The 141321-nt window shown below is 40.9% G+C and overlaps 3 protein-coding genes across 15 annotated transcripts; 1 reads left to right on the top strand and 2 right to left on the bottom strand.

The window, feature by feature from the left end:
* Positions 1–18420: 18420 nt before the first annotated feature.
* CMC4 (C-X9-C motif containing 4) lies at positions 18421–30503 on the bottom strand. Of its 4 annotated transcripts, XM_027962990.2 has the most exons (4): positions 23383–23435; positions 23242–23282; positions 21866–21933; positions 18421–18785 (listed from the first exon to the last, which is right to left on the bottom strand). In XM_027962990.2, the coding sequence occupies exons 2-4, from the start codon at positions 23259–23261 to the stop codon at positions 18637–18639; spliced, it is 237 nt and encodes a 78-aa protein (XP_027818791.1). In that variant the 5' UTR covers positions 23262–23282; positions 23383–23435; the 3' UTR covers positions 18421–18636. The 4 variants fall into 4 exon arrangements, with proteins under 4 accessions (XP_027818791.1, XP_027818792.1, XP_011962426.1 ...); XM_027962991.3 differs by lacking the exons at positions 23242–23282; positions 23383–23435 and adding an exon at positions 29970–30503; XM_012107036.4 differs by lacking the exons at positions 23242–23282; positions 23383–23435 and adding an exon at positions 22915–23179.
* On the bottom strand, positions 21934–30503 carry MTCP1 (mature T cell proliferation 1). Of its 3 annotated transcripts, none has more exons than XM_012107035.5 (5): positions 29970–30503; positions 23806–23957; positions 23526–23696; positions 23383–23434; positions 21934–23282 (listed from the first exon to the last, which is right to left on the bottom strand). In XM_012107035.5, exons 2-4 carry the CDS (start codon positions 23908–23910, stop codon positions 23387–23389), a joined length of 324 nt encoding a protein of 107 aa, XP_011962425.1. In that variant the 5' UTR covers positions 23911–23957; positions 29970–30503; the 3' UTR covers positions 21934–23282; positions 23383–23386. The 3 variants fall into 3 exon arrangements, with proteins under 3 accessions (XP_011962425.1, XP_060264375.1, XP_060264374.1); XM_060408392.1 differs by having other exon boundaries at positions 23806–25011; XM_060408391.1 differs by lacking the exon at positions 29970–30503 and having other exon boundaries at positions 23806–29849.
* Positions 30504–30798: 295 nt separating this feature from the next.
* BRCC3 (BRCA1/BRCA2-containing complex subunit 3) lies at positions 30799–105642 on the top strand. Of its 8 annotated transcripts, XM_060408385.1 has the most exons (13): positions 30799–30949; positions 31756–31772; positions 32491–32545; positions 38635–38754; positions 40061–40148; positions 46020–46133; positions 49151–49239; positions 50784–50839; positions 73886–73960; positions 100650–100781; positions 101268–101311; positions 102478–102647; positions 103777–105642. In XM_060408385.1, the coding sequence occupies exons 1-12, from the start codon at positions 30827–30829 to the stop codon at positions 102627–102629; spliced, it is 1065 nt and encodes a 354-aa protein (XP_060264368.1). In that variant the 5' UTR covers positions 30799–30826; the 3' UTR covers positions 102630–102647; positions 103777–105642. The 8 variants fall into 8 exon arrangements, with proteins under 8 accessions (XP_060264368.1, XP_060264371.1, XP_060264370.1 ...); XM_060408388.1 differs by lacking the exon at positions 100650–100781; XM_060408387.1 differs by lacking the exon at positions 73886–73960.
* The last annotated feature ends 35679 nt before the right edge of the window (positions 105643–141321 follow it).

A 141321-nucleotide genomic window follows, 5' to 3' on the forward strand; every position in this document is an offset into this window, starting at 1 on the left:
TGAGTCATATTTTTGGGTCCATACCCATCTCTGAAGTGTCCAGAATACGTAGCCCAGGGGTTGGTAAGCTTTGTTGTAAAGAGTCAGATGATACGTATTGTCAGCTCTGTATGCTGGGTGGTCTCTGTCACAACTATTGAATTCCAGGGTGTAGGTGAAAATAGCCAGAGACAATGGGTAGGCAGGTGGGTGTGGCTGTGTTGCACCGAAATTATATTAATAAAATTTGGCCCTTGGGCTGTAGTTTGCTAATCCCTGATCTGGTGTACAAAATCAGGTCAGATTATATTGGCTGGTACTGGAGGGACAGGAGAAGACTATCTCTTTTGAAAGATGTATTATATTTTGTTAGGTCTTTATGATCTTTAGAAAATTCTCAAATACTGCAAATAAGTAAAGGCACTTAACTGGAGGAAGTAGACCAGGATCAAGATGTTAAGAAGGTGCCTGATTAATTCTGCAAGGACCCAAGAGACCAGGAATACATCAGCAGATGTTTGCAAGTTGGAAAGCAGTTAGATGAGGCATAGATGACTTAGCAGAATATGAAAATACTGAACAGACAGCTCTGTGTGGTGGTAAGTGCTTGGCCAAAGCTGTCCATTGCTGCCATGCTACTCAGATATAAAAGATAATGACATTTGGCCATTTGCAGCTACACGGATGGACCTGGAGATGATCATACTGAGGGAAGTAAGTCAGAAAGAGAAAAATCCCCTATGATAGCACTTATCAGTGGAATCTGAGATATGACACAAAGGAATATCTCTATGAATAGAGAACAGGCTGGTGGGGGAGGGAAGGGGAGTGTGGGATTAGCAGCTACAGATTATTAAAAACTGTATGGGTTTCTTTGGATGGGTACCAGTCCGGGCCTATTGTATAGTACAGGGAACTGCATCCAGTCTTCTGGGATAAACCGTAATGGAAAAGAATATTTTAAAAAAGAATATATGTGCACAACTGAGTAACTTTGCTGTGTCTAACTTTGCCCAACATTGTAGAAAACCTATACTTTGGTAAAATGAAAAACCAAAACAACGAAGCTATCCATTGCCCAGAGTGGCAGGTGGCCTTTGTAAGGGGCTCACATACTTAGATAGTCCTTCCCCCTTCCATCCCCCTCAAAGTCAAGGTTACAAAAGTTGCACTTTTTTCACCTCTAAATTATTTTTTATTCGGACATGTACAAAAATAATGCATGGTTATCAAAAGCTTCTTTAATGATACAGGAATGTAAACAATAAAAAATAATATTGTTCATGTTTGATTAGAACCTCCTGGTGACTTAACAGTGAACACTTGTAAACTAACGAGAAGGTTTGGAATCGATTCATTCATTCTCTGAGTTTTTGCTCTCCTCTTCTGAGGGAGGGTGGCTGTTCTTGCAGCAAGTCTATTGTCATATTTGGGGTCAGTGTGTAGCAACCAGGAGGCCATCAGGGATTTCAGCGTGAACAGTTGCAGTCAGATGGTGGGATTCAGAGCCAAGGTGTAACAAGTTGAGGCTCATTAGTAAAAAGCATGAATGCAAGCAGGTGTTTCAGAAAATGGTATGATTGTTTTCATCCCCGCCCCCCAGGGCAGATGGCAAGAGACAGTGCCTCTAATAAGGAGGCCAGGGAGGGGGTACTTAGGTTCAGGAAATAAGTAAGCTAGGCTGCAGGGTGTGTTCCCAGTGAACACTTTTCTAAGGTGGTGTTTGCGTGTGGGAGAAGAGGGTGTCCGTCTGCCCTGCTCAGCCAAGTGCAGTTTCGGATGGAGGTTGATTGTGGGCATGTGCGGGAGCAGTAGGGCTCCGAGTCTCAAACAGGCGGGACCTTTCACTGGAGGCAGGAAGCTGTGGGAATCAGAGAAAAAAATCTGATTTCAGAGGAGGGTGTCTGGCTAGACCCGGCAGATCGTGGGTGGGAGGAATGCATGGACGGGTTGGGAGGAGAGATCTCTGCCAGCAGCTTAGCCTAAGACCCGTCAGCTCACCTTCAGATCCCCATCCTCCCCAGTAACAGCGTCCTCAGCTGAGTAATCCACTGTGCTGTCTTCTGTTCCTAGGTGGTGTCGTTTGTGAAGAAGAACGTTCTAGTGACTGGTGGCTTTTTCGGAGGCTTTCTGCTGGGCATGGCATCCTAGAGGGGATGACTTCACCACCAAGAGTCCTACGTTTGCCAACCAGCAGCCTCTCCCCTCCACCCTAGGACAGAAAACTCTTCTTCCTCCTCCCTGTCATGGCGTATCTGAGTGGCTTTGTAGGCATCTGGTGGTTCAAGTTGTGAACGGCCCCACTGCGAGCTTGACGGCAATTGAAGAGACCATAGATGTTAGCGCTTATCTAGCACACTCCCCTGGGACTAATCTGTAGGTCAGCAAGTATATTCCTTTCTCGCGTAAGATACTTACCAGAACATAGGACAAGATGACACACCGAGTGGATCTTCAAAGGTTGCCCCACACTTGATTTGGAAAAGACATTGCAAGCATATAAGATACCTCGTTAAGTTTTGCATGGAAAGGAACTGAATACACTGGCCTTTAAGCTTGAAAGATTTGCAATTGTGGTGTCTACTTTCTCTTTTAGTAGATTTGAGATTACAGAAAGAGAACTACTCTTGGTGTGTGACAGTTGAAAAATCCAAATATGGAATGAACTTGTCCTAAAGTGACATACGATGAGCTGAAGCTGTGTTTGGTGGGAAGGCCTTTGGGAAAACCAAGCAGTCGATAACATTTAGGATGGTCAGACTTAGTGAATCATTTAAAGGCATTCAGATATTATCTAGGGATGTTTTCCACCACACAGGGTAATGCATCTCATGGCTGTTTCCAAAGGGTTTATTGATGGTAAAATAAGTGACTTTAGGTGTAAGAGGGAAGAAGCTCTTGGGCTTTTATTTAATAGAAAGGGTTTGAAGCTTTGAAATGTGAACTTTTCTTTACTTCCAGTCAAAACGTCAGGGGTAACCCATAGCTCCTCTGTGTCAATTCTGTTTCTTTATTCAGAGTTTTAAAATGGTGGCATTGCCAAGCATTAAAAATTTAGAACAGTAGCATCAGAGGTATCTACTGTCTCATGATGACCCCAACTCTTCGAATTTATCTTTAGAATTCAAGTTTATACACACACCCATCCTTAGAAACAAGACATTTTTCTGTAACAACCTTTTACCGTCTGGAATATGCAGTGCAGAAAGGCAAGGCTGTGTCTTCACTTGTATACATGGAGTCAAGCACTTAGTAGATACTCAGTCTGTTGAATATATGAGTAATGAGGTCATAGAAAAGTAGGTGGAAAATGGGGTGATCAGCAGGATTTTTGAGACTTGATGAGTTCTGAGAATGCTGAAAACTCGGAATTACTTCTTAAACTTGCAGGTGATCCCTTGCAAAATGTATGTTTTCAATGCCTTCCTTTTAAAATATTTGCCTTGTAACTTGAATTTGGAAATTGTAGCTACTAGCGGATGTGTGGAATTTTTTAGAATTCATCCGTTTGCATTTTTCTCCTTATTGTAATATTTTAAGGCAACATTAAGTAGTTTTGCTTGTAACATATGTGGATTATATACAAATCATAATGGTATGAGCCACAGTGTCCTATATTTTTGTATAAGAACTCAAAAATTTTTCACTTTTTCTTATGCTCAGACATATGTAAACATAAATGTTCAAATATATATGAAGGTACAGTGACCCCCATGGACCCACCTATAATGATCATCAAAATACAGTTTTATCAGTGGCTTTGCAACAAATAGCAGATGTGTCCCTTTATTATATTTTGGTATGTGTCTTAAACGGTAAGAACTCTTCTTAAAAATCATAAATACATGGATCCACTATTAGATTTATGTGACCCCACCCACACCAATGGAATACTGGGGCTGCAAAAACTGAAGTGCCCTGTGCCCCTTTGGGTTGCAGGTGGGGGTGGGTGGCCTGTCTCTGGTTTCCCTGTCATCCCTGGTATGGTTGAGGTCAGTATTACAAGTTGCTCTCATCATAGTACAGTGAGAATGGCCTGGCCTGCCTACTGTGTGGGGCTACCACTGGTAGCTGTGCCAAGTGGGTGCTGACGTTGGAGAGTGGTAGGGCTCTGGTGCACAGCACTGGTGGCACTTTGTGGAATCCCCGCAGGCCTTTAGGGGTGCCTCTAAATGGATGCTTTTGAACTGTGGTGTTGGAGAAGACTCTTGAGAGTCCCTTGGACTGTAAGGAGATCCAACCAGTCCATCCTAAAGGACATCAGTCCTGAATGTTCATTGGAAGGACTGAGGCTGAAGGTGAAACTCCAATACTTTGGCCACCTGATGGGAAGAGCTGACTAATTGGCAAAGACCTTGATGCTGAGAAAGATGGAAGGTGGGAGGAGAAGGGGACGACAGAGGATGAGATGGTGGGATGGCATCACCAACTCGATGGACATGAGCTTGAGCAAGCTCTGGGAGTTGGTGATGGACAGGGAGGCCTGGTGTGCTGTGGTCCATGGGGTCGCAAAGAGTCGGACACGACTGAGTGACTGAACTGAGCTGAACTAAATGGAGGCCTTGTTGCCAGCAGCTTGGTTTCAGATGGTGAAGTGAGGGTGGTTTTCCCCCAGAGCAGCTTGCCGCCCCTTCCTGCAAAACATGCCAGGACTAGGCAGCTGCACCCATTGATGCTGTGTTTGCCTGTGACTGGCAAGGCGTGTTTAACAAGGCATGTGTTTTCCTCCAGGGCCCAGAATCCAGTATTGTGCTGGGCTTCCTTTTTAGTGATGGGAGCTGAAGAGACGGCAACTTCTCTTGAAGCCTTTCCAGTTGTCCCTTTGACCAAGTTTGGGCATCTGCTCCCCATTGCTCAGACCTTCCTTCCCTCTGTCCTGGCCTGGCCACCTCTGACAGCTGCCGGCTTTTCTCCCTTTTCACTCCTCACCCCTGAGCCCCCTTGTGTGCCTGCTGTTCCTGCCACTCTTGGGATACCCTGGGACCAGCTCGGATGAGGAGCTGTTCACAGAGGAGGGGAAGAGGGGTCCAGGGTTCACTTTCTGGCTACTGCCTGCTCAGGGCTGACAGATAAGACTCCTGTGTCTTCATTCTTGCTAAGGCTCTGTATCCTCATGGCCGGCACAGCTGAAATTGGAGCAACCTGACTGTGATGCACATCGCTGTGATTATTATAACATGCAGATAAAGATCCCTCCCACCTCCCGTCTGGGTCACGTGTCTGCTCCCACATCCCGACACTTGGCCTCAGGGACGTTGATCAGTAGGACGGGGTGGGAGATTCACTGTCACGTGTGGCCTGTCACCTGGGTAAGAGCCCCGCCTAATGGACCTGCCAGGACCCAGAACATGATGAATGACTTCCATAATTCTAGCTTACATGGTTTTGAAAACACTTAACTATTGTCAAAGTGTCCCCTCCATCATCCTTCTGGTTTTAAGACTGGGCTCTTACTTTGAACATCTACTTTTTTGTAGTTCGGGAAATGCCATCCATTGGATTTTAAAAATTGTCTTAGGGATAGATTGGCAAGATCTGAGTATCATTGGTATTCCATGATGATCTCAGTTTCTTCTCTGAGGGAAACTTTCTTAAGGCCAGTTTTGGACCCTGCAGACAAAATTTGAGTCCTCCCCTTTCTGGGGAGGTCTCCACCAAGTTACCAGCTTCATTTCTTTGTCATGGTTCCAAGTCTGGGGCTTGCTTGATCACGTATGCAATAGTGGTGTGATCTCTTGGAGAGATGGGCAGAAAACCAAATCATACAGTGTGGCGTATGTCTGTGATGTTTGATACTTCTTAAGCATCTTACTGTGAAAGTGCTGTACTCAATATGCCAGCAAATTTGGAAAGCTCAGCAGTGGCCACAGGACTGGAAAAGGTCAGTTCTCATTCCAATCCCAAAGAAAGGCAATGCCAAAGAATGCTCGAACTACTGCACAATTGCACTCATCTCACATGCTAGTAAAGTATTGCTCAAAATTCTCCAAGCCAGGCTTCAGCAATACATGAACTATGAACTTCCAGTTATTCAAACTGGGTTTAGAAAAGGCAAAGGAACCAGAGACCAAATTGCCAACATCTGCTGGATCATTGAAAAAGCAAGAGAGTTCCAGAAAAACATCTATTTCTGCTTTATTGACTATGCCAAAGCCTTTGACTGGATCACAATAAACTGGAAAATTCTGAAAGAGATGGGAATACCAGACCACCTGACCTGTCTCTTGAGAAACATATATGCAGGTCAGGAAGCAACAGACCTGAAGAACTGGACATGAAACAGATTGGTTCCAAATAGGGAAAGGAGTACATCAAGGCTGTATATTGTCACCCTGCTTATATGCAGAGTATATCATGAGAAACACTGGGCTGGAGGAAGCACAAGCTAGAATCAAGATTTCTGGGAGAAATATCAATAACCTCAGATATGCAAATGACAACACCCTTATGGCAGAAAGTGAAGAAGAACTAAAGAGCCTCTTGATGAAAATGAAAGAGGAGAGTGAAAATGTTAGCTTAAAGCTTAACATTCAGAAAACCAAGATCATGGCATCCAGTCCCATCTCTTCGTGGCAAATAGAGGGGGAAACAGTGGCTGACTTTATTTTTCTGGGCTCCAAAATCACTGCAGATGGTGATTGCAGCCATGAAATTAAAAGATGCTTACTCCTTGGAAGGAAAGTTATGACCAACCTAGATAGCATATTAAAAAGCAGAGACATTACTTTGCCAACAAAGGTCCGTCTTGTCAAGGCTATGGGTTTTCCAGTGGTCATGTGTGGATGTGAGAATTGGACTGTAAAGAAAGCTGAGCACCAAAGAATTGATGCTTTTGAACCGTGGTGTTGCAGGAGACTCCTGAGAGTCCCTTGGACTGCAAGGAGATCCAACCAGTCCACACTAAAGGAGATCAATCCTGGATGTTCATTGGTAGGACTGATTCTGAAGCTGAAACTCTAATACTTTGGCCACCTGATGCGAAGAGCTGACTCATTTGAGAAGACACTGATGCTGGGAAAGATTGAGGGCAGGAGGAGAAGGGGATGACCGAGGATGAAATGGCTGGATGGCATCACCAACTCAGTGGACATGAGTTTGGGTAAACTTTGGGAGTTGGTGATGGACAGGGAGACCTGGTATGCTGCGATTCATGGGGTCACAAAGAGTCGGACACGACTGAGCGACTGAACTGAACTGCAATGTAGTAAAATGTTTCATTAAATTGTTTTATTATTAACACAAGACATTGAAATGATTTTATGAGAATGTAGCCCTATTTTCCGGGTCTCTTAAGGCATCATTTCTCCAAAGGAGAATGTTCGCCTCCTTAAGAGATAATATCTGCAAAATGGGGTTTGCTGGTAGAGTTGGCAAGTATTACATATAATTGTCCTTTCCAGGGAATCATACTTCACATGAGCATATGAGAAGCTTTAGCCTTGCAGGAGAGAATCCTGTTGATTTTTGTGGAACTTGGTATTCCCCAAATTTAGCTTACCAGGCAAGCATTTTTTATCCATTACAGCAATTCTTAGAAATGCTGATTTAAAGAACACTTGGTCTCAAACAATAGTGGTATTTCAATATCAGGGACTATCTGTTCACAGCAGTGTAGACTCTAGCATACTAAAAAAGGAGAGGAAGGATCCTCCCTGTTTTGGCTTGAAATCCTAATCCCTTAATACCCAAGGTGATGGCATTTGGAGGTGGGGCCTTTGGAGGTGATTAAGTCATGAGCAGAAGGTCCTCATGAGTGGAATTAGTGCTCTTATAAAACAGACTCCAGAGAGCTAGCTCCCTTGTCCCTTCACGTGAGGATATGGTGAGAAGGCTGCCATCTATGAATCAGGCAGAGGGCCATCACCAGACACTGAATCTCAGCACCTTTATCTTGTATTTTCTGCCTCCAGAACTTTGAGAAATAAATGTAAATAAATGTTGTTTAAGCCACCCAGTTTATGGTCTTTTGTTACAGCAGCCTGAATGGACTAATCTTTTGCTTAAAAAGTCATTGTTTTCCTTTTGGGGGTGGTGGTAGAGGGATGATGTTTCTAGCACCTGAGGAAAGCAAATGGCCTGTTCAATACTGCTCCCCCTTCAACCACTGCATGAAGTCAGACAATTGTCAACAGGCTTCCTTCAATAGCCTTATGTTAACACCATCAGTATCCACTGGAATATGTTTTGATTATAAGGCCATAGAGTGTAGGTAAACCACTTAAGACTTCTAGTTTGGTCTGCCCGGTTTCCAATGCACTGTTCCCTCCAGTTCTCTCAGAAGACTCACTGAACAAATTTGAAGTGGCTTCTTCTGACTAGGCACTTAAAATGGGGGAACGCAGAAGTGGAAAGAGGTGTTCTGACTGGCATCTGGAAGGACACATGGCTCAATTATTGGCCATGGAGTCACACAGGTGATGGGCTCAATCCCACAAAACTGCACCCACTTGTTCAGATGCCTATTCCAAACCCCGGTTGTCACCCTCTGCTTCTGATCAACTAGCTGCACATCTGAGGTTCCCAACAATGCCTCCTTGGGTTCAACAGATTTATAGAGCAGCTCACAGAGCTTGGAGGATATGTCACTTCAGTGTTTACCAGTTTATTATAAAGGATATAGATGGACAAGCAGCCAGGTGAAGAGGTACCAGGGTGAGGTCCAGCCGGCTCTGACACACAAGAGCTTCTGTCCCCACAGAACTGCAGTGTGTTCCCTCCCAGCATGTGGATGCATTCTGGTTCAACAAGGAAGCTCTCAACCCCATCCTTTTGAGTTTTTAAGGAGGCTTCATTACACAGCGTTAAAAAACACATGGACTTCCCTGGTGGTCCAGGGGATAGGAATCTACCTGCCAATGCGGAGGGCACAGGTTTGATCCCTGGTCCAAGAAGGTTTGACATGCTGCTGAGCAACAAAGCCTATGGGCCTTAACTACTGAGCCTGCACTCTGGAGCCCAAGAGCTGCAACTATGGAGCCTGCATACTACAACTGCTGAAACCCATGCGACTAGAGCCGGTGCTCTGCAGTAAGAGAAGCCATAGCAATGAGAATCCCATGTACCACAATGAAAAGCAGCCCCTGCTCACAGCAACTAGAAAAAGCCTATGTGCAGTAATGAAGACTCAGCACAATTAAAAATAAATACATAAATTATTTACAAACTTATATATACCCAATATCAGTCAGTTTAGTCGCTCAGTTGTGTCTGACTCTTTGTGACCCCATGGACTGCAGCACGCCAGGCTTCCCTGTCCATCACCAGCTCCCAGAGCTTGCTCAACCTCATGTCCATGGAGTTGGTGATCCATCCAACCATCTTATCCTTTGTCGTCCCCTTCTCTTCCTGCCTTCAATCTTTTCCAGCATCAGGGTCTTTTCTAATGAGTCAGTTCTTTGCATCAGGTGGTCAAAGTATTGAAACTTCAGTTTCAGCATCAGTCTTTCCAATGAATATTCAGGACTGATTTCCTTTAGGAAAAGAAAAGCTATGGCCAACCTAAATAGCATATTAAAAAGCAGATACATTGCAAACAAAGGTCAGTCTAGTCACAGTGACTAAACTGACTGATATTGGGTATATATAGGAGTTTTAAAATAATTTATGTATTTATTTTTAGTTGTGCTGAGTCTTCATTATTGCACATGGGCTTTCTCTAATTGCTGTGAGCAGGGGCTACTCTTCATTGTGGTGCATGGACTTCTCATTGCTATGATAGTAGGAGACTTTAACACCTCACTCACATCAATGGGCATATCTTTGAGACAGAAAATCAATAAGGCAACAGAGATTCCTAAATGATAACAACAGAACAGTCACAGTCAATTTATATTTTCAGGACATTACATCCAAAAAAACCCCAGAATACACATTCTTTTCAAGTGCACATGGAACATTCTCTAGGACTGACAAAAAACTAGGGCACAAACAAGCCTCAATAAATTTAAGAGTATAGAAATTATCTTTTCTAACCACAATGACATGAAACCAGAAATCAACCACAGAAAAGGAAATGAGTAAAAAATGATTACATGGAGGCTAAACAACATGATAACTAAAAAACCAATGGGTCAACAATGAAATAAAAAAAGAAATTAAAAATTCCTTGAGGCAAAGAACCATGAAAACATAGCCATACAAAATCTATGGGATATAGCCAAAGCATTCCTACAGGGAAGTTCATAGCAGTACAGGCCTTCTTTAAAAACAAGTAAAATCTCAAACAACCAAACTCACCACCTAAAAGATTTAGAAAAAGAAAAAACAAAACCTAAAAGCATAAGGAAGGAGATAATAAAGATCAGAGAGGAAATAAAGATTTCAAAATTTAAAAAGTCAATAAAACCAAGAATTGGTTCTTTGAAAGGGTAAAGGAAATTGACAAACCTCTGACCAAGCTCATCAAGAAGAAAAGAGAGAAAATAAATAGACAAAATAAGAAATGAAAGAGGAAAAACTATATAACTCATACTGCAGAAATACAAAAAATCCATAGAAGACTATGAGCAATTATATGCCAATGAATTCGACAACCTAGATGAAATGGACAATTTTTTAGAAACATACAGCCCACCAAAACTGAATCAAGAAGAAATAGAAAAAGAAAAAGACAACTTGAAAAGACCAAGCATCAGAAATGAAATAGAATCTATAATAAAAACAAATCCAAAACACTCCCTACAAACAAAAGTCCAGGACCAGATGGCTTCATAGGTGAGTTCTACCAAATATCCAAAGAAGCTCTTATACTGATCCTTCTCAAAGTTTTCCAAAAGACAAGAGGATGACTAATAGATGGAGAAATATACCATGTTCATGGATTGGAAGAATCAATATAGTGAAAATGAGTATACTACCCAAAGCAATTTACAAATTCAATGCAATCCCTATCAAGCTACCAGGCACATTTTTCACAGAACTAGAACAAATAATTTCAAGATTTGTATGGAAATACAAAAAACCTCGAATAGCCAAAGCAATCTTGAGAAAGAATGGAACTGGAGGAATCAACTTGCCTGACTTCAGGCTCTACTACAAAGCCACAGTCATCAAGACAGTATGGTACTGGCACAAAGACAGACATATAGATCAATGGAACAAAATAGAAAGCCCAGAGATAAATCCACACACATATGGACACCTTATCTTTGACAAAGGAGGCAAGAATATACAATGGAGTAAAGACAATCTCTTTAACAAGTGGTGCTGGGAAAACTGGTCAACCACTTGTAAAAGAATGAAACTAGATCACTTTCTAACACCGCACACAAAAATAAACTCAAAATGGACTAAAGATCTAAATGTAAGATCAGAAACTATAAAACTCCTAGAGGAGAACATAGGCAAAACACTCTCAGACATAAATCACAGCAGGATCCTCTATGATCCACCTCCCAGAATGCTGGAAATAAAAGCAAAAATAAACAAATGGGATCTAATTAAAATTAAAAGCTTCTGCACAACAAAGGAAAATATAAGCAAGGTGAAAAGACAGCCTTCTGAATGGGAGAAAATAATAGCAAATGAAGCAACTGACAAACAACTAATCTCAAAAATATACAAGCAACTTATGCAGCTCAACTCCAGAAAAATAAACGACCCAATCAAAAAATGGGCCAAAGAACTAAATAGACATTTCTCCAAAGAAGACATACGGATGGCTAACAAACACATGAAAAGATGCTCAACATCACTCATTATTAGAGAAATGCAAATCAAAACCACAATGAGGTACCACTTCACACCAGTCAGAATGGCTGCGATCCAAAAGTCTGCAAGCAATAAATGCTGGAGAGGGTGTGGAGAAAAGGGAACCCTCCTACACTGTTGGTGGGAATGCAAACTAGTACAGCCAGTATGGAGAACAGTGTGGAGATTCCTTAAAAAATTGCAAATAGAACTACCATATGACCCAGCAATCCCACTTCTGGGCATACACACCGAGGAAACCAGAATTGAAAGAGACACATGTACCCCAATGTTCACCGCAGCACTGTTTATAATAGCCAGGACATGGAAACAACCTAGATGTCCATCAGCAGATGAATGGATAAGAAAGCTGTGGTACATATACACAATGGAGTATTACTCAGCTGTTAAAAAGAATTCATTTGAATCAGTTCTGATGAGATGGATGAAACTGGAGCCGATTATACAGAGTGAAGTAAGCCAGAAAGAAAAACACCAATACAGTATACTAACACATATATATGGAATTTAGGAAGATGGCAATGACGACCCTTGTCTTGATGGCGAGACAGGGAAAGAGACACAGATCTGTATAACGGACTTTTGGACTCAGAGGGAGAGGGAGAGGGTGGGATGATTTGGGAGAATGACATTCTAACATGTATACTATCATGTGAATTGAATCGCCAGTCTGTCTGACGCAGGATGCAGCATGCTTGGGGCTGGTGCATGGGGATGACCCAGAAAGATGTTATGGGGAGGGAGGTGGGAGGGGGGTTCATGTTTGGGAATGCATGTAAGAATTAAAGATTTTAAAATTTAAAAAATAAAAAACTAAAAAAAAACAAAAAACAAGAGGATGGAACACTTCCAAAATCATTTTATGAAGCCACCATCACCTGATGCTGAAACTAGGCAAAGACACTACCAAAAAAGAAACAGTCCAATATCTTTGCTGAATGTATATGCAAAAATTCTCAACGAAGTATTAGCTAACTGAATCCAGCAACACAAAAAGAAAAATCATACACCATGACCAAGTTGGATTCATCCCAGGGTCACAAAGATGTTTCAGTATGCACAAATCAATCAATGTGACACACCGCATCAACAAAGAGCAAAAACCATATGATCATCTCAATAGATGCAGAAGAAAATGAAATAAAATTCAGCATCCATTTATGATTAAAACTCTTACCAATGTGGGTATAGAGGGAACATACCTCAACATAATAAAAGCTATTTGTGACAAACCCATAGCTAATCTAATACTCAATGGTAGAAAGCTGAAAGCCTTCCCACTAAAATTTGAAACAAGACAAGAAAACCCTCTTCTCTTAACATTATATTTGAATTCCTAGCCATAGCAATCAGATAAGAGGAAAAAAAAGTATTCAGATTGGTAGGGAAATGGGTAAAACTGCCACTGTATACAGGTGACATGATATATACACGCAGAAAACCCTAAAGACTCCACACAAAAACTACTAGAACTGATCAACAAATTCAGTAAGGTAGCAGGATATGGAGAAGGAAATGGCAACCCACTCCAGTGTTCTTGCCTGGAGAATCCCAGGGATGGTGGAGCCTGGTGGGCTGCTGTCTATGGGGTTGCACAGAGTCAGACACGACTGAAGCGACTTAGCAGCAGCAGCAGGATTTAAGATTAACATACAGAAATCAGTTGCAGGGAGTGGAGGAGGGAGCGGGGCGGGGTGGGGGGGGGGGGGAGAAATTGTTTGTATTTCTTTACACTAACAATGAAATATCAGAAAAGGAAGGTAAACAATCTGTTTTAAAATTACATTAAAAAATACTTAGGAATAAACCTGATCAAGGAGGTGAAAGACATATGCTGAGAACTAAAAGAACATTCTTTTAGTTCCACTTCCCTGGTGGCTCAGTGATAAAGAATTCCCCTGCAATGCAGGAGCCATAGGAGACGTGGGTTCAATCCCTGGGTCCAGAAGGTCCCCTGGAGGAGGGTGTGGCAACCAACTCGAGTACTCTTGCCTGGAGAATCCCATGACAGAAGAGTCTGGTGGGCTACAGTTCATAGGGTCACAAAGAATTGGACATGACTGAAGTAACTTAGCACAAAAAAATTTTAATAGAGGAAACTGAAGATGATTCAAGGAAATGGAAAGATATCCCATGCTCTTGGATTGAAAGAATTAATATTGTTAAAATGGCCATACTACCCAAAGGAATGTGATCACTGTCAAACAAATTACCCATTATATTCTTCACAGAACTAGAACAAATAATCTTAAAATTCATTTGGAACCATAAAAGACCCAGAATTGCCAAAGCAATCCTAAAGAAAAAAAAAAAAAAAAAAGTAGGAGGCATAGCCCTCCCAAACTTGAGAAGTATTACAAAGCTACAGTAGTCAAAACAGCATGATATTGACATAAAAACAGACATATAGATCAATGGAACAGAATAGAGAGCCCATAAATAAACCCACACACCTATGGTCAATTGTGTAAAATGTGTACTCAGTCACTCAGTCGTGTCTGACTCTTTGGGACCCCATGGACTACACAGCCTGCCAGGCTCCTCTGTCCGTGGGATTCTCCAGGCAAGCATACTGGAGTAGGTTGCCATTTCCTCCTCCAAGGGATCTTCCCAACCCAGGGGTCGAACCCAGGTCTCCTGTGTTTCTTGCATTGGCAGGTGGATTCTTTACCACTCAGCCACCTGAGAAGCCCTAATGGTCAGTTCATCTTCAACAAAGGAGGTAAGGATACACAATGTGGAAAAGACAGTTTCTTCAGGAAGTGGTGCTGGGAAAGCTGAACAGCCACATGTAAATCAATGAAGTTGGAACACACCCTCTCACCATATATAAAAATAAACTCTATGGCTTAAGGACTTAAACATAAAACGTGACACCACAGAACTCCTCGAAGAGATCATAGGCAAAGCATTCTCTGACATTAATTATTTCAATGTTTTCTTAGGTCAGTCTCCCAAGGCAATAGAAATAAAAGCAAAAATAAACAATGGGACCTAATGAAACTTATAAGGTTTTGCACAGCAAAGGAAACCACAAACAAAATGAAAACACAAGCTACAGACTGGGAGAAAATATGTGAAAATGGTGCAACCAACAAGGGCTTAATTTCCAGAATAAACAAACAGTTCATACAACTCAATAAGAAAAAACAAATGTCCCAGTTGAAAAATGGGGAGATCTAAATAGACATTTCTCCAAAGAAGACATACAGATGAGCAATAGGCACATGAAAACATGATAAAAAAGATGATCAACATTGCTAATTATTAGAGAAATGCCAATCAAAACTACCATAAGGTACCACCTCACATCAGTCAGAGTGGCCATCATTAAAAAGCTTACAAATAACAGGGAATCCCCTGGCATCCCAGTGGTTAGGACTCCACACTTAAGGGAATGGGTTCAACCCCTGGTTGGGGAACTAAGATCCTGTAAGTCATACAGTGTGGCCAAAAAAAAAAAAAAAAAGTCACAAATAACAAATGCTGGAGAGCGTGTGTAGAAAAGGGAGCGAGAGCCCTCCTATACTGTTGGTGGAATGAAAGTTGGTACAGCTGCTATGGAAAAAAGTATGGAAGTTCCTCAAAAAACTAACAATAGAGCTACTATATGATCCAGCAACACTCTTGGGCATATATCAAAAAAATATGACAACTCTAATTTGAAAATATACATGTACCCCTATGTTCATAGCAGTGCTATTCATAATAGCCAAGACGTGGAAACAATCTAAACATCCACTGAATCAATAAAGATGTGATACTTACGCAGTGGACTACTACTCAGCAATAAAAAGAAATGGAATTTTGCCATTTGTAGCAACATGGATGAACCTAGAGATTATCCTACTAAGTGAAGAAAGTCAGGAAAAGACAACCACCATATGATATCACTTATATGTAGAATCTAAAATATGGCACAGAGGAACCTATCTGCAAAGCAAGAGACTCATGGACACACAGAACAGACCTGAGGTTGCCAAGGGTGGGGGATGAGACTGGGAGTTTGGGATTCGGTAGATGCAAAACTATTATATTTATGATGGATAAACAACAAGGTCCTAATGTATAGCACAGGGAACTATATTCAGTATCCTGTGATAAACCATAAAGGAAAAGAATATGAAAAAGAATGTATATATATGTATATCTGAATCAGTTTGCTGTACCACAGAAATTAACACATTGTAAATCAACCATACTTCAATAAAAATTAAAGAAATAAGGAAAAACTGAGACTAGCCTTGAAAACTCCTTGAGCAGATAAAACCTGTTTAGTCACACAAGCAAGGCTTAATTTAACTTTGGGAGACTAACCTGACCTAGGTCATTTCTTGATTATGCTTCTGAAAATCGTAAGACAAAGTTGAACTGTTTTTCAAGGCTGATATGAGGTAACCACTGACCAATTCCCTACCGTTTAGGAAAATTCTAATAACATAAGCAATCACTGTGAAGCAAAAACAGTCACTGCTCTCATGCTATGTAAACTACTTTATAACAGTACACCCCTGGGCCTCATTCCATGTTTTGGTTTAAGTGCTCTGTGTTTACAAACTGTCTTTTTGGTGTGTGTGCAATAAACATTCCTTAATTACTATAGTGATAGTGAAGTCGCTCAGTCATGTCCGACTCTTTGCAACCCCATGGACTGTAGCCTGCCAGGCTCCTCTGTCCATAGGATTTTCCAGGCAATAGTCCTGGAGTGGATTGCCATTTCCTTCTCCAGGGGATCTTCCCAACCCAGGGATTGAACCCGGGTCTCCCGCATTATAGACAGACGCTTTATCCTCTGAGCCACCAGGGGTCATTAATTACTGCTTTGATGATTAATTGACTTTATTTTTCTGTGATTTTTGGGTAAATTATTTATTCATTTATTTAAGTTGTGCTGGGTCTTCACTGTTGCGTGGGCTTTTCTCTAGCTGCGGCAAGCAGGGGCTACTCTCTAGCTGCAGTGCATGAGTTTCTCATTGTGTTGGCTTCTCTCATGGAACACAGACTCTAGGGCACTCAAGCTTCAGCAGCTGTGGTACATGGACTTAGTTGCTCCTCAGCAAGTGGGATCTTCCTGAATCAGGGCTTGAATCTGCGTCTCTTGCATTGGCAGGTGGATTCTTATCCACTTCGCCACCAGGGAAGTCTTTCTGTGATCTTTTAATAAGTCACAAAGATCACCATTGATTGTGACATGTCACAATTGATTAAATCATTGGTCATTGGTGATTGAACTTAGTCTTATTCAGCCTCTCACCCATCTTCCCTCCTCAGAGGTCAGGGTGGGGGTGGAAACTGAAAGTTCCAACCCTCTAACATTGCAGTTTGGTTCCCCTGGCAACCAGCCCCTATCTGAAAGTTATCTAGGGGATTTCAAAGTATCCTCATTAACATAACCAAAGACACTTTGATTGCACTTGTTCTGTCGCTAAGTCCTGTCTGATTCTCTGTGACCCCATGAACTGCAGCACACCAAGATTCCCTGGTGTGTGTCTTCCAGAGTTTGCTGAAACTCATGTTCATTGAGTCGGTGATGGCATCCAACTATCTCATCCTCTGTTGCCCTCATCTCCTCCTGCCCTCAGTCTTTCCAATGAGTCAGCTTTTTGCATCAGATGGCCACAGTATTGGAGCTTCAGCATCAGTCCTTCCAATGCACATTCAGGGTTGATTTCCTTTAGGATGGACTGATTTGATCTCTTTGCAGTCCAAGGGACTCTCAGGAGTCTTCTCCAGCACCACAGTATGAAAGCATCAATTCTTCAGTGCTCAGCCTTCTCTATGGTCTAACTCTCACATCTGTACATGATTACTGGAAAAACCATAGCTTTGACTATACGCAGCTTTGTCAGCAAAGTGACGTCCCTGCTTTTTGATACACTGTCTAGGTTTGTCATAGCTTTTCTTGCAAAGAGCAAGTGTCCTTTAATTTCATGGCCGCAGTACTGTCCTCAGTGACTTTGGAGCCCAAGAAAAGAAAATCTGTAACTGTTTCCACTTTTTCCCCATCTCTTTGCCATGAAATGTTGGGTCTGGATACCATGATTTTAGTTTTTTGAATGTTGAGTTTTAAGCCAGCCTTTTCATTCTCCTCTTTCACTCTCATCAAGAGGCTCCTTAGTTCCTCTTTGCTTTCCCTGATTGCACTTATCACTTAGGAAATTCTAAGAGTTTTAGGAGCACAGTGCCAGGAATGGAGATAAAGACCAAATATATATTTTGTTATAAAGAAAGAAGCTCTTTTGCCCTTTCCTATTTGCCCATTTCTGGTTCCCTTGTAACTTTAAAAGAACCTGATCATAGGAATGAGATCACCAGGCAATTTAAGCAAACTCCTGACTTACGTTCTCCTGAATGGACACCATGCCTCACCTAACTTGTTGATTCTTTTCCTAGACAGAAGTAGGTAGGCCTCCGCCCCCAGTAGCCCCCATAAGTAATCCTGCCAGCAAGATAACATCTGAAGAGTCAGCTAGTCTGCACACAAATGAGAAGGATGCAGAAGCCAACCTCCTGCTTCAGTGATTCCCTGAGATACTTCCCCCTTTTCCCTTTAAAAACTGTCATGGCTGATCATAATCTTCAGAATTGGAGTGAGGACAAGAGTCCACCTCCTCACCAGCTTGCCTGCTTTTCTACTGACACTTGACCCTCCATTATCACCTTTCAAACAAGCAGTCAAGTCTGCCTTTAGTAACAAGAAAGCAAAATATCACATATATCAAACCAAAAATGTTCACTGAAAAGATTTATTTTAGCAGCTCAATTTTATCCCATTCTACACATTTGTTCAATATATTTATATTTGTTCTGCATAGATGGCATATTAACTTTTATAGTTGACTTTTTCATTGGATATTTGCTGCTACCTGGCCTGAAGAAAGAGTCAGGCGGATAAATAAAACCCGCATGGTGGAAACGTAGAGCAGTGTTTCGGTTCTCGGTAGAACTTTACTGTGGTGTGCACTTCAGTGTCTGCTTTTCTTCCTCTTCTTTCTCAAATCCTGAGCAGATGAGAGATCTTCCCTTGGGATATCGAGCACAACACTTACGCAGCTCTTCGATGACAGCCTGACACTTAGATTCCATGTAGTTGTTGGCTGAAAAACAGACAGGCAGACCCTAGTCATGATCTCATAGGACTCAGGCACAGGGACATTGAGACCTGAACTTCCCAGTCCTTTTCACCTTAATGTACCTACAGACATGGAAGAAAGAGGATGTAATCATATCCACTGAATTCTTTCTGATTTAGAGACCCATTGACAGCTTAATAAGGAAGAAAAGTATGCTTTACAAAGAGCTCAGAAGATATTTTCACATCTAATTTCCTTTTCTTTAAGGCTGATTACTTATGTGTCTTTTTCTAGGGCAGCGGTTTCTAACCTCCTCTTTTTTTTTAGGGTGGAGTCACTAATCCCTTGCACATTAGTTTGCACTCAGTTTAAGGTGGCTGCTGGATGTTCCCAAACAACCTTTGCATTAGGGGTTGAGAAACTGCAGACTCAGCCTTTTTAACAGCTGAGCTAAGAATAAGTTTATTTGGGGGCTTCCCAGGTGGCACTAGTGGTAAAGAACCCACCAGCCAATGCGGGAGACATAAGAGATGCAGGTTCGATCCCTGGGTTGGGAAGATCCCCTGGGGAAGGGCATGGCAACCCACTCCAGTATTCTTGCCTGGAGAACCCCATGGACAGAGGATCCTGGTGGGCTATAGTCCATTGGGTCGCACAGAGTCAGACATGACTGAAGCAACTTCCCATGCATGAGCTAAGAATGGTTTTTATAGAAGGCTGTAAACACACACCTATGCTCACCCACACCCACAGCCACATACACCCACCCAAAGACCTCCTGACCTCCAAAGCCTAAAATGTTTCCTGTTAGGTCCTTTATATAAAATATTTGCATATCCCTGCCAAAGATAGACCCTAAGTCTAGGAGGACTTGATCTAAAGGTTCTAGGTAAGCTGTAGTTGATTTGAGTCCCCTAGTACTAAAATGGGGTGCATGGGAGTTAGTCTGGGATAGGAAAGACAATTCTGATTAGCAAGAGTATGGTTGGGTGGCTAAGTCCAGGTTTGGACCCAGACCAAAGGAGTTCCAATCATCACTGTGCCCCTTTTAGTTCTGTGACCCTGGACAAGTTACAAAGCTTATATCCATCTCGGGTGAAAGGATTAAGTCAATGTTATTTAAAGCCCTTTCAATTGCAATTGTCATACACTATTTAATGGTCTCTATTTCAGTCCTTCCAGCTCTCACTGTAGCAAGCGGGTGTTGCTGCTGCTGCTAAGTTGCTTCAGTCATGTCCGACTCTGTGCGACCCCATAGATGGCAGCCCACCAAGCTCCCCCGTCCCTGGGATTCTCCAGGCAAGAACACTGGAGTGGGTTGCCATTCCCTTCTCCAATGCATGAAAGTGAAAAGTGAAAGTGAAGTCACTCAGTCGTGTCCGACTCCTAGAAACCCCATGGACTGCAGCCCACCAGGCTCCTCCATCCATGGGATTTTCCAGGCAAGAGTACTGGAGTGGGTGTAAGCAGCTCTAATTTGATGTGTGTTCTCCTTTAGCCATATGATGCTAATTCAAATCAGGAAAGAATCAGAATCACCTAAGAATTTATCTGGGAGAAGAAATTGTGAAGAGCATTCTTCGCGGGCAGGCGGTGGATGACCTGGGCCCATGGTAGTGAAAGCATGGAGTTCTAACCACTGGACTGCCAGGGAATGCCCCTTCCTTTTACGTCAATTTGGAGAAAGGAAAGGATGAATAATATGGCATTCTTATTTTCCGTTAACATTTCAGATTAAAAGATTTAAAAAATATTGCTTGCATCATAAATGGAAAAGTCCAAGAATCAAAGTTAAAGGTCAATGGAAATACACAAACAAGGGTTTTCTTTGGTGGTGAGTCTTTGGGTGAATTCTGAACATTTTCTGTTCTTTCATTTTTATGTTTTCATGGGCATCCATGTCTATTACTTTAATAATGGGAAAAAATGATCAAAAAAATCAGTTTTCAAATTCAGATAGCCTTGTAGCTTTCTGCTAGTAATCATTGGCTGATTTAAAAAACTAAAATCCTCTAGCATTTGGTCCAACAAAATGGACAAATCGTATCAAATATGCTTTAGCTGGTGGCTCAGAGGTTAAAGCGTCTGCCTCCAATGCGGGAGACCGGGGTTCGATCCCTGGGTCGGGAAGATCCCCTGGAGAAGTAAATGGCAATCCACTCCAGTATTCTTGCCTGGAGAATCCCATGGACGGAGAAGCCTAGTAGGTTACAGTCCACAGGGTCGCAAAGAGTCAGACACGACTGAGCGACTTCACCTCACCTTACCTCATGCTTTAGCTGAAATCAACTTTTGCCTTTAAAAGTTAGTTGCTGAATCCCAATTGTATTTTCACCCCACACCTTCTAACCTGATTGCTCTTAAAAAGTGAGTTGTCGGCCACCAAAGTGAGTTGGTAAAGATGACCAACCCATTTAGAACTGCTGCTGCTGCAAAGTCGCTTCAGTCATGTCCGACTCTGTGTGACCCCATAGACGGCAGCCCATCAGGCTCCCCCATCCCTGGGATTCTCCAGGCAAGAACACTGGAGTGGGTTGCCATTTCCTTCTCCAATGCATGAAAGTGAAAACGAAAGTGAAGTCGCTCAGTCGTGTCCGACTCTGTGCGACCCCATGGACTGCAGCCTACCAGGCTCCTCCACCCATGGGATTTTCCAGGCAAGAGTACTGGAGTGGGTTGCCATTGCCTTCTCCACATTTAAAACTAGTCTTTTTTAAAAAGGACTTTGCTCATCTTAGTGATTCTCAACTCTGGCTGTGTATTAAAATCACCTGGTTAACTATTTCGATTGAGTCCTACCCAGACCCCAGTTGCAGAGAGTGTGATTTAATTGTTCTAGGCAAGTTTTTGAAGTTCTCCAGGTGATTCTAAATGTACAACCAGGATTTGTTAACCCTAAGCTTAGGTCACATTGCTTTATTTTCTGCCATCTTTGCTTTATTTTCTGCCATCTTTGGTGATATAATGAGGAAAATCTTGAGGATAAATTACAGAAATATTATATTCTGAGTGGAGTTAGTATTGTCTGATGATAAAAAGAACACTTGGTTTCTTGTTAGTTCACAGATAAAGTGGAAACATAGAAAAAGCATTTAACGTACTACCTTGTAAACATTTCTGTATTTCACAGGCTTGTTTCTGGCACGGATCCTTCTGCGGCATATCCAGAAAACTAAAATAAGAAAAATGATTTTTATTTTGTTTTTATACATAAAGACTTTAAAGCCCCTCTAGATGGAATTTTCTTCTGAGACAAGCAGTATGCTTTTACAATTGCTGGAAAACAATTACACTAAAACGTTCTCGTTCAGAGGATGAATATGCTGTATTTGTATAATATTCCATTTGGTTTGGAAGATTATAAATAGCTTGGGAAAAAACCCCTGAATACAACTCATTTTGACCACTGTAAACCAACATTGGGCTAGAGAAGCCAGAGCTGCAACCTGACGGCTCTATGACTTACAGAACCACCTTCATAAACGATTTAACTCCTTGAGCCTTTTCCCTTATTATTGATGTGTAAAATAGGGATCATACCTACCTGAAAGCACTGATGGAAGGATTAAATGTCATAAAGGCAATAAACTGCATAGAAGGCAGTAAGGACTGAACACATGATAGCTATTATTCCTGAGATTTTTTAACAAGTAAAACCTTACTTTTAATGTACATAAAGTGCTATGAGTATTTTAACTCAGGAAATGTCTTTATCAGGTAGTGAATCAGCAATATTCGGTGCTATTACTTCCTGAGAAAGGTGCTAGGTAAGCAGTTAAAAATTTTCATGGAGTTCTTACAGAAACCAACTTCAAATATTTGAAACCAGAGAATAAACTTAAGTGCCCCTGATTCTGATCAGCAATTTCTAATAATGTGAAGACACCATTTCAGAAAGGAAAAAGGCCCAGGAGCCTTGGTAGCTATTTCATGAATGCAAATAATCTCCTTTTTCTCTTTTTTTTCCCCTCAGAGCCCCCTAAGTTCTCAGTAGATCTGAGTTAGGTCAGTACTGGGATGGGAAACACTGGCGCAAAATCTAGGATATTTACAGGATGGGAGAAGGAAAGGCAGGTGAATTGCTGCAGGGCAAATTAGCGACAAAGAGATGCTGATGCTGCTAGCAGTTGCTCTCTTCTCTCTAAATCAGTACCAAGTCCTTGGTGATCGGGGCATCTGTTCTGTAGCAGGTGCTGACTTTTGTGGGATTCATCAGATCCCAGGTCCAGCAGATGATGTCCATTAACAGGTCTATGGCAATTTCCAAAGGAGTCAATGGCAAGTTACGTATCCTAACTACATGCTTGTGTTGGCTTGCTTTCTACCTGCATAACCCTTCCTCTGCAGTTCCACTTTCCGTGTTCTTCATGGCCCTTTCTAAACTTCTGTGTTCTTGAGCAGTTTTTCACCCCACACCCCCCCCCACCCCAGGCCCACAGGTGGGTGCACTGCAGTGGTGAATGTCGTGATTGTCATTTACTGAACAGAACAGTGGAGCATCTCTTCCTAGAATCCCAGCACCTGGCAGGGGGGTGGAAAAGAAAAGATCATTAACATCACCACAATCAGAGCGAAAAAGAAGCAGCAGGGTAGGGACGGGGGAGAGAGAGAAAATACGTACCCGGTTAATCATCAGGCAAAAGCTTAAGCAACAGTTCCTGTACGCCCCTGACCTGCCAGAAAAAGAAAAGTTTATAGAGTACTCTGTAATAAGAGGCCCAGGACAATGAAAAAAAAAAAAACGTGATTAAGCAACAGGCCTACCATTAAATGATGCTGGATTTGCCACAAGCGAGAGTTGTTGTCCATGTAGCGCTCCTCGGGGTAGAGTTGCCACATGAGAGGTAGCTGGGAGGTGAGAAGGTGGCTTGGCCTGGCTGCGTCACCTAAAGGAACCTGAACTTGCTGAACTCGGGCCCTTAGGAAGCTCGTCTCCTGGTGGAGAGAAGCGATCACACAGAAAACCAGAGACTTCAGGATGGTGCGACGGATGTACTTGAAAGCAAAAAATCGATCAAGAAATCCGCAAAGGAGAAACAATTACCTCTTCCAGGACGGCCACCCATGTGCGCTGGTACTCGTCGCGGTAGACACCCTCTTGGTGAACCCAGAGGCGATCGGGTGGGGCCCCCACATCCTGTCCTGCCATCCTGGGCTTTGGGGTCCAATGCTAGCCCTGCTTTTCTCCACCTAAGCCTGCAGCACCCGTGCACAGGACACAGGTGTGACTTTGGGCCTTGGATTGAACACACCCATGAGCCAGGGGACCTGGTACTAGCAACCACCAACTAGAAGCCAACCTCTTTGACGCCTACTTGCGCCATCTACACTGAACCCGGGGCATCTGAAGCTCGTGGCTGGTTTGGAACTCGGGGCGGAAACTTGGGTGAGGCTGCTGATGGCGAAGCACTCAAGAACTCGGGGAGGGAAGGGGTTCTGGGGGCATGTAGGAACAGTGCTACAGGAAGCCAGGGGTGGGGGGGTTGGTCTCGCAGTCTTTGCATTCCACAAACAGCATCGGGCAAAATGTAGTGAGCCATGGAGTATGCACAGCAGTGCACAGAAGGACACATTTATTGGGGCAGGAAAGCAGTAGAACAGACGCATGCATGCCATCCGTTCCCAAGTAAAAGCCCTTTCCAAGCAGTTTCCATCTTAAAAGGTAAGACTGTGCAGGTCAAATCATGTAATCATGTGTGTGGCTTTCTAAATGGCAATCAGAATTTTGTTTTAGAAGGCAAATGACCTATTAAGCAGTTTTCTTAGAAAGCTTACTTATAGGGGCTAGGCATTTCCAAAAGGCAGTTTTCTTTTTAGGGAAAATACATAAGGTCATATCATGGAATGTTTCAGTTCCAAGAGACTCTGGGATCATGATGGTTAAGAGTTGAGAGCAAACGAGAGTTACCCATCTCGTTTCATTTTAATGCTTCGGGGTGTCACAGGAGCCCATTTTCCCACAGACGGGTGGCTTTACATTCTGTTTTCCCAAGTTAGAAAAGCAGAAAAGCTCACCTGCTCTTTGAGAGGTGTAAGCAAAGCACACCTTTGGGGCCAAATCTTCCATAACACAAACTCAGCTCTACTGTAAGGATCCTCTGCCCACTTCTGGATCGGATTTCAGGGTCTCACAATAACTCGACCTGCACTTTGCAGGAATGAACCTTTGGGGGCCAGATTACAGCATCATATGGTGGCTTCCCTGGATGTCTACATTGGGCAGGGTGCAGATATGCCATTGGGGGATCCACTACAAAAAAAAAACAGAGGCCTTCTATTCCCTCTGGGTGACCATTATGTAGGAGAGGGACTGCAATATGGCTTGGGAGGTTGCTAAACCCTCAAAATGAGACTGTCAAGAGCAAACAAGAAGCCAGAACACAGGGTGAAGTCTGAGAGGAGAACTAACTGAGCTGAACCCAGCCTTTGCCAGAACAAGCTGAGTCTGATTTGTTGTTTTTCCTTAACATTGTTGGTTTACATTCACTGAAAGGTAGGTGGAAATATGTTTGAGAGAGGGAGGAAATGGTTTGAGTGGCGTGAATGATTTAAGAGCATCACAGTTGCTTTGCCCATTGTACCCTGAGTGGGCCTGACTCTGAGCCTATCATATCTTTTGTCTTATAAGTAAGTGTTAGTTGCTCAGTCGTGCCTGACTCTTTGCGACCCCACGGATTGCAGCCCATCAGGCTCCTCTGTCCATGAGATTTTCCAGAGAATCTTCTCAACCCAGGGATCGAACCCAGGTCTCCTGCATTGCAGGCAGATGCTTTACCGACTGAGCTACAAGGAAAGCCCTTTGTCTTATATGGCTCTCTTATTTCAAACTCATCAAAGGCAGAATGCCTTCTCCTTAACCAAATCCCGATTTCTCTCGGTGGCAACACAGCCTCTCCGGATCCTGCAGACTCAAAACTTACGACTTATCCTGGACTTCCTCCTCTTCTTCAGTGGGTACATCCCACCTGTCACCAATGCCAACCAGCGCCACTACCACTATTATTTGAGACCAACTTCACCCCAATACCAGACTCATTGTGTCTAGTGCTGTATCCATGTTCTCCCTGTCCAGTTCAGTTCAGTGGCTCAGTCGTGTCTGACTCTTTGTGACCCCATGGACGGCAGCACACCAGGCCTGCCTGTCCATCACCAACTCCCGGAGTTTACCCAAACTCATGTCCATTGAGTTGGTGATGCCATCCAACCATCTCATCCTCTGTTGTCCCCTTCTCCTCCTGCCCTCAATCTTTCCCAGCATCAGGGTCTTTTCCAATGAGTCAGCTCTTCGCTTCAGGTGGCCAAAGTATTGGAGTTTCAGCTTCAACATCAGTCCTTCCAGTGAACACCCAGGACTGATCTCTGTTAGGATGGACTGGTTGGATCTCCTTGCAGTCTCCCTGTCCACTCACCTATATACTATGCCTTCCCAGGCCTCTCTGCCTATCTCAGTGCTATGACCACAGAGGGTACATGTCTGCCTCCTTGATGAAAACATCTTGCCTCTGATGACTACTGAACATTTATGTCTAAAATTCACATTTTGGCCACTAATTATAAATCGCTTTGCATTTCGCTCTGCTTATTTCACAAGTCCTGTCCCCGCCCCACCCTGATATAGTATTATAAACACCTAGAGAGAAGGAATAACACAGTACTGGGCAGTACTGGGGCACTGTGAGCCTCAAATACTAGTCAGTGTTCCTGGGAGTGGATGGACATGGTTTGCTGAGTAGACAGACAAAAGGCCATATAAACATGGGTAGAGCATGGTTCATTCTCTGGGTTGATTAGATAGCTATTTGTTATTTTGTTCAAAGCCTTTTTTTTCATTTCGCAGACACAACTATTCTGCCTCTCTTCCCTATCCCCCACCCCACAGCTTTGGAAAGGAGTGATCCAAGAAAAGAAAAACAGTAAACAGGAATGTCAAAAAGAGAGTCAAGTCAGAATTTTGATACAGAAGAAATCGGTGTGTTCCCCTGCCTCCCTTTAAAGTAGAAACCCAGTGTTGAGAGTTTTAGGGCCATCTCAACTTCACAGGTAGGTCCTGGCAACAACTAACAGATTGCCACACTGACATTTACATGTTTTGAAGGAAAAGCAAACATTTACTGGTTACCTTGACTTTGAAAGGAGATACTTCCAGCAGAATAGAGGGCCAACCAATTGGATGGGCTAAGTTAGGAAGAATCACTACCAAGAGGCCTGTGAACCTCTGCAAAATATTCTGAGAGGAAAGGCACCACATGTACTGCTGTGACCCATAGGACAACATGCTTGGCATCGGCGGGGTGAGCCTGGGGACAAGCCCCAGCACACAGCCCTGGACTCCCACTCGGAGACGTGTGACGGCCCAGTGGAAGGCAACTGTAGGGATCAAGGGACTGAGAAGCTGCCCTGTGAATGCAAATCAACAAGAACCTCAGCTGGGAAACACAAAGTCTCAGTGAGAGGGATTAAGAGCAAAGCCCCCAGAATCACCAGAGAAGCCAATGGCACTCCACTCCAGTACTCTTGCCTAGAAAATCCCATTGACGGAGGAGCCTGGTAGGCTGCAGTCCATGGGGTTGCACAGAGTCAGACATGACTGAGTGACTTTCCTTTCATTTTCACTTTCATGCATTAGAGAACAAATGGCAACCCACTCCAGTGTTCTTGCCTGGAGAATCCCAGGGATGGGGGAGCCTGGTGGGCTGCCGTCTATGGGGTCGCACAGAGTCGGACACGACTGAAGCAATTTAGTAGCCCCAGAATCACAGGTTGTATGAATGGAACACAGTCTCCCTAGAGGTGATCCTTGGAATGCTGGCTCCTAATTTTTTCTTGGTCAAGTAAGTTTGGGAATCTTAGGGAAGCATAAAGCACCTAAGGATAATAAAAGCTCTGGCAAGTTATGCAGTCACGGAACTTTAACATTCCCCCCAATTTATCTGACTAGAGAACATTCTTCTCTGTATGACACTTGTGCATAAACTTCAGGGCCCTGTGAACTAAGATGAATCTCTGAAAACCTCAAGATAAACTTAGGTACAAAGTGCAATACAATACATGGAACATAACCCTGTTTCATTCAACTCAAGGAATACTACCAGATGCAAATTCAAGTGGACTCAAACAAGTGTTTACAGGGACTTCTCTGGCAGTCCAGTGGTTAAGAGTCTGTGCTCCCAATTCAGGGCTCATGGGTTCCATCCCTGGTTGGGGAACAAAGGTTCCTGTATGCCTCACGGTGTGGCCAAAAAAAAGTGTTTATATTCCTTTATTACCCATGAATGTAGGGCTTCCCTGGTGGCACTTGTGGTAAAGAATTCACCTGCCAATGCAGGAGATGCAAGAGACATGGGTTCGATCCCTGGGTGGGGAAGATCTCCTGGAGGAGGAAATGGCAACCCACTCTGGAATTCTTGCCTTGAAAACTCCACGGGCTGAGGAGCCTGCCAGGCTACTGTCCATGGGGTCGCAAAGAGTCAGACATGACTGAATGACTGAGCATACCCATGAATACACTAAAAAAAATTGCCCCCATGGGGGTTACCTTGATGGTAACCTGAATATGACCAGGGACCACACTGGCCTAGATAGAATATTTCTTAGTAAGGCGGTTTGTAAACTAAATAGATGATAGATCACAAAGAAGGACTTCCTTAGGTATGTAAGTAAAACCATTATTTTTCATGTATAGAATGAATTATTGTGTCTTTTTAAAAATTTACAATTTGGTTTAACTTCCAGGTGTTTGAACAGCTTTCAAACATGAATCAGTCGAATACACTTATTTTATTTGAAGTGAATTAATAAACTCATCTAATTACAATGAGTGAAGTTATTAATATCAAGAATGCCAGCCCTGGAGTCAGCCTGGTCTGTATATGAATGCTGGTTTTGCAACTTACTAGCTCTGTGACCTCGGATAAGTTAAGCTCTCTACACTCCAGCTTTCTAAAAAGTTAAATGATAAAAGAACATATTGATCATGATTGTCAGCACTTACTTAGCAGTTTCTACATGTCATATATATTGACCCTTGCCATCTTCACAATCACTCATTAGATACTACGATTACCTTCACTTAAAGATGACGGAAGTAAGGCACAGGGAAGTTAACTAACTTGTATGAGGTAACACAGCTAGGAAGTTGCAGACGCCGGTTCCAACTGGGGCAGTTTACACATATGAGACAGAGATGCTTTGTAGTTTAGCACATAATAAACTTTGATATAAATATCGGTAGGTTTTTTTTTCTACTCCAATTAAACTTTAGAGCTGTCTAATGCACCCATGAGCATTATAAAAGAGAATGTCAATGTTGAATGTGAGATTGAGGAACACCAACCATAGGCAAAAGGAGTTTTTCTTCTCTTTTAGTGCTGCCTAAAAGTGGTTATAAACGGAAGAAGTCCCATCAGAAAACAATAATAACAGCCATTCGTGCACCATCAGCGCAGGGCACACTAGCCGCGAAGAGCAATTGAAAAGAATATATGCTGTAAAATCGAAGCTTAAAAGCAAAATCGGATAGGTCGAATGTAATTGCACACTTGAAATGTCGCCCCTGCTTCACCATGAGCAAAATGAATAGTGGAAGGATCTGCAATATGATTCTTAAACTTTAGGTAAACAATAGAGGTTGCTGGCATAGATGTTCCTGATAGGTCCACGGGACGTTGGCCCTGTTTGTGGGGAGATTGGGGTTGGAACTGACTTGGGAGAAGAGCAAAGCATCAACACGTCCTCCAGCAGCACCCTGGGCGTGTTCCCTTTCCAGTACTGGCCTGTTCGCCTGGCTCCCACACTACACACGAAACCGGTCAAACCAACAGGCACTGACCGGCCGTAGCGGCAGCACAGCATAGATTGTCTTTGATTTAGACTCGTTCAAGAACCCGCGTGTAATTTCTAGCCTTGGCAGGTGGGAGATGCATACTTTCCCTTATGGCGTGTTTATCACACCTCCAAAGAAAATGACTTTTACGTATAATTTCACCGGGTCTGATATCACCGAGACAAGGCGAGCTGAGGAAACTCGTGCGTATCTGTGGCGATCTGAGACACATCTGACCTCGAATCGAAACTTGAAATCCCCTTTCCCTTTCCCTGTATCGAACACAGAGATACCTAAAAGCCTTCGGAGAAAGTAGCAGCCACCAAGCTTAGGAGTGATACTTTTCAGATACAGTGTAGCACTGTTTCTGCCAAGAGGTTACTCACATGAATATAGTGTTTCTTGGGCTAATTAATCCGCCTCAAGAGCAGCGAGGCTACAACTTCAGGTCACCCACCCCGGGCCACTCAAGCCGAGATCGGGACGTGAGCCCGGGGCGAGCCGAGGCGCATTCCGAGCCGAGGTCACCGAACCGAAGTTACCGGCCGGTTACCGGAAGTGGTCCAGTGAAAGAGTGGTCCCAAATTCAAGGCCCCTAACTTGGAAACAAAATAAAAGAAAACCTTAACTCGGGACCCAATTTCCAAAGAGCGTCCCCTGGGCGCGAGAAGGCCGGCGGGGGCAGCGATGCCGCTGGCGGGAGGTCCCCGGAGCGTGTAGGCCGCGCACGGCTCTTCTCGGCGGGAGGGCAAAATGGGCGCCGGCGAGCAGGAGGCGCTGGCCCGGTCGTCCGCCCGTTCCTCACACACCACGTCCGCCCGCGGCCCGACAGCGCCGCCTCCCTGCCGCCCCCCGAGCCCGGCCCCACGTCCTGCCGGCGGCCGGCCACCGCCCTCCGCCCCAACGGCCACGCCTGCCTCAACCGGCGCGGGCGTTTCCCAGGTGCCGCTGGGCCGGCCCCGCCCCCGCGCCCCAAGCTCCGCCCCCGCGCGCCTGCCCGCCCCGCGCCCCAGGCCCCGCCCCAAGCCCCGCCCCAAGCCCTGCCCCCACTCGCCCGCCCGCCCACCCACCCCGCACCCCAGGCCCCGCTCCCACGTCCCAAGCTCCGCCCCCGCGCGCCCTCCCGCCCCGCCCCGCCCCGCGCTCCAGGCCCAGCCCTCCACTGAACCCGCCCGGCCCGGCTAAGCGGCGGGTTGGCCAGGGCCGAGCTGGCCGGAGGCGGACGTGAGCGGGCCGGGCCAAGATGGCGGTGCAGGTGGTGCAGGCGGTGCAAGCGGTCCATCTGGAGTCAGACGCCTTCCTCGTGTGCCTCAACCACGCTCTGAGCACGGAGAAGGAAGAGGTGATGGGGCTGTGCATTGGGGAGGTAAGTCAGCCGACCAGCCCGGCCAGGACCCTGCCGAGCGGTCCCCCCACGTCCCCGGGCGGCTGCTGGCCGCGCCCAGGGCTCTGGAGGCCACAGGCCCCCTCCGCTCATCCTTGGATAGGTCCTCCCCCTTGCCTTTGCTCACTGAAAGCTTCTGGAGCCTTCCACAAGCCCCCAGCGGTCCCCATCCAGCCTTTGGGAGCGGTGGGGGCGGGGGAGGGAAGATTTGCATTTTCTCCTGGGTGTGCTCAGTCCTGGCCGACTCTTTGCGACCCGGTGTATTGTAGCCCGCCAGGCTCCTCCGTCCGTGGCATTCTCCAGGCAAGAATACTGGAGTGGCTTGCCATTTCCTCCTCCAGGGGATCTTCCCCACCCAGGGCTCGAACCTGGCTCTCCTGCATCTCCTACATTGGTAGGCGGGTTGTACTGTGTGGCTTTTCTTTAGATCTGGAGTTACCACCCCAGTGACCAAACCCGCGAGTCAGACCAGAAAGAATCTGTTATAATGAGATGTATTAGGACGCAGGCGTCCACGATTAGGGCCTTCACTGTTCCCTCTAGGAGTCATTTTGAGGGCATCAAATAACCTAAGACAGGTGAGGCTTTCCAAGACTCCCAGATTTCCGCTGTGTTTAATATTGCAGAGGGCGAAAGAGACCAAGCTTACTTGTTGATAATCCAAAGAGTTGTCCAGGCTTTCATGCTGGTGTACAGGAACCTATCACCCGATTTTCATTTTATCTGCATCGTGTACCTCTAATACAGTTAATGTGATCAATAATCTTTTCTGCTCTTTCCCACTCTAGTTAAATGATGACTTAAGGTAAGACTCTATTTGTTTACTCCTATCTTTTGATCTCTCTGTTACTGTTAACGCCAAATTATTACAGCTTTCCCAGTATTTTGGACTGGTTGTATTATAACTTACCGTGATGACTCTGGAGCTCCCTCAATAACCCAGTTTCAATTCCACCCCACCTCTGAAAGTTGTTTTCCACCTGACTTTCTAGTTAGGAGGATTGGCAGTTGAGATATGGATGTGAAAAATATGGTTGCGGGAACCAAGATCCTAAGTGAAAGTTCTTTTGGGCAGATGGCTTGCATGGGAAGGGGCTGTGTCCCTCTATTAATCCATTTATGTCTACATTGTCAGTGGCTTTCTGCCTCCCCCTGGTGGACCCTACAGTGATCTCCAAGATCTCCAGCAGCTTGAATGCTTTTGGCGGTGAAAGCTTTGGGTTACCTTTATTGAAATGTCAAAGCATAGCAGAATTTCTCCTTGGCAAACTCAAGTGCTTAATATCCAACATTATAGGACTTTAGCTTTGATCATGAAAACTATGTGCTTGCCACTTAAGCATGTGTCTCAGACTCCTCCTAACAGTCATGAGCACAGCTCTATTCTCAGTTTATTTCCCTCCTCTTCCACTGTCTTTACTGTTTCATTGCAAAAACTGCTAATCCTGTTACTTTGCTTTGAGACCTTTTTTTTTTTTATATTCCCAAGCTCAGTTCCTTTTTTTCTAATTTATCCCCAAAAGGAATGACCCCAAATTTACATATACTGGAACTGAAATGCGCACAGTTGCTGAAAAGGTACGTGTGCTCTCATTTTGCATGATGCAAACTTGCACTCGGGGATGGATTTCTGTCTGTTTGATGGTCTCAGCCAGGGATGAACCTGCTTCCTGCAGACCTTCATTTGTGGCTGGCAGTGGGGGGTGGGTGGGTGTTCTCTCTAGTAAAATCAGATGAAGAATCTCCTCACTAGGAATGGGACCTATTCTTCACAGGAAATTTTTCCTACTCCATCGAAATGAGTAACTGCCGTCAGCTCTCCTCCTTGCTGGCCTCTGCTGGGTTTGTGGCCCTTCTCCCATCTTCCTTGAGACTTTGGCTGGTTCGCATCCCTGTTATCTTTTTATCCCAAGTCCCAACAGTCACTCAGGCAACCCCTCTCTGCTTACAGGAAACCTGTCTGTACTTCTGCCCCACCTTTTCTGTTATTCTCCATTTTTTGTGGTCGAGTATCATGCTTCTCAACCTAATTGTGCTCTTCAGTTCAGTTCAGTTCAGTTCTTAGTCGTGTCCGACTCTTTGCGACCCCGTTTCGGCTTTAGCATCAGTCCTTCCAGTGAACACCCAGGACTGATCTCCTTTAGCTCTAGGACCAGTTAATTCCCCCCCCCCAAGTGTGTTGCAGACCACCACTTCTGTAAAATACAATAAAAGTGAATTCTGTCCTCCCATGAAGCAGATGATGAAGGTGATAAAAGCTATCAGGCAACAATTCCATCTAATTATTATCTGCACATACAGTCCTCTCCATGTTAAACCACTTTGCCTTGCTTCTTCCCATAATTAGGAAAGAAATCTATACCTGTCTAAAGCTGTAGCTTCTTCACAGACCTTGCTTCTCAAATAGCCTTTCTCTCCTTTGAGTCTTCAGCCTATTCCTGTGATCTGGCTTTTTTCCCTTAGAATACAGCTGTGCTTCTATTACTGTCTTTTTCAGAAAGGATGGAAAAATAACATCTCAATTCTGTCTGTTCCTGTCGTTAACTGCTTTTGTGTCCTTCCTTTAATAGCTGTGTCCACCTATTCCTTCCTTCTCTCCCTCTCATCATTTATGGAGTTTTCCTCCTCTGCCTCAAATATGGTATTCTCCGAGTTTCTGCCTTTACCTCCTCTTCCCAGAATGTCTTCTTGGCCAACATGAACTTCCCTATGGCTTTACCTTCAGCAGACATTGAGGTTAGACAGATCTGTCTGCAAACACGTTCTCTGATACTTATGGTGTGACTTTGGGCATGTGACTTCACATCTGTGAGCTTTGCTTTCCTTATCTCTAAAACAGGGATAATAATAGCTGCCAGCTTCCTAGAATTGAGAGAGTTGGATCTACGTAATAATGTGTGTAAAACATCGTCTGCAGAATGGGTATTCCAGTAGTACCAACCTCCCTGGGTTATGGGGAGAGTTCAGTTAAGTTAATCCATGAAAAGCACTTTTCCAAATGCCTGACACGTGGTGGGTAGCCAGTAAATGTTGGCCATTCTGACTGGTTGCTAATGCTTGGTAGATGCTAGTTAGTATGAATTACCCCATGCTCCAGAACTTCATAGTCCACTGCCTTCTGGACATCCATGTTTAGTGTTCAAAACTTTCCTCTTCCCCAAACCCTCTCCTCCAACATTCCTCCTACCATAGTTCCCATACCTAGCTGCATCTTGGAATTATGAAATAGTCGCTACAGAATCCCAATTCCGACTCGGTTTTTGGTGAGACCTGTGTTGCGGCTGTCTGCAAAGCTCCCCAGGTGATTCTCACATGCAGCCACGTTTGGGAACCACAGCGTCTCCACAGTCTCCTTGCCGGGAGTCTGTCCTCCCTGTAGGCTTTTCTTGTGACTGCTTAGGATGTGATCTTTTGAGAACAGCACTCTGCTACAAGTCTGCTGAAAAGGCAGTGGGTTTTCTATTTTTTTTTTTTTTTTTTTTTAGGATGAAGGCTTCTTAGTGAATCAGTCAGGATCTTTCCTGACCTCATATCTGTTTCTCTCCTTACGTGTCTCTAGGTGGGTTCAAGTTCTAACCATGGCAAGTGATGTCAGTTTCCAGATGATGCTGTGCTGTTTCACTTCTTCTGTCTGCTGGGTATTCTGTCTGGACTGCTTGCTTATCCGTCTCTGTTTGGCTGACTCCCTTTCCCTTGTGGTTCAGTGCAGGTGCCTTAAAGGAACCTGCCCTGATTGTAGCATATCGATTAGGGTATATCAGGGATGTTGTCTTCGAGTTGTTGCCCTGCCTGTCTCTCTTCCTGGATGTGACTACTGTATCCTGTTTATCTTTGTATGCTTTAGCCTTCATGCAGTGCCTCACATGTCGTATAGACTTGATAAACACATTTTGTTTGAATTAGCATACCTCCCCTGCAGTAGGAGATTAGGCTTACCTGCCCAGGATCCCTGGAGTGCCATGCAGGGGTGCAGACTTGCTGGAAAGGGCCAGATAGTAAATATGTTTAGCGTTGGGGGCCATACAGTTTCTGCTGTAGTTCCTCAGCTCTGCCAGTGTGGTGCAGAAGCAGCTACTGGAAGATAAATGAATGAACATGGCCAGATTTGGCCCGAGGGAGACCAGGCCAGCCGTAGTTTGCTGACCTTTGATCTGTACGAAGGCAGAAGCGCAGAAGGAACTGGAAAAGGGTAGGGGCTGATCTAGTCCAGCTGGAATATCTTCTTTCCTGTGTGACTATGACCATAACAGTCTGTTCCTCAATCCCTTCAGCTCCTTGTGACTTTCGGAGACATCTGTCAGTCCTCTGTGACCTCTGTGCTTATTTTGTTTTCTTTTTTAGACCTGGGCTGGTCTCACCACCCTATGCTAAACTTCTTTTTTTTGTTCCTCTTAGGCACTAAACCTTTCTCTTAGTAGAGAAAGGGAGAAAATTCACCCTGGGCAGCAACTCCTGTTAAAATGGTTTAATGATGTAATTTGATTTTTTCAGAGTCCATTTCCTCATCTTGAATTCTCTGTCAGTTTGTACCATGCACATTTGATATGAAACTTCATGAGTTGAGCAACCTTATCTGTCTAGTTATGTTGGCATGGAATATCTTTTTCCATCCATTTATTTTTAGCCTTTCTGTGTACTAATATTTGAAAGTGTGTCTCTTATTGGCAGCCTGTAGTTTTTTTTTAAAAAATCTAATCTGATAATCATTTGAACTATACTGTTTAGTCCAAATACATTTAATGTAATTATATATATATATAACATGCACACCAGACAGATCTATAGATATATATAACTGTCATATTTTTGCTTTCTATTTGACCGTCTTTCTTTTTTTCTCTTTTTCTCGCCTTCCTTGCCTTCTTTTGGATTCATCAGTATATTATTTCCCTGGGATCCTCCATTAATTAGATATAACATTTTTTACTCTTTTTGTTGTTATTATCCTACATATTGCAATAGGCATTCTTGATTTGTTAATCTAATACAAATTACCGTTCTTAATATTTCCATGATAACAGTATAACTTTGAACATTGAAATTTCATTTACATCTTCCCACCTTTTGGATTACTATTTGTGTGGATTTTATTGATATGCTATTTAAGCCCCACATGACATTGTCATGCTGTTCTGTACAGTTAGCTGTATTTGTATTTACTCGTATTTTACCTTTTACACTGTTCTTTACTTTGTCGTACCTGAGATTTTCCTTTTTCTTTTTAGCGTTTCTGGGCTGATAATGATCTCTCAGTTTTTTTGCACATGAAAATGTCACCCATTCTCTTTATACTTGGTTGTTTCTGTTCCAAAGTCAGCTCTTGCCTTGTTGCTCCTTGGAAGGTTGAATTTATTTCTGTCTCTAGTTTGATTTTCTTTTCTTTTTTGTGTTAAACGTAACATTGGTTTATTTGGCTGCACTGGGTCTTAGTTGTGGCATGTGGGATCTGTAGTTGCACCATGTGAACTCTTAAGTTGCAGCATGTGGTATTTAGTTCCGCAACCTGGGATTGAACCCAGGCCCCCTTTATTGGGAGTGCAGAGTCCTAGCCCCTGGACCACCAGGGAAATTCCCTGATTTTCTTTATTGTATACTTTGTGCCTGCCAGATACTGTACGGTGGCTGGGGTTAGAAATAACTAAAACATGTTGCTTGCCCTTAAGGAGCTTGTGTTCTAGTAGTTGTTGTTGTTCGTTTGCTAAGTTGTGTCCAACTCTTTGTGATCCTTTGGACTGCAGAATGCCAGGCTCCTCTGTCCTCCACTGCCTCCTAGCGTTTGCTCAAATTTCATGTCTCTTGAAACTCCAATACTTTGGCCACCTGATGCGAAAAGCTGACTCATTGGAAAAGACCCTGATGCTGGGAAAGACGGAAGGTGGGAGAAGGCAAAGACAGAGGATGTGATTTTCCGGTAGTTCAGCTCAGTCACTCAGTCATGTCCAACTCTTTGTGACCCCATGGACCGTAGCACGCCAGGCTTCCTTGTCCATCTCCCAGAGTTTACTCAAACTCATGTCCACTGAGTCAGTGATGCCATCCAGCCATCTCATCCTCTGTCGTTGCCTTCTCCTGCCTGCCATCTGTCTCAGCATCCGGGTCTTTTGCAATGAGTCAGCTCTTCGCATCAGGTGGCCACTGTATTGGAGTTTCAGCTTCAGCATCAGCTCCTCCAATGAATATTCAGGACTGATTTCCTTTAGGATAGCTTGGTTGAATCTCCTTTCAGTCCAAGGAACTCTCAAGATTCTTCTCCAACACCACAGTTCAAATGCATCCATTCTTCACTGGTCAGCCTTCTTTATGGTCCAACTCTAGTAGAGGAGGAGATTGTCAACAAATAGAACACATGTAAGCTCTAGTAGATATGTGTGTGCAATAAGCGAAGTTGTGTGGGAGGGGAGAGGAACTCATTTTTATAGGATGAGCAGAGAATTTAAAGTCTATGAAAGAGTTCATGAGGTGAAAAAAAAAGGCATGAAAAGGAACCACAGGTGAAACACAGTAGCCGCACATGCCTTAAGGCTGCTTTGCTGCACAGTATAGGGTCTATCACTTCAAATGTCTCAGATTTCACCCTCGTACTTGCAGTGTCTGGCAATTCCATACCCTCCTGAAACTGTTCAACCATTTCATCGTTCTGCTTTTGACCCCTCTGTCTTCCTTCCTCATTCCTTTTACTGTACCCCATCCTAAACCATGGGTACACCCCGGGATCCACCCTGGACCTCTGTTCCCTGTCCTCAAATAATTCCTTGCCTTGATTTCCAGACTCTCATCTGAGTTCAGCTCATCTGAAAACGCTCTCATCTTCCCTCTCCTAGACCCTTTCTAAGCTTAGATGTGCCTCCTCTATTCTGAGTTTCAACCTTGACAGTTTTCTGGCCTGCATCACTTAGGCTGCATAATCTCCAAAATCTTGCAGATTCTTCTTAGTGATTCTCCAGTCTGTTTCTTCCATCTTGGACATACACACAGGCTGGTACTTTACGGTCAAGCGATCTGAAATAGTCTCCTTCCTTGGATGTCATCCTGCAGACCACGGCTTGCTACCTGAGACCTTGTATATTTCCATCTAACATTTCTCAGCCTGTCTGCCATTCCACCTCAAGTTCTTGATTTCAATCAGTTGGCCAGTTTGTCTCCCAAACATCTTACTGACATTGATTTGGCATCTATGGAAATTCTGTCTATTTGTGTGCATACACACAACAATTGGGAGATAAGATACACTCGGCTGCCTTTTCTGGAAAGCTTTCTTTTCTTTCTTTTTTTCTTTTTTCAATATAAATGACTCGTTTTCTCTGCACTTCTGTAGCATTTATTTACTGCATTATTTTAATGTAGTTTCATGTATGATTCTTGCTGTGAAACCGCATGTTAGGTGGTCGGCGCTCAGCCTTGTAATTTTGCACATAGTTGGAAATCAAATGATTATTACTTGATTGTTGTGAAAGTCCTCCCTTGATGTAAATCTCACATTTTGTTTGGAAATGTATATATTGAGTTTGGATATATTTGAAACATTCCATCATGCATGAGAAAAATCCCAGTTTTCTAAGATGGCAACTTTTTAACCTGATAGTGTAATACAATGTGTCCTCTAGTTGCAGGAGGAGATAATTATTGGAGAGAGACAGAAGTAAACATTTCTGTGGATTTCCCTGTAGGTTGACACCGTCAGAATTGTTCATATTCATTCTGTCATCATCCTACGACGTTCTGATAAGAGGAAGGATCGCGTAGAAATTTCTCCAGAGCAGCTGTCTGCGGCCTCAACAGAGGCAGAGATATCCTTATTGGTCAGTAAGAAGCGTTTATGTGCTCTGAGGCTTCCAGGTTCCTCTGTTTGCTCCTTTTCTGCCTGATGACTGTTTCCTAGTTCTCATATTTACCCCTTAGATCCAGTTGCTTGGTTAAGTGATCAGATGGGGCATTTGCTTCCCACAATTCTGGATTCTACAGGTCAACCATAACAAGTCAAATTTGCATTGGTGGTTTTAGTAATTTATCATTCCTTTGGAATAAGTTAATCTTCTAGTCAATTGAAAAGTAATTTTGAAAACTAGAAAACATGCATGGTAGAAACTTTTAAAAGGTATAATAGTGTATACAAAATTAGTATTTCACTCCAGCTTCCATGCCCCATTTCCCCAAGCATTCCTCCCTGGACATAACCAGGACTATCACATCTTCATGTGTCTTTATGGTTGAATTCTTTGCATACAGAAACATATAAGAATGTTTTCTTTTTTACAAAGTTTTGAATACATATGGTAGCTGTAATGATACATAACAGTGTACCTAGAGAATTGTCCACCGATATAGAGATACCTCACTCTTAAGCCTGCATAACACAGCCCTGGATGGTTGGGGTGACCTCATGAAGATGTTGAGGTTATTTTCAGTCTTTTACTGATGGTGCTGCAGTAGAAGCATGGATCCCTAACCACCAGACCACCAGGGAATTCCCTAAAAAGTCATCTTAGACTTAGTTATGTAGAAAGGCCTGTTGGGTTTCAGTGTAAGACATTTGCAGGAAAATGAACCAGCAACAGAAGGGGACAGCTTTTTCTTTTCAGCTGAGTTCTTATCTCAAGTTAGAGCCTCAGATAGTTACAGCACGTGGGCTTAGTTGCTCAATGGCATGTGTGATCTTCCCGGATCAGGGATCGATTCTGTGTCTCCTGCACTGGCAGCCAGATTCTTCACCACTGAGCCACCAGGGAAGCCCCCACATGACTTTTTCAAAATTTTGCACTTCTTAAGAGAATGAGGATAGGTTGGACCAGAGAGAGAATAGAGGATTACTTAAGTTAATCATGTGACATCCAAATACGTAGCTAAACTGGATTAAGAGGCTATAACCGTATCCAAGAATGGAAACCAAACGATTTCTGCTTTTTTTCTAAAAAAAGGAAACACGTTCATCTTTAGATGAAAAGTGTGGGAAATTTTGGTATTGACCTTTGACCTTTTTAGACTTGTTGACATTAAATTGTAATGGGTTTATTTGAAACTTTAAGATGCTGTCTGAGCCCTTACTAACAGCATGGATTTTGTTTCTACAAGTTGAAAATACCTTGACAGACACACAGGTTGGCTGAACTGACCGGTCGCCCCATGAGAGTTGTGGGTTGGTATCACTCCCATCCCCATATAACTGTTTGGCCTTCACATGTTGGTAAGTATTCTGGGGTTGCAGTGTTTATTGTTTTTAGAAATGAATATCATTTTTCCTTCTCCGCTACATGGCTTATGGTTTCTCCAGGGGATCTTCCCGATGCAGGGATCAAACCCTGGTCTCTAGCATTGCAGGCAGACTCTTTACCATCTGAGCTACCAGGGAAGTCCTCTCTTTAAGCAGATGTCCTTATTTTCATTTTGCAATTTTTAAAAGTACTGATTTATGTCATATCAATTTGTTGTTTACAGAGATAAAATTTCAGCGCTCCATTTTGATACTGTTCAGGAAATCAGGACTAAAACCTGATAACTGGCTGATATCCAAATATAATCTTATCACTAATAATAAATAAACTAACTGAAAATTGCTGATTGTGCCTGTCCAGTACACTCCCATTCGGAAGAATCAAAGATGTGAAGGGGGACATTTACAAACTTGATGTTTACCTTTTCTTTTCAACGTATATATCATCCTAGCTCTTGGTGCTCTGAGCCTACCTTCTCACCCCTGTGATTAGTATGATTTAACAAAATTGTTTTCTCTCCTTTGATTTTTATCCCTTGTCTCTAATCGTGGTCATCTTTTGTCTGTACCTGACTCTTTGGAAAGATGTAAAATAACTTGTAGAAATGAATGTTTTCTCCTCTACCCTGTGAGTTAGAGGTCTCCCCCCTCACGTCAGTGAGGAGTAAGCAGAGCTGAGGTTTGAACCAGATCTGTCTCCTAGGTCTGTGGTCTCTCCACTGTGAGGTTCTCGTCCTAGCCATAGCCATCAGTGGATTAGAACACTTCTGTGTTCATCTACCCCGTGACATGAATTCCCCCAAATTAGGAGTCGTGGTTCTTCATGTCATGAAGGCTACCTCTCAGTCACCTGGAAGAGCTTTTCTAAAATGTACCTGCTCTAAATTTATCTTTCCTCACCTTGTTTGTTATTGCCACAATACCAGAGAGTGGATCGAAACAGTTTGTTCGATGGAAGAGAAAAAGTTGGAAGCTGGAACCTGTGGCAACAAGAATAGTGCTATTTTTAACTTTGATTTTGACATAATTTCAGACTTGAAGTTGATAAAATAGTACACAGAACTCCTGAATACTCTTCCTCTAGATTTGCCAAATGTTAACATTTTGAAACGTTTGCCATATCACTGTCTACATACATGTATGTATATGCATGTGTGTGTGAGAGTAAGTTGCAGACCCTAATCCCTCTTTACCCCTAAGTACTCTTTTGGTGTGACTCTCTTAAATACAAAGAATTCTCTTACATAGTCACAGTGTGCATTTATCAAAATTGATAAATTAATATTGATATCCTACAATTATTGAAATTACTGACATCGTTCAAATTTTTTCATTGGCTTATCGAACTGAGCATCTGGAATTTTCTGCATGCTGGCAACTGTTACAGTATTTGCAACTATTTACGTTGTATTAGGTATTATATTAGAAGAAAACTGCAACCCACTCCAGTATTCTTGCCTAGAGAATCCCAGGGAGAAAGAGGCCTGGTGAGCTGCCATCTGTGCAGTCGCACAGAGTCAGACACGAGTGAAGCAACTTAGCAACAGCAGCAGAAACAGGTATTATATTAATAATAGATAATTTAAAGTATATGGGAAGATGTGCCTAGGTTATATGCAAATATTGCACCATTTTATTGAAGAGACTTGAGCCTCTGCAGATTTTGGTATCTGCCCTGGGAGTTGAGTGTCCTGAAACAAATCCCCTGCAAATACTGAGGGATGACTCTATATGGCATTTTTGTCACATGCTTATTACAATACCGAAAAAAGATGCCACAGTATTCATCAGTAAAACTCTTTTAAGGACAAAAAGAGAGTACAATTGAATATCTAAAGTTGCAGGGCGGACACCATTTGAATGATTAACAAGAAGAATCCATTAGGTCTCTCAACTGCCATCTCAAATGGGTTTGTGTGGTCAAACTGTGAGTAGAAGTAAAGAAAAAATCATCTCCCAGCTAAACTGCTGTATACAGCTTATCTGCAAACAGCCATTTCAGAATTGAGTCAAACAGTGGCCCTGTATTAGCAGGCCTTGGAAAAAAAATGAGTGATGAATTTTTAAAAAAGGTTGATTTAAAGTATGTACAGTACATACATTTCATAGGGAAAGAATCCTTAGCTATGTTAACAAATGAAAAGAGTAAATGACATTTTTTTTTCCATTCAAGAAAAGGAAGAGAGAGAGAAGGCTGTGAGAATGGGGTGTGTTTGTGTGTAACAAGAATTGTAATGCTGTCACGCCTACTCCTCACCCCATTGTAGTATGGCTCCTAGCCTATTACTGTTGAAGTGGATCATACCAAAGTCACCAGAGACATCCAAGTTGAAAATCTAGGAAACATTCTAAGTCTCCATATTATGTAACAACCACTCTACTTCTTGAAACACTTTTCAGATAATCATGAGGGCTGTGTGGCTCTTAAGGGAAGAAACTAAGCCCACTCAGAGCTGAAAGGCCACCTCCCAGACAAGACAGCTACTAAGTAGCAGAGTCAGTATCTGAACAGAGGTTTCTGTGAATTGGGGGCCTTGGATTCCCCAGGGTCTGCTTTGTCGGTGGAGTGGGAATGCTATTTATGAAAACAGGAAATGGAAAAGGAAGCTTAAGTTTGGTGGTGAGGAAAGAGACAATTGAGTTACATCGTACCCGTGCAACTAACTGACCCAAATTTTACCTAAAGGGCATGGTTTCCAAGGGGCTTGCCTGGTGGCTCAGATGGTAAAGAATCTGCCTGCCATGCAGAAGACCTGGGTTCAATCCCTGGGTTGAGAAGATTCCCCTGGAGAAGGGAAAGGCTACCCACTCCAGTATTCTGGCCTGGAAAATGCCATGGACTGTATAGTCCATGGGATTGCAAAGAGTCAGACACGACTGAGCGACTTTCACTTACTTACTCACGGTTTCCAAAAGAAAAAGAGAAGCAGTTGAAATACCGCAGCCTGTATCATAAGTCGCATGAGACTTGGCACTGTTTTTAAGTCACTGTTGCATTCGATTTCCTGTCTCTGGAAGTGCATAGTAAGAGGAGAAATGTGACTGTAGGTATGTTCTTAATTTTGATACCTGCTCAATTGTTTTGTAAGAAATGAAGCACTGTTAGAGTGATGTCATTGTTAGTTAATTTATCACCAAAGTTGCTGGATCCCATCAACCTCCCATGACAAACATAGGCTGTGGTTTTAATTAAGCAGTTTTCTATAACCAGTCAATTAAAACATTTACATTTTCCTAAACATTTTTTTCTAGAAATTACAAGTCAATGCTCCTCAGAATCATCAACAGTTTTTTTTTTTTTGATAATTACATTTCCATACTCTTCTTAGCAAACCGACTAAGATGGAAACTCCGTTGGGACAAGAGCCAGAATAAGTGAAGGTGGAACCAAAATTTTATTATAATGGGATGGCTAACTCAGGGCTCGTATTCTAAAGACAAATTGTGCATATCATCTCTCATCTTCTGTCATTTACTCTCAACTTGCCTGAAACAGAGACCACAGGCCCTAGAATAAAGGTTTTTAAGAGAACGAGAGATTATATATGTGATTGTTTCACACCAGGAAATGGGAAGTGGCATTCTGTTGTGCCTTGAGACCCTCTGATGCTGAAAGAAAAACAGGACAACACAGGTGCAGGAAGTTCTCTTAGACTGCCATCCTTTAGACTAAAGTGTATCTTTTGGGTTCGGCCTTTTGGTTGTAATTGACAAAGAATTAAGGTTATCTGATGAGAAGACATACATCAAGGTAAAGGGTGAAGAGTTTTTATGTTTTAAGGCGCATGATTAGACCTCATGGAGAAGGTAACAGGGAATCCAAAACCTGCAGGAAGTAAGAATGGGCCTTGCAAATATCTTGGGGAAGAACATCCCAGGCAAAGAAGAATAGTCACTGCAAAGGCCCCGAGGACGAGCATGGCTGGAGTATGTGATAAAAAGCAGGAACACCAGTGTGGTTGGAGCTGAGTGATCGAGGGGGACACTGGTGGGAAGTGAGGGTGGGGAGGTGATGGGGGGGACCGTGTGAAAGGTTGCTGCCATGAGCCATGACTGACACCAGGATGCATGGCCCCCAGACCAGAGGAAATCGATCCAGGGCCAGTGATGAGGCTTGATCACTCAGAGCTTTTTGTGCATAATACAGCGTTATTAAAGTCTAAAAGAGACGGAGAAAGCTTCTGATGCAGACGTCAGAAGGGGGCAAAAAGAGTGCCTCCTCGCTACTTTTTAGCAAGGAATTATATACCTATTTTCCAGTAGTCATGTATGGATGTGAGAGTTGGACTGTAAAGAAAACTGAGCACTGAAGAATTGATGTTTTTGAACGGTGTTGTTGGAGAAGACTCTTGAGAGTCCCTTGGACTGCAAGGAGATCCAACCAGTCCATCCTAAAGATCAGTCCTGAATGTTTGTTGGAAGGACTGATGTTGAAGCTGAAATGCCAATACTTTGGCCACCTAATGTGAAGAACTGACTCATTGGAAAAGACCCTGATGCTGGGAAAGATTGAGGGCAGGAGGAGAAGGGGACAACAGAGGATGAGATAGTTGGATGGCATCACTGACTCAATGGACATGAGTTTGGGTAAACTCCGAGAGTTGGTGGTGGACAGGGAGGCCTGGCGTGCTGTGGTTCATGGGGTTGCAAAGAGTCGGACACGACTGAGTGACTGAATGAAACTGAACTATATACCTATCAGCAAGTTGCTAATCAGAGAAAGGAAACCAAAACAGAGCGGCACCAGGCACCTCACCCACAACATGCATCTTGAGATCACACTGGCAAAGGGTGATTCATCCCTGGGCCATAAAACAGTTGCCAAGAATCTTGAAGATGGGCCAGTGTCCTAGCAGATACATAGTTCCTTATGATAGCTTCAGAAAGACACTTCCATGAGAAAAATGCATTGCTGAGCTCAAGGTTTGAGATGGAGTTAAGTTCACGCAGAACCAGGTGTTGCCATGACAACACAGGATGAGAAGTTTGTTTCCTCCTGCCATTTGGGGACCTCTGGCCTCCCTACTGAGGCCATGAACACTCTCCCCTGGAAGGATGGAGTTGCTGCTGATTGAGAAGGGGATGCATTTGGGATAGCAGATCCTGTGGAGGAAATCCAATCTGTGCTTTCAGACATGTTGAGTTGCAAATATGTGGTAGGCAAGTGACGCTCACCTAGTCTGGCTTTTGGCCCATAAATCATCTATGTCAGGAGTTCCCTTTTCACTTAGGAAGATGGAAGGTAGAAGTCCTGATCCAGATAAAAAGGTATAAATGAAAGTATCTTTAAGAACATCTGAGCCTCAGTGGTGGCTCAGAGGTTAAAGTGTCTGCCTGCAATGTGGGAGACCTGGGTTCGATCCCTGGGTCAGGAAGATCCCCTGGAGAAGGAAATGGCAACCCACTCCAGTATTCTTGCCTGGGGAATCTCATGGACGGAGGAGCCTGGTGGGCTACAGTCCACGGGGTCACAAAGAGTCAGACAGAGCGACTTCACTTTCACTTTCTTTAAGAACATCTAAAACAAGGTAAGTGGGCATAAGGCACCAGATGAAACCATGCTCTCTGCACCATTTTGCTGGGTCTTTTGTATCCATAAATAGTGGTCTGAAGGCTTTAGACCTTTCATCTTGGCCTCTGTTCAGTGTTTGGTAATTTTTAATCCTTTCAAACGTTATTTGGTGTTTATGATTTCCTTTTCAAAAATTACATAACCATTTAGTGAGATTTTGTTTCTATTCCCTGGAATGCAGTGTTTAATTCTACTGTAGTCACTTTTTAGGAAAAAAAACCTTTTTTATTTTGTATTGAAGTATAGGTGATTAACATACAATGGTGTGATAGTTTCAGGTGGACTGCAAAGGGACTCAGCCATACATATACATGTATCCATTCTTCCTCAAAGCCCCCTCCCATCCAGGCTGCCACATGACATGGAGCAGATCCATGTGCTATACAGTAAGTCCTTGTTGGTTATCCATTTTAAATACAGCAGTGTGGACATGGCCATCCCAAAGTCCTTAACTATCCCTCCCCCTGTCCTTTGCCCTGGCAGCCATAAGTGTGTTCTCTAAGTCTGTGAGTCTGTTTCTTTTTTTATTTTAAGTTTTTATTTTGTATTGGGGTATAGCTGATTATACCATCAGTTCATTTCAGTCGCTCAGTCATGTCCGACTCTTTGCAACCCCATGGACCACAGCACACCAGGCCTCCCTGTCCTTCACCAACTCCTGGAGGTTACTCGAACTTGTGTCCATTGAGTCGGTGATGCCATCCAACCATCTCATCCTCTGTCATCCCCTTCTCTTCCCACCTTCAATCTTTCCCAGCATCAGTGTCTTTTCAAATGAGTCAGCTCTTCGCATCAGGTGGCCAAAGTATTGGAATTTCAGCTTCAGCATCAGTCCTTCCAGTGAATATTCAGGACTGATTTCCTTGAGGATGGACTAGTTGAATCTCCTTGCAGTCCAAGGGACTCTCAAGAGTCTTCTCCAACACCACAGTTCAAAAGCATCAATTCTTTGGTGCTCAGCTTTCTTTATGGTACAACTCTCACATCTACACATGACTGTTGGAAAAACCATAGCCTTGACTAGATGGACCTTTGTCTCTGCTTTTTAATATGCTATGTAGGTTGGTCATAGCTTTCCTTCCAAGGAGTAAGTGTCTTTTAATTTCATGGGTGCAGTCACCATCTGCAGTGATTTTGGAGCCCCCCAAAATAAAGTCTGTCACTGTTTCCACTGTTTTTCCATGTATTTGCCATGAAGTGATGGGACTAGATGCCATGATCTTAGTTTTCTGAATGTTGAGCTTTAAGCCAACTTTTTCACTCTCCTCTTTCACTTTCATCAAGAGGCTCTTTGGTTCTTCACTTTCTGCCATAAGGGTGGTGTCATTTGCATATCTGAGGTTATCGCTATTTCTCCTGGCAATCTTGATTCCAGCTTGTGCTTTCTCTATCCCAGGGTTTCTCATGGTGTACTCTGCATATAAGTTAAATAAACAGGGTGACAATATACAGCCTTGGCATACTCCTTTCCTGATTTGGAACCATTATACCATAGGCTGATAATATAGCTGATCATACCATATGGGAAGACTATAGCCTTGACTATATGGACCTTTGTCAGCAGAATAATGTCTCTGCTTTTCAACACACTGTCTTGGTTTGTCATAGCGTTTCTGCCAAGAAACAGGTGTCTTTGATTTCATGGCTGCAGTCATCATCCCCATATGTTTGGCATGCAGTAATGGGGCTGGAGAAGGCAATGGCAACCCACTCCAGTACTCTTGCCTGAAAAATCCCATGGATGGAGGAGCCTGGTAGGCTGCAGTCCATGGGGTCGCTAAGAGTCAGACACGACTGAAGCGATTTAGCAGCAGCAGCAGCAATGGGGCTGGATGCCATGATCTTAGTTTAATATTTAGTTTTAAGTCAACTCTTTCACTCTCCTTTCACCCTCATCAAGGAGCCCTTTAGTTCCTCTTTGGTTTCTTCCATTAGAGTGGTATCATCCACATATCTGAGGTTGTTGATATTTCTCCCGCCTGTCTTGATTCCAGCTTGTAACTCACCCAGCCTGGCATTTCTCATGATATGCTCAGCATATAGGTTAAACAAACAGGGTGACAGCAGACAGCCCTGTCGTACTTCCTTCTCAATCTTGAACCAGTCAGTTGTCCCATACAGGGTTCTAAACGTTGCTTCTTGACCCTCATACAGGTTTCTCAAGAGACAGGTAAGATGGTCTAGTATTCCCATCTCTCTAAGAGCTTTCTACAGTTTGTTATGATCCACACAGTCAAAGGCTTTGGTGTAGTTAATGAAACAGAGGTCGATGTTTTTTTGGAATTCCCTTGCTTTATGATCCAGCGAATGCTGGCAATTTGATCTCTGGTTTCTAAATCCAGCTTGAATACCTGGAAGTTCATGGTTCACATATTGTTGAAGCCTAGCATGCAAGATTTTAAGCATGACCTTACTAGCATTGGAGATGAGTGTAGTTGTCTGATGGTTAACATATTCTTTAGTACTGCCCTTCTTGGGAATTGGGATGGCGACTGATGCTGAAGTTGAAACTCCAGTATTTTGGTCACCTGATGCGAACAGCTGACTCATTGGAAAAGTCCCTGAGGCTGGGAAAGATTAAGATGAGATGGCTGGATGGCATAGCCGACGGAATGAACATGAACTTGGGCAAACTTTGGGAGGTGGTGAGGGACAGAGAGCTTGGCATGCTTCAGTCAGTGGGGTTGCAAAGAGTCAGACATAACTGGGTGACTGAACAACAGCAACAGTAGCTGATTCACAATGTTGTGACAACTTCAGCTGGACAGCAGAGGGACTCAGCCATATACATGTATCCATTCTCCCCCAAACTCTCCTCCCATCCAGGCTGCCACAGAACATTGAACAGAGTTCCCTGTGCTATAGAGTAGGTCTTGGTTATCTATTTAAAATACAGCAGTCACTTCTATACAATAGTTTCCTAGGTAATAGTTCAACACTGCCATTCTTTATTTTATTAAAAAAATTTTTTTTTTTACTGCCATTCTTTAATATCAGGTCTAATATATTCACTTCTTTAGAAGCTGTCCATGAAAAGTTTATTCTCAGAAATCTTTTTTGTCTCCTTTCCATGCCTTTTTATTTTCTTTTGGAGTCTTTCTACAAGAAATTATCAAGTGTTTTGGGGCTAACAGAAGTTTTCCATCTTCTTTCTACACTCCGTTTCATAGCAGGGCTAGTCATGGGCTAGGCAGCCTAGAATCATTAGTACATTTTATTATTTAATTGCCGACTCCCATAGTATTTCCCTAACAAATGAAAAAGCTTTTACTTTGACAAGAGTATTGTCATTCCAATATATCCCCATTGTCCTTTTAGAATCTGAATCTTGGGTATCTTTATATTTTCACATCTGGGAGATAGAGTTCACTGACAGTGGATTTTTATCTTTGTTTCTTTGCAGATGTCCGCACACAAGCCATGTACCAGATGATGGATCAAGGCTTTGTAGGACTTATATTTTCCTGCTTCATAGAAGATAAAAATACAAAGGTATTGTGTGTGCGTGTGTCTCTGGATGTAGGCATGTAGGCATGTGCAGGTATAAATACACACACAGAATAGAGAAAGATCTTTGGGAATTTGCATAGTATGTCCAGGGAAGGTTTTAATGAGGAAGGTCATTGAGTCAGGAGCTGAAGACTGAGGGAGCAAGTCTTGCGGATTTCTTGGGGGAAGAGCATTCCAGGCAGGGGAAAAAGCCAGTGAAAAGACCCTGCGGTGAGCATGGAACGTTTAGGGGGATATCGAGGAAGTTAGCGTGGCTGCAGCATGACCCTCTGTCCCAGCTTGCCTCCATCAATCCCAGTTTCACCCATTGCCCCGAGTCTCCTATTCAGGCCACACCTTTCCTTCTTGGAAGTATCCTGGTTTGGATAACTCGTGTGCTCATCCTCCAGTGAGGTCTGGGGTGGGGGGTGCTGGTGGGGACATAGGGAAGGAGGGGGTGCAGAATCCATGACATCCATGAAACCAGTTAGGGAGAAACTGCAGTAACTGGCGAAGAGAGAATGGACATTTGACTATAGCAGTAGGAGTGGAGTCAATGAGAAGTGGCCAGATTCTGTATATTTTTGGTGGCTAATCATAGTAACAAGTGCCACCATTCATCATGTATTGTATGGCACTTAGTCATTATGTGTTTGACATAAATATGCTCAGACCCTGACAACAGCCTCTGAGGGTTATTATTATCCATATTTTCTGGATAAATAAACAAGCTCAGAGTAGTTAAGCAGCTCAATCAATGGCTAGTCTTGCCATTCTCGGGGAAGATCCCCTGGAGAAAGACATGGCAACCCACTCCAGTATTCTTACCTGGAGAATCCCATGGACAGAGGAGTCTGGCAGGCTATAGTTCATAGGGTTGCAAAAAGTCAGACACGACTGAAGCAACTTGGCACACACACCATTCTCTATTTAGAGTGCCTCTGTTTGAGTTTTATGTTCCGATCAAGAGCTTTTACTATGTGTCACTGCAAATGAAAATTTCACGCTGCAAGTGTGAATTTTGCCAGCTCACCAAGTGTGTTCTATTGTTTAGTACATTAGTTATAGTCTCAGGATCTATGTTCATAGTGAATACTCTTCATTATATCACTCTTGTGAAAACATTAAAGTTCAGTATCTTGAACTTCATAGTTCATTTGAAATGCTTCTGGCTTTGGCATTATAAATTTATTTACTGTCATTATAGATAGTTACAGAATCAGTTTGTCAGTTTCCAACAGAGGAGTCTGAATGGTCTCCTCAGTTTCTTGGGTCTCGCATTTGTGACCATTTCTCTGCTGTCATATGAGCAGATGTTTCATTGTAGCCATTTCATGTTGACTGAGTATTTTATCCTTCTTACAGAAGCTGATTTATGCATATTCCATCTTTAGAAATCTCTTCTAACTTTCCAGTCCCAGAGGGGCATTTGAGTTTTAGCTTACAGTCTGTTAGGTTGCTGTACTTTTTTCAGTACTAATCCTCTGTGTGACTTTTATTTCTTTTTTTTCTTTCTTTTTTTTTTTTTTTTTTTTTTTTTTTTTAAGACTGGACGGGTACTCTATACTTGCTTTCAATCCATACAGGCCCAAAAGAGCTCAGAGTAAGTATGACAGAGATATATGTATGTATTGGTGGGTTAATCTCCAGTCCAGGGAATTGATTGTTTTGTTTTATTTTATTAATATTTCTCTCATTAGTAAGATGCGAAGAATTCTGTAGTCTACTTATACTTACTAACATCTCTGTGAGGAGTTAGCATCTCTTTAGTATCTTGGATACTGTGGATCTACAAAGCTAGACTAACATAAGCAGTCTGGACATTGCAATTACATCATTACAGCCCTGTCTGAGATTTCCTTTCCAGTATTATTCTAAACTGAGTTGCACTGTCAACTTTTCCTTTCTCTGATGAATTGTGAAAGACTGAGTATGCAGTCTTACAGATTTGTATAAGCTCTTGTGTTTCCTGTGCCATAAACTTGATTTTAGACTTACAGCATCTCATTGAAATGTTTACCTAGCTTACTTCCTTCATTGAAATTTAGTTCAAGCTAAATTAGCAAATACAGTATCTACTGTATCCCATACACTGTGGCATGCACCAAGCAGGCAGAGATGAAAGCCGTGTTCAATATCTCATTGGGAGACAGAAGCAAAGAATGCTTCAGATTTTTTTCTTATAGTATTGGTCAATTTCTTATAATATCATTGTTTGAAAGAGCAAAGACCTGGGGAAAAGAACAGATGTCTCTCAGTACAGTATAATAGAATAATATTCGGCTATTAAAAATAGGAGGAAGCTCAGGAGTGATACATAAACATCTCCAAGATACATTGTTAAATAGTAAAAGGCAAGATACAAGAATAGTATTTATAGAATGCTATACCATTCACGAATATCTGGACCAAATCACATCAGTCACCGCATCAGAGAGGAAGTGGGAAGACTTCATTGTATTTTTACATGGGTTTGGAATGTTGAATCATACACAAGGGTTACAGTTTTCATCACAGTAATAGATGTATGTGTATAAAAATACAGAATGGTACACATTTTATGATCAATAGTCTTACTCCTCAGGAGGAATGACTTCTTTCTCCAAATCTTGTTTTTAGTTCTTCTGATATTTCCTTTGATATCTCTAAATAACATACTTTTGATACTCTTTCTTGATTTACTAATTTTAGATATTAACTCTTCTTCTCAAAAAGGAGGATTTAGCCCAGTGATACCGCCCCATCTCCATTCTGCCCAGTGTAGTTATATTCTTCCTTTCTGTTCTTCTGTTGTTACTTTTCTAACCTTAAGTAGTTTGCTGCTTTACTTATCCTATCAACAGCAGATAGCAGACACTATCTTTTGACTCCCTACTGTTACTGACACATTGAATCAGTATTCAGAAACATCTCAACAAAGACAATTCCAAGACCAGAGGACTTCACTGGTTAGTTCTGCCACCCAGTTAAAGAAAGATTAACACTAATCCTTCTCAAATTCTTTCCAGAGGCCAAAGATGATATTGGATTCAGTGTGGTAGTATTTTGTTGAGGATTTTTGCATTTGTATTCATAATAACATTTTATAATTTTTTGTGATATCTTTGTCTAACTAGTTCTTATGATGAACATCACTTGTATGCCAAGGTAAATCCCACTTGATAATCATGTATTATCTTTTTAATATGCAAAATCCTCAACAAAAGACTACCATACTGAATTCAACAGCACATAAGAAAATCAGTTGATTAATACTCCACGTTAATAGAATAAAGAGGGGAAAAAAAAAACACATGATGCACAAAAAGCATTTGACAAATTTAAAAGTCATAATAAAAACACTCAAAAAACTAGGGATCTAGGGAACATGTCTCAATATTTATGGACTTTTATGAATCCCACAGTTAACATTTTACTCAATGTTGAAAGGTTGAAAGGTTTTTCCCATAAGATCAGGAACAAGATGAGGTTGCCCACTTTTATCACTTTTATTCAACATTTTACTAGTAGTTCCAGCCAAAACAATTAGGCAGAAACAGAAAAGGCATTCAAATTGGAAAGTAAAAAGTAAAACTATTTGCTAGTGATGTGATCCTATATATAGAAAATGTTAAAGAAACACCCCAGAGCGACTAGAGTTGATAAACAAATTCAGCAAAGGTGCAGTGTTCAAAATCAGTTGTATTTCTATATACCAGCAATGAACCATCAAAAAAAGGACACTTTAAAAATCTATTATGGTGGCATCCAAAATAATAAAATACCTCGGAAAAAAATTAACCAAGAATGGAAAGACTTATAAAGTTAAAACTAGGATACATTGCTGAAAGGAAGAATAACCTAAATAAATTAAAGACATCCCTTATTCATGAATCAGAAGACATAATATTGTGAAGATGACAGTACTTACCAAAGATTCAGTAAAATCCGTACAAAACTCCAATGACCTTTTTTCCAGACATGAAAAAGATAATCCTCAAACTCATGAAATTCCAAAGTGTTCTGAAGAGTCAAAATATCAAAAAAGAAGAATCAAATTTGAGGAATCATACTTGCAGATTTCAGAACTTACTACAAAGTTTCACTAACTAAAGTTTGTGGAACTGGCGAAAGTAGAGACATAGAGACTAATGAAGTAAATAAAGCTGCTTATCTATGGCCAGTTGGTTTTCACCAAAGATACTGCTGTCATTCAATGAGGAAAGAAGAGTTTGTTCAAAAAGTGGTGCCAGAACAACTGGTTATCCACATACACTAGGTATAAAAATTAAATCAAATCAATGACCTAAACAGAAGAGCTAAAACTATAAAATGCTTAGAAGAAAACATAGTGCTAACTTTTCATGAGAGAAATTTTCTATAAAGAAAGCTGAGCGCCGAAGAATGGATACTGTTGAACTGTGGTGTTGGAGAAGAGTCTTGATAGTCCCTTGGACTGCAAGGAGATCCTTTAGGATGGACTGGGTGTTCATTGGAAGGACTGATGTTGAAGCTGAAACTCCAATCCTTTGGCCACCTCATATGAAGAGCTGACTCATTTGAAAAGACACCAAAGAGCTGACTCATTTGAAAAGACACTGATGCTGGGAAAGATTGACGGCAGGAGGAGAAGGGGACAACAGAGGATGAGATGGTTGGAGGGCATCACTGACTCAATGGACATAAGTTTGGGTAAACTCCAGGAGTTAGTGATGAATAGGGAGGCCTGGCATGCTGAGGTTCGTAGGGTCGCAAAGAGTTGGACATGACTGAGTGACTGAACTGAACTGAAATTTTCATGACATTGGATTTGTTAATGGAATCTTGACTTCCCTGGTGGCTCAGAGGTTAAAGCGTCTGCCTCCAATGCGGGAGACCTGGGTTCGATCCCTGGGTTGGGAAGATCCCCTGGAGAAGGAAATGGCAACCCACTCCAGTACTCTTGCCTGGAGAATCCCATGGACAGAGGAGCCTGGTAGGCTACAGTCCACAGGGTTGCAAAGAGTCGGACACGACTGAATCGTATGGAATGGAATCTTATATATGAACACCAAAAGCATGGATAATGAAAACAGATAAATTGGATTTCATAACGTTTTTGCATCAAATGACATTATCAAGGAAGTCAAATGACAATAGAATGGGAGAAAATATTGTAAATCTGATATCTGAATGACTCTAGTATCCAGAATGTATAAAACGACATCTTAAAAATTGGCACAGGACTTGAATAGATATTTCTCCAAAGTAAATGTGCAAAAGGTCCACAGGCACATGTCAAGATGCTCAACATCATTAATCACTTGGAAAATGCAAAGCAAAACTATAATGAGATCCCACCTTAATCCACTGAGTTGACCATAATATTAAAAATGGAGAATAACAAGTGTTGATAGAGATGTGGAGAAATTGTAACCTTCAGGCATTGCTGGTGGGGAATGTAAAATGTTGCGGCTGCTGTGAAAAAGTATTGGGGACATTTTCCAAAAAGTTAAACACAGAATTCTCATATGACCTAGCAACTCTATTCCTAGGTATATACCAAGAAGAATTAAAAACAGGTACTCAAACACTTGGACATGAATTATCATAGCAGCACTGTTTACAATAGCCAAAAGTTGGAAACAGCCCAAATGTCCATCAATTGATGAATGGATAAACAAAATTTAGTATTGGTATATGCATTCAGGGGACTATTATTCATCATAAAAATATGAATGAGGTACTGAAACATACTGCAATGTGGAACAATCTTGAAAACATTAATGCTAAGTGAAGGAAGCCAAACAAAACAGGTCACATATTGTAGGATTTCATTTATATGAAGTATCCAGAATAGAGACAGAAAAACTGGTGTTTTTCATGGGTTGGTCAGAGGGAAGGATGGGGAGCAGTTGCTTTAATTGATACAGGATTTTATTCTGGGGTAATGAAAATTTTTTAGAACTACATAGAGGTTGTGGTTTTATAACACTGTAAATGTACTAAATTCTATTGAATTGTTGCCTTTAAAATGGATAATTTTGTTATGTAAATTTCACCTTGATTTTTAAAAATCGGCAAAGGACCGAATTGCCACTTCTCCAAGGAGGATATACAGTGACCACAGAGACAGCTGCCCAACATCATTAGTCTTTAAGACCCGTAATGAGATACTAGGATGGCTGTGGGCTTTCCTTGTGGCTCAGATGGTAAAGAATCCACCTGCAGTGCGGGAGACCTGGGTTTGATCCTTGGGTCGGGAAGATCCCCTGGAGAAGGGAAAGGCTACCCCCTCCAGTACTCTGGCATGGAGAATTCCATGGACTGTATAGTCCATGGGGTTGTAAAGAGTCGGACATGACTGAGTGACCTTCACTTTCTTTCACTTTCACTTTCCTGGCTTGCAGATGGTTGCCTTCTCATTGTGTCCTCACGTAGCCTTTCCTCCATACATGTGCATGCCTGTTGTTACTCTGCATGTCCAAGTTCCCTATTCTTATAAGGGCAGCAGTCAGACTGGACTTGGACCCAACCTTAACTGTCATTTTATTTTAATTACCTCTTCAAAGGCCCTTTCTCCAAATGCAGTCACCTTCTGAGGTACTGGGGCTTAAGGTTTCAACATTTGAATTTGGGTGGAGGGGGGGTACAATTCAGACCATAACAGGGAGTGACTGCTTAACAGGTATGGGCTTTCATTTGGGGGTGATGAAACTATTATAGAATTAGGTAACGGTAATGGTTGCACAATATTGTGAATGTACAAGTACTTGAATCACAGACTTTAAAATGGTTATAGTGGTGAATTTTATGTTCTCTGAATTTTACCTCCAAAAAACAGAGCTGGAGAGACCTGTAGATTAAAAGGTCTATCAATCATAATGGTCCTAGAAGTAGAGTTAGGTGCTGAAAATCCCCCTCTGCCCACTTCTATTTAACTTTGTGCCTGAAGTCTCAGTGTAATAAAGCAAGAAATTAAAAGCATATGGATTGGAAAAAATAAATTGATCCCCATTTGCATAAGACATGGTTGTCTGCATAGAAAATCCCAAGGAATTTATAAAGAAATTCTTAGAACTAATAAGTGATTTAAGTGATGTCAACAGGATGCAGCGTCAACACACAAAGGGAATATTTCTATATGCTAGCAATAGAAAATTGGAAACAAATTTTTAGCACAGTAATACAAAAAATGAAACAGGTGTAATATGTATCAACATCTATCAAATCTACATGCTGAAGACCACAGAATATTGATGAAAGATATCAAAGAATAACCTAGTTAAATGGAAAGACATACCATGTTCATGGACTGGAAGACTCAGCAGATTAATAGTCAAGATTTCAGTTCTCAAAATAATCTATAGATTTAGAGCAATAGTCAAAAGTTCAGCAAGAGTATTTGTAGATACAAAGTGATTCTAGTGTTTATATGGAAAGGCAAAGGAAGTTGAAAACCTTCATTTTGAAAAAGAATAAAGTTGGTGGAATCACACTACCCAGCTTTAGGACTTATTATGAAATGATAATAAGACAGTGTGGTATCGGTTAACAGATAAACACCTAGATTAGTGAAACAGAATTGTGTTAAGAAATAGACCCCTACAAAGATTTTTGACAAAACTGAAGAGCTATTTAGTAGAGAAAGGAGGACAGTTCGACTACCATATACAAAATAAATGTCAATCTAAATCTCATACCAAACGAAAATTTAAAGGAATCATAGGTCCAAACTGAAAACAGTATGGACGTTTTAGGGGGAAAGATAGAAAATCTATAGAATATTGGGCTTGCCAACAATTTCTTATTCTTGGAACTGAAAGCATTTTCCATGAACTCATTTGCAAGAGAAAAGCAAAGTCACAGATGTAGAAAACAAACTTCTGGTTACCAGGGGGAAAAAGGAGGGTGCAGATAAATTGGGAGATTGGGATTGACATATACATACTACTATATATAAAATAGATAACTAATAAGGATCTACTATACAAAAACTAAGATCATGGCATCTGGTCCCATCACTTCATGGCAAATAGATGGGCAAACAATGAAAACAGTGAGAGACTTTATTTTCTTGGGCTCCAGAATCACTGCAGATGGTGACTCCAGCCATGAAACTAAAAGATGCTGGCTCCTTGGAAGAAAAGTTATGACCAACCTAGAGAGCGTATTAAAAAGCAGAGACATCACTTTGCCAACAAATGTCTGTCTAAGTCAAAGCTATGGTTTTTCCAGTAGTCATGTATGAATGTGAGAGAGTTGGACCATAAAGAAAGGTGAGTGCTGAATAATTGATGCTTTTGAACTGTGGTGTTGGAGAAGACTCTTGAGAGTCCCTTGGACTGCAAGGAGATCCAACCCGTCCATCCTAAAGGAAATCAGTCCTGAATATACATGGAAGGACTGATGCTGAAGCTGAAACTCCAATACTTTGGCCCCTGATGCGAAGAACTGACTCGTTGGAAAAGACCCTGATGCTGGGAAAGATTGAAGGCAGGAGGAAAAGGGGATGACAGAGGATGAGATGGTTGGATGGTATCATTCAACTGGATGGACATGAGTTTGAGCAAGCTCTGGGAGTTTGTGATGGACAGGGAAGCCTGGCGTGCTGCTGTCAATGGGGTTGCAAAGAGTTGGACATGACTGAGTGACTGAACTGGAAAACTGAAATTGGATACAGCACAGGGAACTCTTCTCAATCAATACTCTGTAATGACCTATATGGGAAATGAATCTTAAAAAGAGTGGAGATATATATATATATATATATATATATATATATATTTAACTGATTCAGTTTGCTGTACACCAGAAACTAACACAACATTGTAAATCAACTACAATAATTTTTTTAAAAAACATTTTCCATAAAAGAAATATGTGAACACCTCATCAAAATTAAAAACTCTACAGAATGAAAGAAACTAAATGAAAACAGTAGCTACAGTAGGAAAATATTTCAAATCATTTATATGATGAAAGACTTGTATCTAGAATATACAAAGAACTCTCAAAACTCAACAATAAAAAAGGAAACAACCCAATAAAAAATGGGCAGAAGATATGAGCAGGTACTTCACCAAGAAGTATGTAAGAATGGCAAGTAAGCACATAAAAAGATGAACTGAACATCATTGTTCAGGAAAAGATACTGAACTCTTTAAGTACTGGGGAAGTGAAAATTGAAACTGCAATGAGATACCCCTACATACCTGTTGAGGTCCTTTAATGGACCAGAACCTGGTGATCTGGAGTTGACGATAAGAAAGTAAAAGAGAGAAAGAAGCTGATATTCCTTGGTTTATGCAGAAAACCAATAAAGCTCTTGACACAGAGCTTGCACTGCTTCACATAGGCACCAGGCGCCCTCTCAAGGGGGTGAAGGCACAGTGCACCTTCTCAAGAGTGTCTTAGAAGCCCAGGCAAGAAAGTGAGCTCAGCGGGCTTCTGCACTCCAAAGAATTAGCCTGAGAGAGAAAGAAAGAAAGAAAGACACGGGGACCCAAGCTCTGATGGAGCAAAGGTGTTTTATTCAACATAGTGTGGGTATATATATTGTCTTACAAGGTAGCTATTTTCAGCAAAGATAAAAATCAAAAGTCCAGACTTAGTTATCATAAGGCAATCCATATCAAAGAGAGAGGGTTGTACATAATCACTTTTACCATATGGTTTATAAAAAGGAAGAGAGTCATAAATAGGTATTTATCACCGTATGGAAAAACTAATGAAGGAAATGCATGCATTCTCAGCCATGGGAGCAGCTTGCCAACTCCTCTTAATTCCTGAATGTTTAGGAATTAATAAGGAACAGAGGATTCATGACAGATCCAAAACAGCACACAGGAAGCCTCCTCTTAAATGCTTCCTGACAGTCCCCCCTATTTTATTATATTTGTAAAAAAGGTCCTGACCAATTGAGTTTGTTTAGTATTAACCACCCTTATAGAAAGGCAATGATAAACAACAAATATAATTACCAAAACAATCACCAAAGTTACAGTTCCAGACCCGATGTTGTGTGTAATACTTTGAAACCATCCTCGTGGGTCTAGCCCAGATAATTGATCAGCTAGTTGTTCAGTTAAAGTTCCCAAGTTAGTGGAAGAGGGCAGACGTTTAGAAAAAGTTTCAAAGATTTCCTTTTGCAGTAATTGTACATTCAGAGAGGCATTATCATGTATATTCTGTAAATGAAATGTGATTTGTTCCCAGTTGTAGGCACTATGATTAAAATGAACAGGAGTAACACAAAAATTGAGTAGCATTCCAATCACATTTTAGTATCACTTGTTTTTCCAAATTTATTAATTGATCTCTGACCCATTTGATGGCTGTTTTTAGTTCCTGTATTTCCACTTGAATATCCTCATCCACCTGGGCCTGAGTAGCCCACATATTATGAGCATCTTCAGTCCAATTTTGGATAAAATTATGTGTTTGAATCGAGGTATGTAAAGCAGCACCGGCTATGGCAGCAGTGGTGCAAATAGCTATTAACCCCAAAATGCCAAGAATCAGCCATTCAACGAATTGTTGAGATCGTTGGAGCAGTTTAGTAAGTAATCTGGAAGCAAGGCCAGCCATAGGACCTTCTTCCCAGGGTTGTTGAAGATTCATTGGTAACCACAAATTACACTGAGATTGAAGAATCAAAAGGGAATCATTTCTTAAAGAGAGGAGTTAAGAAAAGTATATAGTTTGCAATTAATACAAGTTACAGAACGTAAAGTCTTATTAAATTATCAATTTCCTATGGCAATAGCAAAAGGAAGTGGGACACAGGCCTGTATAAAATATGATTGATTATAGCGAAAGAAATAGTTACTGTGACCATGACTGGTCCCTGTGAAATGTCTGGTCCAAGTTCCAAGTTCTTCAGTGCTCACAGCAAGTTTCCAAATGTCCCATTGTTCAGGCCCACTCTATTTATTGAGGATGATCCTAGGACGTGGTGGGGCTAATCCACTGGCAAACCACCTAAGAAGTCCTTTGTCATGGTAATGCTCCATCATAGTGTCGTCATTAATTTTCCATGCCACTTGAGTAGCATAGTCACACAGAGCAGTGAACATTTTCTGAGCAGTTAGATAACCACGTACCATGGGGTCCCCAATCAACAGTTATATGATTAGCTACAAACATTAATTTTCCTGATTTGGCTTGACATTTGTCCCAACAAACAGGAGTATATGTAAAGTTTTTATAAGTAAACCCTTTGCATAATGTTCTATGTTCTTTCCCTAACTCTTTGCCTAAAGTCTCAGTACTATAAACATGGTTCACAGACAAAGAAAGGGCAGTAAATAATCCAAGCAACGTCTGAAAATCCTTTCTGGGAGGCAGGGCGAAAGCCCAAGTTTGTCGGCTGATGTTTATGCATAATTCTGCTGGGCCTATGCACAAAGGAAGGACTTCATAACCTAGAGAAATATTAATTAGTTTTTCTTCTTCTTCAGGGTGTGACGGCCCTTAAATGTCAGGGAGAAGGCATATGTATAGAGTCATTAGTTGAAATGATTGGTCCTCTCTCTGTCCATTTGACCACCTGTAGTAGAGGGGGGTTGGGTATTTAAGCCCAGGAAGTATGATTAATTAGAGCTCGAGCGGGTGAGGCACAGGTCAAGAGACTGAGCATTTCCAGGAGAATGTATTCAGGACTCCGAGGTATTCATTGTTGAGAGACCAAATTTTCAGCTCAATTAGTAAGGGTTTTTATTTGTCCCCAAGTGGAGAGATCATAAGGGTGATGCCACCAAGGGCAGTGCTTCCTGGAGATCTTTAGAGCCACCATGGCCCGTATTGGAATTTCTTCTTCCTGGGGTCCTTGTCCCGTCTCCATTTTGAAGGCCAGGGGCCTCCTTGGGTCAAATCTTCGGAAGAGGAAGCCATGTGAGTTCGTTGAATCCATCTGAGGAAATACAAGCATACCCCTTTCCCTGTAAGATTAGTTTCCCAGATTTCCGTTGTTTTGTTGACCCATTGTCTTGGTACCAAATGGGCAGAGGAAGAGAAGTGTCCTTCAATTCCTTGAAATGCTTTTCTGCTCTTGTTAAGATATCTCCCTGTGGTAAATTTAAAAAAAATTAAAACAAATAAAGCTGTATTAACAATAGTTATAGGTTTAGAAAATATCTTATGTTGGAATCTAGTAAAGTCAGCTTTAGATAAGGAAGACAGTAGTGTTCCTTTGTATTCCCCGTTTTTTAATTGCCATAAAATCTGAGATGACATCATAATTTGAATTTCTCCTTTATAATCTGAATCAATTACTCCAGGGTGAACAGTAATTCCTTTAGAAGTCAAACTAGATCGGCCAAGTAAAAGACTGAAGGTTTGTGGGGACAGGGGTGCAAAAAAGTCTGGTAGGCATTCTAGAGGGGACTGCTTGAGGGTAAAGGAGAAAGTCATTTACGGCTGGTATATCCACGGCAGCACTGACAGATGTTGAGGGTTTGAGGGAAAATATGGAATTTGCCCCTGGTTTTTGTTGAAGGGGACCTGGGGGTCCCCTGCTTGGAGTTTCCCAGAATAGGTTTCCCTTCAGTGTCAAATTTAGACTTAGAATCTGACCCAGTGCATTCCTCTGTGGCAGCGAGGGCAAATTTTTGGAGGTTTTTTATTAGCTTTCTTAGGGAAGTCCCTTTTTAAATGGTTCTTATCTCCACATGTAAAGCATCCTTCATTTCCCTTTCTTAAGGCAGCAACCATTGTTTCAGCTAGCATTTGACCCTTTTGAGTTTCTGATCCTAGATTGCGGCAAGCCTTCAAATAATCAATAATAGTCCCTGTCTCATGAATCGGAGCTATAGCCTTTTGACATTCCTGATTTGCATTTTCATAAGCTAGTAATTTCTCTATTTGCCTTTTGGCTTCTTCTCCAATTACAGTATGGGAAATAGCAGTTTCTAATCTAGCTAAAAAATCAGCATACGTTTCATTCAGTCAGTCAGTTCAGTCACTCACTCGAGTGCAAGTCTTTGCGACCCCATGAATCACAGCACGCCAGGCCTCCCTGTCCATCACCAACTCCCAGAGTTTACTCAAAACTCATGTCCATCAAGTCAGTGATGCCATCCAGCCATCTCATCCTCTGTCATCCCCTTCTCCTCCTGCCCCCAATCCCTCCCAGCATCAGGGTCTTTTCTAATGAGTCAGCTCTTCGCATCAGGTGGCCAAAGTACTGGAGCTTTAGCATCAGTCCTTCCAGTCAACACCCAGGACTGATCTCCTTCAGAATGGACTGTTGGATCTCCTTGCAGTCCAAGGGACTCTCAAGAGTCTTCTCTAACACCACAGTTCAAAAGCATCAATTCTTTGGCGCTCAGCTTTCTTCACAGTCCAACTCTCACATCCATGCATGACCACTGGAAAAACCATAGCCTTGACTAGATGGACCTTTGTTGGCAAAGTAATGTCTCTGCTTTTGAATATGCTATCTAGGTTGGTCATAAGTTTCCTTAGGCCCCTGCAATATTTTAGCATAGCTACCTGTAGGTTCCTCTTGAGGAGTAATTTGATCCCAAGCTTCAAGGGCCACTGTTTTTAATTTAGTTCATGTAACAAAGGAGGGTGCTGTATTTGAGCTTCTATAACGTCAAATTGTCCTGTACCAGTTAGCATTTCAAAAGTAATTTGAGTTTGGGGAGCACCAGCTCGAGCATTTCTGTTAGCATGATCTCTGGCTATATCATGATACCACGTTATCCACTGAAGATATTCTCCTGGTTTAAGGAAAGCTTTTATTAAAGTTCGCCAATCATGGGGAATAAAATCTCCAGTAGAGGATGTTATAGAATTTAGAAGTGCTTTAGTAAAAGGTGAATGTGGGCCATACATAGTTATAGCTTTTTTAATTTGTTGCATGTGAAAAAGGTTAATACCCTCATAATGAAGTATTATGTGCCTTTGAGCGTCAGGATTTCTAAAACCTGGAAAGGCAGAGAAACCATCGGTTTCAGAGACTTGTGATTGCAAAGCTAGCAATTCAGAGAGCCTCTGTCGTGAAGGAGAGTGAGTAGGTAGCAGATTCTTACAATTAAGAGTATGTGGTAAAAATTTATTGTTGTTATTCAGAAAGGTGTTGTCGGTTTTAATGTCAAAAGGTGTCTTAGGGGAGTCGTTGCCAGAATCATTAGGTTCTAGCAAGGGAGAGACTTTGGGATTTGTGCCTGCTAGCAGGGGAGGAGTGCTTGGAGTAACCGGGGCAGGGCTTGTAGGAAAATTCTGAAATATTTTATGTTGTTCTAATTGGGCCTTTTGTAAGGTTTCGTCATCTAATTCATATTCATGTAATAAGTGTTCTGCCTGTTGCCGAATATTAGGAGGGCTAGGATTACCTTGAAATAGAAAAATCACAGCTTTAATGAGGGCCCATAGGGGCCAAAAATCTATCGGGATATTTTTTCCCTGTCTGGCAGCACGTTCAACTTTCTCTTTGACCTGGTGCCAAATTTCTAAATCAAAACTACCTTTATCAGGGAACCAAGGGTTACATTCAACCACCGTCTGAAGGCAAGCCTCTGTTCGCTGGCGTGAAACTGAAAGTCCCTGAACTTTAAATAAGTGATGAAGTAAAGTAGCAGAGTGATGGGGCTTTCCAGCCATTTAACCCATGTCTTAGTACTTACTGACCTGAATAGGTCTTCGAGTCACTCTGCCCGAATCTGCCACGTGTACCAGGCTCCTGTTCTGGGCGCCACTTGGTGAGGTCCTTTAATGGACCAGAACCTAGTGTTCTGGAGTCAATGATAATAAAGTAAAAGAGAGAGAGAAAGAGGCTGTTATTCTTTGGTTTATGCAGAAAACCAATAAAGCTCTTGACACAGAGCTTCCACTGCTTCACATAGGCATCAGGCGCCCTCTTGAGGGGGTGAAGGCACAGTGCACCTTCTCGAGACGGTCTTAGAAGCCCAGGCAAGAAAGTGAGTTCAGTGGACTTCTGCACTCCAAAGAGTTAGCCTGAGAAAGAGAGAGAAAGACAGACGCGGGGACCCAAGCTCTGATGGAGCAAAGGTGTTTTATTCAACATAGTGTGGGTATATATACTGTCTTACAAGGTAGCTATTTTCAGCAAAGATAAAAATCAGAAGTCCAGACTTACAAGTTATCATAAGGCCATCCATATCAAAGAGAGAGGGTTGTAAATAATCACTTTTACCATATGGTTCATAAAAAGGAAGAGGGTCGTAAATAGTTACTTATCACCGTATGGAAAAGCTAACGAAGTAAATGCATGCATTCTCAGCCGTGGGAGCGGCTTGCCAACTCCTCAATTAATAAAGAACAGAGGATTCATGACAGATCGAAAACAGCACACAGGAAGCCTCCTGTTAAATGCTTCCTGACACATACCCATTAGAGTCACTAAAATAAAACTAACAGTGCCAAATGCTGGCAGTGATGCAGACTAGAATTCTCATGATGCTGGTAGAAGTGCACTATGGTATTGTCACTTTAGAAAACTCTTTGACAGTTTTGTATAAAGTTTAATGTACACTTAATGTGTGACCCAGGAGTCTTACTCCATAGAGAACTGAACACAATTTCACACAAACCCTGTTTGCACATGTGTATGTATGTATGTGTATATATTTAATTTATTCATAATTGCCACAAAGTGGAAGCAACCGAATTTCCTTCAATAGGTGAATTGATTATGAAAGTCTAAGACTTCTGTTGAAGAACTAATCAGCAGTAAAAAGGAATGAACTTAAAAGAAATTTACATTTAATTGCCTGCCCGGGGTCTTAGTTGTAGAATGCAGGATCTTTAGTTACCACATGTGAGATTTAGTTCCCTGACCAGGGATTGAATCCAGGCCCCCTGCATTGTGAGCTAGGAGTCTCAGCCACTGGACCACCAGGAAAGAGTCCCAGGAATGAACTTTTGGTAACAAGCAACAACTTGGAAGAATTTCAGAGTCTGAGTAAAAGAAGTGAGTCTCCAAAGGCTACCTACATTGTGATTGTACTCATATGATAGTCTCATATCAAAATTAAGAAATAGAAAACTTATTCAGTCTAATGATCAAAGTAGAGACTGAAAATTGTGATTAAGGATCTATGATTTTAAAAGACAGCCAGTTTACATGGCTTTACAGCTCAATTCTAACCTTTGAAAGATGGATGGGTCTAATTCAATTTCTGCATTATTACAGACGATATGAAAAGCTTAAAAGTTCCTCCATTTTTAAAACAGCTAGAATAATTTTAACACCAAAACCTGGTTCGAGATAACATAGAAGAAAACTATTGACCCATCTCATATATAGATGTCAAACTTTAGGGAAAAAATCAATAAATATAACTGTATTAGGGAACAATCCACAATGACCAAGTTCAGTTTAATCCACATACATAAAGTCCATTCAGCTTCAGGAAATTTCAAGGTAATTCAAGTTGTTATATAATTCTTTACATCAACAAACTAAAGGAGAAAAAGCACATGGTTAGATCAATAGATACTGTGGAGACATCTGCTAAAAGTCATCCAACCAGTCCATTCTAAAGGAGATCAGCCCTGGGATTTCTTTGGAAGGAATGATGCTAAAGCTGAAACTCCATATAATATGTACTCTTTTGAGTCTAGTTTCTATCAATCAGTATTATGTTTGTTAGGTTCATCCATGTGGTTACATGAAGCAACGATTTAGTAATTCTCATTGCTGTATAGTGTTCCACTGTGTGAATATACCATACTTTGTTTATTCATTCTTTTATTGAGAGATAATTTCAGGTTTTAAAAGGCTTTTACAAAAAAAATAAAAAATAAAAGGCTTTTACAAATTATGCTGTTATGAGTATTCTTGTGAACAGATGTACATTTACTGTATATTTCTGTTGGGTACATATCTAGGATTGGAATGCATATGTATATATGTATATATTCAGCTTTAGTAGATAATGCAGCAGTTTTCCCAAAGTGTCTTTACTGCTTTTAACTCCTAACACCAGTGTTGGAGAGTTGCTTCCTGCACATTCCTGCTAATACTCAGTAACATCTGTCTTGTTCGTTTTTGCCATTCTGGTAGAGTATTGCACTGTGGCTTTATTTTGCATTTTGTTGGTCACTTGTAAAGTTGAAAACTTTCTTTTTTTTTAGTTCTAGCATTTTATTATTATATGAACAGCATCTGTCTTACACACATATGTGGGCTTCCCTGGTGGCTCAGCTGGTAAAGAATCTGCCTGCAATGTGGGAGACTTGGGTTCGATCCCTGGGTTAGGAAGATCCCCTGGAGAAGGGAATGGCTACTGACTCCAGTATTCCAGCCTGGAGGATTCCATGGAATATAGTCTACGGGGTCACAAAGGGTCGAATGTGACTGAGTGACTTTCACTATACACATATATAGTCCTTGAATTAAACTCTGTGTTCACATCCCCCAGATAGATTAAGCCCTATGTTCCTAACCCCAAAATTAAAGTCAAATAATTAGGATGTTTTTGTTCAGGTCCATAACATGTGATAACAATTTATTAAGTTGTGTTAGTTAAAATTACATTTGGTTGAGAACCAAGTAAATTTTTTTAAAAAATAATGCCTTTAGCAAAGTTAAAGTTTAAATCTCCATCATGGGAAAAAAAAAGTAAACAAGTTGACTGTTTTACCTAGGTAAATGTGTACTCAGTCACTCAGTCGTGTCTGACTCTTTGCGACCCCATGGACTACACAGCGTGCAAGGCTCCTCTGTCCATAGGCTTTCCCAGGCAAGAATACTGGAGTGGGTTTCCATTTCCTTCTCCAGGGGATCTTCCTGACCCAGGGATCGAACCCATGTCTCCTGTGTCTCCTGCACTGGCAGGCAGATTCTTTATCACTGAGCCACCTGGGAAGCCTGAAATATGAATTAACTATCAGCGCAGTCAAGGAATAGACATATCCAACACTTCTGAAGTTTCCTTCTGTTGTTTTTGTTTTGTTTCATTTAATTTTGTTTTCATGGTAAGAAGACAGCATGAGAGCTACCTTCAACAAAATTTGAAATTCACAATACTGTATGTCCACTGAATAACTACGCCTCTTTCCCCTACCCACATCCACTGGCAACCAGTATTGGATGCTCTGCTTAGACTATCTTAGATTCCTTATATAAGTGGAATCATGAAGTATCTGGCTTTCTGTGATGGCCTGTTCAATTGGGTACAATGTCCTCCATATTCATCCACGTTGTTGCAAATTGTAGGATTTCATTGTTTTTTTAATATTGAATGATATTCCTACACACGCACACATATATATATATATTACACTTTATAATATGTATGCATATGACAGTTTTATCATTCATCTAGATAAAACTTGGGTTGTCTCCATACCTTGTTTATTGTGAGTAGTGCTGCAGTGATCATGAGAGTCCAGATATCTCTGAGATCCTGGTTTCATTTCTTTTGTATATATGCCCAAGAGTGTAATTGCTGGATCATATGGTAGCTCTTTCCTTTTCTCCTTTGCTTTTTGCTTCTCTTCTTTTCACAGCTATTTGTAAGGCCTCCCCAGACAGCCATTTTGCTTTTTTGCATTTCTTTTCCATGGGGATGGTCTTGATCCCTGTCTCCTGTACAGTGTCACGAACCTCATTCCATAGTTCATCAGGCAGTCTATCTATCAGATCTAGGCCCTTAAATTTATTTCTCACTTCTACTGTATAATCATAAGGGATTTGATTTAGGTCATACCTGAATGGTCTAGCGGTTTTCCCTACTTTCTTCAATTTATGTCTGAATTTGAAATAGATGGGGAAACAGTGGAAACAGTGTCAGACTTTATTTTTTTGGGCTCCAAAATCACTGCAGATGGTGATTGCAGCCATGAAATTAAAAGACGCTTACTCCTTGCAAGAAAAGTTATGAACAACCTAGATAGCATATTCAAAAGCAGAGACATTACTTTGCTGACTAAGGTCCATCTAGTCAAGGCTATGGTTTTTCCAATAGTCAGGTATGGATGTGAGAGTTGGACTGTGAAGAAGGCTGAGTGCTGAAGAATTGATGCTTTTGAAGTGTGGTGTTGGAGAACACTCTTGAGAGTCCCTTGGACTGCAAGGAGATCCAACCAGTCCATTCTAAAGGAGATTAGCCCTGGGATTTCTTTGGAAGGAATGATGCTAAAGCTGAAACTCCAATACTTTGGCCACCTCATGCGAAGAGTTGACTCATTGGAAAAGACTTTGATGCTGGGAGGGATTGGGGGCAGGAGGAGAAGGGGATGACAGAGGATGAGATGGCTGCATGGCATCACTGACTCGATGGCTGCATGGCATCACTGACTCGATGGACTTGAATCTGAGTGAACTCCGGGAGTTGGTGATGGACAGGGAGGCTTGGCGTGCTGCGATTCATGGGGTTGCAAAGAGTTGGACATGACTGAGCGACTGAACTGAACTGATGGTATATCTGTTTTTAGTTTTTTGAGAAACCGCCATACTGTTTTTCCCAACAGTGGCACACAAGGGTTTATTCTAATTTCTCCAACTCACTGCCAGCACTTACCTTTTTTAATATTAGTCATCCTAACAGATGTGAGGCAATACCTTGTAGTTTTCATTTGCATTCCCTGATGAACAGATAAATTGATTACCTTATATACTTTTGTATGTCTGGAGATTTCTGTCCAAGTCCTTTTTCAATTTTTAATTGGATGTGTGTGTATGCTCAGATGCCTACTCATGTCTCTTGGCGACCCCATGCACTATGGCCCTCCAGGCTACTCTGTCCATGGGGTTTCCCAGGCAAGAATACTGGAGTGGGTTGCCATTTCCTTCTCCAGGGGATTTTCCCGACCCAGGGATCCAACCCACAGCTCCTCCATCGGCAGGTGGAATCTTTACCACTGAGTCACTTGGGAAGTTAATTGGATGACTTTTATTTTTGCTTTAAAGTTGTAGGAGTTCATTTTTTATTAGTTTTTATTAGAGTATAGTTGACTTACAATATTGTGTTAGTTTCTGCTGTACAGCAAAGTGAGTCAGTTATACATATACATATATCCACTCCTTTTTAGATTCTTTTCCCATACTATATGGCTTATTACAGAGTATTCAGTAGAGTTCCCTGTGGTATGCAGTAGGTGCTTATTGATTATGTATTTTACACATAATAGTGTGTATATGTTAATTCCAATCTCCCAACTTATTCCCCCCACCCCCGGCACCACCCACTTTCCCCCTGGTAATTGTTAAGTTTGTTTTCTACATCTGTGACTCTGTTTCTGTTTAGAAATTCCTTATATATTTTGGGTATTAACTCTTTAGGAGATATGTGGCTTGCAATTTTTTTTTTTAATTTTTATTGCAGGATATTTGCTTTACATGTTGGGACGGTTTCACTTGCAAATATTTGATGCCAGTTCTTAATTTTAAATACATATTATTTCCCCCCACTTTGGAGCTCTTTGTATGCTGTTTAAGAAAATTTCTCCTACCTAAAGTTCATTCGGATGTTGTACTTTTTACCTCGAAGTTTTATTTTTTCACCTTTCACATTTAGATCTATAACATCTGGATTTGATTTTTGTCTATGGTCTGAAGCTGGGGGCAAGATCAACTTTTTTCACATCACGTTCAGTCAGAATTGTTTATTGAAAAGACCATTTCTTTGTCATCAGTCATGCATTCATTTATGTGTTCATGTTACTGAATTCTTGGTTCTATTTGTCTCTCCTTGTGCCAGTACTACACTGTCTTGATTACTGTAGCTTTACAACATGTCTTGCATTTGATAATATATGAATCTTCCAACTGTGTACTTTTAAATGTTGCCTCAGCTATTCTTAGTCCTTTGCATTTCTACATAAATTGCAGAATTTAGCTTCTCAATATCCCCAGGAAAAAGACCTGCTGGGATGCTGATTAAAATTGCCTAAATATATATAGCTCAATTCAGGGAAACCTGACATTTTTGAAGTGAGGTCTTCCACTCCATGAGCATGTTATACCCCTCCTTTTGTGAGGGTATTCAGTTCCTCTCAGTAATATAATTTTCAGTATAGAGGCCTTGCTTGGATGTATTATTGCACATCCTTTGTTGGGTGTATTCCTAGCTATTTGATGTTTGTTTTAAAACTACTGTAAAGCTATCATAAATTGCATCATTTTAAAAAGCTTATTTTCTACTTTTTGGCTAGTATATATGAATTCAGTGGATTTTTGTAAGTTGGTCTTGTGCCTAGTGACCAACTTAAATTTACTTATTAATTCTAATTGTGTGTGTGTGTGTACAGATCAGTCATGTCCAACTCTTTGCAACCCCATGGGCTGTAGCCCACTAGGCTCCCTCTGTCTATAGGATTTTCCAGGCAAGAATACTGAAGTGGTTTGCCATTTCCTTCTCCATGGGATTTTCCCAACCCAGGGATCGAACCCAAGTCTCCTGCATCTTCTGCATTGGCAGGCAGCTTCTTTACCACTGGCACCACCTGGGAAGCCTTTTGTATACTTTTCTACACACATAATCAGATCATTTGTGAATAATCACATTTTCTTTCTTCCTTATCTATATGCCTTTTCTTTATTTTTTATTGCCTTACTAAATTTGCTAGAGCTTTCAGGGATAGTATTAGGCAGCCTTGTTTATTCTCACATTCAGGGAAATGGGTTTTAATAATTTACCAGTAAGTGTGATGCTTGCTGTAGATTTTCAGCAGATACTCATTATCTGTTTAAGAGAATTCTTCTCTTAGCTATACCATGAAAGTTAAAGTCACTCAGTTGTGTCTGACTCTTTGTGACCCCTTGGACTGTATAGTCTATGGAATTCTTCAGGCCAGAATACTGGAGTGGGTAGCTGTTCCCTTCTCCAGCAGATCTTCCCAACCCAGGGATCGAACCCAGGTCTCCTGCATTGCAGGTGGATTCTTTACCAGCTTGAGCCACAAGGGAATCCCCCACTGTACCTTAGCTATATATATTTTTTTTATCATTGTAATAGTTGTATGTGCTGGCAAAGGCTACATCAGACTGGAATTTCTCTTTATTAATCACCTCATCCCATCTGAGGGTGTAGATTTTTCCCTTACTATTTAAATTATATTTATTTATTTTTGGCTGCACTGGGGATTAGGCTTTCTCTCATTGCGGCAAGCAGGGGCTACTCTTTGAATGCAGTGTGCGTGGTTTCTCTCACTGCAGAGCAGGGGTTCTAGGCTCTTAGGCTTCAGTATTTGCAAGACATGGGCTCAGCAATTGTAGCTCATAGACTCTAGAGCACAAGGCTCCATAGTTATGGCACACAGGCTTATTTGCTCCATGGCACATGGCATCTTGAGGAGGGTGACTGTCAATCTCAGGGTCTTCCCTGTAGCTCAAATGGTAAATAATCTGCCTTTGATGCAGGAGACCCAGATTCAATCCCTGGGTCGGGAAGATCCCCTGGAGGAGAGAATGGCCACCCACTCCAGCATTCTGGCCTGGAGAATCCCATGGACAGAGGAGCCTGGCAGGCTATAGTCTGTGGGCTTGCAAAGAGTTGGACATGACCAAGTGACTAACCCTATGTGGGATCTTCCCGAATCAAGGATCGAACCTGTGTGTCCTACATTGGCAGGTGGATTCTTTAGCACTGAGCCACCAGTGAAGCCCTTCCTCACTATTTAAATCTCTTTGTTTTTTTCCCCTGGGGTTTCTCTGAGTCAATTATGGTAATTTATATTTCCTAGAAAATTGTCCATTCCATCTAACTTTTCCATTTTCTTGGCTTGAGGAAATATACATATTTTAAAAATATTTTTATTTAAAAATATTTATATTTATTTTATTAAATAAACATTTAGTAAAAAAACGTTTATTTTTCAAACGTTTCATTTTCTTTGTAGCATTTCTCACTGTGCTTTGCTGTGGCTTCAGTCATGTCTGACTCTGTGTGACCCCATGGACTGTAGCCTGCCAGGCGCCTCTGTCCATGGGACTCTGCAGGCAAGAATACTGGAGTAGGTTGCCATGCTGGCATTAGGTTCTCTTGATCAACTCAATTTCTTTCTTTTTTAAAAAATATTCTGTTTTTCTCTTTAGCAGTTTCTTCATTTTATTATCTGGATGTTTTATTATTGCTGTGTTGTTCTTCTTATTTTTATCTTATTCTAAATTCTTGAGGTGAAATCTAAGTTTATTTTCTGTCTCCCTTGTTTTCTGGTTTTATTACCTCTTCAACTTGAGAGTTATTTAGAAATACATTTAAAAATTTCCAGGTGTGTGGATCTGCACTGGAGTTTGAGGGGATATTTTTTCTTCTATGTTAAGTTTTAACAGTATGTGATGGTAGCTGTCCCCTGTGTGATATCAGCATTATGGAAGTTTTTTGGTTATTTCCTTTGTTACCTAGAACAGGGATCCACAAAATATAGCTTGTAGGCCACATGGGCCTGGTGCCTATTTTGGAAATCAAGTTTTCTTGGAATACAAACATGCTCATTTGTTTACATACTACCTATGTTGCGTGCTGTGGCCCACGGGGTCGCGAAGAGTCAGACACGACTGAGTGACTGAACTGATGACTAATTTCCAGTTAACAACTGGAAAGCTGAATGGTTGTAACAGAGACCTTGGGGTCCACACAGCTTAAAAAATTTACTATTTGGCCTGTCCATGAAAAGGTTGTTGCCTGACTTAAAACATGGTCAACTTTTGTAACTTTTTCATATGAATTGAAAGATATGTGTATTGTCTTGAGTCTAAGTCCCTTATAGCCTTGTATGACTGTGTATGTGTGGGTTTATTCCTATACTTGGGATTCCCTGGTAGGTCAGACAATAAAGCATCTGCCCACAATACAGGAGACCCAGATTCGATCCCTGTGTCAGGAAGATCCCCTGGAGAAGGAAATGGCAACCCACTTCAGTACCTTTGCCTAGAAAATTCCATGGATGGAGGAGCCTGGTGGGCTACAATCCATGGGGTCGCAGAGTTGGACACGACTGAGCAACTTCACTTTATTCCTGTACTTTATTTTGTTCCATTGGTCTATTGTCTGTTTCTTATGCCAGTACCATAGTCTTCTGATTACTGTTACGATTATACAGATCCTCATTTCCTTCCTCATTGAGAGAGATGTATATAAACCTCCCATTGTAACTAAATTTGCTTACTGCCTATAGTTTAATTATGGTTAGCTTTATGTGGGCTTCCCTCATGGCTCAGCTGGTAAAGAATCTGCCTGCAATGCAGGAGACCTGGGTTCGATCCCTGGGTGGGGAAGATCACTTGGAGAAGGGAACGGCTACTCACTCCATTATTCTGGCCTGAAGAATCCCATGGACAGAGGAGCCTGGTGGGCTATAGTCCATGGGGTCGCAAAGAGTCAGACACGACTGAGCAACTAACATACTGACTTTGTGTATTCTGAAGCTGTATTGTTAGTGCATAAAGAATGGATAAAGGTTCATAACTTTTTATATTTTTTCTTCCTAAACTATGAAGTGTTTTTCTTTGTCCCATCTATTTATATATATATTTAAGTATACCTTAAATGCTTTCTTTGTAAAGAATATTATTATTTGATTCCTGTAGCTGTTACACAGTAATAGTTGAACCTCTTAGGATGCAACTATATATATTAGGAAAAATAATAAAATTAAAGGAGAAAGATTCTTACTTGGGTAGAAGATGTCTGGAGATAGGTGTTCCAGGACTCTACAATATTATCAGACTCCTACCTTCTGCTTCACCATTTTGGTGTATGGTTTCCATCCTAAGGTCCCCTCGTGGTCCCCGAGACTTCTGGAGCTCCAGCCAGCACATCTCCATTGAGGGACAGAAGGAAGAGGAAAGGTAGGAGGACAAAAAGAATCTGGGCCCAGGTCTGCTGGTTTCTAATAAGTAACCCTCCCAGACAGTTCCAGAAAACAATTCCATTTTCATCTCCTTGGCAGAATTTGGTCAGGTCCCCACGCCTGATCTCCCAGGGAGGCCTGTCAAGATACCTCTGTCCTGGCTGAAACTTGGCCTTCTGTTACCAAGGAGATTTTAATTGGTGCAGCCAGCAATCTCTGTCACTCCTTGTTTGCATGTTGCAGTTCTTGTCAGTGTCCTTTCCTGTTATTACTTTTTTTTTTCCATCTCTTTATTCTCAGCCTTCCTCAGTTATTTTGCTTTGGGTATGTCTCTTGTAAATAGAATGTAGCAAGATCTTGAGTTATTTGCTTTTAAGCAATCAGAACATCTGTCTATTATTAGGTGAATGCAATGCATTCATTTATTATTATTGATACATGTGGCAATATGATTACCATTATTCTTTCTGCATTCTTTTTGTCATACATCCTGCTTAATTGTTTTTACCTGTCCTTCTCTTTGTTACTCTGATGGAGTTTTCCGTTACCTGTTTTTTTTTTTTTTTTTCAGTTTTAGAAATTGTCCTTACTGTTTTCATTCGTTTAGTCATTACTCTTCATGTTTTACAACATTGTTTTGAAATAATTGCATATTTACAGAAAGTTGCAAGACTAGTACAAAGGATTCCTGTGTACCTTTTACCCAGCTCCCTCAAATGTCAGAATTTTATCATATTTCCGTTATCTTTTTTCTTTATACTGATGCATTATTTTTCCTGATCCATTTGAAAATAAGAACACAGGCGAGTTATTCTGGGAAAATGTCCTTTGTTTGGGGTTTGTTTATGTTTTATCATAATTAGATGGAGATTATGCAATTTTGGCAATAACACCACAGAAGTGATATTGTGTTCTTAGTGATTTGTTTTAGGAGGCACATGATAATCAATTTGTCCCGTCATATGTGACTGGAGCTTTGCATGTGCTTAAAGTCTTTGAGGTTTTTCACTGTAAATTTTTACCATTGAAATTAGTAAGTATCTTGTGGGGAGTTTTAGCATTCATTAAATGAGTCTTTCCTAATTATTTATTACTAAAATGGTTATCAAATGCAATGGTCTAATTCCATCATTCCACCTACATTTACTAGTTAGCATTCCACCGCAGGGAAGGTCTTGTTCTTCTTGCTATTTGTTTATTTATTTACATTAATAAATCCAGTTGTAGACACCTGGATTCTTATTTTACTAATAGGTTTTAACCCATTATTGTCACCAGCTATTTTGAGACACTCATTGTTTCAGAATTGGCCATTGGAAGCCCCTCCTATGTTCTCTTGACATGTTCCCACCATTCTTTGAGTACTAACTGATATTCTAACACAAGAAGATGTTGCAGCTTCATCTCCTCCTTTTCCTGCATTCAGTCCTGGATTTAGCATTTCTCCAAGGAACGCTGGTTCTTTTTAGTTTTTAAGCAGTTTTACTCAGGTATAATTTACATAAACTACACGTTTACAATTTGATAAGTTTTGACATATACTTACCTATACATAACATCACCACAGTCAAGATGATAAAGACATCCATCATCCTTCAAGTTTTCTTTATGCCCCTTTGTAATTCCTCCCTCTTGCCATTTCATGTCCCTCCTCAAACCACAGGAAACCCTGGCTTGTTGTCACTAAAGATTACTCTGCATTTTCTAGAAATATGCATATATGTAGAGGCTCAACAGTAGAGAATCCACCTGCAATGCAGGAGATGCAGGAGACATGGGTTTGATCCCTGGGTCAAGAAGATCCCCTGGAGGAGGAAATGGCAACCCACTCTAGTATTCTTCCCTGGGAAATCCCATAAATATAGGAGTCTGGCAGCCTACAGTCCATGGGATCACAGAGTCGGACATGACTGAGTGACTGAGCATGCACACACACACATAGAATATGTACTGTTTCCTTTCAAACAACAGAATTATTTTGAAATTCATCCATGTTACAGGATGTATCAATAGTTCATTATTTTCATTATAGAACAGTATTAAATCTTACAGCTAATACCACAGTTTCTTTATCCATTCACCTGTTGATAGACATTTGAGTTACTTGCAGTTTTTGTCTATTACAAATAAAGCTGCTTTGAACATTAGTGTGCAAATCTTTGTATGAACATATACTGTCTCTTCCCTTGTGAAATACCTAGGAGAAGACTGGCTGAAGCATATAGTAGGTGTATATTTAACTTTTTCAGAAATTACCAGGCTGTTTTCTAAAATAGCCTGCTGGGATTTTTTTTATTGGGATGATATTGACTCTGTTGATCATTCTGAAGAGAATTGATCTTAAAGATACTGAGTTTTCCAGTCCATGAACATGGTATATGTCTCCATTTATTTAGGTCGTGAATTCTCTCAACAATTTATGGTCATTTTCAGTGTATAGGTCTTCCATATCTTTTGTCAGACTTATCCCCACATATTACATGTTTTTACCTACTGTTCTTTGCTGCTATACAAAATACATTTGATTTTTGTACATTGATTTTATCCTACAACTTGGATACATCCACTTGTTAATTTAGTAACTTTTTCTGAAGAGTCTGTTGGATTGCCTATTAATACATAGATCATCATCTGTGATTAAAGGAAGTTTTACTTCTTTCTTTCCAATCTGGATGTTTATTTTTCTCACTGCATTCAATGAGAGCTTTAATAAACTGCTGAATACAGTTTAAAGATAGCGAGAGCAGTCATGGTAGCCTTCTTCTTGATCTTTGGAGAAATCAGCATTTCAGCATTAAGTATGATGTTATTCAGTTGCTAAGTCCTGTCTGACTCTTTGCGACCCCATGGACACCCCATGGACACACCAGATTTCCCTGTCCTTCACCAACTACTGGAGTTTGCTCAAACTCATGAACATTAAGTTGGTGATGCCATCCAACCATCTCATCCTCTGTTGCCCCCTTCTCCTCCTGCCTTCAGTGTTCACCAGCATCAGGGTCTTTTCCAGTGAGTCTGCTCTTCGCATCAGGTGAACATGGTATTGAAGCATCAGCCTCAGCATCAGTCCTTCCAATGAATATTCAAGGTTCATTTCCTTTAGGATTGACTGGTTTCATCTCCTCACAGACCAAGGGATTCACAGAGTTTTCTCCAGCACCACAGTTGGAAAGCATGAATTCTTTGGCACCCAGTCTTCCTTATGGTCCAACTCTCACATCCATACATGACTACTGAAAAACCATAGATCTGACAGTACAGACTGTTGTCAAAGTGATGTCTCTGCTTTTTAATATGCTATCTAGGTTTGCATAGCTTTTCTTCTAAGAAGCCCAAGGAGTCTTTTAATTTTGTGGTTGCAATCACCATCTGCAGTGGTTTGGGAGCCCAAGAAAATAAAGTTTGTCACTGTTTCCATTCTTTCACCATCTATTTGCCAAAAAGTGATGGGACTGGATGCCATGATCTTTGTTTTTTGAATGTTGAGTTTTAAGCCAGCATTTTCACTCTACTCTTTCACCCTTATCAAGAGGCTCTTTAGTTCCTTTTCACTTCCTACCATTAGAGTGGTATCTTCTGCATATCTGAGGTTGCTGATATTTCTCCAGGCAATCTTGACTACAGTTTGTGCTTCATCCAGCCCAGCATTTCGCATGCTGTAGTCTGCATAGCAGTTAAATAAGCAGGGTGACAATATACAGCCTTGACATACTCCTTTCCCAATTTTGAACCAGTTCATTGTTCCATGTCTGGTTCTAACTGTTGCTTCTTGGCCTGGATACAGGTTTCTCAGGAGGCAGGTAAGGTGATCTGGTATTCCTACCTCTTAAAAAATTTCCACAGTTTGTTGTGATCCACATAGGCTCAGATGATAAAGAATCTGCCTGAAATTCAGGAGACCTGGATTTGATCCCTGGGTTGGGAAGATCCCTTGGAGAAGGAAATGGCAACTCACTCCAGTCTTCTTGCCTGGAGAATCTCCATGGACAGAGGAACCTGGTGGGCTGCAGTAAATGGGGTTGCAAAGAGTCAGACACGACTGAGTGACTAAGCACACACACAGTCAAAGACTTTCACGAAGTCTATGAAGGAGAAATAGATATTTTCCTGGAACTCCCTTGCTTTTTCTATGAGCCAATGGATGTTGGGAACTTGATCTCTGGTTCCTCTGCCTTTTCTAAATCCAGCTTGTACATCTGGAAGTTCTTGGGTCACATGCTTTTCAAGCCTAGCTTGAAGGATTTTTTTGAGCATGACCATGCTTGCATGTGAAATGAGTGCAATTGTGCAGTAGTTTGAACATTCTTTGGCATTGTCCTTCTTTGGGATAAGAATGAAAACTGATCTTTTCCAGTCCTGTGGCCACTGCTGAGTGCTCCAAATTTGCTGGCACATTGAGTGCAGCACTTTAACAGCATTATCTTTTAGGATGTGAAATAGCTCAGCTGGAATGGCATCACCTCCACTAGCTCTGTTCATAGTAATGCTTCCTAAGGCCCACTTGACTTTACACACCAGGATGTCTGGTTTGAAGTTAGTGACCACACCATCGTGGTTATGCAGGTCATTAAGGCATTTTTGTTTAGTTCTTCTGTGTATTCTTGCCACCTCTTCTTAATCTTTTCTGCTTCTCTTAGGTCCATAACATTTCTGTTCTTTATTGTGCCCATCTTTGCATGAAATTTTCCCTTGGTACCTCTAATTTTGTTGAAGCTATCTCTAGTCTTTTCCTATTCTATTGTTTTTCTCTATTTCTTTGCATTGTTCACTTAAGAAGGCTTTCTTGTCTCTCCTTGCTATTGTTTGGAACTCTGCATTCAGATAGATATATATTTTCTTTTTTCCTTTTCTTCTCAGACAATCATTTTGTGTTCTTGCATTTCTTTTTCTTTGGGATGATTTTGGTCACTGCCTCATGTACAGTGTTACAAACCTCCATTCATAGTTCAGGCACTCTACCAGATTGAATCCCTTGAATCTTTTTGTCATCTCCACTGTATAATAGGGGTTTTATTTAGGTTATACCTGAATGGACCAGTGGTTTTCTCTGCTTTGTTCAGTTTAAGCCTGATTTTTGCAATAAGGAACTCATGATCTGAACCACAGTCAGCTTCCAGTCTTGTTTTGCTGACTTCTCCACATTCGACTGCAAAGAATATAATCAGTCTGATTTTGCTGTTGACCATCTGGTGATGTCCATGTATACAGTCATCTTTTGTGTTTTTGGACAAGGGTGTTTGCTATGACCAGTGCATACTCTTGGCAAAACTCTGTTAGCCTTTGCCCTGCTTCATTCTGTACCCCAAGGCCAAACTTAACCTGTTACTTCTGATTCTCTCTTGACTTCCTCCTTTTGCATTACATTCTGTATGATGAAAAGGACATCTTTTCTGCTGTTAGATATATAAGATCTTGTAGGTCTTCACAGAACCATTCAAATTCAGCTTATTCAGGATTAGTGGTCAGGGCGTAGACTTGGATTACTGTGGTACGCCTTAGAAACAAACAGATCATTCTGTTGTTATTGAGATTGCATCCAAGTACTGCATTTCAGACTCTCTTGTTGACTGTGAGGGCTACTGCATTTCTTCTAAGGGGTTCTTGCCCACAGAAGTAGATACAATGGATGTTTTATTTAAATTAGCCCATTCCCGTTCATTCTACTTCACTGATTCCTAAAATGTTGAAGTTCATTCTTGCCATCTCCTGTTTGACCACTTCCAATTTACTTTGATTCATGGACCTAAAGTTCCAGGTTCCTGTGCAGTATTATTCTTCACAGCATCAGCCTTCACTTTCACCACCAGACTCATCCAAACTGAGCATCATTTCCGATGGGCCCAGCAGCTGCATTCTTTCTTTCAGTTCAGTTAAGTTCAGTTGCTCAGTCATGTCCGACTCTTTGTGACCCCATGGACTGCAGTATGCCAGGCTTCCCTATCCATAACCAACTCCCAGGTTTACTCAAACTCATGTCCATTGAGTCGGTGATGCCATCCAACCATCTCATCCTCAGTAGTCCCCTTCTTTTCCTGCCTTCAATCTTTCCCAGCACCAGGGGCTTTTCAAATGAGTCAGCTCTTTGCGTCAGGTTGCCAAAATATTGGAGTTTCAACTTCAATATCAGTCCTTCCAATGAACACTCAGGACTGAACAACTTTAGGATGGACTGGTTTGATATTCTTACAGTCCAAGGGACTCTCGAGAGTCTTCTCCAACACCACAGTTCAGAAGTATCAGTTCCTCGGCGCTTAGCTTTCTTTATAGTCCCACTCTCACATCCATACTGGGAAAACCATAGCCTTGACTAGATGGACCTTTCTTGACAAAGAAATGTCTCTGCTTTTTAATATGCTGTCTAGGTTGGTCATAACTTTTTTAAAAATATAAATTTATTTATTTTAATTGGAGGCTAATTACTTTATAATATTGTATTGGTTTTGCCATACATTAACATGAATCCACCACAGGTATACACGTGTTCTCCATAGTGAACCTCCCTCCCACCTCCCTCCCCGTACCATCCCTCTGGGTCATCCCAGTGCACCAGCCCCAAGTGTCCTATATCATGCATTGAATCTGGACTGGCATTTGTTTCATATATGATATTATACATGTTTCAATGCCATTCTCCCAAGTCATCGCACCCTGTCCCTCTCCCACAGAGTCAAAAAGACTGTTCTATACATCTGTGTCTCTTTTGCTATCTTGCATACAGGGTTATTGTTACCGTCTTTCTAAATTCCATATATATGCATTAGTATACTGTATTGGTGTTTTTCTTTCTGGCTTACTTCACTCTGTATAATAGGCTCCAGTTTCATCCACCTCATTAGAACTGATTCAAATGTATTCTTTTTAATGGCTGAGTAATATTCCATTGTGTATATGTACCACAGCTTTCTTATCCATTCATCTCCTGATGGACATCTAGGTTGCTTCCATGTCCTGGCTATTATAAATAGTGCTGCGATGAACATTGGGGTACACATGTCTCTCAATTCTGGTTTCCTCGGTGTGTATGCCCAGCAGTGGGATTGCTGGGTCATATGGCAGTTCTATTTCCAGTTTTCTAAGGAATCTACACACTGTTCTCCACAGTGTCTGTACTAGTTTGCATTCCCACCAATAGTGTAAGAGGGTTCCCTTTTCTCCACACCCTCTCCAGCACTTATTGCTTGTAGACTTTTGGATAGTGGCCATTCTGACTGGCATGAAATGGTACCTCATTGTGGTTTTGAATTGCATTTCTTTGATAATGAGTGATGTTGAGCATCTTTTCATGTGTGTGTTAGCCATCTGTATGTCTTCTTTGGAGAAATGTCTGTTTAGTTCTTTGGCCCATTTTTTGATTGGGTCATTTATTTTTCTGGAATTGAGCTGCGGGAGTTGCTTGTGTATTTTTGAGATTAATTCTTTGTCACTTGCTTCATTTGCTATTATTTTCTCCCACTCTGAAGGCTGTTTTTTCACCTTGCTTATAGTTTCCTTTGTTGTGCAAAAGCTTTTAATTTTAACTAGGTCCCATTTGTTTATTTTTGCTTTTATTTCCAATATTCTGGGAGGTGGGTCATAGAGAATCCTGCTGTGATTTATGTGGGAGAGTGTTCTGCCTATGTTCTCCTCAAGGGGTTTTATAGTTTCTGGTCTTACATTTAGATCTTTAATCCATTTTGAGTTATTTTTCTGTATGGTGTTTGAAAGTATTCTAGTTTCATTCTTTTACAAGTGGTTGACCAGTTTTCCCAGCACCACCTGTTAAAGAGATTGTCTTTTCTCCATTGTATATTCTTGCCTCCTTTGTCAAAGATAAGCTGTCCACAGGTGCATAGATTTATCTCTGGGCTTTCTATTTTGTTCCACTGATCTATATTTCTGTCTTTGTGCCAGTACCATACTGTCTTGATGACTGTGGCTTTGTAGTAGAGCCTGAAGTCAGGCAGGTTGATTCCTCCAGTTCCATTCTTCTTTCTCAAGATTGCTTTGGCTATTCGAGGGTTTTTGTATTTCCATACAAATTGTGAAATTATTTGTTCTAGCTCTGTGAAAAATACCATTGGTAGCTTGATAGGGATTGCATTGAATCTATGGGTTGCTTTGGGTAGTATACTCATTTTCTCTATATTGATTCTTCCAATACATGAACATGGTATATTTCTCCATCTCTTAGTGTCCTCTTTGATTTCTTTCATCAGTGTTTTATAGTTTTCTATATATAGGTCTTCATTCTTTAGGTAGATACATTCCTAAGTATTTTATTCTTTTCATTGCAATGGTGAATGGAATTGTTACCTTAATTTCTCTTTCTATTTTCTCATTATTAGTGTATAGGAAGGCAAGGGATTTCTGTGTGTTGGTTTGACATCCTGCAACTTTACTATATTCATTGATTAGCTCTAGTAATTTTCTGGTGGAATCTTCAGGGTTTTCTATGTAGAGGATCATGTAATCTGCAGTGAGAGTTTTACTTCTTTTCCAATTTGGATTCCTTTTCTTTCTTTTTCTGCTCTGATTGCTGTGGCCAGAACTTCCAAAACTATGTTGAATAGTAGTGGTGAGAGTGGACACCCTTGTCTTGTTCCTGACTTTAGGGGAAATGCTTTCAATTTTTCACCATTGAGGACAATGTTTGCTGTGGGTTTGACATATATAGCTTTTATTATGTTGAGGAATGTTCCTTCTATTCCTGCTCTCTGAAGAGTTTTTATCATAAATGGATGTTGAATTTTGTCAAAGGCTTTCTCTGCATCTATTGAGATAATCATATGGCTTTTATTTTTCAGTTTGTTAATGTGGTGTATTACATTGATTGATTTGCAGATAATGAATCCTTGCATCCCTGGAATAAAATGCACTTGGTCATGGTGTATGATCTTTTTAATGTGTTGTTGGATTCTGATTGCTAGAATTTTGTTAAGGATTTTTGCATCTATGTTCATCAGTGATATTGGCCTGTAGTTTTCTTTTTTTGTGGCATCTTTGTCAGGTTTTGGTATTAGGGTGATGGTGGCCTCATAGAATGAGTTTTGGAGATTACCTACCTCTGCAAATTTTCTGGAAGAGTTTGAGTAGGACAGGTGTTAGCTCTTCTCTCAATTTCTGGTAGAATTCAACTGTGAAGCCGTCTGGACCTGGGCTTTTGTTTTCTGGAAGATTTCTGATTACAGTTTCAATTTCTGTGCTTGTGATGGGTCTGTTAAGATTTTCTATTTCTTCCTGGTTCAGTTTTGGAAAGTTGTACTTTTCTAAGAATTTGTCAATTTCTTCCTGGTTGTCCATTTTATTGGCATATAGTTGCTGATAGTAGTCTCTTAGGATCCTTTGTATTTCTGTGTTGTCTGTTGTGATCTCTCCATTTTCGTTTCTAATTTTATTGATTTGATTTTTCTCCTTTTGTTTCTTGATGAGTCTGGCTAATGGTTTGTCAATTTTATTTATCCTCTCAAAGAACCAGCTTTTGGCTTTGTTGGTTTTTGCTATGGTCTCTTTTGTTTCTTTTGCATTTATCTCTGCCCTAATTTTTAAGATTTCTTTCCTTCTATTAACCCTGGGGTTCTCCATTTCTTCCTTTTCTAGTTGCTTTAGGTGTAGAGTTAGGTTCTTTATTTGACTTTTTTCTTGTTTCTTTAGTGCCTGTATTGCTATTATCATTCCCCTTAGCACTGCTTTTACATTGTCCCACAGGATTTGGGTTGTTGTGTTTTCATTCATTTCTATGCATATTTTGATTTCTTTTTTGATTTCTTCTGTGATTTGTTGGTTATTCAGCAGCGTGTTGTTCAGCCTCCATATGTTGGAATTTTTAATAGTTTTTCTGCTGTAATTGAGATCTAATCTCACTGCATTGTGGTCAGAAAAGATACTTGGAATGATTTCAATTTTTTTTTGAATTTACCAAGGCTAGATTGATGGCCCAGGATGTGATCTATCCTGGAGAAGGTTCCATCTGCACTTGAGAAAAAGGTGAAATTCATGGTCATAACTTTTCTTCCAAGTAGTAAGTGTCTGTTTATTTCATGGCTGCAGTCACCATCTGCAGTGATTTTGGAGCCCCCCAAAATAAAGTCTGCCACTGTTTCCACTGTTTTTCCATCTATTTGCAATGAAGTGATGGGACCAGTTGCCATGATCTTAGTTTTCTGAATGTTGACCTTTAAGCCAACTTTCTCACTCTCCTCTTTCACTTTCATCAAGAGACTCTTTAGTTCTTCTTCACTTTCTACCATAAGGGTGGTGTCATCTGCATATCTGAGGTTATTGATATTTCTCCCGGCAATCTTGATTCTAGCTTGTGCTTCATCCAGCCCAGCATTTCTCCTGATGTACTCTGCATATAAGTTAAATAAGCAGGGTGACAGTATGCAGCTTGACTTATTCCTTTTCCTGTTTGGAACTAGTCCATTGTTTCATGTCCAGTTCTAACTGTTACTTCTTGACCTGCATACAGATTTGTCAAGAGGCAGGTCAGGTGGTCTGGTATTCACATCTGAAAAATTTTCCAGTCTATTGTGATCCACACAGTCAAAGGCTTTGTCATAGTCAATAGAGCAGAAATATATGTTTTTCTGGAACTCTCTTGCTTTTTTGACGATCCAATGGAGGTTGTCAATTTGAACTCTGGTTCCTCTGCCTTTTCTAAAAGCAGCTTGAACATCTGGAAGTTCATAGTTCACATATTACTGAAGCTTGGCTTAGAGAATTTTGAACATTACTTTGCTAGCGTGTGAGATGAGTGCAATTGTGTGACACTTTGAGCATTCTTTGGCATTGCTTTTCTTAGTGATTGGAATGAAAACTGACCTTTTCCAGTCCTGTGGCCACTGCTGAATTTCCATATTTGCGTGCATATTGAGTGCAGCACTTTCACGGCATCATCTTTTAGGATTTGAATTTGTTCAACTGGAATTCCATCACTTCCACTCGCTTTGCTCGTAGTGATGCTTCCTAAGGCCCACTTGACTTCACATTCCAGGATTTCTGGCTCTAGGTGAGTGATCACACTATTGTGATTATCTGGATCGTGAAGATCTTTTTTTGTACAGTTCCTCTGTGTATTCTTGTCACCTCTTTTCAATATCTTCTGCTTCTGTTAGGTCCATACCATTTTTGTCCTTTATTGAGCCCATTTTTCATGAAATGTTCCCTTGCTATCTCTAATTTTCTTGAAGAGATCTCTAGTCTTTCCCATTCTATTGTTTTCGTCTATTTCTTTACAGTGATCACTGAGGAAGTCTTTCTTAAGGTGTTTATTCTTTCTGTAGCTGTTAGTAATTGCCCTTTGCTCTTCCCCAGTTGCATATTGGACACCTTCTGACGTGGGTGGCTCGTCTTCTGGAGTCATATCTTTTTGCCTTATAGTACTCATGGTGTTCTCACGGCAAAATACTGGAGTGGTTTGCCATTCCCTTTTCCAGTGGACCACATTGTTTCAGAACTCTTCACTGTGATCTGTCCAACTTGGGTGGCCCTGTATGGCATGGCTCATAGGTTCATTGAGTTATGCGAGACCCTTCACTATGAGGGGGGCTGGGATCTATGAAGGTGGAGTAGAAATTAATTAAGTGAAAATAGGGGGGAAACTCCAGGTAGAAGAAACAGCCTGACAGCAAAGGATGCTGTGTGTTCTAACACAGCAGATCTCAAATTTTGTTGCACATGTGATTCTTTTGTTTGCATTTTGAATGGGTTTGTTTTTCCCACCATGACTCTTTTAGTTGTATATTTGAAGGCTATTATTTCTGTATTAACATTTTTTATGATCCTTAATTATTTCATTCCTTGGGTTAATTTTACATTTGATTCCCTAGAGCTTTCCGGATAAATATTATGTCTCACCTGTAAATAGAAATTGTTTTACTTCTCCAGTTCTTGTGCATCTGATTGACTGTCTTAGGTGCTACTGCATTGCCTAGTATCTCCTTTATATTTATATAACACTGGAAAATAGTAGGCAGTCTTACTTTGTTTCTCATCCTGGTGTAAATTCCTGTAGTATTTCACTATTAATAAGAAAGCTGAGTGCCAAAGAATTGATGTTTGAACTGTGGTGTTGGAGAACACTCTTGAGAGTCCCTTGGACTGCAAGGAGATCCAACCAGTCCACCCTAAGGGAGATCAGTCCTGGATATTCATTGGAAGGACTGATGTTGAAGCTGAAACTCCAATACTTTGGCCACCTGACACAAACAGCTGTGTCACTGAAAAGACCCGGATGCTAGGAAAGATTGAGGGCAGGAGGAGAAGGCGATGACAGAGGATGAGATGGTTGGATGGCATCACCAACTCAATGGACATGAGTTTGGGTAAACTCTGGGAGTTGGTGATATACAGGGAGGCATGGCATGCTGCAGTTCATGGGGTCGCAAAGAGTAGGACACGACTGGAGTGATACATATGGTTTCCTATTAAGAAAATTAAGCAACTGAAGGTGGTGGAGTAGATGGACGTGCGTTCATCTCCTGCGAGAACACCAAAATCACAACTAGCTTGTGAACAACCATTGACAGACAGGAGGATGTTGGAACCCGCCAAAAAATAAATACCTCATATCCAGAAACAAAGGAGAAACCACAATGAGATGTTAGGATGGGTACAATCATGTTACAGTCACACCATGTATCTGCCAGAGAGTCTTGTGCTGTGCTAAGTCGCTTCAGTCATGTCAGTCTCTTTGCGACCCCGTGGACTGTAGCCCACCAGGCTTTTCTGTCTATTGGATTCTCCAGACAAGAATACTGGAGTGGGTTGCGCTCTTCCTGAACCAAGGATCGAACCCTAGAGCCTATAGCCCTACCATGAAGACTGCAGACTCCAGGACTGCGCCGCCTCATGCCAAACTATAGGGAGGGAACACAACCCCACACATCAGCAGAAAATTGTATTAAAGATTTACTAAATATGATCCTGCCCACCAGAGTAAGACCCACAGCCAGCCCCTCACGTTAGGAAGCTTGCACAAGTCTCTTATCCTCATCCATCAAAGAGCAGACAGATTGAAAACCACAATCACAGGAAAGGTGCCAAAATGATCACATGGATCACACACTTATGTAACTCACTGAGACTATGAGCCATGCCATGCAGAAGAACTGGCAAGAATACACAGAAGAACTACACAAAAAAGATCTAAGAATACACAGAAGAACTACACAAAAAAGATCTTCATGACCCAGAGAATCACAGTGGTGTGATCACTCACCTAGAGCCAGACATCCTGGAATGCAATGTCAAGTGGGCCTAAGGAAGCATTACTATGAACAGAGCTAGTGGAGATGATGCCATTCCAGCTGAGCTATTTCACATCCGAAAAGATAATGCTGTTAAAGTGCTGCACTCAATATGCCAGCAAATTTAGAGCACTCAGCAGTGGCCACAGGACTGGAAAAGATCAGTTTTCATTCCAATCCCAAAGAAAGAGAATGCCAGAGAATGTTCAAACTACTGCACAAATTGCACTCATTTCACTTGCTAGCAAGGTCATGCTCAAAATCCTTCAAGCTAGGCGTGAACAGCATGTGAACCAAGAACTTCCAGATATACAAGCTGGATTATGAAAGGGAGAAGAACCAGAGATCAAATTTCCAACATCCATTGGCTCATAGAGAAAAGAAAGGGAGTTTCAGAAAAACATCTATTTCTCCTTCTTTGACTACGTGAAAGCCTTTGACTGTCTGGATCACAACAAACTGTGGAAAATTTTTAAGGATCACCTTAGCTGCCTCCTGAGAAACCTGTATGCAGGTCAAGAAGGAACAGTTAGAACCTGACATCGGGCAATGAAGTCGTTCAAATTTGGGAAAGGAGTATGTCAAGGCTGTATATTGTCACCCTGCTTATTTCACTTCTTTGCAGAGTACATCATGAGCAGTGCTGTGCTAGATGAATCAAGCTGGAATCAGGATTGCCAAAAGAAATATCAGCAATCTCAGATATGCAGGTGACACCACCCTAATGGCAGTAAACAAAGACGAACTAAAGAGCCTCTTGGTAAAGGTGCGAGAATGAAAATGCTGGCTTAAAACTCAACATTCAAAAAACAAAGATTTGGTATCCAGTCCCATCACTTCATGGCAAAGAGTTGGGGAAAAAATGGAAACAGTGACAGAGTTTATTTTCTTGGGCTCCAAACTCACTGCAGATGGTAACTGCAGCCATGAAATTAAAAGATGCTTGTTCCTTGGAAGTAAAGCTGTGACAAACCTACACCATGTATTAAAAACCAGAGACATCACTTTGCCAACGAAGGGGCAAATAATCAAAGCTTTGGTTTTTCCTGTAGTCATTTATGAATGTAAAAGTTGGACTATAAAGAAGGTTGTGTGCCAAAGAATTGATTTTTTTGAACTGTGATGTTGGAGAAGACTCTTGAAAGTACTTGGACAACGTGGAGATCAAACCAATCATTCCTAAAGGAAATAGATTCTGATTATTCATTGGAAGAACTGATGCTGAAGCTGAAGCTCCAATACTTCAGCCATGTGATGTGAAGAACTGACTCACTGGAAAAGACCCAGATGTTGGGAAAGATTGAAGGCAGGAGGAGAAGGGGATGGCAGAGGATGAGATGGTTTGATGGCATCACCAACTCAATTGTTTTGTGTTTGAGGAAACATTGGGGGATGGTGAAGGACAGGTAAGGCTTTTGTGCTTCATTCCACAGGGTCAGATGGAGTCAGACACAACTTAGCGACTGAACAGCAAATTAAGAAAATATCCATAAATCCTTTATAATTACCTTTTTTTTCTGTGTTTATTCAGGAATGACTGTTGAGTTCTGTTAAGCTTTTTAGGACCTATGAAGGTAACGCAGGCTTTCTTTAAATATGTTAATATGGTATATTATATTGATAGATTTCCTGCTATTGAACCAAGCTTGGCTTCCTGGGAAAATATCCTGTGAGGTTTTCCTAATGTGTTATTGGGATGTTTTTGCCAATATTTTTAGTTTTTGCTTTTGTATCAAGTTATAAGTGATAACTTTTTGAAATTTTTTTGTATTATTAGGTTTAGATTTCCATATCATGCTTTGTTGGGATAGTTCCTCTGTTTCTTTTATGGCAATAGATCTATTTATGCCTTTTTTCCTAATGAGGTCAATTTTTATTGACCTGTATTTTCTTAAGAACTTATTCATTTTGTCTAATTTTCAAATTTTTTTTGCATAGAAATCTATCTACCAGAGAGTCTCTTATGGTATTTTAAATCTCTTCTATTTCAGTAGTTACCTCCCCCTAGTCATTGTTAATTTCCCCAAAAACAATCATTTTTATGTATTTGTTTGTTCCTACTCACATTCTCACAAATTTTTACTTTATCTTTCATTATTTCCTTTATGTTTTTTTTTTCAAATCTTCTGAATTTTATTTCCTTATGTTTTATTTTGGTTATTTTCTTGAACTTTATCTTAACCTTTAGGGTTTGGAATTTATTTAATGTATTTTTTGTCTTTCATTTTTATTGATGTAAGTGCTTAAGGCTATGAATTTCCACTAGTCTCAGCTTTAAGTATATCCTGTGCTAGGATAGTAGCAGTATTTTATTTTCATTATTTGTTAAAAAGTGGTTTAATTTTAGTTTTCATTTTACCCACCCATTGTATTCCTGTCTATTTGGTATTGTATTCCTTCTATTTGGTATCTATGCTATAGCTTTTCTGAAATGGTCCTCATCCATAATATCCAAAAAAAAAAAAAAAAAACAACCCTCAAACCTGAAGCCCTTCATTTTTTGCCTGTTTCTCCAGCCATTTCCTGGCTAATACTCATCTTTGAGGACAAAGCTCAAATTTAAGAATTCTTCTCTGATACCTGTCAACCTTCAATATCAACCCAGTTACGTACTCCTTCTGAGAAGTAAATAGAATCCCTTCAGCTGTAGACTTCAAAACTCTATTCTGACTTACGAGTTCTAGCAAACTCTAGAGCTTCTTCATAACCTTAGTTTGGTTTGTTGATTTTAGCTTTTCAGTGCAAGTGTAACACAGAGACAGAAAAGCACACTAATTATGTGTCCAGCTCAATCAGTTTGCATAAAGATACCTACACAACCTCAACACAGGTCACGAATGTACCTATAATGCTAAAATATATATCAGGAAATAGAAACTTACTAGCTCCCCAGAAGCCCTCTGTGTCTTGCTAAGCCTTTGCTCCTTTCCAAAGGGAACCATTACGCTGATTTCTAAAAATACAGATTAGTGATTCTGTCTCATAATGGCTGCTTTAAAGTTTTGTCAGATATTTCCAGCATATGTTTCATTTTGCTTTTTTGTGTCTGTTCATTATCTTCTTCCATGCACGATGAGATTTCTGTGGTTCTTTATATGTTGAGTAATTTCAGTTCCTAGTTTGATTATTTTGGATATTACATTGTAAGTTCTTAAGTCTTGTTTATATCCATGGCTTGTATGGTATTTTGAATTTTGGTGTCCTTCCCTAATCCACCTGTTATTATTTGCTTTGCAGAGTTCACAAGTAGCTAGGCCTGGAATTCTGTCTGGGTTTTAGAGTTGAATTCAGTGCAAGATAAGGATAGTATGTGTTTATTTCATCTTGTGTGTGAAGTCATCCAATGTTTTGAGGTTTAATAATATACTTACAAATACCCTATGAATCAAAGAATAAATCAGAAGGGAAATCAGAAAATATTTTGAGCTGAATGATCATTTTTGTAAAAAAGGAAAATTTGGGATGCAACTAAATGGCTACTTAGAGGGACATTTATAGGTTTTTGGTTCTTTCAAAGAGAGCAATCAAATTAATAAGCCCCCAGGAAGACCAATCAAGGAAAAAATACAGAGCATAAACTTACAAATATAGAGAATGAAAAAGGGAAAATCACTTGTAATCTTACATATTTTGAAAGGATAAAAATATATTATGAAGAATGTAAGTTAAATGGATTCATTCCTAGAAAAGCACAACTTTCCAAATCTAACAAAATACAGAAAATCAGAGCATATGCAGAATACATCATGCAAAATGCCAGGCTGGATGAAGCTCAAGCTGGAATCAAGATTGCCAGGAGAAATATCAAGAACCTCAGCTATGCAGATGACACCACCCTTATGGCAGAAAGTGAAGAGGAACTAAAGAGCCTCTTGATGAAAGTGAAAGAGGAGAGTGAAGAAGCTGGCCTAACGGCTCAACATTCAAAAAACTAAGATCATGGCATCTGGTCCCATCACTTCATGGCAAATAGAAGAGGAAAAAGTGGAAGCAGTAACAGATTTTATTTTCTCGAGCTCCAGAAGCACTGCAGACGGTGACTGCAGCCATGAAATTAAAAGATGTTTGCTCCTTGGAAGGAAACCTATGACAAAATGAGACAGCATATTAAAAATCTAAGATCACTTGCTGACAAAGGTCTATATAGTCAAAGTTATGGTTTTCCCAGTAGTCATGTATGGATATGAGAGTTGGACCATAAGTAAAGCTGAGTGCTAAATAATTGATGCTTTTGAATTGTTGTACTAAGATCACTAATGTGTTATAGTCTATCAAATGTTTAAAGAAAAAAACAATCTTATTCACACTGTTTCAGAAAATTGAGATATGGGAAGACTTTGTATGCAGTCAACATAACCCTTACCTCAAAATCTAGCAAGGGTAATTAAAGAAAAGAACATCTGGAACATACTCATTTACAACTAAGATGCCGACGTCCTGCCATACCCAGTATACAAAAGTTAACCTAAAATGTGTCAAAGACCCATGTAGTGAAGCTAAAAGTATAAAACTCATAGATTTAAATCTTTGTGACTTTGGACATGGTAATGGTTACTTAAATATGTCACTAAATGTACAAGCAATACTTTTTTTTTAAAAGATAAACTTGGTAAAAAATTTAAAATTTGGTACACTGAAGGACATTATGAAGAAAGTGAAAAAGTCCACACAGAAAAGGAGAGAATACAGTTAAATCATATATTTGATCATGGTATAGCATCCAGAATATGTAAAGAACTCTTACTCTAAACAATTAAAAGACAAGCAACTCAATTTAAAAACAGGCATTTAACATGGAACTGGAAGTCCTAGTCAGAGCACTAGGCAAGAAAAGGAAATAAACAGCATCCAAATTGCAAAGGAGGAAGTAAAATTATCTCTGTTGACAGATGACATATTATATGTAGAAAGCCTCAAAGATGCCACTAAAAAACTATAAAAAGTAATAAATTCAACAAAGTTGCAAGATATTAAATCATACAAAAACATCTGTTTTGTTTGTATACACTAACAATGAACAATCCAAGAAGTAAATTAAAAAGACAGTCCATTTACAATAACATCAAAATGAATAAAATACTTAGGAATAAACCTAACCAAAAAGTGAAAGACTTATACAATGCAGACTACAAAGTGCTGCTGAAGAAAAGTAAAGAAGACACAAATAAATAGACATCCCATGTACATGGATTGAGTAAGTTGACACATTATTGACCAGAGATGTATCAGTACAACTTTTGTTACCCAAACATTATTGACTGGAGTGTTTTAATATTCATTTGCACAACAAATCACCAGCCACAGGCATTAGTTTCTGCAAAAATCCCCAGGTCAATAATGTGTTAATATTGTTAAGATGTAAATATTACTCAAAGTGATTCACAGAATTAGTGCAATCACTATCAAAATCCCAACAGCGCTGGTTTTTGTTTGTTTACAGAAATAGAAAAACCGATCCTAAAATTCATATGGAATCTCCAGGGACCCTGAGTGGCCAAAACAATTTTTAAAAAGAATGAAATTTGAAATCTCACACTTCGTCATTTCAAAACTTATAAAAAAGCCTCAGGAATCAGAACAGTGTTGTACCAGCATAAAAACGGACATAAAGATCAAAGGAGCAGAATAATAAGTCCCAAATTAAACTGTCATATATGTGGTCAAATGATCTTTGACCAAGGTTCCAAGAATACTTGATGTGATGGACTTCCCTGGTGGTACCATGGATAAGAATCCACCTGCCAGTGCAGGTGACATGGGTTCGATCCTTGGTCTGGGAAGATTCCACATGGTTTGGAGCAGCTGAGCCCCTATGCCCCAACTACTGAAGCCCTTGTACCTAGAGTCTGTGCTTTACAATAAGAGAAGCCACCCCATCGAGAAGCCTGCACACCGAAAAAACAGAGAGTAGCCTTTGCTCAACACAGCTAGGGAAAAGCCTATGTGCAGCAACCAAAAACAAATAAATAAATTTACAAAGAGAACGTTAATTAAAAAAAGAACATGATGGGAAAAGGACATTCTCTTCAATAAATGACGCTAGGGAAACTAGAGAGTTGCATACAAAAGACTCAAGGTGGGTCCCTACCTTATATAATATGCAAAAATTAACTCAAATGGAATAAAAACAGAAATGTAAGACCGAAAACTATAAAAGTCCCAGAAGAAAATGAGGAAAGCTCATGAAATCTAATTTGGCAATGACTTCTACTAGGGGACTTCCCTGGTGGCTCAGATGGTAAAGTATCTGCCTACAATGTGGGAGACCAGGGTTCAATCCCTGGGTCAAGAAGATCTCCTGGAGAAGGAAATGGCAACCCACTCCAGTATTCTTGCCTGGAAAATCCCATGGATGGAGGAGCCTGGTAGGCTACAGTCCATGGGGTTGCAAAGAGTTGGACATGACTGAGGGACTTCACTTTCACTTTCACTCTTAGATATTACACCAAAAGCACAGGTTACAAAAGGAAAAACAGACGAACATACTACATTAACCTTAAAAGCTTTGATCATCAAAGGAAATAATTGAAAAGGGAGAATGGGAGAAAATATTTTCAAATCCTGTATCTGATAAGAGGTTAATATCCAGAATATATAGAGAATTCCTACACCTGAATGACAAAATAATTTAAACATAGACAAAGGGCTTAAGTAGACATTTCTCCAAAGAAGATAAACAAATGACCAACAAACCTGAGAAGATGCTCAACATCACTAATCATTAAAAAATGCAAATCAAAACCACCGTGAGATATTACTTCACATGCATTAGGATGGCCATTATCAAAAACACAGTAAAGAACAGATGTGTGGTGAGGATGTGAAGAAGCTGAAACCCTTGTGCTCTGTTGGTGGGAATGTAAAATGGTGTAGTCAGTATGGAAGAGAATACAGAAGGTCCTCAAAAAAAACAAAACAAAACAAAACAAAACAAGAACTGCCATATGACCAGCAAAGTCTCTTGTGTATATCCAACAGCATTGAAAACAGAATCTCAAAGAGATATTTGCACACCCATGTTCATAACAGCATTATTCAAAATAGCCAAGATTATGGCTCAGATAATGAGTTCCTTATTGCAAAATTCAGACTTAAATTGAAAAAAGTAGGAAAAACCACTAAGCCATTCAGGTATAACCTAAATCAAATCCCTTATGATTATGCAGTGGAACTGAAAAATAGATTCAAAGGATTAGACGTAGTAGAGTGCCTGAAGAACTATGGACAGAGGTTTGTAACACTGTAGAGGAGGCAGTGATCAAAACCATCCCAAAGAAAAAGAAACGCAACAAGGCAAAATGGTTGTCTGAGGAGGCCTTACAAATAGCTGAGAAAAGGAGAGAGGCAAAAGGCAAAGGAGAAAAGGAAATATATACCATCTAAATGCAGAGTTCCAAAGAACAGCAAGGAGAGATAAGAATGCCCTCCTCAGTGATCACTGCAAAGAAATAGAGGAAAACAATAAAATGGGAAAGACTAGAGATCTCTTCAAGAAAATTAGAGATCCCATGGGAACATTTCATGCAAAGATGGGCACAATAAGGGACAGAAATGCCAAGGACCTAATAGAAGCAGAAGGGATTAAGAAGAGGTGGCAAGAATACACAGAAGAAATTTACAAAAAAGATCTTAATGACCCAGATAACCACGATGGTGTGATCACTCACCTAGAGCCAGACATGCTGGAATGTGAAGACAGTGGGCCTTAGGAAGGTGATGGAATTCCAGTTGAGCTATTTCAAATTCTAAAAGATGATGCTGTTAAAGTGCTGCACTCAATATGCCAGCAAATTTGGAACACTCAGTAGTGGCCAGAGGACTGGAAAAGGTTACTTTTCATTCCAATCTCAAAGAAGGGCAATGCCAAAGAATGTTCAAACTACCACACAATTGCACTCATTTCAGATGCTAGCAAGGTCATGCTCAAAATCCTTCAAACTAGGCTTGAACAGCATGTGAACCAAGAACTTCCAGATGTTCAAGCTGGATTTAGAAAAGGCAGAGGAACCAGAGATCAAGTTTCCAACATCTGTTGGATCATAGAAAAAGCAAGGGAATTCCAGAAAACCATCTGCTCTGGTTCATTGACTACGTGAAAGCCTTTAACTTTGTGGATCACAACAAACTGTGGAAAATTCTTAGAGAGATGGGAATACCAGACCACCTTGCTCGTTTCCTGAGAAACCTGTATGCAGGTCAAGAAGCAACAGTTAGAACCAGACATGGAACAAACTGGTTCCAAATTGGGAAAGGAGTACATCATGGCTGTATATTGTCACCCTGCTTATTTAACTTATATGCAGAGTACATTATGTGAAATGCCAAGCTGGATGAAGCACAAGCTGGAATCAAGATTTCCAGGAGAAATATCAGTAACCTCAGATATGCAGATAACACTCTAATGGCAGAAAGTGAAGAGGAACTAAAGAGCCTTGAGACGAAGGTAAAAGAAAGTGAAAGTGAATTCGCTCAGTCATGTCTGACTCTTTGCAACCCCATGGACCGTAGCCTATCAGGCTCCTCTGTCCATGGGATTTTCCAGGCAAGAGTGTTGGAGTGGATTGCCGTTTCCTTTTCCAGGGGATCTTCTCGACCCAGGGATCGAACCCAGGTCTCCCGCGTTGCAGGCAGACGCTTTACCGTCTGAGCCACCAGGGAAGGTAAAAGAGGAGAGTGAAAAATCTAGCTTAAACTCAACATTTCAGAAAACTAAAATCATGGCATCCAGTGCCACACTTCATGGCAAATTGTTGGAGAAAAAATGGAAACACTGAGACAGACTTTATTTTCTTGGGCTCCAAAATCACTGCAGATGGTGACTGCAGCCATTAAATTAAAAGATGCTTGTTCCTTGGAAGAAAAGCAATGACAAACCTAGACAGCATATTAAAAAGCAGAGACACCAATGTGCTGATAGAGGTCCATATAGTCAAGGGTATGTTTTTTCCAGTAGTCATGTATGGATGTGAGAGTTGAACCATAAAGAAGTCTGAGCGCAGACAAATTGCTGCTTTTGAACTGTGTTGTTGGAGAAGACTCTTGAGAGTCCCTTGAATAGCAAGGGGATCAAACCAATGAATCCTAAAGGAAATCAATCCTGAATATTCATTGGAAGGACTGAAATTTAAGCTCTAATACTTTGGCCACCTGATGCAAAGAGCCAACTCATTTGAAAAGGCCCTGATGCTGGGAAGGATTGAGGGCAGGAGGAGATGACAGTGACAGAGGATAAGATGGTTGGATGGCATCATCGACTTGATGGACATGAGCTTGAGGAAACTCTGGGAGGCAGTGAAGGACAGGCAAGCCTGGCATGCTGCAGTCCAGGGGGTTGCAAAGAATCGGGCATGACTGAGTGAGTGAACAACAAAAAAGACATGGAAACAACCTATATATACTTCATCTTGTGGAGAGATATTTTGAATGACATTTTTTTAAACTTCCATGTACAGATGTTCGTTGATAGCATATAGAAACTGATCTGTGTCTGTGTTTATCTTGTACTTTATGACCCTGCTAAACTCATATAGTCATGTTTTATGCTATAAAAGGAACACATACAGGATTTGTATGTTGAATAATTCAAAAACTCATGAATAAAATCAAAGATATAAATCAATAGATTTACTATGTTCATGGGTTAGAAGAGTCAGAGCAGCAAACATATCAATTCTCTCCAAAGCTGTAGATTTAATAGCAATCAAATTCCCAGCAGAAAAAAATATAATTGTGGTTTAATACTGCATAGTGTTTTGGGTATTTCTTTTATCTGCATAGGTCTTATGAGCCAATAAAACTTTCAAAGTAAAAAAAATTATTTTGAGATCAGACCTGCTATTCTAAAATTTTATGAAAGGGCAAAAGAACCTTAATAGCCAAAAAGATCTGGTGAAACATTATAAATTTGGAGGAACCACATTCCCAGATACTGAGCTGCTATTAAGCTATAATAATCAAGACAGGTGGCATTGGTGAAAGGATCAGAGATCCAAAGAGCAGAAGAGAGATTATTGAAAAATACCCTCTTTTACAAAGATGCTAATTGACCCCATTCATGAGGGCTCCAACCTCATGGCCTAATCACCTCCCAAATGCACAGATATTGGAGGCCACATGAAGACGGAGACAGAGACAGGAGTTAGGCTGCTAGAAGCCAAGAATCTCTTCAAGCCACAAGAATGTGCCTGTGGCCAGGAAGGGTTTCCCATCTAGAGCTTTCAGATGTGCAGCCATAATAGGTTTTGGGGAGCGAGGTGATAGGGGAATATTAATGGTTTTCTACATATAAGATTAATGCTTCTGCAAACAGAGAGAGTTTGACTTCATTTTTTCCAGTTTGGATACCTTTATTTGTTCTACTTGCTGAATTGCTCTGGCTCAGAGATCTAATGTTATTTTGAAGAGAAGTGGTAAGGGGGCCAGATATATTCTGCTGGGTGGGAAAGAGAGAGAAGGGAGCTAGATTTTATGTTGAGGTACCACCCTGGGCCAATGAAGTCACATAGTGCCAGGGACCCTCAATTTTGGATGCTCCATTGAACCCACTGTTAGGTGGAGATTAGGTGTATTCAGGGTGAGAAGTATTTAGAGGTAGATTGGTTGGCCTTGGAGTAACAAGCCTACTCTAGCATGAAAATGGAAATATTTGTATATTATGTACCTATTTCCTTCCAGGGGAGAAAATGGGAAATCAGGTGAACACTGAATTAGAACAAGTGATTATTTATATAAGTAATCCCTTCCACGTAACAAAGCTGATGGAGCCATTGAAGAGTCTCTAGTTCCTCTTCCCCCAGGCTTTGTGATCAGTGTGTTCCACCTCATTGGCAACTTTCTGAAAACAATATTAATAAGCTGTTTCCCTTGTCTGGGGAATGAGTATAAGGACTTCATTTTCTATGAGAATACTGGCTCTGCAAATGTACTTCCAAATTGCTCCCCACATGAGCTCAGTTTGAACCATATCCCCTTTGGAGTTACTAAATGAGTCATAGGAATGTTTAATGTTTGAAGCATACCGTGTCCAAAAATTTCTATTAAAACTATAGAAAACTTCCGATTATGACAACTGAGCATTAAAAACTTACCAACTTCTTGGTATATATCCAAAGGAAGTGAAATCAGGGTCTCAGAATAATATCTGGGGTCCCATGTTCATCGCAGAATTACTCACAGTAGTCAAGGAATGAAAACAACCTAAATGTATGTCAGTGGATAGATGGATAAAGAAAATGTGGTATATGTCTGCATCTGTGTATATACATACCATTTTCAACAACATGGATGAACCTCGACTACATTATGCTGAGTGAAATAAGTCTGAGAAAGACAAATACTGCAATGCATGTACTCACTTGCCAGGCTGGATGAAATACAAGATGAAATCAAGACTGCTGTGAGAGATATCAACAAGATGCCTGTGTGCTTAGTTGTGTTTGACTCTTTGCAACCCTTTGGACTGTAGCCAGTCAGGCTCCTCTGTCCATTGACTTTTCCAGGCAAGAATACTAGAGTGGGTTGCCATTTCCTTCTCCAGGGGATCTTCCTGACCCAGGGATTGAACCTGTGTCTCCTACATTGCAGACAGATTCTTAACCTGCTGAGCCATTGGGGAAGCCCATCAACAAGATGATACAACTCTAATGGCAGAAAATGAAGAGGAACTAAAGAGCCTCTTGGCAAGGGAGAAAGAGGATAGTGGAAAAGCAGGCTTAAAACTCAACTTTCCAAAAACGAAGATCATGGCATCCAGTCCCATCACTTCATGACAAATAGGATAAAAGTAGAAGCAGTGACAGATTTTGTTTTTTGGGCTCCAAAATTACTGCAGATGGTGACTGCACCCATGAAATTAAAAGACCTCTTGCTCCTTGGAAGGAAAGCTATGACAAACCTAGACAGCATATTAAAAAGCAGACATCACTTTGCTGACAAAGATCCATATAGTCAAAGCTATAGTTTTTTCCATTAGTTATGTACAGATGTGAGAGTTGGGCCATAAAGAAGGCTGAGCACCAGAGAATAGATGCTTTCAAATTGTGGTACTGGAAAAGCCTCTTGAGAGTCCCTTGGACAGCAAGGAGATGAAACCAGTCAATCCTAAAGACAGTGAACTCTGAATATTCCCTGGAAGGACTGATGCTGAAGCTGAAGCTCCAATACTCTGGCCACCTGATGTGAAGAGCCAACTCATTGGAAAAGACCCTGATGCTGGGAAAGATTGAAGGTGGGAGGAGAAGGGGACGACAGAGGATGAGATGGTTGGATGGCATCACCAACTCAATGGACATGAGTTTGAGCAAACTTGGGGAGATAGTGAAGGACAGGGAAGCCTGTTGTGCTACAGTCCATGGGGTCACAAAGAGCTGGACACAACTGAGCAAAGAACAAAAAAAAAACAGTGCTCTTACATGTGTAATCTAAACCCATCAAACTACTAGACACAGAGAGGAGAATGGTGATGGCAGGGGTGGTAGAGGGGAAAATGAGGAAGTGTTGGTATAAGGGTACGAGTTCGGGAGATCTAATGTCAACATGGTGAGTATCTACTTGAAATTTGTTAAGGGAGATCTTAAATGTTAAATCAGCACAAAAATGGTAATTATGTGAGCTGATAAATATGTTAATGCACTTGAGTGTGTTGATCGTTTCACAATGTGTGTGTGTATATATATGTCATAATGTCAATTTGTATACCTTAAGAAGTATAGGTATATAAGACAAATAAGAAATATATATATATATATATATATATATAAAATTTGTCTGGTGGCTCAGACTGTAAAGTGCTGCCTGCAATGCAGGGGACCCAGGTTCGATCCCTGGGTTGGGAAGATCCCCTGGAGAAGGAAATGGCAACCCACCCCAGTACTCTTGCCTAGAAAATTCCATGGATGGAGGAGCCTGGTGGGCTACAGTCCATGGAGTTGCAAAGAGTCAGACACGACTGAGTGAATTCACGTTCTTTCTTTCTTTCTTATATAGTTTGTCAATTATTTGTCAACTATACCTCAATAAGGTCAGTTCTGTTCAGTCGCTCAGTTGTGTCTGACTCTTTGCAACTGCATGGACTGTAGCTTGCCAGGCCTCCCTGTCCATCACCAATTCCCAGAGTTTACTTAAACTCGTGTACATCGAGTTGGTGATGCCATCCAACCATCTCAGCCTCTGTCATCCCCTTCTCCTCCTGTCTTCAATCTTTCCCAGCATCAGGGTCTTTTCCAGTGAATCAACTCTTTGCATCAGTTCAGTTCAGTCCCTCAGTTGCGTCTGTTTGCGACCCCATGGGCTGCAGCATGCCAGGCCCATCACCAATTCCTAGAATTTACTCAAACTCATGTCTATTGAGTTGGTGATGCCATCCAACCATCTCATCCTCTGTTGTCCCCTTCTCCTGCCTTCAAGATACCTCAATAAAGCTGGAAACAAAAACTGACATGACCCGACCTGGTTGTCTTCCAGATATGAGAGAATTGAAATCCCAATTCATATTGTACCTCACGTAACCATTGGGAAAGTATGTCTTGAGTCAGCAGTTGAGCTGCCCAAGATCTTGTGCCAAGAAGAACAAGATGCGTATAGGAGGATCCACAGGTAGAGACCCTCACTGCTCATCTTTCTACTTCTCAGGACCTGGTCCCCATTCCCTCCCCTCCTGTCATCTTTGGCAGCTCAACCTGCGAGCCCCCTTTGCTTTTTTGCTCTCTTATGAAAAAGCATTACAGTAGTTTGCAGTCATCAGGTTTCTCACTCTGTATGATAACAGTCTCTTTACCACTTGTTTCTCTCCTGGTGCACTTTGCATCCTCCTGGGGCAAAGATAATTTTTTAGTTGCTAAAAAAAATTAACATCGTAGTTAACCCCTATGTGACGCCTTCAGTGAGAGACAGTAATTTCCAGATTATTTCTTTGAATTACTTCAATGTTCGAAATGAAAGTACATACCCCCAATCATGAAAAATTTAACAAGAATGGAAAGTTAAATGATTCATATTTATCTGTTCTGGCAGCAGACTGGTGCCAGCCAGATTAGATGAACTGATGCTCTGCTACTAATCTATTTTATCCTATCCCTTTAGCCTTACACATCTGGACTCAGTAACCAAGATCCATAATGGCTCAGGTAAGATTTTTTCCCCTAAAGTATAAGCAGTAAAATACTCACATGACCGAAGCAGATTTAGCTGAAGTAACTGAATTGGTGAGTACAAATTACCCTGGAGTTTTCTTTCTCAAGAGCTTTGCCACTTGCTAAGCCTGCCCCCACAACTTTTCTATTGAACCCTGCAGACAACTGAATACTATACATGCCACCCAAAGGAAGACTGGAATGTTTGCAGCAGCATTATTTGCAGTAGCCAAAAAGCGGAAACACCCAGCTGTCTGTCAGTGGGCAAATGGATCAACAAAGCGTGATCCATCCATACAACAAAGTATTGCTCAGAAATGAAAAGAACAAACTACCGATACATGATGGAGAAGGAAATGGCAACCCACTCCAGTATTCTTGCCTGGAGAATCACATGGACAGAGGAGCCTGGCAGACTACAGTCCATGGGGTCGCAAGAGTTGGATGTGACTTAGCGACTAAATGATCAAATCATCACATGAACAACCTTGATGAATCTCAAAACCATTATGCCAAGTGAAGTGTCATATAAACTGTTACGTACTTTATAGTTGCATTTATATGAAATTCAAGAATAGGCAAGAGTAATGGGGCTTCCCTGGTGGCTCAGAAGGTAAAGAATCCACCTGCAACATGGGAGATTGGGGTTTGATCTCCGGGTTGGGAAGATCCCCTGGAGAAGGGAACGGCTACCCACTCGTTATTCTGGCCTGGAGAAACCCTGTGGACAGAGGAGCCTGGTGGGCTACAGTCCAAGAGGTTGCGAAGAGTCAGACATGACTGAGTGACTAAGCACAGCACAATCTATGGTGACAGCATAGATTATGGATTAGTGTGAAGAAGTCTTGAAAATTGGGGAAAGATACCCTTTTGGAGGTCTTAGCCCTTTCGCTATGAGAGTGAAAAGCTGGTTATCTTTCTGCTCTCTGAATAGGCAGGTTTCCCTCTGGATTATGGGTCCAGGGATGTTCAGGGTAGCCTCCGAATAGGTATCTTCCTTGCTCAGTTATCCTGCTTTCCCCTGGCTGCCCATCCAAAGCTGTCTGCCAGTTCTACTACTATACGTTTTCTATGTTCTCCTCCTTCCCCTTCTTCCTGTACTCCCTGGTGTGGGGCTGCTGATGGTGGAATGTTGTCCTTGTGTTTTGTTTCTGTTGAAGTATTTACCAAGAATCTGTGCAGTCAGATGTCAGCGGTCAGCGGACCTCTACTACAGTGGTTGGAGGACAGACTGGAGCAAAACCAACAGCATGTGCAGGAGCTGCAGCAAGAAAAGGAGGAGCTTCTGCAAGAACTTTCTTCTCTAGAATAAAGCAGGAGACAGAACAAGGTAAAATGCTTTTCTTCCAATTTGTGTTAAACACGGTCTGCAATTTCACATACAGGATGCATAGGAAAATGAGGGAGCAGCTCTTTTTATACCCTAATGGATATGTCTTATGCCTGTAATAAACAAACACAAGACATCTTCCAGAAAGTTTCATTTAGGGCTTAATGAACCCTCCTACCTGGAATTGGCCTACCCAGAGCAAATGCAGGGTGATTTAAGAAGAATATGAAAGCTTTTTAAAGACTGTGGAAGGTACATTGGCAAGGACATTCTATAATAAAATGTCTGGGGAGTATATCTCAAATGTTCATTTCCCCCTGGAATGAGCTAAAGGAAGAAGAGTATTTCATGTTTGATTTTGTAGTTAGGATGCTTATCAGTTCAGTTCAGTTCAGTCGCTCAGTCATTTCTGACTCTTTGCGACCCCAAGGATGCTTATATTGGACAGGTAAATAAGTACATGAGGGTCAGTGGAAAGAAGTGACTCTACCTTTACTTTTTGCCCCCACTGACAGGCATATATCTCGTGTCTTCCTTCCTGATCTCTAAAATAGGTATTCTGAGATACCTAGGAAAGGTTGAATCTATGTGGGTGCTCTTTATGAGCAAAAACATGAGTTCTGGCATATTTGACTTTGAAGCAAATTCCTATTGAGGAGATCCTAGACCCTAAGAACTTCTAATATAATATAAATGTGTTTTTCCAGAAATATTTAGGACTTAGGATGTAACAGAAACCACACTTTAAAAAGTTCTGTTGCATCCTTCTTACTATGTGTAACCACAAATGATAAGTGTGTCTTCAGAAAAGAGCCAGGCCTACCTCATACTAGAAATTACAGTGGGAACTGAAGGCGTTAGAAAGATGACAAAGTCCTAATCCCAACAGTAGTGACAAAGCGTTGGTTTTTGTTTTTTCTTCCTGTTTCTCCCTAAATATTGCTTTTCACATTTCAAAGTATAGTCCAGAACTACCTGTACCATAATCATTTGGATGTCAGATTTCATCTCTTAGGAGCAGAACCCAGAAAAGGTCATGAACTTTCCTAGGGCATATGTAGTCTAAATGTTGTGTTTTCCCTCATTTCCCACAGCCAGAGTGCTTCTCTATTCTTTTCTTTCCTTGTAGGAAGGATGAAAATATCCAGGAATAAAATTAATTAGGCTAAATCCATTTTGAAGAAGAAAAATCGGGGGGACTCATGTTACCTGACTTCAAGATTTACTATAAAGCTGTAGTGATCAAGACAGCGCAACCGATTTTGACAAAGGTACAGAAGCAATTCAACGGAGGAAGGATAGTCTTTTCAACAAATCATGTTGGTGCAGTTGGCAAAGAAAAGGAACTTTGACCTAAACTGTATACAATATACAAATTTGAAAATGTATCATGATGTTAGGTGTAAGATGTAAAACTATAAAACCTTTAGGGAAAAAAAAATCATAGAGAAATTTTTAGGATCTTGGGCTAGGCAACAAGCTCTTGGCCTTCACCCCAAAAGCACAGTCCTAAAAGGAAAAAGTTGATACACTGGACTTTATCAAAAGGAAAAACTTCTGCTCTGCAAACAATTTAAGAGGAAGATGTTATTGACAGAAATCACTTGCAAACCATTTATGGCGATGAATCCAGAATATATTGTATAAAGTCAAGAGGAAAAAATAATACAATTAGAAAATGAGCAGAAGACATAAATAGATATAGCACTGAAGAGGGAATGTTGATGGCAAGCAAGCATAGGAGAAAATACTGAATCTTATTAGTAATCAGGGGATGCAAATTAAAACCACAAGGAATTATGACTATGTACTTATCAGAATGGCTAAAGAAAATAATAATGAAAATGGGGACTTCCTGGCAGTTCAGTGGTTGAGACTCTGCCTTTCAGTGCTGGGGGCATGGGTTTGATCCCTAGTTGGGGAACTAAGATCCCATATGCCTCAGGGTGTGGCCAGAATTTTTAAAAAATAGTGACAATAGCAGATGCTGTTGAGCATACAAATTGGAGATCTCATACCTTGCTGAATGGAATGTAAAATGGTAAGCCACTCTGAAAAAAAGTTTGGAAACTTCTAATAAACTTAAACATGAAAGTGTTAGCTGCTCAGTCATGTCTGACTCTTTGGACCCCATGGACTGTAGCCTGCCAGGCTCGTCTGTCCATAGAGATTCTCCAGGCAGGAATACTGCAGTGGGTTGCCATTTTCTTCTCCAGAGGATTTTCCTGACCCAGGGATCGAAAGTTAAACATACATGTATTTTATTACCCAGCAACTGTTTATCTGGACATCTATCCCAAAGAAATGAAAGCCTATTTTGGCACAAAAACTTCTATACAGATGTTATTAGCACTTTCATTTGTAATAGCCCCAAATGAAACAACCCAGATGTCCTGCAGTTGAGTGTGCAGTTAAACCAACCATGCACACCATGGGATACTATTCTGCAATGTAAAGAAACAGAATATTGATATACACAACTTGGATGGACCTCAAGTGTATTACGATGAATGAAAAAAGTCTCAACAGGTCACCTACTGTATGACTGCATTTGTGTAACATTCTAAATTCTTGAAATGAAAAAAATTATATAAATTAAGAATAGATTAATGGTTTCCAGGGACAGGGACTGGAGGGGGTATGAGATATGGGTAATTATGAAGGGTAACAACACAAGCGGTTCCTTTGTGCTGATGGAACAGTTCTATTTCTTGATTGTGGTGCTGATTACATGAATGTGTATCTGTGCTAAAACTATATAGAGCTACACAAAAAAACCCACAAATGAGTGCATGTAAAATCTGGTGCAACCAAATAAGGTCTGTAGTCTAGTCAGCAGTATTGTACCATTGTCAATATGTTGGTTTTGAAGTTGGATTATAATTATGTGTAAGATCTTACCCGGGGGAAACTGGGACTCCCTGTACTATTTTTGCACCTTCCTGTTAATCTGTAATTATTGCAAAATAAAGAGTTGTAACTTTTAAATAAGGAACTAGGAGGTATGGTACGTACTTTGTGAAACAAGAGTGATAAAAAGAAAATCTGAGGGGAATAGGATGATTTGAGTATTTTTACAGGCTAGCCTTCAGCATGTGTCCCTTCTAAGCTATTTACACTGATGCAGTTATGACCATTTGAAATTCTTTTTCTAACCTGATAATCTGAGTTGTAATTTGTAAAACAGGAATGTGGGGAGAGGAGGTGGGTACTCGGAAATGTCAAAGTACATGCCATGTCTGAGGAAGCAGGGCTGGGATGAAGGCCTTGTTTGGGGCCAAATGATGTAGCAAGTAAGTAAATATATTGACGGAAATGGAAGCCAGGTTTGTCAAGTGTCAGAGAAATGACTTACAAACATGAATGGGGGAAGGATAAAATGAATCTTACGGTCTTGGATTGAAATTGGAAGTATTAATGTGAAATTTTTTTCCAGGGAAAAACTTATATATACACAGATATAGGGCTGTGTGCACATATAGATGCATGTATTTCCTAGCACTGTCCATTCAGATTAGAAGAAATGATACCCCAGTAGCTATGAGCACATCGAGCACCCAGATATTGGTTCTCACTAAGTGTAACCAGGGCCCCCACTGAGAGAAATGGCTGATTCTGGAGCTGGAGCAGAGAAAGTATGAGATAAGCCCAGACCAAAGTTCCTTTGTTAATGCTGACAAAAGGCCACTTAAAACAACTAGTAAATTCAGAGCAGTGTTTATTGGTACCAGCAGGTTTGTAGCCTCCCCACAAATTTCTCTCTCCTGTACCTTAACTTCAGCTTCTTTCAGAGATGACACTTTGATCAACTTCCAGCCTGACAGTGTGAGGTATTCTATAGACACTCCCTCCCCTGTGAAAATGATAAAAATTATCCTTGAATTATTAAAGTCCCTGGGAGTAGTCTGAGGAGCAAACAGAAACTCAAGAAAATCCACAAAAATTCCCTAAGAATTTCTAGTATTCAAATTGAGATCTCTTAGGGGTAACACACTGACTGGAACCACCGACCCTGGCCAGGCACCATAGTACCCATTTGCATGAATTATTTTAGGACAGGAGGTAGTGGTAAGGAACACAGAACTAACAAGCCACCACCAACCAGAAGAGTTCAGGAAAAGGTCAAAAGGAGATGCCACATGTCCCACCACCTCCCAGAACCCTTGCTGGAATCCATCTTGGCTGAGCAACGTGTGTGCCACCAGGAAGGACCCTGAGACAGAATAACTGGCCAAAGACAATCCAGAAATGAATCCCATCACCATAAAACCTGAGACTGCAAGCCAAGTGACAGAACAGTAGTTCTCCTGGGTTCTCTGCCCAGGTGCCCCTTCCTAATAAAGTCTCTTGCTTTGTCAGCATGTGTGTCTCCTCAGACAGTTGATTTCCAGGCATTAGATAAGAGCCCTCTCTTGGGCCCTGCAACAGATCTCCTCCCTCCTTTCCTTCTCCTAGCTCAGTAAAGAGGAGATTCCACTCCAGACTTGTGCAGCCAAGAACACAGGGTTCAACCTACACCTAGTGTCCAGCTGGAGGGCTTTCTTCCCGAGAAACAGGACTTAAGCATTTCTTATCCTGCCCCCAGCTCCCTGTTGCTTTGGCTAAGTCCTAGGAAAGAGTGATTGAGACATGGGAGGAGACTCTAACTTGGATGTGGAGCACTGAGATCAAGGTGGTGATTCTGTGCCTGAAAAAACCTCAGGCTACTGACCCTGGCCCTGACCATTTAGGTCCTAGAGCTGGGGTATCACTCAGAGAAGTTGGCCAGTGTCCCCATGTGCTGTCCCAGAATCTTGGTGCAGAGATTTTTGCATAGGGAGAGACACAGGCTATAAAACATGCTCCTAATCTCTTCCCATAAAACTAACCAGTCTGATCACATGGACCACAGCCTTCTCTAACTCAATGGAACTATGAGCCATGCCATGTAGGGCCACCCAAGACAGATGGGTCATGGTGGAGAGTTCTGACAAAACATGGTCCACTGGAGAGGGAATGGCAAGCCACTTGAGTATTCTTGCCTTGAGAGCCCATGAACAGTATGAAAAGGCAAAAAGATAAGACACTGAAAGATGAACTCCCCAGGTTGGTAGGTGCCCAGTATGCTACTGGAAATCAGTGGAGAACTAACTCCAGAAAGAATGAAGAGACGGAGCCAAAGCAAAAACAACAACCAGCTGTTGATGTCATTGGTGATGGAAGTAAAGTTCAATGCTGAAAAGAGCAATATTGCATAGGAACCTGGAATGTTAGGTCCATGAATCAAGGCAAATTGGAAGTGGTCAAACAGGAGATGGCAAGAGTGAACATTGACATTTTAGTAATCAGCAAACTAAAATGGACTGGAATGGGTGAATTTAACTCAGATGATCATTGTATCTACTACTGTGGGCAAGAATCCCTTGGAAGAAATGGAGTAGCCATCATAGTCAACAAAAGAAGGTGAAATGCAGTACTTGGAAGCAATCTCAAAAATAACAGAATGACCTCTGTTCGTTTCCAAGGCAGACCATTCAATACCATGGTAATCCAAGTCTATGCCCCAACCAATAATGCTGAAGAAGCTGAAGTTGATCGGTTCTATGAAGACCTCCAAGAACTTCTAGAACTAACACCCCCCAAAAGATGCCCTTTTCATTATAGGGGACTGGAATGCAAAAGTAGGAAGTCAAGAGATACCTGGAGTAACAGGCATGTTTGGCCTTGGCATACAGAATGAACCTGGGCAAAGGCTAACAGTTTTGCCAAAAGAATACACTGGTCATAGCAAACACCCTCTTCCAACAGCACAAGAGAAGACTCTGCACATGGACATCACCAGATGGTCAACACTGAAATCAGATTGAGTATATTCTTTGTAGCCAAAGATGGAGAAGCTCTATACAGTCAGCAAAAACAAGACCGGGAGCCAACTGTGGCTCAGGTCATGAACTCCTTATTGCCAAATTCAGACTTAAATTGAAGAAAGTAGGGAAAACCACTAGACCATTCAGTTCAGTTCAGTTCAGTCAGTCAGTCATGTCCGGCTCTATGCAACCCCATGGACTGCAGCACACCAGGCTTCCCTGTCTATCACCAATTCCTGGAGCTTGCTGGAACTCATGTCCATTGAGTGGGTGATGCCATCCAACCATGTCACACTCTCTCGGCTGTTTCTGCTTTTGCTTTCAGTCTTTCCCAGTATCAGGGTCTTTTCTGATGAGTTGGCTCTTCCTATCAGGTGGCCAAAGCATTGGAGCTTCAGCATCAGTCCTTCCAATGAATATTCAAGGTTGATTTCTTTTAGGATTGACTGGTTTCATCTCCTTGCAGTCCAAGGGACTCTCAAGAGTCTTCTCCAACACCACAGTTTGAAAGCATCAATTCTTCGGCTCTCAGCCTTGTTTATGGTCCAACTCTCACATTCATACATGACCACTGGAAAAACCATAGCTTTGACTTTTGTTAGGAAAGTGATGTCTCTTCTTTATAATATGCTGTCTAGGTTGGTCAAAGCTTTTCTTCCAAGGAGCAAGCTTCCAAGATGCATGGTGTCTCCTTTTAATTTCATGGCTGCAGTCACAATCTGCAGTGATTTTGGAGCCCAAGAAAATAAAATCTTTCACTGTTTCCACTTTTCCCCCTTCTATTTGTCATGAAGTGATGGGGCCGGATGCCACAATCTCAGTTTTTGTCAGCTTTTCACTCTCCTCATTCACCTTCATCAAGATACTCTTTAGTTCTTCTTCACTTTCTGCCATAAGGGTGGTGTCATCTGCATATCTGAAGTTACCGATATTTCTCCTGGCAATCTTGATTCCGGCTTGTGATTCATCCAGCCCAACACTTCTCATGATGTACTCTGCATATAAGTTAAATAAGTAGGGTGACAGTATATAGCCTTGACATACTCCTTTCCCGATTTGGAGCCAGTCCTTTGTTCCATGTTTGGTTCTACCTATAGCTTCTTGACCTGCATACAGGTTTCTCAGGAGGCAGGTCAGGTGGTCTGGTATTCCCATCTCTTTAAGAATTTTCCACAGTTTGTGGTGATCCACAAAGTCAAATGCTTTGGTGTAGTCACTAAAGCAGAAGTAGATGTTGTTCTGGAATTCTCTTGCTTCCTCTATGATCCAAAGAATGTTGGCAATTTGATCTCTGCTTCCCTCTGCATTTTCTAAACATAGCTTGTACATCTGAAAGTTCTTGGTTCATGTACTGCTGAAGCCTAGCTTGAACGATTCTGAGCATGACCTCCTTGCTAACATGTGAAATGAGCACAATCATGTGGTAGTTTGAACATTCTTTTGCACTGCCCTTCTTTGGGACTGGAATGAAAAGTGACCTTTTCCAGTCTTGTGGCCACTGCTGAGTGTTCCAAATTTGCTGGCATATTGAGTTCAGCACTTGAACCTCATCCTCTTTTAGGATTTGAAATAGCTCAGCTGGAATTCCATCAACTTCACTAGCTTTATTGGTAGTAATCCTTCTTAAGGCCCACTTGACTTCACACTCCAGGATGTCTGGCTCTAGATAAGGGACCACATCATCGTTATCCAGGTCATTAAGATCTTTTTTAGGTAATTCTTCTGTGTATTCTTGCCACCTTAATCTCTTCTGCTTGTGTTAGGTCCATACCATTTCTGTCCTTTATCATGCCCATCATTGCACAAAATGTTCCCTTGGTACCTCCAATTTTCTAGAAGAGATCTCTAGTCTTTCCCATTCTATTTATTGATTTCCTCTATTTCTTTGCATTGTTCACTTAAGAAGGCTTTCTTTTTTTTTTTCTTCAGTCTGTGATATTAATTTTATTATACATGAGAAAGGTTCACAGGAAACTTAAAAGTTTTTCGGGTTTACTGTGACATAGCTGACAATAATTTATAGGGGTTTGAAATAAATACTCTTTTATTTTCAGGATATTTTGGTTTTATTTCAGTTGTACTATGTGTTATCTATCCAACATGTTTACCAGAAAGAATGGTTTAGATGACATAACAGAGAAGGCAATGGCACCCCACTCCAGTACTCTTGCCTGGAAAATCCATGGACAGAGGATTCTGGTAGGCTGCAGTCCATGGGTCACTAAGAGTCAGGCATGACTAAGCGACTTCACTTTCACTTTTCACTTTCATGCATTGGAGAAGGAAATGGCAACCCACTCCATTGTTCTTGCCTGGAGAATCCCAGGGGCGGGGAAGTCTGGTGGGCTGCCGTCTATGGGGTCGCACAGTCGGAGACGACTGAAGCAACTTAGCAGCAGCAGCAGCAGCAGATGACATAAATCACTGGGAAGAGAGGAATGCATTTGCCAAAATGAATGTGAACACCTTAAGACAATAGGACATAGGTATATTGCAATCAAAGATTTAGAGACAAATGTGAATCTCCTAAAGTACCTACTTTTTTGGCCAAAGTAGAGCAGCAACTCGCCCTTAAATTCACCTACTCTGATGAGACAGTTAACGTTGACTATTGAAATTGTTTTTTCAAGATAAATGTCTCACGTTATTTTTTCCTAGGGTAGGATGAGTTCACCCTATTTTAAAGAAAGGACAATCTGATACTTTCTCTGACACAGAGCAAGGAAAATATGGTAGAACCAAATGAAAGTTTGCCACAAGATACCAGCCTAGCTATTCCATGCTTTGCTGTGGCGGACACTTTCTTTGGATCTAACGTATTTGTGGGTTTTTTTCTTTTCTTTTCTTTACAATAATGTACTGGTTTTGCCAATTCATTGACATGAATCTGCCATGGGTGTACATGTGTTCTCCATCCTGAACCCCCTCCCACCTCCCTCCCCATACCATCCCTCTGGGTTATCCCAGTGCACCAGCCCCAAGCGTCCTGTATCATGAATTGGAACTGGACTGGCGATTCATTTCACATATGATAATATACATGTTTCAATGCCATTCCCCCAAATCATCTCACCTTCGCCCTCTTCCCACAGAGTCCAAAAGACTGTTCTATACATCTGTGTCTCTTAGGCTGTCTCGCATACAGGGTTATCGTTACCATCTTTCTAAATTCCATATATATGCATTAGTATACTGTATTGGTGTTTTTCTTTCTGGATTACTTCATTCTGTGTAATAGGCTCCAGTTTCATCCACCTCATTAGAACTTATTCAAATGTATTCTTTTTAATGGCTGAGTAATACTCTGTTGTGTATATGTACCACTGCTTTCTTATCCATTCATCTGCTGATGGACATCTAGGTTGCTTCCACGTCCTGGCTATTGTAAACAGTGCTGCGATGAACATTGGGATACATGTGTCTCTTTCAATTCTGATTTCCTCAGTGTATATGCCCAGCAGTGGAATTGGTGGGTCATAAGGCAGTTCTATTTCCAGTTTTTTAAGGAATCTCCACAGTGTTCTCCATAGTGGCTGTACTAGTTTGCATTCCCACCAACAGTGTAAGAGGGTTCCCTTCTCTCTGCACCCTCTCCAGCATTTATTGTTTCTAGACTTCTGGATTGCAGCCATTCTGACTGGCATGAAATGATACCTCATTGTGGTTTTGAATTGCATTTCTCTGATAATGAGTGATGTTGAGCATCTTTTCATGTGTGTGTTAGCCATCTGTATGTCTTCTTTGGAGAAATGTCTGTTTAGTTCTTTAGCCCATTTTTTGATTGGGTCATTTATTTTTCTGGAATTGAGCTGCAGGAGTTGCTTGTATATTTTTGAGATTAGTTCTTTGTCAGTTGCTTCATTTGCTATTATTTTCTCCCATTCTGAAGGCTGTCTTTTCACCTTGCTTATAGTTTCCTTTGTTGTGCAAAAGCTTTTAATTTTAATTAGGTCCCATTTGTTTATTTTCACTTTTATTTCCAGTATTCTGGGAGGTGGGTCATAGAGGATCCTGCTGTGATTTATGTCGGAGAGTGTTTTGCCTATGTTCTCCTCTAGGAGTTTTATAGTTTCCGGTCCAACATTTAGATCTTTAATCCATTTTGAGTTTATTTTTTGTATGGTGTTACAAAGTGTTCTAGTTTCATTCTTTTACAAGTGGTTGACCAGTTTTCCCAGCACCACTTGTTAAAGAGATTGTCTTTTCTCCATTGTATATTCTTGCCTCCTTTGTCAAAGATAAGCTGTCCATAGGTGCGTGGGTTTATCTCCAGGCTTTCTATTTTGTTCCATTGATCTATATTTCTGTCTTTGTGCCAGTACCATACTGTCTTGATGACTGTGGCTTTGTAGTAGAGCCTGAAGTCAGGCAGGTTGATTCCTCCAGTTCCATTCTTCTTTCTCAAGATTGCTTTGGCTATTCGAGGGTTTTTGTATTTCCATACAAATTGTGAAATTATTTGTTCTAGTTCTGTGAAAAATACCATTGGTAGCTTGATAGGGATTGCATTCAATCTATGGATTGCTTTGGGTAGTATACTCATTTTCTCTATATTGATTCTTCCGATACATGAACATGGTATATTTCTCCATCTATTAGTGTCCTCTTTGATTTCTTTCACCAGTGTTTTATAGTTTTCTATATATATATAGGTCTTTAGTTTCTTTAGGTAGATACATTCATAAGTATTTTATTCTTTTCATTGCAATGGTGAATGGAATTGTTACCTTAATTTCTCTTTCTGTTTTCTCATTATTAGTGTATAGGAATGCAAGGGATTTCTGTGTGTTGGTTTGATATCCTGCAATTTTACTATATTCATTGATTAGCTCTAGTAATTTTCTGGTGGAGTCTTTAGGGTTTTCTATGTAGAGGATCATGTCATCTGCAAACAGTGAGAGTTTTACTTCTTTTCCAATTTGGATTCCTTTTCTTTCTTTTTTCTGCTCTGATTGCTGTGGCCAAAACTTCCAGAACTATGTTGAATAGTACTGGTGAAAGTGGGCAGGCACCCTTGTCTTGTTCCTGACTTTAGGGGAAATGCTTTCAATTTTTCACCATTGATGATAATGTTTGCTGTGGGTTTGACATATATAGCTTTTATTATGTTGCTGAATGTTCCTTCTATTCCTGCTTTCTGGAGAGTTTTTGTCATAAATGGATGTTGAATTTTGTCAAAGGCTTTCTCTGCATCTATTGAGATAATCATATGGCTTTTATTTTTCAATTTGTTAATGTGGTATATTACATTGATTGATTTGCGGATATTGAAGAATCCTTGCATCCCTGGGATAAAATGCACTTGGTCATGGTGTATGATCTTTTTAATGTGTTGTTGGATTCTGATTGCTAGAATTTTGTTAAGGATTTTTGCATCTATGTTCATCAGTGATAGTGGCCTGTAGTTTTCTTTTTTTGTGGCATCTTTTGTCAGGTTTTGGTATTAGGGTGATGGTGGCCTCATAGAATGAGTTTTGGAGATTACCTACCTCTGCAAATTTTCTGGAAGAGTTTGAGTAGGATAGGTGTTAGCTCTTCTCTCAATTTCTGGTAGAATTCAGCTGTGAAGCCGTCTGGACCTGGGCTATGGTTTGCTGGAAGATTTCTGGTTACAGTTTCAATTTCTGTGCTTGTGATGGGTCTGTTAAGATTTTCTATTTCTTCCTGGTTCAGTTTTGGAAAGTTGTACTTTTCTAAGAATTTGTCAATTTCTTCCTGGTTGTCCATTTTATTGGCATATAATTGCTGATAGTAGTCTCTTAGGATCCTTTGTATTTCTGTGTTGTCTGTTGTGATCTCTCCATTTTCGTTTCTAATTTTATTGATTTGATTTTTCTCCCTTTGTTTCTTGATGAGTCTAGCTAATGGTCTGTCAGTTTTATTTACCCTTTCAAAGAACCAGGTTTTGGCTTTGTTGATTTTTGCTATGGTCTCTTTTGTTTCTTTTGCATTTATTTCTGCCCTAATTTTTAAGATTTCTTTCCTTCTACTATCCCTGGGGTTCTTCATTTCTTCCTTTTCTAGTTGCTATAGGTGTAGAGTTTGGTTCTTTATTTGACTTTTTTCTTGTTTCTTGAGGTAAGTCTGTATTGCTATGAACCTTACCCTTAGCACTGCTTTTGCAGTGTCCCACAGGTTTTGGGTTGTTTTGTTTTCATTTTCATTCATTTCTATGCATATTTTCATTTCTTCTGTGATTTGTTGGTTATTCAGCAGTGTGTTGTTCAGCCTCCATATGTTGGAATTTTTAATTGTTTTCCTACTGTAATTGAGATCTAATGTTATTGCATTGTGGTCAGAAAAGATACTTCGAATGATTTCAATTTTTTTTGAATTTACCAAGGCTAGATTGATGGCCCAGGATGTGATCTATCCTGGAGAATGTTCTGTGTGCGCTTGAGAAAAAGGTGAAATTCATTGTTTGGGGTGAAATGTTCTATAGATATCAAGTAGGTCTGACTGGTCTATTGTATCATTTAAAGTTTGTGTTTCCTTGTTACTTTTCTATTTAGTTGATCTATCCATAGGTGTGAGTGGGGTAATATGTCTCCCACTATTATTGTGTTATTGTTAATTTCCCCTTTCATACTTCTTAGCATTTGTCTTATATATTGCAGTGCTCCTATGTTATGTGCATATTTATTTATAATTGTTATATCTTCTTCTTTGATTGCTCCTTTGGTCATAATGTAGTGTCCTTCTTTGTCTCTTTTCACAGCCTTTGTTTAAAAGTCTATTTTATCTGATACGAGTATTGCTACTCCTGCTTTCTTTTGGTCTCTATTTGCGTGGAATATCTTTTCCAGCCCTTCACTTTCAGTCTATATGTGTCCCTTGTTTCAAGGTGGATCTCTTGTAGACAACATATATAGGGATCTTGTTTTTGTATCCATTCAGCCAGTCTTTGTCTTTTGGTTGGGGCATCCAAGCCATTTACATTTAAGGTAATTATTGAATAGTGTGATCCCTTTGCCATTTACTTTATTGTTTTGGGTTCAAGTTTATACTCTCTTTCTGTGTTTCCTGTCTAGAGAAGATCCTATAGCATTTGTTGGAGATCTGGTTTTGTGGTGCTCAATTCTCTCAGCTTTTGCTTGTCTGTATAGCTTTTTTTTTCTTCTTTTTTTCTGTATAGCTTTTGATTTCTCCTTCATATTTGAATGAGTTCTTTGCTGGGTACAGTAATCTATGCTGTAGATTATTTTCTTTCATCACTTTAAGTACGTCCTGCCATTCCCTCCTGGCCTGAAGAGTTTCTGTTGAAACATCAGGTGTTATCCTTATGGGGATCCCCTTGTGTGTTATTTGTTGTTTTTCTCTTGCTGCTTTTTTACGTTTGTTCTTTGTGTTTGATCTTTGTTAATTTGATTAATGTGTGTCTTGGGGTGTTTTGCCTTGGGTTTATCCTGTTTGGGACTCTCTGGGTTTCTTAGACTTGGGTGATTATGTCCTTCCGCATTTTAGGGAAGTTTTCAACTATTATCTCCTCAAGTATTTTCTCATGGCCTTTCTTTTTGTATTCTTCTTCTGGGACTCCTGTGATTCGAATGTTGGGGCTGTTAATGTTGTCCCAGAGGTCTCTGAGATTGTCCTCATTTATTTTAATTTGTTTTTCTTTTTTCTGTTTCATTTATTCCTATCATTCTATCTTTTACTTCACTAATCCTATCTTCTGCCTCTGTTATTCTACTGTTGGTGCCCTCCATAGTGTTTTTGATCTCATTTATTGCATTATTCATTATATATTGACTCTTTTTTTTAAAATTTCTTCTAGGTCCTTGTTAAACCTTTCTTGCATCTTCTCAATCCTTGTCTCCAGGCTATTTATCTGTAACTCCATTTTGTTTTAAAGATTTTGGATCATTTTCACTATCATTCAGAATTCTTTATCAGGTAGATTCCCTATCTCGTCCTCTTTGGTTTGGTGGACATTTATCCTGTCCCTTTACCTGCTGGGTATTCCTCTGCCTCTTCATCTTGTTTATATTGCTGTGTTTGGGGAGGCCTTTCCGTATTCTGGCAGTTTGTGCAGTTCTCTTTATTGTGGAGTTTCCTCACTGTGGGTGGTGTTGGATGGATGGCTTCTCAAGGTTTCCTGGTTAGGGAAGCTTGTGTTGGTGTTCTGGTGGGTGCAGCTGAATTTCTCTCTCTGGAGTGCAATGAAAGAAAGTGAAAGTGAAGTCACTCTGTCATGTCCAACTCTTTGTGACCCCATGGACTATAGCCTACCAGGTTCCCCTGTCCATGGGATTTTCCAGGGAATAGTACTGGAGTGGATTGCCATTTCCTTCTCCAGGGGATCTTCCTGACCCAGGGATTGAACCGGGTCTCCCGCACTGTAGACAGGCGCTTTACTGTCTGAGCCTGAGTTATGAGATGTCAATGGGTTCGGAGTGACTTTGGGCAGCCTGTATATTGGCGCTCAGGTCTATGTTCCTGTGTTGCTGGAGAATTTGTGTGGTACGTCTTGCTCTGGAACTTGTTGGCCCTTGGGTGGTGTTTGGTTTCAGTGTAGGTGTGGAGGCATTTGATGAGCTCCTATCAATTAATGTTCCCTGGTTTTCTCTTGTTCTCTTGTTTTCTCAGGATTTCTCTTGTTCTCTTGTTTTCTCAGGATTTGGACTTAAGCCTACTGCCTCTGGTTTTCACTCTTATTCTTACTTTAGGCTCAAGACTTCTCTATCTATTCTTCACTTTCAGACAGTTCCTTGATCCAGCTTATACTTCTCAAGATCTACAGGCCCCTTTCTATGTAGTCGTTGCTAAGAACAGAGTTTTAATCTGTTGCACCTGTCACTTCCAAGGTGGTTCCCTCTGTTTTTGCTTCTTCTGTTTGCTGGTCTCTTCAGTGTCTAATTTCTGCCCTGACACACAGGGGCGGTGGTGGTCACTTTTTTAGGCTCACTTGTTCAGTTGTACTGTGGGGAGGGAAGAACACTGCAAACAAATATCACTGGCCTGTGTGGGGAGTGCTCGCAGTGTCTCTGCCACACTGGGTTTGCCCCTGCTCACGGTGTGTGTGCTTTCCCTGTCTACACTGCTTAGGTTCTAGGTTGCTCTGCCAGGAACTGTCTGAGGCCAGCCCTGGGTTGTATGCACTTCCCAGGTCTAAGCTGCACAGGTTCAGGTACTCGGGTACTCCTCAAAGATGCAGACTCGGTTGGGCCTGCGTTTTGTGCCCTTCCGAGGTCTGAGCAGCTCAGGTGACCAGGTGTTTGGTGAGCGTGGTAGGTGCAACTTATCACCTCTCCTGTCCCTGCCGCTCGGTTTTCTGGGTGTACAACCAGCATACCTTCTCAGGCGGATGTTGACCGTCCAGAATCCCAAGAAGTCTTGATTAGCAATGAAGCCTGCTTGCAGTTTGGTACATAATGCCTTTCTGGGGCTGCGATTGCCCCCTTCTGGCTCTGGCTGCCTTTGCCTGCCTGTCTCCAGTGGGGGAATGGGCTGGTCCGCAGCTGGCTAGCTCTGTGGAGTCCTTTGTTCTGTGAGTGGGCCTGGCGGTATCTTAGGTTAGGGCTTTTCGCGTGGTAGCTATCCCATAGTCTGGTTTGCTATCCTGGTGGATGCAGGTATCTGCACTGCTTCTCCGCGGGGAGTTACCGTTGGGCACGTAATCTGTGGGTTTTAATTATTTATTTATTTTTCCTCCCGGTTATGTTGCCCTCTGACGTTCCAAGGCTCACCAAAGACTCGCCAGTGAGTGTTTTCTGGTGTTTGGAAACTTCTCTCTTTTTTAAGTCTCCCTTCCTGGAACGGATCTCCATCCCTACCTCTTTTGTCTCTCTTTTTATCTTTTATATTTTTTTCTACCTCCTTTCGAAGACAATGGGCTGCTTTTCTGGGTGTCTGATATCTTCTGCCAGCATTTAGAAGTTGTTTTGTGGGATTTACTCAGTGTTCAAATGTTCTTTTGATTAATTTGTGGGGGAGAAAGTGGTCTCTCTGTCCTATTCCTCCGCCATCTTAGGATCCCTCCTTTAAGAAGGCTTTCTTTTCTCTCCTTTGCCATTTCCTCCTCCACTGGACAAAATGTGGTTCACTGGAGGAGGAAATGGAAAACCACTCAGTATTCTTGCCTCAAGAGCCCCATCAACAGTATGAAAAGACAAAAAGTAACCCATACACTCCAATTCATATTAAAGTATGTAAAAGAAAAAGAAGAAACACTGAGTCTATTCCCCTCAGGCCTTGGTGACCTGGACTGGTGTCACATCCCGGGATTCTGAGGATGCCTGGGGTCAAAGGCTGGAGTGTCCTGGGGCTGAGGGAGCTGGGAGGACAATGGACCTGGACTGCCTGTTGCCCTTGCATAAGCCCACAGTCTCCAGGTCCAGGCAGGCCCTCCTAGAGAAACTGAGCCTACTGTACCCAAAGGATGGCAGAGCCTCTGGGCTGGAAGAGCTGTGAAAATTTCCCTGGGCTGACTCCATGTCTCCTCATCATGGGATTCCCACCTCCAGCCTACTTCCTTAGGGTCACCCCAGCAACAGATGACAGCACCCTCTGCAGAGTGGTCTTATAGAAATTGGGGTGTGTCTGGCACATAAAGCATAAGAGGGAAGAAGTAATGGGACACAAGCCTCAAGTGTTTCTTCTGGCACATTCTACTCACTGACAATCCAGGAACAGGACTTTCCCTAAATGGCTTCCCTGGTGGCTCAGATGGTAAAAAATCTGCTTGCAAGACCCAGATTTAATCCCTCGGTCAGGAAGATCCCCTGGAGAAGGAAAAGGCAACCCACTCCAGTATTCTTGCCTGGAGAATTCCATGGACAAAGGACTCTGGTGGGTTACAGTCCACGGGGGTCACAAAGAGTCGGACATGATTGAGCCACTGACACTTTCACTTTCTGCTTGCCCAAGTAACCAGATTGGGCATGAAAAAATGCTGCCACCTTGTGGCTGTTTCCTGTAAGCTTTAAAACCGATGCTTAAATGGTCTGAAACTTCACAAGGCCCACGGGGCTGTAAATGACACTTGCCCTCAAGTAATGTCTTCAGGTAAATTATTGGGACAGAATTTAAAGACGGGCCTACTTTCAAGAAGCCAGTTTCAAGAGGTCAATTGTATTCACATTGTATAAGATCAAAAAGTATGTGGAAGATACTCCACCTCGTTATTAAATCAAGGCAAATCAAAACTACAATGAGAAATTACCTCACACTGGAGGTAATTTAGGCCAGCATCCAAAAGAACTACAGAGAATAAATGCTCCAGTGGAGGGCAAATGCAATCCTCCTATACTCTTGTGGGAATGTAAATGGCTGCAAGCCAGGATGGAAAACAGCATAGGCGTTCCTTAAAAAATGAAACATAGAGGAACCATGGGATCCTGCAATGCGACTCTTGGGCTTAGATCCTGAGAAAACCATAATTTGAAGTGACACGTTCATCCCTGTTTTCAGGGCAGCACTATGTATAATAGCCAAGAAATGGAATAAACCAACATGTTCATCAACAGAAAACTGAGGACTAACTGGTACAACCCTGCATGGGAATACTACTCAGCCATAAAACACAACAAAATGATGGCACTGGCAGCAGTGTGGATACACCAAGACATTATCATACTAAGTGAAGTAGGTCAGAATGAGAAAGACAAATATCATAAGATATCATGGATGGAATCTATAAATTCATACAAATGAACTAGTTTACAAAACAGAAACAGATTCACAAACATACAAAACCAATGATTATAAAAAAAATGTCAGGGGAGAGGGATTATTTAAGACTTTGGAATTAACATACACACACTAATGAATATCAAGTAAGTAATCCAAAACGACCTCCTGAATAGCAAGGGAAATCTTCTGGACACATTATAATAACCTATATGGGGAAAAGGACCCCCCCCCAATAATAGATAATACGTCTTTGTATACCTGAACACCTAAAACAAAAGTTCCTGAACACCTAAAACAAACCCTAACATTCGATATCAACTCTACTCCAATATGAAATAAAAATGAAATTGTTGTTCAGTTGCTAAATTATGTCCGACTCTCTGAGACCCCACGTACTGCAGCACACGAGGCTTTCCTGTCCTTCAGTATCTTCCAGAATTTGCTCAAACTCATGTCCATTGAGTCAGTGATGCTATCTAACCATCTCATCCTCTGTCACCCCCTTCTCTTTCTGCCTTAAATCTTTCCCAGCATCAGGTTCTTTTTTAGTGAGTCAGTTCTTTGCATCAGGTGGCCAAAGTATTGGAGTTTCAGCATCAGTCCTTCCAATGAATGTTCAGGGTTGATTTCCTTCAGGGTTAACTGGTTTGATCTCCTTGCGGTCCAAGGGACTCATGTCCTACCAGGTCCCAGAATCCTTCTCACTGGCATCCATCTTGGCTGAGCAATGTGTGCCCCACCAGGAAGGACCCTGAGTCAGAATGATTGGACAAACACAATCTGGAAACTAACCCCATGACCATAAAACCCAAAACTGTGAGCCACTTGGCAGAGCAGTCCTCCTGGGTTCCCTTAGCCTCTTGCTCTCCACCCAGGCGCCCTTTCCCAAAAAAGTCTGTTGCTTTGTCAGCATATGTGTCTCCTCAGACAATTCATTTCTGATTGTTAGACAAAAGCCCACTCTCGACTCCTGGAAGGGTTCCCCCTTTCTGCAACAACACTTCACTGCCAAGGGCCCAACTGAAAACTGCATCAGTTCAGTTCAGTCGCTCAGTCATGTCCAACTCTTTGTAACCCCATGAATTACAGCATGCCAGGCCTCCCTGTCCAACACCAACTCCCAGAGTTCATTCAAACTCATGTCCATCCAGTCGGTGATACCATCCAGCCATCTCATCCTCTGTTGTCCCCTTCTCCTCCTGCCCCCAATCCCTCCTAGCATCAGGGTCTTTTTCCAATGAGTCAACTCTTTGCATGAGGTGGCCAAAGTACTGGAGTTTCAGCCTTAGCATCATTCCTTCCAAAGAAATCCCAGGGCTGATCTCCTTCAGAATGGACTGGTTTGATCTCCTTGCAGTCCAAGGGACTCTCAAGTCTTCCCCAACACCACACTTCAAAAGCATCAATTCTTCGGCACTCAGCTTTCTTCACAGTCCAACTCTCACATCCATACCTGACCACTGGAAAAACCATAGCCTTGACTAGACAGACATTTGTTGGCAAAGTAATATCTCTGCTTTTCAATATGCTATCTAGGTTGGTCATAACTTTCCTTCCAAGGAGTAAGCATCTTTTAATTTCATGGCTGCAGTCATCATCTGCAGTGATTTTGGAGCCCCCCAAAATAAAGTCTGACACTGTTTCCACTGTTTCCCCATCTAGTTCCCATGAAGTGATGGGACCAGATGCCATGATCTTAGTTTTCTGAATGTTGAGCTTTAAGTCAACTTTTTCACTCTCCTCTTTCACTTTCATCAAGAGGCTTTTTAGTTCCTCCTCACTTTCTACCATAAGGGTGGTGTCATCTGCATATCTGAGGTTATTGATATTTCTCCCAGCAATCTTGATTCCAGCTTGTGCTTCTTCCAGTCCAGCGTTTCTCATGATTAACTGCAAAGAAGTTAAATAAGCAGGGTGACAATATACAGCCTTGACGTACTCCTTTTCCTATTTGGAACCAGTCTGTTAGAGGAGCTACCCCATGCTGGAGGTCAAGGGCGGTGGTCCAGAGGTCACTGGGAGGGGGGTGGCCGTGAGGAGATACCCCTTGTCCAAGGTAAGGAGCAGCAGCTGCGCTTTGCTGGAGCAGCCGTGAAGAGATACCCCATGTCCAAGGTAAGAGAAACCCAAGTAAGATGGTAGGTGTTGTGAGAGGGCATCAGAAGGCAGATACACTGAAACCATAATCACAGAAAACTAGCTACTCTGACCACATGGACCACAGCCTTGTCTAACTCAATGAAACTAAGCCATACCATGTGGGGCCACCTAGGACGGGAGGGTCATGGTGGAGAGGTCTGACAGAATGTGGTCCACTGGAGAAGGGAATGGAAAACCACTTCAGTATTCTTGCCTTGAGAACCCCATGAACAGTATGAAAACTGCATGGCATGGCCAAAAAAAAAATTTTGGACTCTGACCCCCAGCTCAACAAAATGCTGGTGCTGAGGTTGCTATAATTTCTTACATGAATTGCTGACTGAAAAAATATATACACAAAAGATATACACATAAAAGTTGAGAGTTATGTTTTATTTGACAGAAATTTTTAGGACTTAAGCTCAGGAGGTAGCATCTCAAGTAACCCTGAGAGAAGTGATCCAAGGAGGCAGGTGGTAGGAGACAACGGCCAGGTTATTTAGAAGTTTTGCAACAAGGGACAGGTAGTAGGAACAAAAGATTACTGTTAACAATAAACAAACACCTAGCTATCTCAAGTTAAGGAATTTGGTGCTTTTCTATATATGGGAAGATGCAAGAGTCTGGGCTCACTGAGATCATTCCTTTGATGTGCACCTCAGCTATCTGAGGCCAGTATCCTGTGTTTTTTTTATGCTGAGTTTCCTCAGGGCTCACCATTGGGAGTGGCTGTAGTCTGCAGGCTGCTGGATGGCGGGTGTTCTTTCCTTCCTGAGTTCCCTCAGGGCTCATCAGCTCACCATGTGGTGGCTGCAATTGCTGATGACTGTGACAGCCTTCATTTACTGATAATGGCAGGAAATAATTCCATTTCTCAGAATGGCATGCCTATACCTGTCATACACAAACCATTCTATATTCTTCAGTGTAAGTGGTAATGATGATGTCCTGGACTTCCTGCTGGTTTGTCAAGGCAGGGTATGTGCAGCCGCAAAATCCATTACTGTGCCTGAATCAATGAGATATTTAACTGGCTTACTTCCCAGTGGGGAGCCTGGCTGAAGTCTGTCCTCCAAGTGGGCCTGATTATAATACTAGAGAATCAGTCATAGTCAGTCTGGTCCTATGTGGATTGGGTATAAGCCTCTATCAGTACAATTAATTACAGTATACTTGATGGGGTGACCTACGCTCCTGAGAATTCTTAGTTGGGTATGTGACAAGTCAGTGATGAAGATGTAGAGAATCGGCCTACCAAAGTGCCCTCATGACCTTCCATGTATCTGTTCAAGCAGAGCTCAAGTTATGACTTATCTGGGTCTTGGCAGGATGTCTTCTGATCCAGCTGAAACATGAGGATGGGCTGTTTGTGAGTCTGTCTCCCTCTCACCTTTTCTCCCCTGGGAGGCTGTCCTGGGACAGTTTTTCTCTGTCTTCTGGATTCTGCTGATGTATGAGTCTCTGAGCCCTGTGCCAGTCAGAGTATAACTACAGAATATAAACTCCTGAGACGCAGTCTAGAGGGGGGTCCTTGGCAGTGGAGTGTCCCGCAACTGGTGCTGCAGTCATCTTTATCTAAAAAGCGGGTGTTGTTTGTATTTTACAAGCCCAATTAGGCACTCTGGTGCTTGGCCTTTTTTGGGCAGTGGGGAGGTAAAGTAAAAAGAAGTAGCTTTATTGCTTTGCCAGGAAAAGAGGGCCACAGTGGGCTCCTGCCCTCAGACTGTGTGTCCCGTCCTGGAGGGGACAGTGAAGAGTCTTATAGTGTTCAAGAAACGGCATGATCAGCTCATGGATGGGTTGGTGGTGGGGTAATTGGATGTCATCATCATCAAACTTCTGGTTCCAACCAGCTTAGAGGACTACATGCTTGTGAGTAGCATACTAGAGGGGATTTCAAAATCTGCAAAACAGCCCAAAGGACATGGTTTAGAATATTATCTATTGTCCTTGAGGAAGAACTAAAGGTCCTTGACTTTGTTTAATGGCTGCTGCTGCTGCTAAGTCATTTCAGTCATATCTGACCCTGTGCGACCCCATAGACAGCAGCCCACCAGGCTCCCCCGTCCCTGGGATTCTCCAGGCAAGAACACTGGAGTGGGTTACCATTTCCTTCTCCAATGCAGGAAAGTGAAAAGTGAAAGTGAAGCCGCTCAGTCGTGTCCGATTCTTAGTGACCCCATGGACTGCAGCCTACCAGGCTCCTCTGTTCATAGGATTTTCCAGGCAAGAGTACTGGTCAATGGCTAAAGTATTATTATTTGGTCTTGCCTGACTGTTTTCCTTTCTTTCTTCATTTTCTCACTTCTCTCATTAAATGTATTCTTTGACTAAAGGTTTTCTAAAAACAGGCAAAAGACAGGTGGAGGACATAGGTGGCGGTGGGGGAGGGGGGAGGGTCTGTTCTATGAAGGCCTCATAGGGTCCTGATCAGTTACAACTGAATCACAGTACTCCACAGAGCTGTTTAAAAGTGCGTTTCCCCTCTCTCTTGTCCCAAAGATAGAATTCAGACTACTTTGATTAGTATGTCTCTCCAGTGCCACTGCTGCTCATTTTTCCAGCTTCCTCTTCTATTCCTTGCATTATGAACTTCTCCAAACTGAACTTTGGCACATTTGAATCCAACTCCCTCACAAATTCATTTGCTTGGAATGTTCTGCCTGCTCCTTCTTCACCTTTTTTTTTGAGTAAACATTTATTTTGTATTGGAATATAGCTGATTAACAATGTTGTGATAGTTTCAGGTAGACAGCAAAGGGACTCAGCCATACATATACATGTATCCATTCTCCTCCAAACTCTCCTTCCCTCCAGGCTGCCACATAATATTGAGCAGAGTTCCCTGTATGTGCTTGGCCTTTTGCTTGACAATGTGGTAGTTATGTACAGGAGTGTCCTTGATTTTTGAGAAGCACACATTAGAGTATTTAGGGATGATGGAGCATGATGTCTGCAGCTTGTTCTAAAAATATGGTTCAGAAAAAGCCTAATGATAATGATGGTTCACACACACAAACACGTGCATGCACACTGCACAACTATGGCAGAATGTTAACAATGGAACAATATGGGTGAAGGGTACGTGGGAGTTCTTTGTACTGTTCTTCCAACTTTTCTGTAAGTTGAACATCATAAAGGATTATTGTGATCCTATATACACATGTATGTACAATGTCTGAAATGCTACATGAAAGAATGATAATTGGCTAATTATCTTCAGAAAGTGAAAGTCGCTCAGTCATGTCCGACTCTATGTGACCCCATGGACTAAAGCCCCCAGGACCCGCTGTCCATGGAATTCTCTAGGCAAGAATACTGAAGTGGGTATCTGTTCCCTCCTCTAGTGGATCTTCCCAAGCCAGGGAATGAACCCAAGTCTCTGGCATTGCAAGTGGATCTTTACCATCTGAGCCACCAGGAAAGCCCAAGAATACTGCAGTGGGTAGCCTTAATCCTTCTCTTCCTGACTCAGAAATCGAACCAGGGTCTCCTGCATTGCAGGTGGATTCTTTACCAGAGAAACAGAGTCTTATTCTTCACTTTGAAATCTTCTGTAAACTGTGTTTTGAATTTCAACAATGAGCACGTACTACTTTCATAATAAAAACTAAAATAAAATGTCCAATGTTTAAAAGCACAAAAAGTAACATAAACAGACTCACAGACATAGAGAACAGACTTTTGGTTGTCAAGGTGGAAAGGGGGGCAGGGGATGGAAGGACTGGGATTTGGGGGTTAGTAGATACAAACTATTATATATATAGAATGGATAAACAACAAGGTCCTACTGTATAGCACATGAAACTATATTCAATATCCTGTGATAAAGCATAATGGATAAGAAAAATAAAGCACAAAAAGTAATATAAAACTTGGAAAGTACAAAGGGAAACTCATCTATAATATCATCATAATACAATTACTATCACTTTTGCTATTCCTTTCTTTTCCTCTGTATTTCTGTTTTTACCCAGTTCTAGTATTAATGCAGAGAAGGCAATGGCACCCCACTCCAGTACTCTTGCCTGGAAAATCCCAAGGACCAAAGAGCCTTGTAGGCTGCAGTCCACGGGGTCACTAAGAATCGGACACGACTGAGCGACTTCACTTTCACTTTCCACTTTCATGCATTGGAGAAGGAAATGGCAACCCACTCCAGTGTTCTTGCCTGGAGAATCCCAGGGGTGGGGAAGTCTGGTGGGCCGCCGTCTATGGGGTCGCACAGAGTCAGACGCGACTTAGCAGCAGCAGCAGCAGTATTAATGCATCTTGTATTTTTATATGTAGACTTTATTCATTTGACATAATCTTTAAAATTTTACATAGTGTACTGACTTCATAATTATCATCTTAAATAGTCACTTACTATTCTATCTGGTGGCAGCACCATGATTTACTCAATCATTCACTAAATAAAGAACAACAACAGACCCTGGAGAAGGAGGCATCTAACTTTTAGAGTTACATACTACAGTACTACAAATGTCCAATTTTCAACAAAAAATATGACAGCAAAAAAAGCACAGTATGACCCACTGACAGCCAAAAAGATATTAATAGAAATTATCCTAGACAAAGCCCAGGCATTGGATTTACTAGACTGAGAATTTAAATCAACAGTTGTAAATATGTTCAATGAGCAAAAGGAAACCAATAGAATGATGTCTCAAAAAATGAAAGATAATAACAGGAGACAGAAAAGGTTTTAAAAGGAACAAAACAGAAATTCTGGAGCTGAAAAGTATAATATCTGAAATTAAAATGCCCTGCAGAGGCACAACAGCATACTTGAGCCGCCACCACCAAGTCCCTTCAGTCGTGTCCAACTCTGTGTGACCCCATAGTTGGCAGCCCACCAGGCTCTCCTGTCCCTGGGATTCTCCAGGCAAGAACACTGGAGTGGCTTGCCATTTCCTTCTCCAGTGCATGAAAGTGAAACGTGAAAGTAAAGTCGCTCAGTTGTGTCTGACTCTTAGCGACTCCTTGGACTACAGCCTACCAGGCTTCTCCCTCCATGGGATTTTTCAAGCAAGAGTACTGGAGTAGGGTGCCATTGTCTTCTCCCACATACTTGAGCAGGCAGAAAAAAAATCATTGACTTTGAAGATAGGTCAGTTATCTGAGACTGAGAATCAGAAAGACAAATGAAAAGGAACAGGATCCAAAGACCCAAGAGACAACATTAAGCCTACCAACATACATAATTGGAGGTCCAGATAAAGAGAAGAGGGAGAAAGAATAAGAAGTAATGACTGAAAATTTGCCAAGTTTGGTGAACTGTTTGAATCTATACATTCAAGAAGCTCAGAGATTCCAAATATGATAAACTCAAGAGACCCATACCTAGAATGCATGGTCAAAATGTCTAAAGTAAAAGACAATGAATCTTGAAATCAGCAAAAGAAAAATAATTCATCACAAACAAGGATACTTCAATAATACTGACAACTGAATTCTCATTAGAAAGCAGAGACCAGAAGGCAGTGGGATGATATATTTGAAATGTTGAAAGAAAAAGCTATATCTAAGAAAACTATGCAGAAGTAAAATTATAATAAGATATTCCCAGAAGTGCATGAAACCCAGGGCCCACTTGGGACAGTTCCCCTGCAGAGCAACCTGGAGCCTGAGCAGTATAGACCAGGAAAGCACACACACCATGAGCAGCAAACCCAAGTGTGGTCCATACACTGCAAGCACACCCCACACATGCCAGTGATATTTGTAGTGTGCCTCCCTCCCCACAACACAACTGAACAATTGAGCCTAAATAAGTGACCACCTTCGCCTCCTTGTGTCAGGGCAGAAATTAAACACTGAAGAGACTTGCAGACAGAGGAAGCCAAAATAAAGAAGAGGCTCTAGAAGTGACTGGTGCAACAGATTAAAACCCTGTAGTTAGCACTGACTAAGCATTGGAAGGGGCCTATAGACCTTGAGAAGAAGTATAAGCTGGAACAAGGAACTATCTGAAACTGAACTGACCCCACACTGCCCCCAACAGCTCCAGACAAATTCCTAGATATATTTTTACTATTACCATTTGAAAATTTTTTTTCCTTTTTAAGTTCTTTATTACTCCTTTAATTTTCATGTTTATAACCTACTATTACCTTGCAACAAAATACCCTATTTTTAAAGCAAATTTCATATATATATTTATAATTTTTGTGATTTTTTTTGTATTTTTAATATTGTATTTTTGAGGGTCTAACCTCTACTCTAGAGTTTTAATCTTTGCTTTTTGGTATTTGTTATCAATTTTGTACCTTTAAGAATCTATCTTAATCTTTAGTACTTTAATCTTCAGTGCCCATTTTTACTTAGGGGTGTGATTACTGGCTTGATTGCTCTCTCCTCTTTCTCTTCCAGGTCACCTCAATCTCCTCCCTACCCCTTCTCTTCTCTATGTAACTGTGAACCTCTCTGGGTGTTCCAGACTGTGGAGAGCACATAGGGAACTGATTCCTGGCTAGATTGCTCTCTCCCCTTTTGACTCCCCTTCTTCTGGTCACCTCTATCTTCCTCCACCCTCTTCTCTTTTCCATGTAACTCGATGAACCTCTCTGGGTGTCCCTCACTGTGGAGAATCTTTTCACCATTAACCTAGATTTTTTTTTTATCATCTGTGCTGTATGGATGGAGAACTCTTGAGGCTACTGTAAGAATAAGACTGAAAGCCAGAGGCAGGAGGCTTAAATCCAAAATTGAGAACACCAGAAAACTCCTGACTCCAGGGAATATTAATTGACAAGAGATTATCCAAAAGCCTCCATACCTACACTGAAACCAAGCTCCACCCAAGAGTCAAGAAGTTCCAGAGCAAGACATTCCATGCTAATTCTCCAGCAATGCAGGAACACAGCCCTGAGCATTAAAATATAGGCTGCCCAAAGACACACCAAACCCATAGATGCCAAAAAACTCACTACTGGACAGTTCATTGCACTCCAGAGAGAAGATATCCAGCTCCACCCACCAGAACACAGATGCAAGTTTTGCTAACCAGGAAACCTTGACAAGCCACTAGTCCAACCCCACCCACAGGGAGCAACCTCCACAAGAAAGAGGAACCACAAACTTCCAGCCTACAGAAAGGCCACACCAAGTACAGCAATCTAAACAAAATGAAAAGGCAGAGAAATATTTAGCAGGTAAAAAAACATGATAGACACCCACCAAAACAAACAAAAGAGGAGGATATAGGTAGTCTACCTAAAAAAGAATTCAGAATAATGACAGTAAAGATGATCCAAAATCTTGAAAACAAAATGGAGTTACAGGTAAATAGACTAGAGACAAGGATTGAGAAGGTGCAAGAAATGTTGAACAAGGACCTAGAAGAAATTAAAGAGTCAATCAATAATGAATAATGCAATAACTGAGATAAAAAGCACTCTGGAGGGAAACAACAGAATAACTGCGGCAGAAAATAGGATTAGTGAGGTGGAAGATAGAACAGTGGAAATAAATGAAGCAGAGAGGAAAAAAGAAAAACGAATTAAAAGAAATGAGGACAATCTCAGAGACCTCCGGGACACTGTTAAACACACCAACATTCGAATCATAGGAGTCCCAGAAGAAGAATACAAAAAGAAAGTGCATGAGAAAATACTTGAGGAGATAATAGTTGAAAACTTCCCGAAAATGGGGAAGGAAATAGCCACCCAAGTCCAAGAAACCCAGAGAGTCCCAAACAGGATAAACCCAAGGTGAAACACCTCAAGACACATATTAATCAAATCAATGAAGATCAAACACAAAGAGCAAATGTTAAAAGCAGCAAGGGAAAAACAACAAATAACACACAAGGGGATCCCCATAAGGATGACAGCTGATCTTTCAATAGAAACTTCAGGCCAGAAGGGAATGGCAGGACATACTTAAAGTGATAAAAGAGAAAAACCTACAACCCAGATTATTATACCCAGCAAGGATCTCATTCAAATATGAAGGAAAAATCAAAAGCTTTACAGATGAGCAAAACCTGAGAGAATTCAGTACCATCAAAGCAGCTCTTCAACAAATGCTAAAGGATCTTCTCTAGACAGGAAACACAGAAAAGGCTTATAAACTTGAACCCAAAACAATAAAGTAAATGGCAAAGGGATCATACTTATCAATAATTACCTTAAATGTAAATGGGTTGAATGCCCAACCAAAAGACAAAGACTGGCTGAATAGATACAAAAACAAGACCCCTGTATATGCTATCTACAAGAGACCCACCTTAAACCAAGGGACACATACAGACTGAAAGTGAAGGGCTAGAAAAAGTCATTTCATGCAAATTGAGACAAAAAGAAAGCAGGAGTAGCAATATTGATATCAGATAAAATAGACTCTGAAATAAAGGCCATGAAAAGAGACAAAGGACACTACATAATGATCAAAGGATCAATCCAAGAAGAAAATATAACAATTATGAATATATATGTACACAACATAGGAGCACTACAATATGTAAGGCAAATGTTAACACATATGAAAGGGGAAATTAACAGCAACACAATAATAGTGGGAGACTTTAATACCCCACTCGCACCTATGGATATATCAACCAAACAGAAAATTAGCAAGGAAATACAAACTTTAAATGATACAATGGATCAGTTAGTCCTAATTGATATCTATAAGACATTTCACCCCAAAACAATGAATTTCACCTTTTTCTCAAGCACACACGGAACATTCTCCAGAATAAATCACATCCTGGGCCATAAATCTAGCCTTGGTAAATTCAAAAAAGCTGAAATCATTCCAAGCATCTTTTCTGACCACAATGCAGTAAGATTAGATGTGAACTATAGGAAAAAAAAACTATTAAAAACACAAACATTTGGAAGCTAAACAACACGCTTCTGAATAACCAACAAATCACAGAAGTAATAAAAAAAAATAAACCAAAATATGCATAGAAGTGAATGAAAATGAAAACACAACAACCCAAAACCTGTGGGGCTCCGTAAAAGCAGTGCTAAGGGGAAGGGATCAAAGCTATACAAGCTTACCTCAAGAAACAAGAAAAAAGTCAAATAACCTAACTCTACACCTAAAGCAACTAGAAAAGGAAGAAATGAAGAACCCCAGGGTTAGGAGAAGGAAAGAATTCATAAAAATTAAGGCAGAAATCAATGAAAGAGACTATAGCAAAAATCAACAAAACTTAAAGCTAGTTCTTTGAGAAAATAAATAAAATAGACAAACCATTAGCCAGACTTATGAAGAAAAAAGTCAGAAGAATCAAATCAACAAAATTAGAAATGAAAATGGAGAAACCACAACAGATAACACAGAAATACCAAGGATTATAAAAGACTACTATCAGCAAGTATATGACAATAAGATGGCCAACTTGGAAGAAATGTACGAATTCTTAGAAATATAACCTTCCAAAACTGAAACAAGAAGAAACAGGAAATTTTAACAGACCCATCACAACCATGGAAATTGAAACTATAATAAAAAAAAATATTCCAACAAACAAAAGCCCAGGACCAGATGGCTTCACAGGTGAATTTTACCACAAATTTAGAGAAGAGCTAACACCTATCCTACTCAAACTCTTCTAGAAAATTGCAGAGGTAGGTAAACTGCCAAACTCATTCTGTGAGTCCACCATTACCCTAATACCAAAACCAGATAAAGACGCCACAAAAAAAGAGAACTACAGGCCAATATCACTGATGAACATAGATGCAAAAATTCTCAAAAAAATTCTAGCAAACAGAAGCTAATAACATATTAAAGAGATCATACATCATGACCAAGTGGGCTTTATCTCAGGGATGCAAGGATTCTTCAATATTTGCAAATCAATCAATGTGATACACCACATTAACATATTGAAAGAAAAAAACCATATGGTTATCTCAATAGATGCAAACAAAGCCTTTGACAAAACTCAACACCAATTTATGATAAAAACTCTCCAGAAAGCAGGCATAGAAGGAACATACCTCAACATAATAAAAGCCATATATGATAAACCCACAGCAAACATTATCCTCAATGGTGAAAAACTGAAAGCATTTCCCCTAAAGTCAGGTACAAGACAACGGTGCCCACTCTCACCACTACTATTCAACATAGTTTTGGAAGTTTTAGCCACAGCAATCAGAAAAGAAAAAGAAATAAAAGGAATCCAGGTTGGAAAAGAAGAAGTAAAACTCTCACTGTTTGCAGATGACATGATTGTCTACATAGAAGACCCTAAAGATACCACCAGAAAACTACAAAAGCTAATCAATGAATATAGTAAATTTGCAGGATATAAAATTAATACACAAAAATGTCTTGCATTCCTACACACTAACAATGAGAAAACAGAAAAAGAAATTAAACAATTCCATTTGCCATTGCAACGAAAAGAAGAAAATACTTTGGAATAAATCTACCTAAAGAAGCAAAAGAACCTATATACAGAAAATTATAAAACACTAATGAAAGAAATCAAAGATGACACAAATAGATGGAGAAATATATCATGTTCATGGATCAGAAGAATCAATATAGAGAAAATGAGTAAAAAAAAAAAAAGAAAAGAAAATGAGTATACTACTCAAAGTAATCTATAGATTCAATGGAATCCCTATCAAGCTACCAACAGTATTTTTCAGAGCTAGAACAAATAATTTCACAATTTGTATGGAAATACAAAAAACCTCGAATAGCCAAAGCAATCTTGAGAAAGAAGAATGGAACTGGAGGAATCAACCTGCCTGACTTCAGGCTCTACTACAAAGCCACAGTCATCAAGACAGTATGGTACTGGCACAAAGACAGAAATATAGATCAATGGAACAAAATAGAAAGCCCAGAGATAAATCCACGCACCTATGGACACCTTATCTTTGACAAAGGAGGCAAGAATATACAATGGAGAAAAGACAATCTCTTTAACAAGTGGCGCTGGAAAAACTGGTCAACCACTTGTAAAAGAATGAAACTAGAACACTTTCTAACACCATGCACAAATTAAACTCCAAATGGGTTAAAGATCTAAATGTAAGACCAGAGACTATAAGACTCCTAGAGGAGAACATAGGCAAAACACTCTCTGACATAAATCACAACAGGATCCTCTGTGACCCACCTCCCAGATTAATGGAAATAAAGCAAAACAAACAAATGGGACCTAATTAAACTTAAAAGCTTTTGCACAATGAAGGAAACTATAAGCAAGGTGAAAAGACAGCCTTCAGAATGGGAGAAAATAATAGCAAACGAAGCAACTGACAAAGAATTAATCTCAAAAATATACAAGCAACTCCTGCAGCTCAATATCAGAAAAATAAGAGACCCAATCAAAAAATGGGCTAAAGAACTAAACAGACATTTCTCCAAAGAAGACATAGAGATGGCTAACAAACACATGAATAGATCCTCAGCATCACTCATTATCAGAGAAATGCAACTCAAAACCACAATGAGATACCACCTCACGCCAGTCAGAATGGCTGCAATCCAGAAGTCTAGAAACAATAAATGCTGGAGAGGGTGCAGAGAGAAGGGAACCCTCTTACACTGTTGGTGGGAATGCAAACTAGCACAGCCACTATGGAGATGAGTGTGGAGATTCCTTAAAAAACTGGAAATAGAACTGCTATATGACCCAGCAATCCCACAGCTGGGCATACAGACCAAGGAAACCAGAATTGAAAGAGACACGTGTACCCCAATGTTCATCACAGCACTGTTTATAATAGCCAGCACATGGAAGCCACCTAGATGTCCATCAGCAGATGAATGGATAAGGAAGTTGTGGTACATATGCACAATAGAATATTACTCAGCTATTAAAAAGAATGCATTTGAATCAGTTCTAAGGAAGTGGATGAACCTGGACCCTATTATACAGAGTGAAGTCAGTCAGAAAGAAAAGCACCAATACAGTATATTAATGCATGTATATGGAACTTAGAAAGATGGTAATGATGACCCTATATGCAAGACAGCAAAAGAGACACAGATGTAAAAAACAGACTTTTGGACTCTGTGGGAGAAGGCGAGGGTGGGATGATTTGAGAGAATAGCATTGAAGCATGTATGTTACCATATGTGAACTAGATCGCCAGTCCATGTTTGATGCATGAGATAGGGCGCTCAGGGCCGGTGCACTGGGATGACTCTGAGGGATGGGATGGGGTGGAAGGTGGGTTCAGGATGGGGGACATTTGTACACCTGTGGCTGATTCATGTCGATGCATGGCAAAAGCCACTACGGTATTGTAAAGTAATTAGCCTCCAATTAAAATAAATTAATTTTAAAAGGCATTCCTAAATTTAAAAAAAGACAGATAATTCATTATTAACAGATCTGTCTTACAAGAAATACTAAAGAGAGTCCTTCAGGCTGAAATGAAAGAACATCAGAGAGTAACTCAAATTCACACAAAGAAATAAAGATCAGTGGTGAAGGCAACAACATAGATAAATATAAAAGACAGTATAATTTTATTTTTGTAATTTAAAAACTTCACACCAAGAAAATCCCAGGACCAGATGGTTTCACAGGGGGAGTTCTATGATACTTTCAAATTAATGCTAATTCTGAATTAACACCAATCCTTCACAAATTATTCAAAAATAGAAGAAGAGGGAATACTTCTTAACTCATTCTAAGAGGCCAACACTATCCTATGTCAAAATCAAACAAAGTGTTCATAAGAAAAGAAAACCAGAGACAAGTATGAAACTGGACCCCTGACTGACATCATATGCAAACATTAAGTTAAGATGTATCACAGACCTCACTGTTAAGAGCTAAAATCATAAAACTCTTAGAAGACATGGGGTAAATACTTGTAACATTGGATTAGGCAATTATTCTTTTTTAAATTATTTATTTTAATTGGAGGCTCATTACTTTATAATACTGTAATGGTTTTTCCATACATTGACATAAATCAGTCATGGGTGTACATGTGTCCCCCATCTTGAACCTCCCCTCCCACCTTCCTCCCCATCTTCCTCAGGGTTGTCCCAGTGCATCAGCTTTGAGTGCCCTGTTTCATGCATCAAACTTGGACTGGTCATCTGTTTCACATATGGTAATATACACGTTTCAATGCTGTTCTCTCAAAATAGCTCACCCTCACCTTCTCCCATAGAGTCCAAAAGTCCGTTCTTTAAATCTGTTTCTCTTTTGCTGTCTCACATATAGGGTCATCGTTACCACAGGCAATGATTCTTTAGGTATGGCACCGAAGCATAAACAGCAAAAGAAAAAATAGATAAATTTGACTGGAATACTGTCCAAGATAGATCATAAATGGAGAACAAAAGGCTTAAATTTATGACAAATGCAATTACATTAAGTATCTTTTATGAAAACAATGTTATGAAATCAAAAATCAGTAACAGGAGTAAAATGTACTCATATGTGGAAATTAACACACTCCTGAATAATCACTGGGTCATAGAATAAATCAAAGGAAAAATTTTAAAATACCTTGAGACAAATTAAAAATGGAGACAACAAATCCTATGGGATGTGGTGAGAGCATGTCCATGAAGGAATTTTAGAGTAAGAAATGCATGCATTAAGCAAAAATATATCAACCAAACAACCTAATTTTACACTTCATGGAACTAGAAAAAGAACAAACTGAACACAAAGCAGAAGGAAGGAAAGAATAAAGATTAGAGCAGAAATAAATGGAATAGAGACCAGAAGGGCAACAAAAAGATCAACACAATTGAGTTGTTTTTTTAAGATAAAACTGACAAACCTTTAGCTACTTTATTGAAGAAAAAAAAGAGAGAAGACTTAAATAATAAAGTCAGAAATGAAAAGGAAAACATTACAACTGATACCACAGAAATACAAAGGATCATAAGAGAATACTATGGAAAATTATATGCCAATAAGTAAGATGACACAGAATGCATAATTCTTAGAAACTTACAACCTACCAAGACTGAATCATGAATAGAACATCTGAATAGACCAACAATAAATAAGATTGAAGCAGTAATCATAAAACTCCCAGTACAGAAAAGCTCATGACCAGATGGCTTCATGGGTGAATTATACAAAACATTTAAAGCATAATTAATGACAATCCTTCTTAAACTGTTCCAAAAATATGAAGGGGAAGGAACATATTGATTTTCACTTAGTAAGTCCAGCATTATCCTTATACCAAAGTCAGACACAGACACTACAAGGAGGGAAAATTACAGGGCAAAATCCCTGATGAATAAAAATGGAAAAAATACTCAACAGAATGCTAGGAAACTGAATTCAACATCATGATGAAAGGATCATACAAAACGATCAATTGGAATTTGTTCCCAAGATGCAAGGATGGTTCAACATACACAAATCAATAAACATAATATACTACATTAACAGAATGAAGGATACAAATCATATAATAATCTCAACAAATACAGAAAAAGCATTTGAAGCATTTGACAAGACACAACATCTCTTCATGATAAAACTCTACAGATTTTTTTTTTAGGAGAAATGTATCTCAACATAATAAGAGCCATATGACAAGCCCATAGCTAACATCATCCTCAGTGGTAAAAAGTGATCTTTTTCTCAAAGATCAGAAATAAGACAAGGGTGCCTACTTACCACTTCTTTTTAGCATAATACTGGTAGTCCTCTGTATAACAATTAGGCAAGAAAAAGAAATAAAAGGCATCCAAATTGGAAAGAAAGATGAAAAATTATTTCTGTCTGCAGATGACATGGTCTTATTTGTAGAAAAACCTAAAAACTCTACCAAAAATTTCTAGAATTAATAAACAAATGCAGTGAAGTTGCAGGATACAAAATCAACATACAAAAATCAGTTGTATTTCTGTACACTAATGAACTATCTGGAAAAGAATTTAAGAAAACATTCACATATATAATAGCATCAAAAAACACTTAGAGATAATTTTAGCCAAGCAAATGAAAGATCCATGAATCACCAGACCAAGCTCGATGCATGATACTAGATGCTTGGGGCTGGTGCACTGGAATGACCCAGAGGGATGGTATGGGGAGGGAGGTGGGAGGGACGTTCAGGAGGGGAACACATGTACACCCGTGGCGGATTCATGTTGATATATGGCAAAACCAATACAATATTGTAAAGTAATTAGCCTCCAATTAAAATAAATAAATTTATATTAAAAAGATCTTGTGCCTCAAAAAATATAAGATATTAATGGAAGAATTTGAAGATGACACAAATAAATGGAAACATATCCTGAGTTCATGGGGAATTCCCTGGCAGTCGAGTCACTAGCACTCTGCACTTACCAAGGGTCCAGATTCAATCCCTGGAGGGAAACTAAGATCCCTCAAACTGCATGGCATGGCCAAACAAATAAAAATAAAAAAGAAATTCTAATATATCCTGTGTTCATGGACTGGAAGAAAGAATACTGTTAAAATGATCATAATATCTAAAGTGATCTACAGATTATGCACTGGAGAAGGAAATGGCAACCCACTCCAGTATTCTTGCCTGGAGAATTCCAGGAACGGGAGCCTGGTGGGCTGCCGTCTATGGGGTCGCACAGAGTTGGACACGACTAACGTGACTTAGCAGCAGCAGATCTACAGATTTAATGCAATCCCTATCAAAATTCCAATGGTATTTTTCATAGAAATAGAAAAAAAACAATACTAAAAATCATATGGAACCACGAAAGACCCCAAACAGCCAAAATGATGGAGCAAAAAGAATAAAGTTGGGGGCTTCTGGATTTCAATTGATATTACAGAACTACAGTTATCAAACCACTATGGTACTGGCATAAAAACAGACTTTTATGGAACAGAATAAAGTACAAGAATAAACCCACACATACACAGTCAACTAAATATTGGACAAGGGAGCCAAGAATGCACAATGGGGAGAAGGTAGTCTTCTCCATAAGTGGTGTTGGGAAAACTAGATATCCATAAGGAAATGAATGAAACTGGACCACTGTCTTACACCATACACAAAAATTAACTCAAATGGATTAAATACTTAAACGTAAAATCTGAAAGGATAAAACTCCTAGAATTAAATCTAGGTGGATGCTCCTTGACATCCATCTGGGCAAAGACGTTTTAAATTTGACACTGAAAGCAAAAGCAACAATAACAAAAATAAACAAGTGGTGCTACAACAAACTAAAAAGCTATACAGCAATGAATGCCATCAACAAAATGAAAAGTTAACCCATGGAACATGAGAAGGTATTTGTATATCATATATCTGATAAGAGGTTAATACCTCAAATTTGGCTTCACTGATAGCTCAGCTTGTAAAGAATCTGCCTGCATTGTGGGAGACCTGGGTTCAATCCCTGGTTTGGGAGGATCCCCTGGAGAAGGGAAAGGCTACCCACTCCAGTATTCTGGCCTGGAAAATTCCACGAACTGTATAGTCCATGGGGTCACAAAGAGTTGGACACGACTGAGTGACTTTCACTCTCATCTCAAATATATAAGGAACTTTTATAACAATAGCAAAAAAAAAATGCAAGCAATCTAATTTAAGAATAGACCTGAGACCTGAATAAACACTTTCCAGAGAAGACGTACAAATGGCCAACATGCACATGAAGAGATGCTCAACACTGAGAATCATCAAGGAAATGCAAATCAAAACCACAATGAGCTATCTTCTCACACGTGTCAGGATGGCTGTTATCAAAAAGACAACAAAAAACAAGTATCCGTGAGGATGTAGAGAAAAGGGAACCCTCATACAGTGTTGATGGGAATATAAACTGGTATAACTTATGGACGGAGGTTCGTGACATTGTACAGGAGACAGGGATCAAGACTATGCCCATGGAAAAGAAATGCAAAAAAGCAAAATGGCTGTCTGCTGCTGCTGCTAAGTCACTTCAGTCATGTCCGACTCTGTGTGACCCCATAGATGGCAGCCCACCAGGCTCCCCCGTCCCTGGGATTCTCCAGGCAAGAACATTGGAGTGGGTTGCCATTTCCTTCTCCAATGCATGAAAGTGAAAAGTGAAAGGGAAGTCGCTCAATCGTGTCCGACTCTTCGTGACCCCATGGACCCCAGCCTACCAGGCTCCTCTGTCCATGGGATTTTCCAGGCAAGAGTGCTAGAGTGGAATGCCATCACCTTCTCTGAAATGGCTGTCTAGGGAGGCCTTACAAATAGCTGTGAAAAGAAGAGAAGTGAAAAGCAAAGGAGAAAAGGAAAGATATAAGCATCTGAATGCAGAGTTCCAAAGAATAGCAAGGAGAGATAAGAAAACCTTCCTCAGTGATCAATGCAAAGAAATAGAGGAAAGCAAAAGAATGGGAAAGACTAGAGATCTCTTCAAGAAATTTAGAGATACCAAGGGAACATTTCATGCAAAGGTGGGCTCGAGAAGGACAGAAATTGTATGGACCTAACGGAAGCAGAAGATATTAAAAAGAGGTGGCAAGAATACACAGAAGAACTGTACAAAAAAGATCTTCACAACCCAGATAATCACGATGATGTAATCACTCACCTAGAGCCAGACATCCTGGAATGTGAAGTCAAGTGGGCCTTAGAAAGCATTACTATGAACAAAGCTAGTGGAGGTGATGGAATTCCAGTTGAGCTATTTCAAATCCTGAAAGATGATGCTGTGAAAGTGCTGCACTCAATATGCCAGCCAATTCGGAAAACTCAGCAGTGGCCACAGGACTGGAAAAGGTCAGTTTTCATTCCAATCCCAAAGAAAGGCAATGCCAAAGAATGCTCAAACTACCACACAGTTGTACTCATCTCACATGCTAGTAAAGTATTGCTCAAAATTTTCCTAGCCAGGTGTCAGCAATACATGAACTGTGAACTTCCACATGTTCAAGCTGGTTTTAGAAAAGGCAGAGGAGCCAGAGATCAAATTGCCAACATCCACTGGATCATGGAAAAAGCAAGAGAGTTCCAGAAAAACATCTATTTCTGCTTTATTGACTATGCCAAAGCCTTTGACTGTGTGGATCACAATAAACTGCGGAAAATTCTGAAAGAGATGGGAATACCAGACCACCTGACCTGCCTCTTGAGAAACTTATATGCAGGTCAGGAAGCAACAGTTAGAACTGGGCATGGAACAACAGACTGGTTCCAAATAGGAAAATGAGTCCATCAAGGCTGTATATTGTCACCCTGCTTATTTAACTTCTATGCAGAGTGCATCATGAGAAATGCTGGGCTGGAAGAAGCACAAGCTAGAAGCAAGATTGTTGGGAGAAATATCAATAACCTCAACTATGAAGATGACACCACCATTATGGCAGAAAGTGAAGAGGAACTAAAAGCCTCTTGATGAAAGTGAAAGAGGAGAGTGAAAAAGTTGGCTTAAAGCTCAACATTCAGAAAACTAAGATCATGGCATCTGGTCCCACCACTTCATAGGAAATAGATGGGGAAACAGTGTCAGACTTTATTTTGGGGGGCTCCAAAATCACTGCAGATGTTGATTGCAGCCATGAAATTAAAAGATGCTTACTCCTTGGAAGGAAAGTTATGACCAACATAGATAGTATATTGAAAAGCAGGGATATTACTTTGCCAACAAAGGTCTGTCTAGTCAAGGCTGTTTTTTCCTGTAGTCAGGTATGGATGTGAGAGTTGGACTGTGAAGAAAGCTGAGCACCAAAGAATTGATGCTTTTGAGATGTGGTGTTGGAGAAGACTCTTGAGAGTCCCTTGGACTGCAAGGAGGTCCAACCAGTCCATCCTAAAGGAGATCAGTCCTGGGTGTTCATTGGAAGGACTGAGGCTGAAGCTGAAACTCCAATACTTTGGCCACCTCATGTGAAGGGTTGACTCATTGGAAAAGACCTTGATGCTGGGAGGGATTGGGGGCAGAGGGAGAAGGGGATGACAGAGGATGAGATGGCTGGATGGCATCAGCGACTCGATGGATGTGAGTTTCAGTGAACTCTGGGAGTTGGTGATGAACAGGGAGGCCTGGCGTGCTGCAATTCATGAAGTCTCAAAAAGTTGGACACGACTGAGCGACAGAACTGAACTGAACTGATATCCATTTCCAAAACAGTATGGAGATTCTTCAAAAAATTAGAAATAGAACTAGCA

The sequence above is a fragment of the Ovis aries genome, chromosome X (assembly GCF_016772045.2).
Source record: "Ovis aries strain OAR_USU_Benz2616 breed Rambouillet chromosome X, ARS-UI_Ramb_v3.0, whole genome shotgun sequence".
Classification (NCBI taxonomy): Eukaryota; Metazoa; Chordata; class Mammalia; order Artiodactyla; family Bovidae; genus Ovis; species Ovis aries.

Bases quoted from the DNA above. Each gene is read 5' to 3' on its own strand.
- CMC4 (XM_012107036.4), bottom strand. From the start codon at position 22,937: ATGCCCCGATCACCAAGGACTTG. The intron at 21,934-22,914 runs GTACTGATTTAG...TTCTTATTTTAG, and splicing joins CCCCGATCACCAAGGACTTG to TTTTCTGGATATGCCGCAGA. The intron at 18,786-21,865 runs GTAGTACGTTAA...TCTGTTTTTCAG, and splicing joins AATACAGAAATGTTTACAAG to CCAACAACTACATGGAATCT.
- MTCP1 (XM_012107035.5), bottom strand. From the start codon at position 23,910: ATGGCAGGACAGGATGTGGGGGCCCCACCCGATCGCCTCTGGGTTCAC. The intron at 23,697-23,805 runs GTAATTGTTTCT...TCTCTCCACCAG, and splicing joins GGGTGGCCGTCCTGGAAGAG to GAGACGAGCTTCCTAAGGGC. The intron at 23,435-23,525 runs GTAGGCCTGTTG...TTTTTCTGGCAG, and splicing joins AAATCCAGCATCATTTAATG to GTCAGGGGCGTACAGGAACT.
- BRCC3 (XM_060408385.1), top strand. From the start codon at position 30,827: ATGGCGGTGCAGGTGGTGCAGGCGGTGCAAGCGGTCCATCTGGAGTCA. The intron at 38,755-40,060 runs ATATCCTTATTG...TGACAGACACAC, and splicing joins CGGCCTCAACAGAGGCAGAG to AGGTTGGCTGAACTGACCGG. The intron at 50,840-73,885 runs GTAAGTATGACA...TTCCATCCTAAG, and splicing joins CAGGCCCAAAAGAGCTCAGA to GTCCCCTCGTGGTCCCCGAG.